Source organism: Bos indicus x Bos taurus, chromosome X (assembly GCF_003369695.1).
Source record: "Bos indicus x Bos taurus breed Angus x Brahman F1 hybrid chromosome X, Bos_hybrid_MaternalHap_v2.0, whole genome shotgun sequence".
Classification (NCBI taxonomy): Eukaryota; Metazoa; Chordata; class Mammalia; order Artiodactyla; family Bovidae; genus Bos; species Bos indicus x Bos taurus.
This window is the reverse complement of record NC_040105.1, coordinates 7,164,449-7,297,851: the sequence shown is the minus strand read 5'-3', so window position 1 is coordinate 7,297,851 and position 133,403 is coordinate 7,164,449. Positions and strand designations below refer to the sequence as shown.

At 45.7% G+C, this 133,403-nt stretch overlaps 1 protein-coding gene across 2 annotated transcripts; it reads right to left on the bottom strand.

The window, feature by feature from the left end:
• Positions 1-12,394: 12,394 nt before the first annotated feature.
• Positions 12,395-122,082, bottom strand: WWC3 (WWC family member 3). 2 transcript variants are annotated; one of them, XM_027533345.1, is made up of 24 exons: positions 82,090-82,193; positions 77,936-78,139; positions 76,935-76,994; positions 67,571-67,647; positions 66,401-66,480; positions 57,560-57,689; positions 57,171-57,269; positions 54,572-54,718; positions 52,220-52,293; positions 39,491-39,733; positions 38,415-38,504; positions 37,066-37,631; positions 31,160-31,280; positions 30,325-30,399; positions 29,460-29,546; positions 28,282-28,474; positions 26,986-27,147; positions 26,208-26,359; positions 24,671-24,836; positions 19,780-19,944; positions 18,851-18,943; positions 16,585-16,812; positions 16,314-16,441; positions 12,395-15,104 (listed from the first exon to the last, which is right to left on the bottom strand). In XM_027533345.1, exons 1-24 carry the CDS (start codon positions 82,103-82,105, stop codon positions 15,038-15,040), a joined length of 3,423 nt encoding a protein of 1,140 aa, XP_027389146.1. In that variant the 5' UTR covers positions 82,106-82,193; the 3' UTR covers positions 12,395-15,037. The 2 variants fall into 2 exon arrangements, with proteins under 2 accessions (XP_027389146.1, XP_027389145.1); XM_027533344.1 differs by lacking the exons at positions 57,171-57,269; positions 76,935-76,994 and adding an exon at positions 121,912-122,082 and having other exon boundaries at positions 82,090-82,199.
• Between the last annotated feature and the right edge of the window lie 11,321 nt (positions 122,083-133,403).

Below are 133,403 nucleotides of genomic sequence, written 5' to 3'. Positions count from 1 at the left end.
TTTTTAAAAAAATTTTTTTTCTTTATTCTCTTGTGACTATGCTGGGTCTTCTTTCTGTGCAGGCTTTTCTCTAGTTGTGGAGAGTGGTGGCTTCTCGTTATAGAGCACAGGCTCTAGGCACACAGGCTCAGCAGTTCCAACACACTGGCTTAATCGCTCCGGGGCATGTGGGAATCTTCCCCGACCAGGGATCAAACCGATGTCTCCTGTATTGGCAGATAGATCCTTCACCACTGAACCACCAGGGAAGTTCCCCTTCCTGTTCACTGTCATATAACATGCTGGAAGCTCTGTTTCATGATAATCCCTTAAATGTGGTACTGCTGGCACAGGGAAAGTCTAATTGCCTGTATGTGTGTGTCTGTGCTCAGTCACTCAGTCGTGTCCCATTCTTTGTGACACCCCCTTACCTCCGGGCTGTAAACATCCAGGCTCTTCTGTCCATGGAATTTTCCAGGCAAGAAAATACTGGAGGAGGTTGCCAATTCCTACTCCAGGGGATCTTCCCGACCCAGGGATCATACCCTTGATCTCTTCTGTCTCCTCCATAGGCAGGTGGGTTCTTTACCACAGTGCCGCCTGGGAAGCCCTAATTGCTTGTATATTCATAAACTATTTCAGAATCAGTGCACAGGAAACTGTGAACAGTGGTCATCTCTGGAGAGCAGAGCTTCGTGGCTGGGGCACTGAGAGGAGAGGGAAGTTTTCATAGACATGGGAACACATAACACGATTTAAAATTAAAAAAAAAAAAAAAAACAACAAACTATCTCTGAGATACAGTGTTACACCAGAACCAACATGTTCTCTAAATGTTCTCAGATACTACCTTAAAGTAATACATGACTGTGTTACATGTTACTGTCTGTGCTGTTTGCCAAGCTTCTGCAAGCCTGGATTTTTCCTTCTGGAGAGTGGGGAGCAATAGGGGTAGTAACAGTGTGCACCACCTGCTGCAGTATCGAGGCTTACATGAGAGATCTGGCAAGAGTAAACAGTGTTGGTAGAGCTTTACTAAAGTCTGAGAAACAAGGGAAAATGTGTACCCCTATATATGCTTATCAAAATATCCTCGCATACAAGTAGAAAAAGGTATACTGACTCACAATCAGGGCTTTTCCTCATGGTTTGGTGGTTAAGAATCCACCTGCCAATGCAGGAGACACAAGAGACTCAGGTTCGATCCCTGGCCCAGAAAGATCCTACTTGCCACCACAGAGCAACCAAGCCCATGCACCACAACTATTGAGCCTGCACTTTAGAGCCCACGAGCCGCAGCGACTGAGCCCACGTGCCCTGGAGCCCGTGCTCCATGGCACGACAAGCCACCGCAATGAGAAGTCTTCACACTGCAACTAGAGAGTAGCCCCTGCTAGCCACAACTAGAGAGAAAAGCCTGCACAGCAATGAAGAGCCAGCGCAGCCAAAAATATAAATAAATTTAAAAAATGTTAAAAAGACAAACACACACACACACACACCTACATATAAAGCCCCACATGACCCAATTCATTTGCACACCATTCTCAACTCATATAAATGCACCCACAGGTGCAAGCAGAGCATGTGCAAGAGAACATTTAGAACTCCCAGCCAGCTGGAAATGATGGGCACAGTAATACAGACTCATCAAACACACAACTTGTTTTTATTGTAAAATGTGACATTTTACTCATGGTGAATGTGGGCATTAATTTTGATTTTCATGAATAATCTATTATCTTGATGACAAAATCTTTTGATACCTACTTAAATTTTGCCTCCAAGGCTATAGTGCCTTTCTCACCTCTTGCAAATTCTAGCCCTGTGTAGCTGGTACATTGTACTACAAGCGGGGCGTCTGATAAAACCTGGAGGTGAAGACCTGTTCCATCTCTTTGTCCTGAGCTCATGTGCATCCAGTCACACTGTCCAAGTGAGCAAATGCATGCGAGCCCCCTTGCCTAGTTGGGTGCTGTGCACATGGCCAACTCACAAAAGATTTGGGAAATAAGTGAAAGAGGCAAATGATAAGAAGATGCCATCCAACCTTCCCCAGACACTCTGAGCTGTGGTCACAGACTGTGATGCACACCTGAAAGCTACAAATGTGGACCACATTACCCTGTTTGTGGTGACAAACATCAGCCTTGAAAACTGTCTGCACTTCTACAGCAGCATCATTGTCAAAGATGTTGTCATTCCAGGAAGCCTGAGAGAAGATCCTGGGTAGCACTGAAAGAAAGTGTTGGTTGTTCATTCGTGTCTGACTCTTTGCAACTCCATGGACTATATAGCCCGCCAGGCTCCTCTGTCCGTGGGATTTCCCAGGCAAGAATAGTGGAGTAGGTTGACATGCCCTCCTCCAGGGGATCTTCTTGACCCAGGGATCGAATCTATGTCTCCTGCACTGGCAGGCGGATTCTTTACCATCTGAGCCACCCTTGAGGGCTAAGCAAATCCTTGCCCTCTCAGAAAAGAACTGTTAGTAGATAGCCTTTCCTTTTTCTCTTTGGGTGCCAGTAGATTCAGATTGTTCCAAGGCAGTTCAGTAGGCTTGGCTCCTCAAATTAGCATAAACACAGTGGTATGCTGGCCAAAGTTCAATAACCCAGCTCTCCAAGGGAGGGGATGGGACGAGTTGGAAAGCTTGATTTGTAGCAGCTGCAGATGGCAAGGGTGTAAATTCTTCCACCACAGCCAGCTTCAAACTACTGAGCCTGTAGTTGGACAGTGGCATTATATATCTCCATGGTACCCAGGCAATTGAAGTACATTCTTCTATGTGGATCTTAGTTCCCTGACCAGGGACCAAAATAGTGTCCCCTGCATTGGAAATGCAGTCTTAAGCACTGGACCAACAGGGAAGTTCTGGAAGGAATCGCTTTTCTCACACCTAGACAAGAGGCAACTTTTCTCACCCGAGAACTGGCTTTTGAGAAAAGCCATTCCTTGTCCAGGTGCTTCGGATTGGAAATATGGTTTTTGTAAAATTGCGCTGCTTCAATATAGTAGCCACTAACCACATGCTGGAGAAGGCTCTTGTGAGTCCCTTGGACTACAAGGAGATCCAACCAGTCAGTCCTAAAGGAAATCAATGCTGAATATTCATTGGCAGGACTGATGCTGGAGCTGAAGCTCCAGTACTGTGGCCACCTGATGTGAAGAACTGACTCATTGGAAAAGACCCTGATGCTGGAAAAGATTGAAAGCAAAAGGAGAAGAGGGTGGCAGAAGATGAGATGGTTGGATGGCATCACTGACTCAGTCAACATGAATCTGACTGGTTGGATCTCCTTGTAGTCAAGGGACTCTCAAGAGTCTTCTCCAGCATGTGGTTAGTGGCTACTATATTGAAGCAGCGCAATTTTACAAAAATCATATTTCCAATCCAAAGCACCTGGACAAGGAACGGCTTTTCTCAAAAACCCAGGACTTGGGTAAGAAAAGCTGCCCCTTGTCTAGGTATGAGAAAAGAGTTTATTTCTCGGGATAGTGGAGGATTGAGGAGCCTGGCTTGATGCAGTCTATGGGGTCACAAAGGGTTGGACGCAACTGAGCAACTGAACAACCACCACCACAAGCTACTACTTACATTTAAGTTAATTTAAATTAATAAAATAAAAAATTCAGTTCCTCAGTCAGAGATCAGATCAGATCAGATCAGTTGCTCAGTTGTGTCCAACTCTTTGCAACTCCATGAATCACAGCACGCCAGGCCTCCCTGTCCATCACCAACTCCCGGAGTTCACTCAGACTCACATCCATCAAGTCGGTGATGCCATCCAGCCATCTCATCCTCTGTTGTCCCCTTCTCCTCCTGCCCCCAATCCCTCCCAGCATCAGAGTCTTTTCCAATGAGTCAGCTCTTCGCATGAGGTGGCCAAAGTACTGGAGTTTCAGCTTTAGCATCAGTCCTTCCAAAGAAATCCCAGGGCTGATCTCTTTCAGAATGGACTGGTAGGATCTCCTTGCAGTCCAAAGGACTCTCAAGAGTCTTCTCCAACACCACAGTTCAAAAGCATCAATTCTTCAGCACTCAGCCTTCTTCACAGTCCAACTCTCACATCCATACATGACCACAGGAAAAACCATAGCCTTGACTAGATGGACCTTTGTTGGCAAAGTAATGTCTCTGCTTTTGAATATGCTATCTAGGTCGGTCATAACTTTCCTTCCAAGGAGTAAGCATCTTTTAATATCATGGCTGCAATCACCATCTGTAGTGATTTTGGAGCCCCCAAAAATAAAGTCTGACACTGTTTCCACTGTTTCCCCATCTATTTCCCATGAAGTGATGGGACGGGATGCCATGATCTTTGTTTTCTGAATGTTGAGCTTTAAGCCAACTTTTTCACTCTCTACTTTCACTTTCATCAAGAGGCTTTTTAGTTCCTCTTCACTTTCTGCCATAAGGCTGGTGTCATCTGCATATCTGAGGTTATTGATATTTCTCCCGGCAATCTTGATTCCAGCTTGTGTTTCTTCCAGTCCAGCGTTTCTCATGATGTACTCTGCATATTAGTTAAATAAGCAGGGTGACAATATACAGCCTTGATGTACTCCTTTTCCTATTTGGAACCAGTCTGTTGTTCCATGTCCAGTTCTAACTGTTGCTTCCTGACCTGCATACAAATTTCTCAAGAGGCAGGTCAGGTGGTCTGGTATTCCCATCCCTTGAAGAATTTTCCACAGTTTATTGTGATCCACACAGTCAAAGGCTTTGGCATAGTCAATAAAGCAGAAATAGATGTTTGTCTGGAACTTTCTTGCTTTTTCCATGATCCAGTGGCTGTTGGCAATTTGATCTCTGGTTCCTCTGCCTTTTCTAAAACCAGCTTGAACATCAGGAAGTTCATGGTTCACATATTGCTGAAGCCTGGCTTGGAGAATTTTGAGCATTACTTTACTAGCGTGTGAGATGAGTGCAACTGTGTGGTAGTTTGAGCATTCTTTGGCATTGCCTTTCTTTGGGATTGGAATGAAAACTGACCTTTTCCAGTCCTGTGGCCACTGCTGAGTTTTCCAAATTTGCTGGCATATTGAGTGCAGCACTTTCACAGCATCATCTTTCAGGATTTGGAATAGCTCAACTGGAATTCTATCACCTCCACTAGCTTTGTTCGTACTGATGCTTTCTAAGGCCCACTTGACTTCACATTCCAGGATGTCCACACCATTGTGATTATCTGGGTCGTGAAGATCATTTTTGTACAGTTCTTCTGTGTATTCTTGCTATCTCTTCTTAATATCTTCTGCTTCTGTTAGGTCCATACCATTTCTGTCCTTTATCGAGGCCACCTTTGCATGAAATGTTCCCTTGGTATCTCTAATTTTCTTGAAGAGATCTCTAGTCTTTCCCATTCTGTTGTTTTCCTCTATTTCTTTGCATTGATCACTGAGGAAGGCTTTCCTATCTCTTCCTGCTATTCTTTGGAACTCTGCATTCAGATGCTTATATCTTTCCTTTTCTCCTTTGCTTTTCGCTTCTCTTCTTTTCACAGCTATTTGTAAGGCCTCCCCAGACAGCCATTTTGCTTTTTTTGCATTTCTTTTCCATGGGGATGGTCTTGATCCCTGTCTCCTGTACAATGTCATGAACCTCATTCCATAGTTCATCAGGCACTCTATCAGATCTAGTTCCTCAGTCACACTAGCTATATGTCAGGTGCCTGATAGCCACATACAGCTAGTGGCAGCCATATTTTAGTGCAGATATAAAATGACTCCATTATCACAGATTGTTCTGTTGGACAGTGCAGTGAAGCATTTCTTTTAAACTAATTTCATTGCAATAAAACAATTTGTGATTATTGTTCAGGGAATTCTGCCTGTAATTACAGAGCAGGGAAAGCAATCTGGTGAGAGTGTCTATTGGTGAGAAAGACAGAAAAGCACAGATTCCAGAAGGTTGCATGCCTCTGGCTGCAGGTCCCAGGCAAGATGTTTCCAAACACCATAAAATATGTAACCTCTGCCTTTGGATCTAACCAGGGGCCTGCAAATCTTGATCCAAAATAACAGGAGTGAGGGACTTCCCTGGCGGTCCAGTGGTTAAGAATCCACCTTGCAATGCAGGGGACATGGGTTCAATCCCTAGTCAGTAATTAATATCACACATGCCTCAGGACAGCTAAGCCCTCTCTTCCCAACTAGAGAGCTGGCACTCTGCAACAAAAATCCCTTATGACACAATGAAGACCTGACATAGCCAAACTAATTAATTAAATGCTTTCTTAAAAGTGAGAGGGCATGTGTGATTACTTTTGTCAAAGCAGAAACTGAGACGCATGACAAGACAATATTGTCTATCTACTTAAAACCATAAAAACAACGACTGCAGCAATGAGTAACCCTGTTCGGGAAACACTGACTGATACTGCCCACCCTGGGGCCAGGCATGATAGTAACCACTGGCATGAGTTATCGTCACAACAGAGGGTCCTGATAAGGAACAAGGAACTAACAACCTACCACTAACCAGAAGAATTTGAGGAAAACTCCAAAGGAGAGAGAAGACGCCAGCCCATAAGTCCTGCCACCTCCCAGAATCCTCCCTGCTGGTGTCCATCTTTGCTGAACAATGCATGCATGTGCACCAGGAAGGACCCTGCATCAGACTGATTGGCCAGAGACAACCCAGAAGCTAATCCCATTACCATAAAACCTGAGACTTTGAGTCAGGTGGCAGAAGCAGTTCTCCTGGGTTCCCTTACCCTGTTGTTCTCTGCCCGGGCACCCCTTCCCAATAAAGTCTCTTGCTCTGTCAGCAGGTGTGCTTCCTCAGACAATTTATTTCTCTGTGTTAGACAAAGCCCATTCAACATCCTGGCACCAAGAAACCAAGTCTCCTTGGAGAAATGACTGTGTCTAGGTCAGAAACGTCTAGTCACGCAGGGTGGTGTTACCAAAACCAAATGGTCTGCTTGCTCATTGCAAAGCAAAGCAAATCTACTGCTACCGGGTTGCAGTGAAGGAAAGCACAGCATTTACTGTAAGGCCAAATAAGAATGGGCAGCTCAGCTCAAAAGACCCAAACTCCCCAATAGCTTTCAGGAAAGGATTTTTAAAGACGGTGTGAGGGAGAGGGTGGCAGGGTGTGTAATCAGCTCATGCACAATTCTCTGATTGGTTGATGGTGAGCTAACAGGGTGATGTTTCAGTAATCTCAACCACCAACCTTCTGGTTCCAACCCATCTGGAGTCTACATACATGCTGGTGATCAGCATGCAGTTAACTCCTTCGACCTCACGTCTGCCCAACAACTGAAGGATATGGCCCACGGTATTATGTATAGCCCTTGAGGAGGAACCAAAGACTCCTGGCTTTGTTTTATGGTTAAACTATTACTAACGTTGCTTGAATATTTTCTTTTGTTCCTGTGTTTTTTTCTTATTAAATTTTTCTTTTTGGAACTCAGGGAAGGTCTAGGATGCTAATGCTTTTCTACAAACGAGGTGGGTAGAAGACATGGGGCCTGGGCAGTGTCTGTCCCTGAGAAGGCTTTGAAGGGTCCTGCTCCATTTCAGTAACAATGAAGCCATCTCAGACTCCTGGGGACATATAAAAAGGACCCAGGAGTCAACCAATAGAGGCTACCCCAGCCACAGAGGGGAGAATTTGAGCATCAGTAAGGATAACAACTCCAGTGGATTAAAGCATATCAAACATGTTTAAATTTATGTGTTAGTAATAATTATTATTAATAATATCCAGGAGATAGTGAAGGACAGGGAAGCCTGGCGTGCTGCAGTCCATGGGGTCACAAAGTCAGACACAACTGAGCAACTGAACAACAACAAAAATCATACTAAAAAAAATTCCAAAAACCAAAAAAAAAAAATTGGTCACCACTGTAACAGTGCTGGGAATCATTTTTAAAACTGGTCAATAAAGAAAAACATCAAGCACTTATCTTTCTTTTTCCAGACTGTACCACAGAATAACCAAATAGGTAAATTTCTCTTTATAAAAGTTGTGGTGGTGGTTTAGTCGGCAAGTCGTGTCCAACTCTTGTGACCCCATGGACTGTAGCCTAAGTATTTCAAAGTAAATAATAATGTCTTAAAAATTGAGAGAATATCATCATTTTGCAACCTTTAGTGAATTAATGGATCTAGCTATTGACTTCCTTGGGCTACAAGGAGATCCAACCAGTCCATCCTAAAGAAAATCAGTCCGGAATATTCATTGGAAGGACTGATGTTGAAGCTAAAACTCCAATACTTTGGCTATCTGATGTGAAGAGCTGACTCATTTGAAAAGACCCTGATGCTGGGAAAGATTGAGGGCAGGGGGAGAAGAGGACGACAGAAGATGAGATGGGTAGAAGATGGGTCTGGGTCTCATCACCCAGAAGATGAGATGGTTGGATGGCATCACCAACTCAATGGATATGAGTTTGAGTAAACTCCGGGAGTTGGTGATGAACAGGGAGGCCTGGTGTGCTGCAGTCCATGGGGTCGCAAAGAGTCGGACACAACTGAGTGACTGCATTGAACTGAACAGAGGTATGGATTGTCAATAGTTGCAAACCCTATAAAAAGAAAAATTATAATTCACTTGGTAGATGAAGGTATGTCTTGCCCCCCATCCCAGCCCCCCAAAAAGAAAGGGAAAAAAAAGAAACTGGACTCTGATCAAGCTTTTAGATTCAACAATATCTCTTCTCTGCATTTAATTTTAGGAAATAAAATTCAGAAGAACATGTTTAACCTATACCTACAATGAGATACAATGAGCCAAGTCCAGACTGTGGGAGATTAGAGAACACAAAACTTTGTTTCTTCAACAAATAACAAAGGTGTGTGTATGTGTGTGGGGGGCATAGGTTCTGTGAATTAAAAAGACACAGCTCCAGTGAGATATCACTGTACACCTATTAAGATGGCTAGGAGAAAAATGACAAGTGTTGGCCAGAAAGTGGAGAAATTGAAGCCCTTATATATTCCTATCCCTGGTAGGGAATATAAAATGGGCAGCTGCTTTGGAAAAGTTTGGCAGTTCTTCAAATGATTAAACAAAGAGTTATCGTACCATCTAGCTATTCCACTTTTAGGTATAGACCCAAGAGAAATAAAGGCCTATGTGCACACAAAAAATCGTAACATGGGGTGGGAAGTGGGAAGGAGGTTCAGGAGGGAGGGCAAACGTTATGCCTGTGGCTGATTCATGTTGATGTATGGCAGAAACTAACACAATATTGTAAAGCAATTATCCTCCAATTAAAAATAAATTAAAAAAAACACTTGTACACAAACGTTCATAACAGCATTATCCCCTGCTGAACAGATAAACACAATGTGGTCTATCTACACAAAGGAATATTACTCAGCAATAAAAAGGAGTGAAGTCCTGACACAGGCTACAGTGTAGATGAGTCAGGAAAACATGATGCTGAGAGAACAAAACCAACACAAAGGCCACATACCAAGCGATTCCATTACTAGGAAACACCCAAAATAGGCAAATCCACGGAGATCAGTGGTTGTCAGGGGGCGGGGGAGGGGAAACAGGGGTGACAGTCAATGGGCACAAGGCTTCTTTCTACAGCGAGGAAAAAGTTCTACAATTGATTGTAGCATTTGTGCTATGAATAAACTTAATATACTAAAAACTGATGAGTTACGTATTACATGCTTTAAACAGGTGAACTGTATGGCATATGAATTCTATCTAAAGAAAGTCCACCCCACTACACACACCAAAAAAAGCACATGGGCTTTTTAAAAAAAATCCCCAAAACAGATATTTGGATTCTGCTCAATTAAAAAAATGAATGACCTTGAGACAAGTGAAAAGGTGAGCCACAGATGATGAATGCCATTGAGGAGTGAAATTAAAGAAAGTAGGGAAAACCACTAGACCATTCAGGTATGACCTAAATCAAATCCCTTATGATTATACAGTGGAAGTGAGAAATAGATTTAAGGGACTAGATCTGATAGCTAGAGTGCCTGATGAACTACGGACTGAGGTTCATGACATTGTACCGGAGACAGGGATCAAGACCATCCCCATGGAAAAGAAATGCAAAAAAAAGCAAAATGGCTGTCTGGGGAGGCCTTACAAATAGCTGTGAAAAGAAGAGAAGTGAAAAGCAAGGAGAAAAGGAAAGATATAAGCATCTGAATGCAGAGTTCCAAAGAACAGCAAGAAGAGATAAGAAAGCCTTCCTCAGTGATCAATGCAAAGAAATAGAGGAAAACAACAGAATGGGAAAGACTAGAGATCTCTTCAAGAAAATTAGAGATACCAAGGGAACATTTCATGCAAAGATGGCCTCGATAAAGGACAGAAATGGTATGGACCTAACAGAAGCAGAAGATATTAAGAAGAGGTGGCAAGAATACACAGAAGAACTGTACAAAAAAGATCTTCATGACCCAGATAATCACGATGGTGTGGTCACTCACCTAGAGCCAGATATCCTGGAATGTGAAGTCAAGTGGGCCCTAGAAAGCATCACTACAAACAAAGCTAGTGGAGGTGATGGAATTCCAGTTGAGCTATTTCAAATCCTGAAAGATGATGCTGTGAAAGTGCTGCACTCAATATGTCAGCAAATTTGGAAAACTCAGCAGTGGCCACAGGACTGGAAAAGGTCAGTTTTCTTTCCAATCCCAAAGGCAATGCCAAAGAATGCTCAAACTACCGCACAATTGCACTCATCTCACACGCTAGTAAAGTAATGCTCAAAATTTTCCAAGCCAGGCTTCAGCAATACGTGAACCATGAACGTCCAGATGTTCAAGCTGGTTTTAGAAAAGGCAGAGGAACCAGAGACCAAATTTCCAGCATCTGCTGGATCATCGAAAAAGCAAGAGAGTTCCAGACAAACATCTATTTCTGCTTTATTGACTATGCCAAAGCCTTTGTGTGGATCACAATAAACTGTGGAAAATTCTGAAAGAGATGGGAATACCAGACCACCTGACCTGCCTCTTGAGAAATATGTATGCAGGTAAGGAAGCAACAGTTAGAACTGGACATGGAACAACAGACTGGTTCCAAATAGGAAAAGGAGTATGTCAAGGCTGTATATTGTCACCCTGCTTATTTAACTAATATGCAGAGTACATCATGAGAAACGCTGGGCTGGAAGAAACACAAGCTGGAATCAAGACTGGTGGGAGAAATATCAATAACCTCAGATATGCAGATGACACCAGCCTTATGGCAGAAAGTGAAGAGGAACTCAAAAGCCTCTTGATGAAAGTGAAAGTGGAGAGTGAAAAAGTTGGCTTAAAGCTCAACATTCAGAAAACGAAGATCATGGCATCCCGTCCCATCACTTCATGGCAAATAGATGGGGAAACAGTGGAAACAGTGTCAGACTTTATTTTTGGGGGCTCCAAAATCACTGCAGATGGTGATTGCAGCCATGATATTAAAAGACGCTTACTGTTTGGAAGGAAAGTTATGACCGACCTAGATAGCATATTCAAAAGCAGAGACATTACTTTGCCAACAAAGGTCCGTCTAGTCAAGGCTATGGTTTTTCCTGTGGTCATGTATGGATGTGAGAGTTGGACTGTGAAGAAGGCTGAGCACCGAAGAATTAATGCTTTTGAACTGTGGTGTTGGAGAAGACTCTTGAGAGTCCCTTGGACTGCAAGGAGATCCTACCAGTCCATTCTGAAAGAGATCAGCCCTGGGATTTCTTTGGAAGGAATGATGCTAAAGCTGAAACTCTAGTACTTTGGCCACCTCATGCGAAGAGTTGACTCATTGGAAAAGACTCTGATGCTGGGAGGGATTGGGGGCAGGAGGAGAAGGGGACGACAGAGTATGAGACGGCTGGATGGCATCACTGACTCGATGGACTTAAGTCTGAGTGAACTCCCGGAGTTGGTGATGGACAGGGAGGCCTGGAGTGCTGCGATTCATGGGGTTGCAAAGAGTCGGACACGACTGAGTGACTGAACTGAACTGAACTGAAACATTATGATGTGATAAGGCTACTGTGCATGTCTTTCTCTCTTAGCCATACATACTGAAATGTTTCCAGCTGAACCAAGGTGGATGGGATTTGCTTCAGAAGATGGAACCAAGGACAGGAGAAAGTTTGGTGTAGACCAAACAAGATGGGCCAAGAATGATTCAATTTGAAGGGGTGAGGGAGAGGGCTTTATGTGTGTTCATTGTATTATTCTATTTTCACACCTCTATTTTTATGTTGAAAAAGCGGTTTTCAGTCACAAAGTCACGTCTGACTCTGCAACCCCATGGACTGCAGCACACCAGGCCTCCCTGTCCATCACCATCTTCCCTCCCTGTCCATCACCATCTTCCGGAGTTCGCCTAAGTTCATGTTCATTGAATCAGTGACGCCATCCAACCATCTCATCTCTTATATACATTTTTATATATTTAAGTCTATAATTATATTTTTTAAAAATCACACCATTTCCATTCTGTTTTTAAGGCAGGTTAGTTTAATTTTATAGAAGAAATACTTTCAAAAGATACAAATGACACAATTAGAACAGAGACAAAAATAGAGATGAATACTGATTATAACTTATTCCCACAACAGAAGGTTACATATTTCGGTGGTGACAGTTAAGTTACCAGATGAATGGAAGACCAAATTCCCTTTTATTTGCTGTAGTGTTCCTAAAGGACCCTGGTGGCAGACTTTGGATTGTTTCTGGACTAAACTGCTGATAAAACAAGGCAGAGGTTTCTTACCACAAGGCACAGTTATGGACAAACTTAAACATAAGAAAATACCCCTTAAGACGATAGGACTTCACTTTTTAGACATGTGGGATATTTTCCAGGGGGTGGCAGTTTTAACCAGTCAGAAGCTGCAAAATCAAGTCACAAAAGAGAAGCCAATGAGGGGACACTGCGTCCTCCTGCCTCCTCAGCTGGCCTCTATCGCTGTCCACCTGCCCCTTCTGGCCACAGACTGCCAAGCAGCAGGAAACCCATCACCTCCCCTCCTTCATCTGCCTGGCTTTTCTTTGCTTTCTTAGGATGGTCCCATTCAGGTGCAAAAGCAGACAGACTCAGGAGGGAGGGAGGGACACACAGAAAGGTGCAAGCAGCGCTCCTGGAAGTGATGTCAAAGCACAGACTGGATCTGTTTCTAGTGAGGCAAAGCAGGGATTTCTTTTTGTTTTCATTAAACTCTGGGGTGGAGAAGCACACCAAACAAAAATCATCAGTCTCGACTGGGCAGTGACATTTATCTGCAAATCCTTGCAGGCTTTCTATACAGGCACAGTGGGTTTCCCTACGTTGCCACTTTGTAGGGCTTGAAAGTAAAAGCTGCTTCAACCCTTCAACCCAGTTAGCACTTCAAGTGGCAATGTGGCTACAGAGCGCCTAGGCAAGGTGGCTGGGACTGCCCCACTTCCGGGGAGCCATGCACCTGAAATGTACATGATTTGCTTTCCACACACCCCAGAGCCTAGCGCCAGCCAATTCGTTAGTCTCAACAGCTGGGAACAGGGAGGGCCTGCCACCATCCTGACCAATTCACTAACGCTGTCTCCTGGCATTTTTGGCAGGCACTGATGTTTTATGCGTCTCTACCTCTGTTGTGGGTATGTATATAGGGAAATAAGCAAAGGAAAAAAAGAAAAAAAAATCAAGACTAGAGGCAGAGATTCATAGCAATAAGTGGCAAGTGTGAAAAAGCATAAAGTTTTCAGCTTTACCACCACTGACAACTTTACTGTCCGTGATAGGTCAATGAAATGCTTTTACAAAATTCATTTTTAATAAATGTGAAAATGAAGGCAGATTATACAAGGGAGTGGTTACAGACTAATGGGAAAAAAGATGCTGCTGATTAAGGGGGGAGGGGAGACATTTTCAAGGGAAGGGCAGAAAGACGGTGTGGGGACGAGGGCGTTTTCTCTTACATTTTGTGTGATTCACCTCGTTTACTTCTCTGAGGCCTCATGAAGGAGAGTGCATTCCATAGATAATAAATACGTAGTAGACAAACTATACCATTTGGCATTTTATGAGGATGGTATAGTTGTATTACGTAAAGAATTTTTTTCCTCATGAGCTAGTTCTAAGATTCCTTAAGAAATATCAGGACAACTCCAGTATGGGGCGGGGGCCATCTGATTGAAAGCAAATGCTCTCCTGTGAGCCACTTGCTGGCTAGATATGGCTCCCACAGAAGTCTGCTTCCTCAAAAAAGCGCCTTGGAAGGTTCTCATGTCCGTGCTGTGACGGCTCCATCCATCAGCGGATCCACTGACTCGCTGAAAATGCACCTTCCTTCTCTTTTCATTTTCCTGCAAGCAGAGCAGAAGCTCCACCACTGCCCTCTTTGTTGGGTCTCAGTCTCAACTGGATAGGGCGGACTAGAAAGGCAGAGGCCGGGGGAGGGCGGGCTGTGTGGCTGCCGCCAGGGGCTCTAGGACCGCCTTCAGACCTGGGGCCACAGGGACACTAGGTGCCCGCAGGGCACCAGGCACTGACTTACGATTGAGCCCCTGCGTTGGCACCTGACTGAGCCCCTGCGGTGGCATCTTAAGGGAACACAAAGGGTGCCAAAGTGTACGATGTACGTGATAAATGCATGGAGGAAGAGGATTCAGCACAGTGTTTGCATTTCGGGTGTCAGACACAAAACCGGCCCCAAGTTCCATTCTACCGCGTGACAAATACTGAAGAACAAAATTCAGTCTTAAAATACATCTTAAAGTCAGTATTTTCCTTCAAGGAAAAAAAAGTACTATAAATAAATTACAATACAGTGAATTTGCCTGAACTCACTTCGTTTCTGTCTTCCAGCCTTTAAGTCAAATAAAACAGCGTTAAAAACTGTACACTCTTAACATGATAATTGTCTCTTATAAAATAACCTGTCTTCAGAGATGTCAATTTCACAACAAGGAAAAACCAAGCCCTGTTGCCGTCACTATTACAAAATATATATGTATAGATATATGTGTTTTGTTTTTTTTTACAAAATGTGTATATTAATAGCTTTGCACAAATATTTTAAAGACAAATTTAGCTAGCCTAAGAACTTCATTAAAATATAACAGGCAGATAAATACTTCATGTGTACAAAGCACTACATCAAACATCATCGGCAGGCAGAGGAGGTACGTTAATCCTTGGTCTTGTAAAAAATGCTATCTTCTCCCTGGGATTGGAAAGAATAACAGGTTAGGGGTTGACGGAAATCCAACAAAATCTGGCAAGAGCATCTGCTATCAATGAGAGCTTTTCTTACTGAGAGAATGCACTGAATTTCAATTCCCAAGAGCACATCTGTTTGTATATAGATTCTCTAAATCTTTTTGCGCCGCCCTCCCAATTTTAATAGAGGTTACAAAGCCCCAAGGGTTTTTCTTCAGTAACTAGAATGGTGCCTGGTATATGGAGATGCTCAGTAAATTTTTTCTGTATGAATAAATGAAAAACTATACAAGTTCTAAATCCTAATTGACTACTCTTACATGAAAGGTCCAGAACAGGCAAACCCACAGAGGCAGAAAGGAGAATGGTGGTGGCCAGGAGCTGATGGGAGGCTGGGATGGGGAATGACTGCTTAATGGGTCAGGGTTTTCCTTCTAGGGTGATGGAAATGCTTTCAAACTGGACACATTGTGACTGTACTAAATGGCATGGAACTGTTCACTTTAAAGCGGTTAATTTTATGTTATGTGAATTTCACCTCGGCTTTGTAAAAAGCCAAACACAAAAGAAAATGGATATAACTAGGTAATTTTCCTCACATAAAAAAATAAAAACAGGGAAAGCTAGTCTATGCTATTCAAATCCAAGACAGTGGTTATTCTGGCATGGAAAATCTGGAAATGCTAATAACATTTGATTATTGCTGTGTAGTGTTTATGACAATTCACTGATACATTTCACATGTAGGATATGCAGGCTTCCCTAAATGTCTATTATGATTCAATCAAAAACTAAAAAGGCAAAGGTGATATGCGTATGTATCTAAATGTGAATCACTGTGTAGTTTACAACAGCAAACATCTGGAAAGAAGCAGGGGATAAACTGTTTAGAAGTAAATTATATCTATTAGATGAGAGATTACTACCAAAAAAGGTAACAGATGATGCAGCAATAGGGGATATTTTACTTTAAAAAAGAGCTAAATGCAAACTCCAATGCACAGTATGATTACAAGTAGCTGAAAAAAAACAGTGCTTGGGGTAAAAAAGAAGATCAAAAGAGAACTGCACAATGCTAACAGCAGTGAAGATTTCTGCTTTGTTCTCGACCTCCTGCGGGTCTTTTTCAATACTTAACTTGACTTTTTAAAACGACAAAGGGCTGACAGTAAAAAAAAGCCTGCGGGAAAGTGAGGCCCGGGCTTCTCCTCACCTGAACGTCTGCACTTGGATGGGCTCTTTGAGGTTCTGCCCACGCAGCTGGCACACCCCCTTAGAAGCCTTCTTCAGCATCTTCTCGGCTGCCTGTTCTTGATGGAAGTCAAGTTTGGTTTGTCTCGTCTGGAACAGCAACCAGCAACGCGGAGTCAACGAGAAGAACGCCGGAAGCCCACACTAGCTCCGGTGCGGGAGGGGCACCGGGAGGGGGAGAAAGTCCCGCCCGCCGGCCCGCCCCCCTCGCCCCGCCCAGGGCGCCCGCTCACCTGCCGCTCGGCCTCCCGCAGCAGGCTCCGGAAGCGCTCGTCTCGCAGCAGCCAGGCTGGCAGGTCGGTGTGGCCGCGGAGCTGGGCATCCTCCAGGCGCTGGCGCAGCTCGCGCAGGGCGCACAGCTCCTCGTTCAGCTGCCGCTGCCGCGTCCGCGACGCCTGGAGGTCCAGCTCCAGGTCTAGGGATGTGCGTGCTGCCAGTGCCGCCAGGGAGGACCTGCAGGGCTGCAGTCCAGGGAAGTTGAGCACCCCACCTCACCCCCACTCCCCACCCCCCGCGCCCTGCCAGCAGCTTCTTACCCTGGCCTGTCCCCATCTCCCGTCCCCTACTCCAGGGAAGGGGTCGCTGGAGGGGTATTTCTCAACACAACATCCATGTGGGCGACTGGGGTTCAAACCCATGTCCAAGAGCAAGCCAGTGACAGCCAACTGTCCGGTGGAAGGACCACCTTAGGTTTTGGCCCAAGTGCACAGAAATATACCCTCTCACATGGGGCAGGCAGGAGTCATCTTTCTCAAGTGATATTTGACAATATAAGTGAAAGTTAACGTGACATGAGCTTTCTTTGTTCTGACATTTGATTTTGACTTGCATTTGAAAGGCACAGGCAATGTTGTGTAGAAAGGTTTATGAGAGGAAAAAATTCTAAATAGCTAACAAGAGAAAGGGCTTTCCTGGTGGCTCAGACGGTAAAGAATCTGCCTGTAAAAGGGGAGACTCTGATTTGATCCCTTGGTCGGGAATATCCCCTGGAGAAGGGAATGGCTACCCACTCCAGTATTCTTGCCTGGGAAATTCCATGGAGAAGAGCCTGGTGGGCTACAGTCCATGAGGTTGCAAAGAGGTGACGACCACTAAGCAACTAACACTTTCACTTAACAAGAGAAAAGTGATCAAATACATTATGAGGCCAGCAGAGAACACAACCATTGAAAAAGATGAAACCTATACCAACATGGCAAAATCTTAATGATCTACTGTGTAAGGGAGAAAAAAAGCATGAAATAAACCATGTGAGGGCTTTCTGTTTAAACACACACACAATGTCAAAAAAAGTTCCTTCCCAGGGAATTCCCAGATGGTCCAGTGGTTAGGGCACCCCCCTCTCCCTCAGGTTCAATTCCTGCTGGAGAACCTAAGACTGCAAGCCACATGATGTGGCCAAACAACAAAAAACGTTCTTCCCTGTATAAGCCTGAAGTAATAAGCAAGTCTGCTGTTTTTAAGTTCTGAGAAAAGAATTTTGTACATGGAGTTGAGAGCAGTACTTCCCACTGCATGGCAAACAACCCTGGGGAAGGCAGTTAGTGCAACAAAATCACAAATCCATGAGCCTATCAACGTTCTTCAGAGGACTGAACCACTGTATGTGTTTTACATACTCATAACACTATTTTGCACATATGCAGAAGTTAAACGCAAATATAAGTGACTTGATAAATACAAATTCATGTAAAAGCACTGCTGAATTCATAACAGAGTTCTTAACCAGGAGTGACTTAGCCACTCAGGGGACACTTGGCAACATCTGGGGATATTCTTGTTTGTCACAACTGGCGGTGGGGGGAGGCGCATGCTACTGCCAACGAGTGGGTTCAAGGCCAGAGATGGAGCTCAGCTTCCCACAGTGCACAGGACGCCCCCACGACAAAGAATGATCTAGGCCAAAATGCCAACAGCGTTGCTGTTGACAAATATGTTTGTAGCTGAATTATGTATTTTCTTATCATTCTCAGCCAACAGCTACTCTAAACGAAACCACCACAAGGAGATCTGGGAATTTATTTTTCTTTAAAAGAATCCTTCCCCAGGAAAGTAAGGGAACCACTAACTTACAAACTAAAAGTAGCAAAACTTTGTACACTGGTGTGATGTAGGGAAAAAAACTTGGTTATATAAGGATATGAAAGAAACAGTCTTATGTAGAAGAATGCTCCACATTGAAAGCCTCAAATTTTCTAAACTGTATATACTTGCTTTTCAAAAAAGAAAAAAAAATCTGATATAGGATGGCTGATTGTTTACACTATATTTTAAAATGTAAAGATCATGTATTATCTTTGATTATGACATTATCTTGGGAAACATAAATATTGGTAACATGTTAGCTTTATATACAGTTTTAAGAAATTACATCTAAGTAAAGAAGGAAATAAATATATTGCCTTTCAAATAATATAGCTAAAATATTACCTTGTCAGGCTTGTAGAAATAGCTCCCAGGGTACATATAGACTACACATTAGTCTGCGTGGGCACATACCTGCTTATAGCGAAGGGTCCGTCTTTCCAGAGTGTTTCGCACAAAGGGGGACTTCCGAGGCAGTGTGGAACTGTCACTGTCACTACGATAAAGCTGCATCAAAAAGACGAAGGTTCAGAAACACTTCCTTAAGAATTCACATGCATCATCTGTGTACTCTGAATTGGATTACTCTGTTTCTCCTGCAGGTACTCACACACCCTTAAGGCTTTTAGAGTTTTTACCAGGACTCTGGGTATCACTTAAAAGAAAACCTACACAAGAGTTTCAAGCAAAACAAAGGCAGAGCGAATAAGCGGACCAACCCTCATCCCCATTCCTCCCTTGCGTCCATCAGCCAAACCAGGTGAGGTTTCCAGGCTGATCCAGCAACACAATTTCCATCTTATCAGTGCCAGCTGCCACTTGATATGGTGGGACGCTCATGAAAGCCTGCGCTGTCCTCAGTGTTTTTCACTTTTTTATCAATCATTCTTGTCTGCTGTGTTTCTAGCTTTGGCAAGAGCTGGAAAGAACGGCGTTCCAGGAAAGAGCCCTGTTCCTGGCAGGAGGACAAGTGCACAAGACTAACACCCACTCTGCTCACCAAGGGAAAAGGCCCACTTTTAAAAAGAAAAATAAATAATGCCAGCTTCATGGGAGCCAAGACAGCCTGTATTTTATTTGGCTGTGGGTTCTTGTTTTGGGATCAGTGTATATCTGCGTGAAAGCAAAGTCCTTGCCTTCATGGCCTTATTTTCCACAGAGTTAGATTTGCTTGGGGCAAAGTGGGGAGATGAGACCAACATCGATTTCCTACTCACCCATGCATGGTGTTCCTTTAGTGGTATCATTTGTGATAAGAGATATGTCTTTTAGTATAAATAAAAAAACAAATAAAGGGGACATAAAGAAAACTTGTAGACAGGTGGCAAGGAATCCCAACTTACTCTGCAAACATACTGGCTTCGTGCTCCAGGAGAGAAAGTCTGAGAACGGACAATGGTGCTGCTCCGAACAAAGGGTGAGCCGCGGGCCCTGCGGCTGGGCCTCTCCTTCCGAAGACTCGCTACCTCTTCGGGGAAGAGATCTTCTGTGTTGGTCTCCTTGTCAACCTAGATACAATTTATTACCATGACTTTTGCTAGGACATAAGCAATCAACTCCATGTGACCCACTCTTCTGTCCTCCACATGGACTTCTACGTGGCATTTCACACTTAACACGTCCAGAATTTCTGATATTCCCTCGGCCAAGCATCTCAACCTAACTAGTTTGTTCAAGCAAAAAAAGTTTTCGTGTCATTCTGGACTCAGCTCTCTTTCATACACCCTGTATCTGGTCCAAGATCAAGTCCTGTTGGCTCTGTGTTCAAGATTAAGCATGTTGTGACCTCTTGTCATTGACTCTCCATCTGGGTCACCATCATGTTCTGCCTGCTTAGTGCAGGCTTCTCACCTGGCTCCCTGATTCCACACCTCGCTCTTCTCTTCAAATGCTTCTCAACACAGTGCCAGAGACATCCTGATAAAATTGAAGTAGGACCCTGTGATTCCACTCCTAGGTGTATACCCTAAAGACCTGAAAACAGGTGTTCAAATATTTGCACACAGATGGGTTCACAGCAGCCTTATTCAAACAGGTGAAAGGTGGAAGGAGTCCAAACCTCCATGGACGGATGAGTAGATAAAAAAAAATGCCCTGTACTCATACAAGGGATGAGAAGGAGGGAAGTGCTGACAGACAACGACAGTGTGCTGGGCCTTGAAAACATCAGGCTGAGTGAAAGAAGCCAGTCACAAGACGCCGTGTACTGTACGATGACATTCATTCATTCATTCATTCATTTTTACTGAAGTATAACTGGCTTACATTGTTATATTAGCTTCAGGTGTTCAAGATAGTGATTCTGTATTTTTATACATTACAAAATGATCACCATAATAAGTCTAGTTACCATCTGCCATGTTACAGTTGATACAATATTACTGACCATATGATTTCCTTATTTTATAATCTCCCTTATTTCCCTCATCCTTGCACCTCCCCCCATCCTCCACCCTGGCAACCACCAGTTTATTCTCCGTATCTATGAATCTGTTGTTGTTTTGTTATGGTTGTTCATTTGTTCAGCTTTTTTAGATGCCACATATAAGTGGCCCATAGAAGGGGAAGAAGTAGAAGCAGTGACAGATTTTATATTCTTGGGCTCCAAAATCACTGCAGATGGTGACTGCAGACATGAAATTAAAAGACACTTGCTCCTTGGAAGAAAAGCTACAACAAACCTAGACAATGTATTGAAAAGCAGAGACATCACTTTGCTGACAAAGGTCTATATAGTCAAAGCTACGGTTTTTCCAGTAGTCATGTACACATGTGAGAGCTGGACCATAAAGAAGGCTGAGTGCTGAAGAACTGATGCTTTCAAACTGTGGTGCTGGAGAAGACTCTTGAGAGTCCCTTGGACTGCAAGGAGATCAAACCAGTCAGTTTTAAAGAAAATCAACCCTGAATATTCATTGGAAGGACTGATGCTGAACCTGAAGCTTCAATACTTTGGCCACCTGATGAGAAGAACTGACTCATTGGAAAAAACGCTGATGCTGGGACAGATTGAAAGCAAAAAGAGAAAAGGATGGTAAAGGATGAGATGGTTGGATGTCTCACTGACTCAATGGACATGTATTTGAGCAAATTCCAGGAGATAGTGAAGGAAAGGAGAGCCTGGTGTGCTGTAGTCCATGGGGTTGCAAAAAGTTGGACACGACTTAGTGACTGAACAAGTGAAATCATGCAGTATATGTCTTTCTCTGTCTGATTGCTCCATTTAGCATGATAATCTCTAGGTCCATCTATGCTGTTGCAAATGACAAGATTCCCTTCTTCTTTACAGCTAATATTTAATTTCACACACACACACCACATTTTCTTTACCCATTTATTGATGGGCATTTAGGTTGTTTCTGTATCTTGGTTATTATAAATCATCCTGCAATAAACATATGAGTGCATGTATCTTTTCTATTAGCATTTTTGTTTTCTTCAGAAAAATATCCAGAAATGGAATGGCTAGGTGTATGGTAGTTCTATTTTTAATTTTTTGAAGAATCTCCATACTATTTTCCACAGTGTTCACACCAACTTACATTCCCACCAACAATGCACAAGGGTTCCCTTTTTTCTACATCCTCTCCAACGTTTATCTGTTGTCTTTGATGACAGTCCTTCTTACAGGTACATGGTGATATCTCATTGTGGTTCTGATTTACATTTCCCTAATGAAAAGCAGAGACATTACTTTGCCAACAAAGGTCCGTCTAGTCAAGGCTATGGTTTTTCCTATGGTCATGTATGGATGTGAGAGTTGGACTGTGAAGAAGGCTGAGCGCTGAAGAATTGATGCTTTTGAACTGTGGTGTTGGAGAAGACTCTTGAGAGTCCCTTGGACTGCAAGGAGATCCAACCAGTCCATTCTGAAGGAGATAAGCCCTGGGATTTCTTTGGAAGGAATGATGCTAAAGCTGAAACTCCAGTACTTTGGCCACCTCATGTGAAGAGTTGACTCATTGGAAAAGACTCTGATGCTGGGAGGGATTGGGGGCAGGAGGAGAAGGGGACATCAGAGGATGAGATGGCTGGATGGCATCACTGACTCGATGGATGTGAGTCTGAGTGAACTCCGGGAGTTGGTGATGGACAGGGAGGCCTGGCGTGCTGCAATTCATGGGGTCGCAAAGAGTCGGACACGACTGAGCGACTGAACTGAACTGAACGATTAGTGATGTTGAGCATCTTTTCATATGTCTGTTGGCCATCTGAACGTCTTCTCTGGAAAAATGTCAATTCAAGTCTTCTGCCCAGTTTTTAATCAGGTTGGTTGTTTTATTGATGTTGAGTTGTCATGAGTTCTTTGTGTATTTTGGATATTAACCCCTTGTCAGCTATAATGTTTGCAACTATCTTCTCCCATTCAGTAGGCTGTCTGTTTTCCTTATAGGCTTCTTCACTTGGCAAAAATTTTTAGTTTGATAAAGTCTCATTTGTTTATTGTTTTTATTTATCTTGCCTGAGGAGAGAAATCCTAAACTATAATGCATTGCTAAGATTAAAGTCCAAGAGCATACTACCTATGCTTTCCTCTAGGAATTTTATAGTTTCAGACCTTACATATAAGTCTTTAATCCATTTAAAAATGGAATGAGAAAGTAATCCATTTTCCCCAACACCACTTACTGAAGAGGCTGTCTTTTCTCCAGTGTATTTCCTTGCTTCCTTCCTCACAGATTAGTTAACCATATAAGTGTGGGTTTATTTCTGGGCTTTATAATCTGTTCCATTCATCTATGTGTATTTTTTTGTGCCAGTACCATACTGTTTTGCTTTCTATAGCTTTGTAGTATAGTTTGAAATCAGAGACCATGGTACCTCCAGCTCTATTCTTCTTTCTCATGGTTTGTAAAAAAACATAAAATTTACATTTTTTAGTGCACAGTTCAGTAGTATTAAATGTATTTATATTATTGTGAAAGAGACCTCCAGAACTTTTTCATCTTCCCAAACTGAACTCTGCCACCATTAAACAACAATTTCCCCATCTCTAGCCCATGGTAACCACCATTCTACTTCCTGTCTCTATAAATTTAATTACTAAATTTAGGAATCTCATATAAGTATAATCATATAGTACTCATTCTTTTGTGACTGGCTCATTTCACTCAGCACAGTGTCTTCGAGTTTCATTCATGTGGTAGCATGTGACATGACTACCTTCCTTTTTAAAGGTAACATTCCATTGTACATATATGTCACATTTTCCTTATCCATTCATCTGTGGATGGACGTGTAGGTTGCTTCCACCTCCTGGCTACTGTGAATAATACTGCTATGAACATGGATATACATGTATCTCTTGGAGACTTTCTTTCAATTCTTTAGGATGTACATCCAGAAGTGGAATTGCTGGATCAGATGATAATTCTATCTTTAATTTCCTGAGGAACCTCTACACTGTTTTCTATAGTGGCTGCACCATTTTACAGTCCTGATCTTTGAAGATACCAATTTACATTTCTAAATGTACCCCTTTCTAAAATGAGAAATCTTTCTAAAAATGCAAGCCCTGCTTCCCTATCATTTCATCCTTCAGTAGCCCTTTTGACTACCTCCATTGCTGCTGAGTTGTACTGATTTACCCTGTCTGTTGCCCACAGGGCAGGACTTGCCATCTGTTTCTTTGCTGCTGCATCTGCAATGCCTAGCAGCTACCACGAGCACAGGCTGAGAGAGAATGCAAATGTGGTTGAAGAACTAGCGACTGAGGAATCCAGGTGAAGGAGTTAAAAGTATCTACTGTACTATTCTAGCAGCTTCTCTATAGATTCAAAGTGCTTCAAAATGAAAAGTTGCGGGAGGAAGAGACATTAAGCAAGCCACTCCCCTGACTTGGACCAATGCTTGTAAAGGTCTGAGAAAGCTGGATGCTGGCAATGACTGGTAGCTATGCCCAGAGCATCTCCTCCTGAGGCACTGTTCTTAATGTCACAAATGGAAAATAACTACAAGTGTCCAAAACCATAGGGACCCATGAAATATCCCAAGCCACACATGACCCTGAAGATGGGAATGGGTCATCATCAGATGGCTCATGAATGAGTAAAAATCCAACCTTTTTAGTTTAAAGAAGACAAATGTTTCCATAGGACTTGCTGTTTACAGATGCAAGGGCATTTGCTTGGCTTCCCTCATGTGGGATACACACTCCCCCATCCAGGGCAGTGCCCGGTACTGTCACGCAAAACATTAAGGGATCCATCATATCCCTTGACCTTTTCTACTTACCTTAAGAGCTGGAGGCTGAAGTTTCTCGGGGCTGTAAGGATCTGCCTGGCCAGCAAACGTGTGTCCATGGATGGAGTCAACACCAACGCAGCAGGGCTCTGGGTGCGGGGGGCTGGTCTGGGCACAGCTGCTACAGCCACTGTCTACCGAGTCTGCCTGCCAACTCCTGCAGGTGGACATGGCAAAAGCCCTCAAAATGTTCATCAAGGACTGAGTTCACTGCTGCACTTAGAGCACTGTAGCAGAGATGCTCAATATTTGCTTCTGATGACTGAAGATGGGTACTTTTCTCATAAAGTGAAAGGCATTTAGGTTCTCTAGGGAAGACAGAGTGCTATGAGGCCTTTCATCTAGAGGGTCTGTCTGTCTGTCTCGCCCAGTTGCAGTCATTGAAGATGCCAGGACCCTGGGACCACCTCTCTGAGTCCTCTCAGCTTCCTGCCCATCCCTGAGCCCACCTCTCTGCCGTGCACTTTCCCTCCCGAAAATAAACTCCTTTTGAAAATAAACCCTGAGAAAGCTATTAGGAAGAAGTAGCAAGCTTTGGAAACATGCTCTTTATGGAAAAACGTGGAAGTAAAGCAATAAGAAAGTGCCTCCGGAAAGGATCTGCCAGAAAGCGATATACTCATGGTGCCGCTCCTCTGAGTGATTCCTCTACTAAAGACACATCTGCCCTAGTCAAGCATTTGCCCACAGGCAGCTCTGGGTAAGATGTAAAGGGGCATCACATGATTCTATTTAAATGAAATGCCCAGAACAAGCAAATCCTTGGAGATGGCATGGAGATGGGCAGTGGCCAGGGGCTGAGAGGACTGCTAATGGGGATGGGGTTTCCTTTTGGCAGGATGAAAATGCTCTAAAGTTGCCTGTGGCTTTGGGGGCATAATTGTGTGCCTGTATTAAAATCCACCGAACTGTGTACACTTAAAGGGGTGACTGTATGGTAGGGAGATTGAAATGTGAAAGTCAAAGTCACTTAGTCATGTCTGACTCTTTGAGATCCTATGGACTGTAGCCCACCAGGCTCCTCTGTCCATGAGGATTCTTCAAGCAAGAATACTGGAGTGGGTAGCCATTCTCTTCTCCAGGCAATCTTCCTGACCTAGGGAATGAACCTGGGTCCCTTGCATTGCTGGCAGATTCTTTACTGTCTGAGCCACCAGGGAAGCCCTGGTAGGGAGACTGTGTCCCAGTAAAGCAGTTAATAAAGAAAAAAAACAGAATTTTAAAGATCTATCATATCCAATCTTGGCAGAGGGAGCCCTCAACAGTTCCCTCACTTTAAGAAAATTCAGGAATAGGAAGAAAGGTGAAAAGCCTGTGCCTACAGCTAGAGTCAAAATATGGCCAAACAAACAAACAAACAAAAATATGGCCTTCATGAAAACAACCACACGACCCCCTCATGAGAATCCCAACTTCTGCGCAAAGGTATCCAAGAGTCGCCCAGCACATTCTACAGAAACTAACCTGTAGCTGCTTCACTCCAGGAAGATGAGCTGCGTCTTTCTCAGGGGCTGCCGGCCACACTCACCTCTCAGACACGGCCTCAGCCTGCTCCTCCTTGCGTTCCATCTCCAGGATCTCCTCCTCTGTGTACTCCAGCTTCACGCGCTCCTCGGCCAGCTCTCTCTCTACTGCCTGCAGCTGCGCTGTGGTTCTCGCCAGCAGCACCGTCACTGCGTCCTGCAGGACGAAAGGGATGACTCTGAGAAGCAACTGAGGCCAGTGGTGTGTGGTGGCAAAACGGAAAGCCTGTGGGAGCACCCTACTACCCTGCCCAGCTGGCAGCCATCCAGTGGCCATCCCCAGCTGCCCTCCAGTGAGAAGCACCTCAGCCCTGGTTGACAGAAAGTCAGTAACTTGGCCTTTTTAGGGAGCTCTGAAAATTCAAATTTTAAAGCTACTAACGCATCACTTATGATCAAGAACACGCTGCATTAAAAAAACATTATCCTGAACAGCCACATGCATCACTATGTGCTCAGCTGCTCAGTGGGTGAGTCAGCAGGGTCTTCTCTGAAACAAACGTGTGTGTGCTAAGTCACTTCAGTTGTGTTCGACTCTTTGCAACCCCATGGACTATAGCCTGCCAGGCTCCTCTGTCCATGGGATTCTCCAGGCAAGCGTACTGGAGTGGGTTGGCATGCTCTCCTCTAGGGGAGCTTCTTGACCCAGGGATTGAACTCAGGTCTCCTGCATTGCTGGCAGATTCTTTACTGTCTGAGCCACCAGGGAAGTCCATGTTTACATAGCTGTTTCTTAGAAACAATGTCCCCAGGAAGAGCCTGTCTCAAAGCTGGGCCACCTACTGTCTTCCTGCAAGCAGCCAGTGTCAGGTCCTGGGCGGCACAGTCTCCTGGCCGCTCCTCCTCCCGCCGCGGTGGCTCGGGGCCAGTGAACACCTGGACTGAGTACCATCGCAGCTGCATCTCGCTCGAATCATAATCGGTCAGGTTAATCTGAGCAATGCCCTGCAAGGTGTTTAAAGGAAAAAAAAGCACAACAGGTCTTGAATGACTGCATCTTAACAACCGACAAGCATCAAATAAAGTCACCCTTTAATGTTAACCACAAAGGCCACACAATTTTCCACTGCTATTCAAAGACTGCATGCATGCATGCTACGTCACTTCAGTTGTGTCCGACCCTTTGTGACCCCATAGACTGTAGCCCCCCAGGCTCCTCTGTCCATGGGAGTTTTCAGGCAAGAATACTGGAGTGGGTTGTCATTTCCTTCTCCAGGGGATCTTTCTGACCCAGGTATAGAACCCATGTTTTTTTAAGTCTCCTGCATTAAGCAGGCAGATTCTTTACCACTAGCGCCACCAGGGAAGCCTAAAAAGGCTGCAGTGAAATGAAAGTCTTCACAAAGGATCTAATGGGGGCAGCTCCTTGCTTGCAGGTTCAGCTCAATCAGAACGTGCTAGGAGGGGAAGTAGGGCAGAGAACAGACAAGATGAAGTGGTGGGTCAGGCTCAGGGTATGCCACTTAGAAGAGCCAGTGATTCTCACAGGGATTTTTAAAAAAAGGTTGGTGGAACTCTTCTCTAATTCTGACACTGATGGAGTGGGACTAAGGGGGAAAATTCCAACATTGGGAAGAAAGCAGCCTGGTTTCCAAGCCCCGCCCTATCTGCCTAGGTAAAGATGGATAGTTGATTCACCTGGTTCCAAGGTTGCTAGATAAAATACTGCACATCTGGGTGAACTGTCATTTCAAATAAACAGCATATTTAAAAAAATATATATCAATTCTGTCCCAAATATTACATGGGACATACTTATACTAAAAGGGATCCATAGTTTATTTGAAATTCAAATGTAACCGACCATCCTATAGTTCTATCTGCCGAGTTTATCAGACCTATTTATTAGTTCCTGTGACTGAAGATGGGGATACTGCAGAAGTGGTTACGCAGACGTTTTACAAGTATTCATTGAGATAATACACAAGTACAAAACACTTGACAAGATAAGGGGTTTTATCACCCCTTTTTCTCCTCCCTGCGACAGAGATCCTTTGACAGCGGCACAATTCATCAGTGTCCCACCCTGGGACTCAGGCAGGTGGGGAGGGAGGGGGCAGGGGCAGGGAGGGGCCGTACCAGCAGTTCCTCCTGCAGTTGCGGGTTCACGGAGCACACGTATAACTGAAGAGACTTCAACGTCACCATGCTTGAATGCACAGGGATTCTGAACACTTCATTAAATACCAGGGGGGCTTGCAATTCCAGAGCCTTCGAGCAGTAAGTGTTTGGCGTGCTGGAGTCAAGCGGGGGCAGATAGACACGGATGTGTCTGCAACCGAGAGAGGGAGGAAAAAAGCGGATGGAGGCAGCATTTACTGAAACAGCTGCATGGGACACGCGTGGATCACAGAAGCGTGCAGATACGCCACCTAGTTTCACTGCCCATACGCAGAGTTTTACTGTCTTTTGGAGGAGATTCTTTTTGTCAACTAAGAATAAGGCCAAAGAACTTACAAGCCCCTAGAGATCAGGGGGAGAAAACCCACTCACAAAGGAAAGACTTCCAGGTCAGTGGTTAGGACTTGAGAGGGACTCAAGTGGACATTCTGCTTTCACCATCTTTGTGGGAAAAAATCTGGCCGGATCTCTCCACGGCCCCTTGGCTCCCTCTCCAAGCTCTGCCTGCCGCACCAGGCTGTGCTCCCTGCCCTGTTCACCCCCGGCGTGGAAGCTGGCACCCAGGAGACGCTCAAGCATCAGTGGATGCTGCAAACCGTCAGCCACCCAAAACCAGGCTGCTTCCAAGGGCTTTGCAAGGCCAGTCTGCGAAGATGACTCATGGAAGGGGAGGGCGCCATCTGGCCTGAACGCCCATCACAGGGGGGCTCACCCACCTGGCTAAGTGGGACTCCCCCTCCCAGCGTTCAAGCACCCATCTTCCTGCTGGGGACAACTCGAATTCCCTTCTCCCAGTTCAGGCACCTCATCTGGTCTCAAGAGACAAGTGTGGCCATGTCACCACCAAGCCTTGTGACCAGGAGAGACATCTTAAGCTCAAAGGCTACCAATGAAGGGCACACAGCCCTTTCTCATCATGGCCACACACATAACCAGACTGGCTCCATGAATGCCACCTGCTTCCAATAGTAAACCAGCCTCTTCTTAAAACTTAAAATCTTTTATATTTCAGGCAGACATGCCCTGGCGTCTTATTCTGAATTCAGGTTCTAAAACAGTCTTTTCCCCTGCCCAAACAGCCAAGAAGCACAGGTTAGCCAGCGGTGTGGTGTGGAGGAGGGCCTGGGAAAGCTTACATTTTGCAGTCTTCCTTTACCATCAGCCCAGCAAAGTTCTTCAGTTGGAGTACGTTCACAAGGAGACACTCATTGGCCCTGTCAAGCCTGGAAAATAAAACACGAGTTCACAGACTGCAAACTCCCTGAGGTGGACAAATCCTTCTGGTGCAACTACCACAGTGGCCCTCACCACACTCCGAGGAGACCGGTGTGAAGTCTGAGGACATTTCTTACTGTCACACCAAGTGTATGTGTGTGGGGGGGTGGCGGCTACTGGATCTTGCTGCCACTGAACACTCCAGAGTGCACAGGATGGGCCCCAACCAAGAACAACCCAGCTCCAAGGTCATGAGCGCCGACACTGAGAAACACTCGACTAGGATGACAAGAGTGAGCAAAAGAAAGCTGCTGGGATGTGAACATCCTGCCTTACTCCTCTGAGAACAGAAACTGTAACCCGGGGACTTTCCTGGTGGTCCAGTGGCTAAGACTCCATGCTCTCAGTGCAGGAGGCCAGAGTTTGATCCCTGGCCAGGGAACTAGATTCCACATGCTGCAACCAAGAATTTGCATGCCACAACTAAAGAACCTGCATCCACAATAAAGACCTGTTACAGTCAAATAAGTAAATAATTTTTTTTTTTAAAAAAGAAAGAAACTGTAACTAGAATCTCAAACGTTTTGCATTGCAAAGCACCCAGCTCCCTGGGCTACACAGGGTGACAGTCCCCAGCTGTGACTTGGTGTCGGGGGACAGCAATGGAGCTGCTTACTCAGGTCCCTTTATCCCTCTAGGCCTGTGGGCGGAGCTCTGAGTTGGTGGGCGGGCCCCAATCTACCCATCATCTTCACGATCCACAGGGAAAGAGTCTTCTGTACTCACAGAAATCCAACATGGATCTGGGGCCCCTCGTTACTGCAAGCATCTCCACGAACAGGCTCGTCAGCATCCTCACTCCTGAACACAATCAGAAAAGGAACCATTACCCCAAGGGGACGTGGTTACTGTGGGCTCAGCAGAAACTCCTGCTAGGAGTGCTTCTTAGTGAGAGGGGCTTTATTAAGTGGGGACTGAAATAAATGCTCTACAGTGAATGAAAGGACACAGCAGGTCCCCAGGATCCATGATGCCATCGCCCAGGGTGCCTGCCGACCAGGTGGTATTTCTGAAAAAATAACTGCATACCTCTGAAGACCACATGTGATGTTTAGGACAAAGTTCAAAAACACGTCCTTTAAAATGCTACACAATAAATGAGATGCATACAGATACCCGAGGCGAAATAAATGACATCAAAGGTCTCAAACAAAATAAAGCCCAGAATTGTTCTGCCCTTGCAAAGTAATTCCTTGAGCTGAGTAAAGTGGGAGGGATGGCGAGGCATGGACATTCATTTCAAGTAAACATCCTTTCTAGAAAAAAGCAGGTGTCTCTCACACACTGATTCTCCTTTTCCAGCTCTACTGGGCTTGTGCCTTTCACTGCCCCCCGCCCAGGGCTGGAGAGAGAGCAGTCGTCCTAGAAACAGGGAGCCAGGCCAGTCCCCAGACACCACCCAGGAGCAGAGGGGTTTCCTGGGAATGCTAAGAGCCCTCTCCTGGGTGGAGAGAAAGTAGAAGAGCTGCACCCCACAGACACACACAGTGTCAAGCCAGACACGTATGGGCAGGGCTGTCTTTCGGGAAGTCAGCCCAGGGAGGGGAGGTCAGCTTCTAACCTTTTGTTGGGAGGTTCAAACACGCCGCTGTCGCTGGCCAGGGAGTAATCAGACAGGCAGGTGGACATGCGGCACGGTCTGTGCTCCAGCCTCTGGGCGCTGTCTTCTCGAAGGGTCACTACTGTAAGCAAGAGACGTGGCAGGGCTCAGGAGGTGACGGTGCAGGAGGCCAGGTCACAGCACAGACGAAGCACAAAGCAGCAGAGACAGGCCAGCGTGTGCACAGATGTGTGCTTAACCACACTCTGCTCGAGAACCTTCTGATAATGAAAACTGGAAGATACGGGCTTCCGGCTACTTCTTTAAAAGCTCTTTAAATGACCATAAATCTCCTTTCACCTCCTTAATGAGCACACAGGACAGAAGGTGGTGGGAAGGCCCTGGGCACGGTGGCACTCTGAGAGAGTGTCAGGGAGAGAGATCACTCAGGCATGAAGGATAGCGAGTTCTCTGAGAGCTGGGAGGGTCAGTGTTTCCTCTTTGATGCTGCCTGGTAGTCTCCATGCTTCATACAAGAAATGTGGACTACACTGCCTCACAATCGCAAAACAGAATTAAAAAAAAAAATCATCAAAATCATCCCTAAAAAAACGTAGTGACTTTCAAGTCAGAGGATATACAGATGCAACCCAGACTTGGCCTTTGTCAATGTCTCCGTGGCCCCTTTTTCTGACTACAGCATCCTCCTCAGCAGTCCTGGGGACAGACTGGCTTCCAGAAGGGTCTCCTGGGATTAGACAGTCTCATCACTGAGCAGCTTTACTTTTGTCTCAGACCTACTTTAACCAAGAGCCACTGACATTCTCCCCTTAACCGTTTCATTTCATCAAGTCCTTCTGCTCCTTCCCTCACAGCACCAAGTGCCCTCTGCTGAATGTGACAATGGACACAGGAGCCTCCACGCTTTCAAGAGAGGCACACGTGGTTAGAACACAGGATTAAACCATGAAGCCCCAACTGAGCCTCACTCTGGCATCATGATGCCTCTTGTTAGTCACGCAGGTCCCTCTGGTCTCTCTACTTTGCTTCAGGCATCTAAGCTCTAGAAATTGAAAATTTAGATATCTGCGCATCCCTAAGTTTAGGGAATTTCTCAACAAAATTTCTCACAAAATTTCTCTCATTGCGATGAAAATGTACGAAGAGAGAAATGAAATGAAAGGCTTAATCCTCAGTGATCTCAAGCTTAGTGCATTCCCTCAGTCCACCAATGACCAACTCTCTTTTCAACCAAATTATTAATTCACAGAACAATTAAACCCAAACACATTCAGTGGGGTGCAAAACAGATGGGGGTGTCTGTGGCTTTGGTCTCACGATGTTAACTGCAGACAAAAGCAGACAAAAGCTGATCTTCCAAAGGCATGCAACACCCATCTTAGGGGCCACCAGCTCCGCCTCAGTCAGAGGCAAAAACTGACTCAGTCCCAGGGTGGCTGGAGGTATTGACTCACACATCATAGATCACCAATCCCAAGTCCAGCTCTGTTCATCATCCCTGCCCCATGGAAGAAACCAAAGCCCCCAGGTCTGAACTGCAGATGGAAGCCCTCAGGTTGCTGCATGGAACCCCAGAAAACACAACTGCTCACTACTTCCATTCCCAGTTCTGTCACTCGGCCTTACACATCTTTAAGGAAGTAACACCATGCAACAATCCAGTCAAATTCCAGGCAACCTGGTAACGTGACTCTGACAAAATTTCTCTCATTGCAATGAAGATGGATGAAGAGAGAAAGGAAATGAAAGGCTTAATCCTCAGTGATCGAAAGGTTAGTGCATTCATGGAGCAACCGGATGCAGGAGTTGACAGAAGAAGGAAGTACAGTCATCTGTCGCCCTGAGTGAGAAAAAAGCACATGGCAGACCCCACACTACATACCCCAACCGTCTGCTCTCGGGCTTCAAGGCAACAATGGGACAGTGGGGAGCAGCCAATGAAGTAAGGAATAAACAGTCTTCTTCACATTGATTTTTAAAGCCCCTGAACTTTTCATCATGAAACACAGACTGACAGACACTGAGACCTAAGGACAACAATACCATTTGACAAAAAGTAGGAAAGTATAAGGAAAATCACACTATGGGCAAAGCTGCCAGCTGACATACTAAAATCATGGAAGGGTTAAAGTCTAGGGGGAAAGGAAAGGAGGAAAAAACACTTCAAGCTTTTAAGAAAGTTCTTACACCACTTTCATAGCCAGATGAATACCACTGAAATGACAATAATAAGAGTAACTGTTGAGCTACTTTAAAGGACAGCTATGAGCTATGTCCTTCCTGACCATGCCTTGACCATCCTAAATACATTGATTCACTGAACAAAGATGTGACACAGCCTGACCAGCAAGGCAAAGGCAAGTCCAAGGTCACTTACAGTGAACGTTTCTGTCGAGCCGCATGAAAAAAGAGATAAAAAAGTAGAAAGTGAAAGCACTGTAGAAGTTAAGCCAACAATTTTAAACAGGATAAAGAATGTAATAAAAACATCAATAAACAGATGAATAAAGTAAAAATATTTATGGATTTACATTAGCAAATACCAGTGGGAATGAAAATAGGAATGGATTTCAAAATCATGACACATCTGACTTTTAAAATCTGGGGAAGATAAAACTGTAGTAAACATGTAAAAACTGCTGAAGATGACCATTTATTTTCCCCCTCCCCTGTCCCACTTTTGGTCTCCTCACACTGATTTAAATCACAATGGGTGATTGTGAATTTTGTGTAACTAAAATTTTATCTTGCTAAAGGTTGCTTGAGTCAAACTTAAAACACGTAGTGTTACTAGACTGGAGACCACAGGGAACTACGTGACCTCGGGCATCATAAATGAGGGGCGGGGTTAACATAATGAGTACTGAAATCTTCACCAACTTTATGAAGCTGCGATGACTCTAGGCTTGGGCATTCCCAAAGATCAAGGGAGGCCAGGAGTTATCCATTGTCCATGCCTCAAGCTGCTTACCCAACCCAGCCCTCACGGAGCACCCAACAGGACCCATTCATGTAGACAAATACTTCTAGTTTGTAAGTGGTATTTGTAATTTGAGTGTGTGCTAAATTGCTTCAGTCGTGTCTGGCTCTGTGTGACCCTATGGACTGTAGCCTGCTGTCCATGGGATTCTCCAGGCAAGAATACTGGAGTGGGTTGCCATGCCCTCCTCCAGGAGATCTTCCTGACCCAGGGATTGAACCCATGTCTCTAATCTCCTGCATTGGCAGGTGGGGTCTTTACCACTAGTGCCACCTATAAAGTGCTTATAATTTAATTAATTTGTAATCTGAGTAATTCTACTCAGTATCAGATACGAATACACCACCAGATGGCAGTATCTGACCATGCCAGAAGCAAAGCCCTCAATCTAAGAATTGTGAAGCGTCATAACATCCATCACAAAGTGGAAAAGAAAAGGAAGTCAGGATCAGAAATTAAGTCGGCTCTTCTCTTTCCCACCCCATCTTTATCCTGGACCGAAAGGGGTGTTTGGCCTTGTGTGGACTTTCTGCATACACAGACTGACACTCTTGTATTTCAACCTTTAAAGAAACGTTGGTATGGGTGTGTGGGTGTGTACTCAGTCGTGTCCAACTCTTTGGACACATGCAAACCCCATGGACTGCATTCCATCAGCCTCATCTGTCCATGGAATTATCCAGTCAAGAATACTGGAGGGGGTTGCCATTTCCTATTCCAGGGATCTTCCCAACCCAGGGATCACTGTGCCGCCAGAAGTGGGCGGGGAACACAGAAAAGTAAGCTCAAGCAACAGATGCACAATTCAGTCCTTATTTTGTATTTTCTTTTTTGAATCACAGGAATAAACATGGAATACTGAACCTGTGATTATAATGAAGACCAAAGTGAATAAAGTTCCTCTGGACATGTGAATTATAGAAACAACGTATATGGGGATATGAAAGGCGTGTTTGCAAACACAGAGGGCAAGACACTGAAATAAGAGATGCCAAAAAGCTCCAGGACTGCCTAAGAATATACTGGATCTCTGCTTAAACACATAGATGTTACAAGAAACTATATATACATATCAGTCCTGAATATTCATTGGAAGGACTGATGCTGAAGCTGAAGCTCCAGTACTTTGGCCACCTGATTTGAAGAACTGACTCATCTGAAAAGATCCCGATGCAGGGAAATATTGAAGGTGGGAGGAGAAGGGGATGACAAAGGATGAGATGGTTGGATGGCATCACCGACTCAATGGACGTGAGTTTGAGCAGGCTCTGGGAGATGGTGATGGACAGGGACAGGGAAGCCTGTCGTGCTGCAGTCTACAGGGTTGCAAAGAGTCGGACATGACTGAGCGGCTAAACTGAAGTGAACTGAATAACCAGCACTGCTGTTGTTTAGTCGCTAAGTCGTGTCCACCTCTTTTGTGACCCCATAGAGTGCAGTCTGGCAGGTTCCTCTGTCCATGGGGTTTCCCAGGCAAGAACACTGGAATGGGTGGCTATTTCCTCTTCCAGGGGATCTTCCCGACCCAGGGATTGAACCCATGTCTCCTGCTTGGAAGGCAGATTGTTTACCACTGAGCTACCAGGGAAGCCCAATAACCAACTTGGTTATACATAAAGAAGAACTGATGGGTAACAGAATGGTGGTGAGTGGAAGAGTCCACAAAGATCACCTCGTTTAAGGGCAAGGAAGGTGGAGACTGAGCCCCTTTCAAAGATGCACTCGAGGTTACACAGCTAATGAGTCAACAGGACAGGGACAGGGGCTGGGTCTAAGCTGCTAGTTTGAAGCCATTTCCACTACCTTGGGTTTGTACTCACGTTTTCTCTCTGTCCTTTGCTACTAAAACACTTAACAGTACGGAACCAGGGTTTCTCAGTCTTGGTACTACAGACACCTTGGCTGAATCATTCTTTGTAGTGGGGACCATGCTATGGGCTGAAGGATGTTGAGCAGTGCTGCTGGTCTCCACCCACCAGAGGCCAGTAGTACCACCACCACCCCCTACCCCACAACCAGCCCCTCAGCTTCGACAACTGAAAATGTCTTGAGACATAGCCAAGTACCTCTAGGGGGCAAAAACACCCCTGGTTGAGATCCACTGTGCTCCACAAATTATCTACTGTTTGCCGTGCAAATGGAAGTTAATTAAATGGGTGGCAGTTTTTTATCTTCTCCAAAAATGAAGTGGGTTCAAATCACTGGAGGTTGGCTCACAAAAGCTCCATCAGCCAGAATACCCTCTGAAACAGCAGACTGGTTTTCCACGTGGGCTACATGTTGACAAGCTGAACTGACAGCAACTAGACAGATGAAATTCTCAGGGCTACGTGTTTCTTGATCTGAACAGTATCAGAGAAATCGATTTGGTAGCAAGGACTGATGCTCACAGGTATGCCTTTTCACTTCCCCCATGATAGACAAGTACAAGAACAAAGGATAAAGAGTGAAGTCACAGGGCCAAAGGAAGATTTCTGGGGGGCCAGAGCCCGACAGCCCCCCTCGTGCTGGTCTGAGGCAGGCACGCACAGAAATGCTCCATCTGGGCACACTCCCTGGGAACTTCACTATGGCCCAAGTACTTCTTTATCAGGCTCCCACTGTGGAGGAACAGGTGGTTCTTATCTTTATTTATAACAACTAACATTCTGAAAACTAGCAAAATACCGGGAAAGACTATGACAGTCTTTCCATGGAAACTTATCAGTTTCAAGGACCAGGGACAAGACAAAAGCAAAAGCACGCAAGCAGAGTGGGCGTGCGAGCTTCCTCATCTGTCATCGAGGACATTCCATCAAGGGTCCTACTAAGCTGAGCGCCCCTGAGGCCACAGCAAAACAGCTGGCCTCCCTGCACACGGCTTCCTCAATGAGCTTGGATCCTTGCCTCCCAGCCCGGGGCACCCATGAGACTCATTAGTAGGTACCTGCAGCTGTGGGAGCAGTGGCCACTTGGGGTCCTCTCTCATGAGATCCTTCCCCGTCCCCGGGGCACCCATGCGGCGGCAGGGCCGCAGCGCCCGCCAGGTCTTCATCCCCTAGGGCGGCGGCCTGAGCCCGCAGCCTGTCCAGGGTGCCCAGGCCTGCCACCTCGAAGCCATCACCAAGCTGGGCCAGGGGCGAGTCTCGCGAGGCCGGGAGGAAGGGCGTGTCCAGGGGTGAGCTGGGAGGGGACAGCGAGGATAGGGAGGACCGCGAAGAGAGGGAGGCCAGCGACTGCGGGGTGTCCAGGGAGTGCCTCGGCTTGTGCAGGCCCGGGGGCCCCGCGGTGTCCGCCAGGCCCACATCCCGGCCCAGGGAGTCGAAGGGCACGAGGTCAAAGCGCAGGAGCGGGCCGCCCTCGGTGTCAGGCTTGTCGTACTGTGGGAGCCCGTAGATGTCGGTGAAACTGACGGAGCTCAGCGAGCCGCGGCTGGAGGCCAGGGAGCCACGGCTGGAGGCCAGGGAGCCACGGCTGCTCCCCGAGGACATGGTCAGGGTGCTGGCAGACAGGCTGAAAAGAGAAGAGCAGCCTGGAGCCCATGGCTGGAGCCCTCTAGACCCCATCCGAGGCCAGCCTCCGGGAAACTCCAGGAGTAAAACCCTGCCTTGTGCTCATCAACCCCACCTGTGAGCTGTTTAAGACACCCACTCCCCACCCTTGAGTTCATGACTATTTCCTGTGTTTCTGTGTGTGTCAGTAGAGAACACAGGTTAACATCTAGGACTCTTGCCTGAGTTTAAGTTCCAGCTCAAACTCAGACTAGCTGAAGGTCTTTTTTGGTCAAGGGCTTTTTGACCTTTCTGAGTCACCCACTTTCTTGGGTGGGGAGTGCTGTGATGAGAACAGTTCCCACCTCAAGACACTCTTCGAAGGGGAACTGAGAAAATAATACACAGAAAGCCCTTGACACTATGCTTTCCAATACAGTTGAGTACCTGAACTCCAGAACTATTACTGAGCATCCACATCTTAAAGGTATTGTTCCTTAAAGAAATAAAAATGTATGTGTGCATATATGTACATGAATATATACACTTTCTGATGCTGTGAGCTACAAAATCCTTGGGCAAATCTGAGTTCAGATTCGTTATTCAGAAGTCCCACTTGGTGATCTCCTCAGAGTCCTTGGATCATACATGATATGAGCAGCTCCTCAAAAAATATCACGTATCCACTTTTCTGTCCTGTGTTTACAACCACTTCATGTTCTTAGTTCTGGGAGAGAAAACCAAGCTAAAGGGCATTGTGAAGCTCATGACCACATCATTACAAGATGATAATCAAGTTACTCACCTTTGTAACTGGGACTGGAGATAGGATGTGAGGCGGGTGGCTTCTTCCAGCTGCATCAGGAGACAGTTTCTTTTTTCCTGAAGCAGAATCCTGTAAGTACGAAAACAGTCCACTGGTGGATTTCAAAAATAGCAAGTATATTTTCCTAACAAGAAATGCAACGATTAATCCCCCCGAACTGACTGAGGTTTGAATGACTAAATTCTAAAAAGCACATCCAGGTCATAAACACCAAGATAACAGAGATGTGTGTTGTTTTGCTCGAAAATGTACCACCAGCCCCCTGAACAGAGCCTGATACACTGGGTGGGTAGGCAGATAGATACATGGGTGAGTGGATGGATGGACGGACAGATGGATGGATGAGTGGATAGATGGGTGGATAGAGGGATGGATAAATCAATGGGTGGGTAGCTGCATGGACTGATGGATATGGGGGTGGGAGGATGGACAGGCTGATAGATAGATGGATGAGTGAACAGCAGTTTGGATGGACAACAACAGACAAGAAGATGGGCATAAAGATGGGAGGGTGGGTGTGGGCGGATGAACAGATAGATGGAGAATAGACTAGAAGATGGATACAAATGCCCAGCATGCCATAATCTATTGCAATTCCCTGGAACAAATCAGAGTCCCTCATTTTTAAGCCCTCTTCCAGGCAAAACCATATGAAATTCTAACATCTACAGAATTCAAAGATCAAGCCCAAAATAAAAAAGCCACTGCCCAAGTGTGGGAGGTAGTTTTCTCTCTAATTTTTCCTATGGGGTGGGTAAGGACAATGTCCTGAAAATACAGGGGCGGGGCACCTGGCACCTGCAGTGGGAGCAGGCAGGGTCTAAGTCATGGGTTCCCCGGTCTTCTTCCCTCCTCCATCCCCTTCTCGACCGTCTCCAACTTGTGAACAGGGACCAGGAGTCTTGGAGCCCTGAGCAGAGCTGGCACCCCTGGAGGACGGGCAGGTACATGCTCCATCCACCTTCCACCAGGCAGTAGCTGCTGGAGCAATCAGTGACCACATGCAGCCATGCAATCTGGCTTTGCCAGCCGCTCCTCCGGCGCTACCTGCCCACCTTTCGGTGGCGCCCTGCATGGACGTCGCCCGGGCACGCTGGATCTCCTCTTCCAGGCGCCGCCGTTCCTCCTCCAGTCTCACCACGTCCTCTGCCGGCCGCCTCTGCTGGATGATGAGCTGTAGCTCTTGAAGCAGGGCCTCCTTCTCCTTGACGAGCTGCAGCCGGTCCCTGTCGGCCTCAGCCAGGCCCGGCCACGACTCGCTCTCCAGCTGGGCCAGCTGCTGCTGGATGTTCGAGACTCTGCAGAAGATGGACATGGGAAGATCCACGAACTTGATGAAACACACGCACATTTACACAGTCTCTGCACCATGCAGATTCTAGAAACTCACTCTAACCAATAGCGGAATGAGTGCACTGAGTCAACCTAACATGGCACAAATAAGGGATCTGGAAGTGAGGTGGAATGAACCCGATGTGGAAGCCCTTTGCATCATCTGCCCTGGCCTACGAGATTTGGGATGACAGTAAGGATGTTTGTTGCAGGGCTTCCCAGGTGGCTCAGTGGTAAAGAATCACCTGCCATTGCGGGAGACCTGGGTTTGATCCCTGGGTTGGGAAGATTCCCTGGAGGAGTGCATGGCAACCCGCTCCAGTATTTTTGCCTGAAGAGTCTCATGGACAGAGGAGCCTGGCGGGCTACAGTCCATGGGGTCACAGAGTTGGACGCGACTGAAGCCAACTGAGCACACACGCATATTTGTTCCAAAGAAGACCCTGATTCACCCACATGCCTAGCGTTGCTTCCTATGTGTGCTGTTTTGGAACGAGACAGAGCCAGCTCATTTCTCTCAGCACCCCCTTCCTCATCAGTAGCTAAACACCATGCTAGATGCACAAGAGATGCTTCCGGCCGCCTGCCTTCTCTGTGCACCTAGCTGTGGAGCCCGCCTTGAGAAAACCCAGAAGAGAATCACACCCCTCATGGGATCCTCAAGAGTGCCGGAGGCCTTGACCATGCAGGACATTCAAAATGCCTGGCAGAGAGCAGGTACTCAGCCAAAGCTAAACGCGTGAAATGGAGAATGAATATGCCAGCAAGTATATGAAAGAATGGCAGTCAAGTCGCAGTGAGCCTGGATGTGGTGCAGGGTAACCCTTAAGCTGCAGAAATACAGCTCTCGTCACCCCCACCCGGTGCACCCAAATGGCCCACAGGCCCACTGGGCAGACAGACTAGTGTCCTGAGGTTGTGCTGAAGGCAGGGGAAGTGAAAGAGACGTGGCTCGTGTTTTTAGAGCATCCTTAAAAGCAGGAGCACGATGTTTTAAGCCCTTTACATTTATATGTGGCTCAAGATGAGGGTGGCTTCTGGGCAGAAAGAAGGATTTGCAGACCTGACCAGAAGCCAGCCCTGTGCCGGACAGAGATTGGCACATGGGCCCAAAACTAAATCCAATGACGTCTCTGAGGTCACAGAGAGCTGTGAGGGCAGCTAAGTGGCAGGTGCACTCAGTCCTCTAGCCTCAAGACAGTGGTTCTCAAAGTGGGGTCCCTGAGTCAGCCTCAGTATCACCTGGGAGCTCGTTACAAATGCAAATTTCAGGTCCCACCCCAGATCTGCTGAACACCATGCTCTGCAGATGGAGTGGGGCAACCTGGGTTTTGACAAGCCCTCCTAGGTGCTTCTTGCCAAACTGTGACACCCGCTGCTTTTCAGGCACCCCAGCCTGGTCTGGAGAATGCAAACTGTCCTTGGAGCTCTTAGGGCTTCCATCAGGCAGGGATAGGATGATCCTCACTAAAATGAGAAAGGCAAGAGTGCTTTTGAGACTGTCCCATTTGGTACTCAGGACACATATCATAAATCGAAGCTGGTGTCCTCGCTGGGTCCAGACTTCAGAATCCATCTCAACACTGTGCTTCCTCGCAGATACTGACAGTCAACTGGCATTGGCCCATGTGTTAAGGTCTGTGGGATATCCTTGTACCAGTCTGAGCTGCTCATGAACTAGACGTGAGCATGAGACTAGTCAATCTGACAAAAGGATTGGCCAAGGAGCCTTCTTCAAGTGAAGAAGCTGAAGCTCCAACACTTTGGCTACCTGATGCGAAAAGCCAACTCATTGGAAAAGACCCTGATGCTGGGAAAGATTGAGGGCAGGAGGAAAAGGGGACCACAGACAGAGGGTGAGATGGTTGGATGGGGTCATTGATTCAATGGATGTGAGTTTGAGCAAGCTCCAGGAGATGGTGAAGGACAGGGAAGCCTGGCATGCTACAGTCCATGGGGTCACAAAGAGTCAGACATGGCTGAGCAACAACAACAACCTTCTTCAAGCACCAAACCAATTAGAAAATCCACAGTCATGAAAAGAAAAGAGTATACAAGTTATAGTTTAAATGCGCACGTTTTACTCAAGCCCAGTTCCCCAAGAAGGTAAAGAAAATAGCTGAATGTCAGTAGGTTTATTAGGCAAATTCTTTTCTAACATAAGACCAATTTCCTGCAAATGTGTTGAAAATGGTGCCAAACCATGTCACTGAAAAAACTAATGACAGATGCAGCTCAAAAGGGTTAGGAATCCAACTGGGCTTAAGCATCTACCTCTCTCTAATTAGTGTAATTAAAATTTATGGCAGTCATATAACTGAAGTCCAAGGAAGCACTCCAAGCAGACCCATAAATTAGCACCAAATCAGACATTAGACCCAGCGAAATTTTTGGAACATTCTACTGTAGATCAAGCCAAGTCAAAGGTAAGGAATAAATATAAAAGAGATGTACAAAGAGCAAATCCATTGGGTCCTCATAATTTTTCATTTCAATGTACACAGGAAAGCCTATTTGAGCCCAAGTAAAGTTATCAGTATTACCTGGTCATATATAATAATAATTCTCATACTACAAGCACACATATTTTAAAAAGCACTCCTTTTGAGTTTTCTGAAGTTAACATGTGAGGAGATCAAGATTCCATTTGCATTGGCCAGCTCCAGGTTAGCCACCACTGCACGGGGATTCAAGTTGCTGAGGGTGAGTGGAGATCCAATCCTAGATAATCCTGCTTTTTCCAGGAAAATCTCAAGTGACTCAGTCGTGTCCAACTCTTTGCAGCCCCATGGACTGTAGTCCACCAGACTCCTCTGTCCATGGGATTCTCCAGGCAAGAATACTGGAGTGGGTTGCCATTTCCTTCTCCAGGGGATCTTCCCAACACAGGGATAGAATCCATGTCTCCTGCATTGCAGGCAGATTCTTTACCATCTGAGCCACCAGGGAAGCCCCCAGGTAATATCCACTATCAGAACAAAGGAAAAACTGAATTACGAGAAGAAAGAGAGGCAAAGGGCAGATTTCCAAAGGTCTGTCCACTGTGAGTATAAAAGAAATAGTACAGTGACCAGAATTAAACAGTGTACTGTAACTTTCCAGAGCTTGCAAGAAAAAGCTGTATGGACATATGGTGAGGGGTGACTTCAGTAGCAGAAACAATTTGGGTGAAGCTGACTTAATGTAACCCACCTGGAAAGGTTGTTTGGGCTGTACTGAGCACTAGATGAGCACACTGTGCTTAAGAACGAGGTTTATTGCCTTTTTTTTTTTAATAATTAAATTTCATAGCACTGCAAATCACTGCAGAGCTCCCTATGAATCTAGAGGAATACTGGCATATATTGTGTGTGTTAGTCGCTCAGTTGTGTTTGACTCTTTGCAACCCCATGGACTGTAGCCCACCAGGCTCCTCTGTCTATGGAATTCTCCAAGCAAGAATACTGGAGTGGGTTGCCATTCCCTTCTCCAGGGGATATTCCCGAACCAGGAATCAAACGCAGGTTTCCTGCATTGCAGGCAGATTTTTTATTGTCTGAGCCACAAGGGAAGCTGACTGGAATAGACTAAAAAGTGTAATTTCGTTGTCTAGATCCATAATCTGGAGTTAAGACATTTGGGGGTCTGCTCTTAGCCAGGCTGAAAGAAGCATGTATCTGTCTGTGTGTGCCAGGAAACAAGAATGCTAGAAGAATTCCTTCTTGTACATTTCTTGTACAAGTGGTGTCTTGAATATTTGCCGCAGAAGAGGCAGGATGGCTTTACCTTTAAAACAATAAGCCTTGTGTACCGTGCTGCTGGCCCGGAGAAGAGCATCTGCAAGGCGGACCCTTCCTGTGTTAGGATTAATGGATCCAAGAGACCTACCTCAGGCTAAATAACAAATGTACAGTTCTGATGTCCCTTCTATATCCACACCCAGTAGCTGATATGCAGTGTGGAATTGGAACCCCACTCTTGCAAGCACCATCATTCCAAATTCCAGAAATAAAGGGAAAACCATTTCCAGAAAGGCTATTTTCTACCATATTTTCTCAGTGAAATGAAATATAAGGAAACAAAGCGAGGTCACAATTAAAATTTGCAAAAAAAGAAACTTTTCCAAGTCCTTTTTTTTTTTTTTTTTTTTTTTGGCTGCACTGTGTGGCTTGTGGGATCTTAATTCCCCAATCAGGGATTGAACACGGGACCATGGCAGTGAGAGCACATAATCCTAACTACTGGACTGCCAGGGAACTGCCCAAGTTCATTTTCAAAGAGAATCAAGATCAGTTTAAAACTGGTGAGGGTTTGTTTTTTCCTTGAGAGTCAGCTGAGTTTACTGATTTTTATTTTTGATAGGTAATCCCTTTTATAGCCTATATATATCCTCTCACAAACGCCTTTTAAAGGCTTTAAGACACACGTCCCTGTGCACAGAATAGTCAAGAAATGAAAGCAAGTCCTCAGTCAAGCATTCCGGTCTCATGTTTATCGTATGATTTCTAAATTTCACCCCCTGAACAGGCCTAATGTAGACAGAAGTCAAATATGAATCATTTTTCCCTTACTATTTTTGCCCAAACACCTTTACTGTTACAACCCAGGCACCATTAAACCATGAATGGAAACCTGCATTTATGTGGCAGAAACTGCTCGGACCCTTACGATTCATGTGGAAATCTTAAATATGACTTGCATTTTTCAAAGAAGAAAATGCGCTTTTAATATTGCACAGTTTTGAGGCATATTCTACATATTCAGAGTAATCCCCAGTTCTTTGAATTTATACCTCAACTCTGGGACCTATGATATAATTTTGCACGTTCCTAAAATACTGCCACTTTCTGGAACAGAAATGGAACTCCAGGCCAGCCACAGCCCTGACTCAGGGTGAGGGGACATGATGGACCCAATGCCACGTTCTAGGACACGGTGCCAGGTTAGAGTCTTGTGCCTTCAGATGTCAATTGTAGCTATAGACTTGATGCTTCTTATGTTTTCTCTCTTTAGTTTTCTTTCTGCAAATACCTATTTAAATGGAAATCAAAAGTCCACCACAGTCTCATCTGAGATCTGAGTCATATGGACAGTGAAATCACTTTACCTCAATGAACTAAATATTGGTCAACTAGTGTCCATTCAGCTCGACTCTTTATACTGGAAACTCAGGGAGTCTGAATCTAGACCGTGTGGCATAAGAAGGGCCTATGTTCCCTGGTGGGCTCGTGGTTGGGAATCTGACTGTGAAGGCAGCGGTCACGAGTTTCATCCCTGGTCCAGGAAGGTCCCACACGCTGTGGAGCAACTAAGGCTGTGTGCTACAACTACTGAGCCCATGTACCTAGAGCCCGTGCTCTGCAACAGGAGAAGCCGCCAGGAGAAGCCATGCATCACAACAAAGAGTAGCCCCGCTTGCCACAACTAGAGAAAAAGTCCATGCAGCAACGAAGACCCAGCTCAGCCAAAAATAAATAATCTTTTAAAAATTTATTAAAAAAAAGATGGGCCTGCAAACACCCCAACACCCCTCCCTGCCCTCACATCTTATCCCCTCTGAACAAACAGAGCTTCAGAATGACTTCTTTAAATGGAAAGCAGATGGTCTCCAGGTTTCTTTCTCTTGGCCTGTTTCCTTTGTCTCTCACGGCCATGCCCTATTCCCAAACCCAGATACACGGTCACTGGAGAACTGAAGGGAAAATCCAAGGGACTGATCGAATTCAGCTGGAATCCTAACGCTCCATCAGCAACGGCACAGGACACGTCCTGGCAGCAAACACTGAGACGCGGAGACACAGGCCGGGCCGAATGTTTTGTTCCTATCAGGACGGCAAGTGTTTCTATGGAAACAGCTACAGTTTGTGCACAGTTCTGGAACAAGCACTCTTAGGTTAAAAATAAGGAGCCATCTGCGTCATCAGGATTGCTTCAAGAAGACTTGTTCCTCCAAACTGGCTTTGAAAAATTCTCTCAAGTTTTTAACCAATAGTGTGAAAATATTCCTATTGTAAGGTCTGCCTTGGGAACCAAAGTGATGTTCCTGAAGGAAAAGGAAGAAACAGTTGTTGGGATATATTTCACATGACCTAGAGGGCTTCCCAAGTGGTAAAGAATCCACCTGCCAATGCAGGAAACGCAAGAGACACAGAATCGATCCCTGGGCCGGAAAGATTCCCTTGAAGGAGGAAATGGCAACCCACTCCAATATCCTTGCCTGGAGAATCCCATGGACAGAAGAGCCTGGTGGGCTACAGTCCATGGGGTCGCAAAGAGTCGGACACGACTGAGTGACTGAGCACACATGACCCAGAGTTGAAAACAAAACTAGTCACCATGACAGTGGTGGTCTGGTCTAGAGAATTCTCTAGAAATCATACCATCGTTTGGAATTATGAGTTCTGCTTCTATAAACTTCCTTTAAATCTGAAGAGACATGAAACCCCTCATTGTCCAGAACATTTATTGTCTTTTGATGATTTCCCAGCTCTGAGAAAGAATCTCGAACCTAAATATACAAGGAAATACATCAAGGCATCAGCTTTTCCCCATTTAGAAGTGGCAAAGCCCAGGAGGTTTTACAGAGGGGAAGGAAGCTAATCTTCGTGGGGTACAGCCTGGCAACCAGAAGAATGCCTCAAGGATGTTTTTAAGCAGGTGAAGCTCCAATGAAAGCACCGAACTAACTATCAAATATCAAGATCTACAGCCTAAGTGATCCTTGACCATAAAGTGAGCCTCAGAGAACTCTCTCTGGGGTTGTTCTCCCCTGCTCCCTAAGAAACTTGCAATTATACAACTCTCCGCCCTGATCCCTGTGCCCCGTTGATTGAGAAAGCTCTTCCTCAACATATGGGCAGCTGGAATTCCAACATCCCTCAGGGCCCAGCTCCAAAGCTGTTTTTTCCAACACCCAAGAGGAGGATTCATGATGGGGTGGTCCATGACCACAAGCCCTTCTGAATGACCACGAAAGCCCAGGAACCACAAGCTGAGCTGGGAGCGATAACGTGTCATGTGAACAGTTTCAGAAATGAACAGACCATGACCCGCCTCCATGAGATCCCCAAGGGCATGCATGTCTAAAGGCCTTTTCTTCTTGTAAATCCAGGGGAATTAGCCCAAGGCTCATACCAGGACGAGGGTTTTGGGGGCAGGAGCCAGGAGCAGAGCAGCTGACCTGGCGCTGACCTGGGTCCAAGAATTCCTTCCACCCGCTTGTTCATAGGGGTGAAGGTCAAAGAGCACATGTGATCTAAGGGGACCCCTGTTTACTCTTTCAGTAAATATTCACCAGACACTTAGTTGCTGGAATTATAGTCATGAGCTAACTGGACAAAAATTTCCGCCCTCATGAGGTTTCCATTCTTGCAGGGAAAAACAAACAATAAAAAAAGCAAACACATAAAGTATGGGCTCCGTAGGTGGTGCTAGTGGTAAAGAACCCACCTGCCAATGCAGAAGACACAAGAGATGCAGATTTGATCCCTGGGTTGGGAAGATCCTGGGGAGGAAGGCATGGCAACCCACTCTAGTATTCTTGCCTGGAAAATCCCACGGACAGAGGAGCCTGGCGGGCTGCAGCCCGTGGGATCCCAAAGAGTTGGACATGACTGAAGAGACTTAACAGGCACATGCGTAAAGTATAGAGCAGGTTAGCTGGTTACATTTGCTGGGAGAACCAGGGTAATGGGGTGGTGGATGGGAGTGATCCTTTATTCAGAATGATGAGAAAAGTGTCTCTGACAGTGAGTGGAAGGAGAGCAGAGGCCACATGACCCTTTGAGGCCAAGTATCCCATTGCAGGCAGAGGAAACAGCAGGGGCCAAGGGTACTGTGTTACTTGCCTTTCATTTCTGTAACAAATGATCACAAACTTGGGAGGCTTACAACAACACATATCACTACCTTACAGTCCCATCCAAGTACTAACCAGGCCCGACTCTGCTTAACTTCCAAGATTAGATGAGATCGGGCACATTTGGGGTGGTATGGCCGTAGACCTTACAGTTCCAGATGACAGAAGTCAACAATGAGTGACAGGGCTGTGATTCTTCTGGGGGCTCAAGGGAGGAATATATTTTGCAGTGGTTTCTAGGGGCTGCTCACTTTCCTTGGCTCACAGGCCTGCATCACTCTGATCTCTGCATCCATCCTCACATCTCCTTCTCTGCTTCTCCTTCTTCTAAGAACCCTTGGGATTACACTGAGCCTATTGAGGTAATCCCTGGTGACTCAGATGGTAAAGAATCTGCCTGCAATGTGCAGACCCGGGTCCGAACCCTGAGTCGGGAAGATCCCCTGAAGAAGGGCATGGCAACCCACTCCAGTATTCTTGCCTGGAGAATCCCACAGACAGAGAAGCCTGGTGAGCTACAGTCCACGGGGTCGCAAAGAGTTGGACACGACTGAGTGACTAAACGGCTACCATCGAGGTGATCCAGCATCATCTCAAGATCTCTAACTTGAGGCCATCTGCAAAGCTCCTTCTGCCAAGGAAGGCAACAGAGTCACGGGTTCTAGGGATTAGGATATGGACATCTCAGCGGCCGTTACTGTGCCAACCTCCAGCACTAAATCAGGAGTGTGCCTGACAGGTGTTAGGCCCAATATGTGTAAGGAACACCGCGGGGGCCAGCGTGGCTGGAACAGACCTTGAGTCCGTGGAAGACTTGCCCTTGGGTCTTGCCACACACAGTAGGGATTTCGGAGCAAGATAAGAAGCCCAAGAGTCAGATTTCTTGAAGGCAGCAAGAAACTCTGGGCCATCCGAGTCTTTGCTGGGGGGACTGTCCTGGGTATTGTGCGTTGTTGAGCAATACCCTTGGGGTCCCCACATGGGATGCCAGAAGTGCCCTCTCTCCAGTCACAAGAACCGAAAACATCCCCTGGGGGGCCACCCCCATCCCTTAGGGACTGATGGAATCTAACATGTTGTGAAAGGAATGCTTGTCTGCAAAAACAATTCAGACCTGGCAATTTAAATAACTGAAAGTATGCTGATCTGCACCATCAGTACACCATTCCCTGCATCCTTCACCAGGGAAGGACGTGACAACTCACAGAATGTCTTTGTCCACTACTCCAAAAAAATGTACGAAGAATGCTGGTATTTAACCAGGATGAGGAGACACAGAAATCAGGGCTCTCCATGGCTACTGATGGCAGGGTAAAGTGTATACGTCATTTTGGAAGACAATTCAGTGGGACCGATCAGAACTTCCAACATAAAGGTCTTTAGACCCATATGTTTCCTTGCTAAGTATCCGTCCAAGGAAACAGGTATTCCTGCAAGGCTGGGGCCTATACATAGATGTGCGCTATTTGTGAAAAGAAAAAAACTGGAATCATCGAGATGTCCATCCAGAGAGGATGGTTGTAATCATTAGAAAAGCTATGCATCATATACTAGATTTAACTACACTGAGCTTCATTTACTTAAATGTCTACATAAAACCTGGAAGGTTTCACACCAAATCATTAATGGTGGGTGGCAGGATTAGAGAGGAGGTTAAGATGGGAGGTCTCTACCGATTGAATCTTTGACAAAAGCAATGTATTCATGTATTATTTATGTAATACAAACAAGCAGGAAAACACACAGGTATATATATGCTAAATCGTGTCCAACTCTGTGACCCCATGGACTATAGCCCGCCAGGCTCCTCTGTCCATGAGGTTCTACAGGCAAGAATCCTGGAGTGGATTGCCATGCCCTCCTACAGGGGAACTTCCCAACCCAGGCATCAAACCCAGGTCTCCTGCATTGCAGGCAGATTCTTTACTGTCTGAGTCACCAGGGAAGCCCTATATATACACACAAATAAATGCAAGCATACATGTTACATGTGTACATAGACATACAAGCAGATTTGTACATGCTTCTGAACCCTGTGTGTCTATACATATATGCAGCGTGCATGCATGCAGGCGCACACCCCGCAGGTACTATCTGAGGTTATCTCCACCCCCAGGCAGACTCACTGAGGTCCTCACAATGTCTGCTAGCTGTGGGGGAGTTTATATGTCCTTATGGCCTCACATAAACCACGCCATGTCTGTGAACAGGGCAGGTGCCGGTCAGAAGTACAGTCTCCCAGCCCCCACCCACCCCTGGCAGCTTCTCTGCCCATGGCTGCCAGGTGTGCAGGAAGCTGCTGGGGTTGCCCATATGGAAATGAGGCAGATGTGGACCTACTGAGACAGCACAATCCTCCAGCACTAGTGACATGGGGGCCGGAGGGTTCTCTGGTCTCTCCCCACTTGATGCCATTGGTGCCTCTCCTAGAGCTATGACAACTGTTGACATCTGTAAATGTGGCCAGAAACCCACCAGGGGTAGGGGGGGTTCCCACCATTGCACCCCTCCCTCACTCCCTGCCCTAGTCGGAACCACTATTCTAGTGGGGAAAGAACAATTGTGAGCCAACCTGGCATGTCCTTGCAACTGATCTTGCATCTCTAAATGTGGCCAAGGCAGCCCAGAAAGGCACTTTGGAGAAGCCCTTGCTGCTGCTGCTGCTGCTGCTGCTAAGTCGCTTCAGTCCTACTCTGTGCGACCCCATAGACGGCAGCCCACCAGGCTCCCCCGTCCCTGGGATTCTCCAGGCAAGAACACTGGAGTGGGTTGCCATTTCCTTCTCCAATGCATGAAAGTGAAAAGTGAAAGTGAAGTCGTTCAGTCATGTCTGACTCTTCGCGACCCCATGGACTGCAGCCTACCAGGCTCCTCCATCCATGGGATTCTCCAGGCAAGAGTACTGGAGTAGGGTGCCATTGCCTTCTCCAGAGAAGCCCCTACTTTCCCACAAAGGTCGACGTGCTGGGGACAGGACCCTCCTCTGCAACTGCGGTGCCTTTCCTAACAAGGTTCTGGTGACCCTGAGATACTCCTCCCCTTTAAAAGACACTGATGAAGTACAGTGTCCTCCCCTGAAGAATGCTCTTAAATCCTGGACTTTCTGCCCAAATGTTATTATCTCGATATTTCAAAGATTATTCACTCTGTACCAACATCATCTCTAGAAAACCAGAATATCCCTTGCTATGGCTGGTAAATGTCACAGCCAAACAGTAACAATTACGTTAAGTACAGCACCCATCAAGTTTCTGTGGTTTAATACAACGCAGCGAATTCCAACACCCACACGGTGCAGCAGAAACATGCAAGGAGCAGAGGACAATTGAGACAATATTCTCAATATTGAGACAATAGCGTCGGACAAACGCCACCAGCGAGCTCCAGAGAGTGGATGCCTGAGGCCGGGGAAGTGGTCCACAGGGAAGTGCAGTGCCCTCTTTGAGCATATCACTGCATCTTGCAGAGCAAGAGCCAGGAGGATCAGGCAGAGGGGCTCCGAGCAGAGGCTGGGTCATCTCCAGCCGGCCCTCCAGCGGGGAGTCAGATGATCTGCTTTGGATGCTATTTTTACATTTGCTAAAAAGGCCATGAAGCGGATTTCCAGACATCCCTGAATGATACAGTATATTGAGCAAGCCCAACTATTTAGCTTCCAGAATGGACGCCCTCGACCTGCTTGGCATTCGCTCCTCTTCCTCCACCCCCAGCACAGCAGTTCATATGTGACTAAAGAAACTTCTTGAAAAAGACAGGCACCATGGCTTCCCGAAGCCCACATTTTGGAACAGCTTGGATTTAAGACTCTTTTCAGAAGGCACAAGAGAGAGTCACTAAGCCCATGCACCATAACCACTGAGTCCATGTGCCACAACTAGAGAGAAGCCTGTGCACCGCCACTAAGACCCGACACAGCCCAGTAAAATAAATTTAAACAAAACACTGCCTGCGAGGATAACAGCCCAGCTGGTGGTGCTGCCCGTGAATCCTGGCTGAGACCGGGAGGGAGGGACAGAGAGAAGAAGGAGGGAGAGATACATTTTGAAACACACAAACAAGGTCAAGTCTCAATTTGCAGAAGGCAGGTCACCTACAACACAGGTTAACAGACACGATTATGTTTCAGTTCTCTCCGTCAGAATGACATAGATTAGGTACTGCTGTCACTCATTGACCTAATCCTTATTAAACTGTCTTTGAAACCAAGATACATGGCTTTTGTTGTTAATCTATGGAATGAGATGACACATATATAAAAAAAAAAAACAGTTATGCTTAAGCTGCTCTGAGGGACTGATGCTCAGTTAGAAGGCAGGGAAGGAGGGAGTTCTGAATTCCCTGAGAGGATAAAGAGAGCCCGAAAAGTCTCTATTTTTATTATATCCTGTCTTTATAACTGTTTGCAATATTGAGAAGTTCCCGTTTTAAATGCATGTGAAATTCTGTCACATGTGTTCAGAAGCTACACATAAACTGAAGAGTCTTAATTCTATACTCTATCAGACATTGCTTTCTGGTAAGATGTGGATAAATCACACATTGAAACTCCATAAAACCTCTTTCCACAGGAGAAAGGAAATAAGGAGAAGGCAAGGTTTGAAAAGGAGCTTCTTACCTCTTTCTGGCTTCCTCATACTGCCAGTTAAGCCTGACCCGATCCACAAGCCTTGTTTTATCATCAAAGATGAACTTTTTGGAACAGAAGGAAGATAAACAAGGGGGGAGACATGTTAAAAACCCATTTTCAAAAGAGAAAATTCACTTAAACTTTTAGCAGCAATGAAGAATATTTTAATTCACCTTCCAATTTCCATTTTTCAAAGGTCTGGAAGGAAACACACCAATAACAGCTGCCACCTCTGGTAATCGGGAGTTGGGAATGTGACTGGTAAGACTTTGGTTGTTCCAACAGTGGCGGATTTTTTTTTAAATAGTGGAAGTACACTTGTCTATTTTGTAATTCCCACAGCAAATTAAGTTTGAAAAGAAATAGAGAATTCCTCAAAGTTCATACAAACGCAAACAAAATTCATCCCAACTTGTGTAGTACATGCATGCTGTGATGAAGCAAGCCGCCGTTCTGGAGAGGTTCATACAGTAAGGAACAGAAGCTCTCAGTCCAACCATCAGTGAGGAACTGAATCTTGAGAACAATCATGTAAGCCTGGAAGTAAACCCTCCCCAGTCAAGCTTTCTGATGAGACTGCAACCCTAGCTAATACCTTGATTACAGTTTCCTGAGAGCCCGTGAAGCACAAGATGCAGCACAGTTTCCTGATCCACAATACAAGTGTGAGATAATAAATGTGTGCTGTTTTCAAAAGCTAGGTTTTGGGGGTGTTTTGTTATGCAGCAATAGCTAACTAATACAGTTAAAGCCTTTTGATATATTTTTCAATAACAAGATGTAGTAGAAAGCACAGGGGTTTAGGATCAGTTGCTGATTCAAACCCAGATCTGCCTCTCCCTGGCTATATAACCTTAGGTAACCTGGTACCTGGACCCTCTCAGCTGACGAAAGAGGATGGAAACAACTACTTAAATCGAAGTAACAGTCATGAAGCTGCCAACTCAGGGCCAGCCCCAGTAAACTCATAAATAATGACAATTTACTGCTAAAGTTATTATAGTAGTATAACCAGCCACTCCCCACCCGATGTTTTTTAGAAAATCTTACCTAAATCATTACAGAACCTTCAATCTTACCTGCTTCTCTCAAACGAGGTAAGAGCCTCTAAAAATTCTAATTGTAACCTTAGGTTAAGCAGCAATGAGTTATTCATGGAATTCAATATATATTGTACTTCTTTCCTTCTCATGCCAAAATCTTTAGGCAAAAATGCCAGACAGTTTTAACTTACAGATTCTTCTCTGTCTTAAACCTGGTCAAAATGTCCAAGTGTAGTTTTGAGAACAACAAGGGGGAACACTGCAAATAGGCAGTTCGGGACATCCAGGACACAGAGGCATTATTTCCTATATGATATTCCCCTCAAAGAGGCACTATTTGTTGACATTTTAAAATATCAGTTAATTATTTAAAACTCATGGTTTTTTAGGTTTTCCCTTCTTTTTGTTTCTTTTTATTTATTTACTTTTAGGAGGGGATTCTGCATTTCACTGATATTTCAACTTTACTTAGTGAGCCCTAAGAAAAAGAATCCATACAAATTGGTTTTCTATTTGTAACAAATGAATGTAAAACTTCACTCAATGACAGTACAACAGTAGTGTCTTTAAGTATTCACTGCCCTGCTTCACATGATGGCTGCCAATTCTGCTTTGGTGGCTAACTCAAGGCTTCACTAATTATCAAAAGGGGCATTATGAAATTCTTCCAAGTCCCAAACAAAATTAATTTCAATTTCCTGACATTCTCTTAGAAGAATAGGAAATAGCATCAAAGTATAACCCAAGGGTGACACAGCCACAAAGCTGATGAAAATCACTGGTTTAAGCCAGAGCTCAGAGAACTACGGCCCAAAGGATGTATGTGGCCCACCACCTCTTTATGTAAATAAGAGTTTTAGTGGAACAAGCCCCACCCACCCATTCACAGATGACTATGGCAGAGACTGCATAGCCGGCAAAGCCTAAAACACTTATTATCTGGACCTTGGCAGAAAAAGTTAGCTGATCCATGCTCTAAAGAGTCCTACATCTGTCAAAAAAACAGCTAAACTCAACTCTCAAAAGCATTCTGCCTTTTAAAAAAATCTAATTTATGAAGAAAGAGGTAATAAGCCATTCAATTGCCTCCCAGGCCCCTCTGAACCTTCAAGATGCCTGGATGTAAAAAATCCATATTCTTTCTCCAAACTTAATGTCACAAAAGCCAAAACCCTTTTGAAGGGAAAGTGGAAAATTTAAACAAATGGGTGATGGCCACATCAAAGCAGCCCTTTTGTTGTCTCTCTGGACATAGTTGGTTCTCCGCCCCCATCCCCCCACTGCCTGGTGAGCATACCTCGCCTATGATGTCAGTCTGAGAGCCAGCATCGCAAAACTGGTGAGATAAAGACTCGCCCAGTGCTCCTGCGCCGGGAGGGAACTCCTGCAGAGGGTCGGTAAGAGAACAGCTATTCCTGAAGCCATCAGTCAGCTTGGCCAGGCTCTAGAACAGAAGGGAACAAGCAACTTGAACAGCCATGGCGAGGCATCTCTTCCCTTTCCAAGCAGTCATTTCCTTTCCATTCCAGGTCGGCAGCCTCATTCCTGGAGAGCAGGCCCACCCCAACCCCATTCTCATGAGATTCCAAAGAAATGTTGATCAGCACATGCACCTTTCATGAAACTCATAGTGATTTAAGTCAGATGGCAACTGAGTCCTCCTGGCAGCATGGGAATAATACAGAGAACAAATGAGGGACCGTTTTTACTGTTTTTTTTTTTTTTTTTTAAACCTTTGTGTTTCCTAAAGAAAAAATAAGCCTTCCCTCCAAAAAAGCCAAAAACACAGGGAGTAGAAAGGCATCTGACAGGGACTGGAGGGCTTGGGGCAATGAAGAGATGCTGGTCAAAGGGTCCAAAGTCCCATGCCTTAAGAGGACTGTGCGTACGTATGTGCTCAGTTGCATCTCTTTGTAATCCCACGGACTGTAGCCTACCAGGCTCCTCTGTTCATGGATTTCCCAGGCGAGAACACTGGAGTGGGTTGCCATGCCCTCCTCCAGGGAATCTTCCTGACCCAGGGATCGAACTCACGTCTCCTGCACTGGCAGGTGGATTCTTTACCGTCTGAGCCACCAGGAAAGCAGGAGGAATAAGTCCCGGATCTTAGGTCCACAGCACAGTGAGTTTAGCTAGCAATACTGGAGTGAAGGTCTGAAAGTTGCTAAGAGTAGATCTTAGAAGTCCTCAGCACAAAAAATCAAGGTACCCATGTGAGGTGACAGAGGTGTGAACTCATTTTATGGTGGTAATCATTTCACAGTAGATGTGTCTATCAAATCAGCACGTACACCCTAAATTTATAAAATTTTATTTGTCAACTGTACCTCAGTAGAGCAAAGGGGAGGGGAGATAGCATTCCCATCTGAAATGTTCCTTCAATAAATAATTCCATCAGAAAGGAATGCTACCTGGAGATCTTTAAAACCACACAGAAGGTGAAAACAACTCCTAGACCATGCTCACATATTCTTATAAGCAAATTTTTTCAGTCATAATTCTACAGGGTCAAAGTCATTTTATATGGATGTCAGTAGGCCAAAGATTAGAGTAAGTATAAATTCTGGTACCTGGAACCCCTTCGGGTGAAAGTTCAAGAGAAACCAGATTTTTTAAGATTTTTAAAAGACTGCAGACACGAGACGCCCAGGTGCAGCAGACCCCAGGCAGGTGCCTCTGGATCTAGACAAAGGTGTCTTGGGATGGGCCAAGACTGTTCTCTTTGTATAAGAAAGACGAAACAACTTATTTTACTAGATGATTTTACTAGATGAAGACACTGCTTGTGTGTCTCCCTGGAGTGTCTCAGAGAAGATGCTGGGGTCTGAGGTGTCTTCCAGAAATTCCATCTCCAGCCTCCTTGGTGGGGAACCCACTCGAGGCAACTGAGTGTCATTTACTTCTCATGACCCGGAAATACAGGGCATCTGAAAATACAGATTTCTGTATCCCACCCCCAGAGAGTCTAATCTAGGAGATCTGGGGTGTGGCCTGGTAATCTGCAATTGAACAAGCACCCTGGGGACACTCCAGCCTCACATCCTCGACATTAGGAAGCACCGCCATGCAAGGTGGTCATGTGCACACCTGTCGTACTTGGCCAAAGAAGGTGAGCTTTGCTCCCATGTCCTTGCATGTTTTACATGCTGCAGAACTGAGACAAATGCCTACTAGTGCCAGGTGCCGACTCAGTGAACTGAGCTGGAAAGAAAAGCCATGACGGAGAGCATCAAATGCATTCCGGCATGGAGCAAGAGCCCAGCATGCGTCCCTTGGCAAAAACTCAGTTTTTTCTAAAAATAAGAGAAGCTACAGGAGTTCAAGTGGCAAAAAAAAAAAACCAGTATAAAGTCTATCCTCATGGTGGAATACTATGCAGCCGTACAGAGCTACAGGCCCAGCTTTCTTCGAGGGCAACTGATCACGTGTCCACACCATCACATGTCTGTATAAACACTAGCAGGACACACAAGAAGGTCATAACCGTAGTTATAGGAGGTGAGAAAATGGGGTGACAGCAAGACTCTTATGATACGCTTTTAAAATTACTTTGGTTATTAAATGATATAAATGTGTCACCCCTTACTGTAGCCTGAATTGTGTCCTGTAAAAAGATGCTTCAGTCCTAACCCCCAGAACCTAGGAATACGTGCTTATTTGGAAGGAAAAGTCTGCAGATGAAATCGAACTAAGATGAGAACAGGTTCTAATCCAATGATTGGCGTCCTTATAAGAAGAAAAAATTTATATGCAGAGATGTGATCACAAAGGCAGAGACTAGAGTGATGCATCTATAAGCTGAGGAACACCAAGGACTGCCAGCAGCCCCCAGAGGCTGGAAGAGGCAAGGAAGGACCTCCCCCAAAGCCTTCAGACAGACCGTGGCCCTGCCGCACCTTGACATCAGACCTTCGTCCTCCAGACTCGGAGAGAATAAACTCCTGTTGTTCTAAGCCACCTGGTATGTGGTTCTTTGTCATGGCAACCCTAGGAAACTAACATGCACATTTAAAAAATATATATACATTATACGTACACACACATATATAGAAGATATCAAATATACATATATTGTACAAACATGTATGTGTTTAAAATTTGCATGATTATATAATAACAATATAATATAAATACGTATATATTTTTTTAATGTTTAAATAAAGGAAAGTTAGATAACCCTGGCATTATGAACATGTTTAAAAAAGGGAAATAAATAAATAAAGGAACGACACGCAGGAGGGCAGAGAGACAGATGCGGGCTCTGAAGAGCTCCCCGGCCTCTTACTTGCATCAGGTCCCGCCTTTCCTTCTCGCCCGTGTAAATGGCTTTCTTGATGGTCCTGAGCTCGCTCATTATAGCCTGTGCCTCATCCAGTTTGTAGTTGGTGTGAGCATTAGACATCTTGCGATCAATCCTGGTTCAAAAAGAAATAAAAGAGTCATTCTATGCGAGAGTGTAACATCCCATTAAACAGTAGTAATCCAGAACTTAAAAGCTTCATAGAAGGGCGGGGAACAGCTAAAAAGCAATGTTTTGGCAAAGGAAAAAAAAAAAGATCCCATAAGCCCTTCCTTGTTCATGGTGAATACAAGGAGATAAGACTGGTGGTGGATGTCTCCCTCTGCTCCAAGAGCATCTTCCGTAGGCAGGGACGTCCCAGGCAAGATTCCTAATCATTTCCAGAGATTTTAGACTTCCCTCTCTGAGAGCAGGATCATGTCTTATCCGTTTAGCCCCAGCATCTCAGTTAGTAGTCCAAAATGTCTATTCAGTAAACATACCTATGGAATCTGTGTACAAGAATATATGGGAAACAGCAAAAAGTAGTGAAGTTTCAATAGTGATGCCCTGCACAAAACTTGGGAAGTCATATGGCTTCTCTATCTTTCGTTCTTTTATCCTGGTTCTAATTTATCACTCCCTCTCTAGTACTCCCATTCCATCCAAACATCCATTCATCCTTCCTTCGAATCTATCCCTGGATCCCAATGTGGCCTGGCCACGTGTTTTTCCATTTTAGCTGTTCTATGGGGAATCAAGAGTCTCTGATGCAAGGCAGACACAAAGGCCATCCATCTCCCATCACTACCTCTGCCAAGGAAGTGGCTCAACTTTTCTTGCAGAGAGAAGTTAGACTCATTTATGTAACAATGTCTCCTGATATCTATCTTCTGATAAAAGGCTCTCCAATATATCTCATTTAATGTCACAAATCACAACAGACATAAGCTGATGAAGTCTGTAGAAAAGGGTGACATCATTTCAACACAGAAAACCCAAGGCCAGAAAAGCGTGATTTCTCCTTAACAGTTAATGACCAATGCCTTTGCTACTACAGGTCTACTGACTCCTCTAGAAAGAAAACTACATACAGCTAAGGGATCGTTACCTGACACCGACACCCCTATAGAGAAATGAAACTCGAATGCAACACAAAAAATATTCTCAACTGCTTAGAAGTCAGTGTTCATCGAATGGTCACAGAGTACAGACACACAGCCGCTGTCAAGGCCACAACGTGAGACGCTAGCCCCGTCGGCTCTGGCTCATACTTGGGTGTTGTGATTTCTTTACGGCTTTAGGCAGCAACAGAGCCTAAGTGCAGCCATCAGTAAAGCCCGGGTCAGAGCCAGCAGCCTGTCAAGGCACCATCAGCTGGTGGCTTGGAGGAAAACAGGCCCCAGTTCCCACCAGGGAGAGAGAACAGCAAACCCTGTAATACATCTCACCAGCAGATGCCACAGAGCCCCCCAACACCCCCCCACCCAAGAACAAAAGTTCAACTTCAAGGCGGCAGGCCTCAGCCCTGACCTTAGCTCCACCCAAGGAGCTCTGAGACCTCAAAAAGGAATGAAGACTGACCGAGAGCAGCTGTTTTCACTCTGTCCCAAGGCTGTCCCAGCCTGGTGAGCTGGGGTCGCTGAAGGGAGAGCCCACCCACGAGTTGGGGCCCCTCACTGCTGCTTCGGCAAGCCCTTCCCTTCGTTCCATCTCAGACAGTCTGCTTCCATAGAAGATGTCGTTGGAGGGGAAGGATAGGGGAAAAGATTACACATGTTTTAACAAAAAAGTGTGAAAGCTCTTAGAAAAGATGATCTCAAAGTTCTAGGAATCTCTGAAATGTAACTGTTTAAAAAGTTATGAGTTATTATAGAATATGCAATTACGTGAAATGATACTGTTATGTAAGTATAACCTTATAGAGACATTTTATATTTGATCTGATTAAATTATATGCATTTGATTAAATTATGCATGCATGCATGCTGAGTCGCTTCAGCTGTGTCTGACTCTGTGCTACCCTATGGACTGTCACCTGCCAGGCTCCCCTGTTCATGGGATTCTCCAGGCAAGAATACTGGAATGGGTTGCCCTGTCCTCCTTCAGGTGATCTTCCCAACCCAGGGAATGAACCCATGTCTCTTACATCTCCTTCACTGGCAGGAGAATTCTTTACCACTTCTCTACTACCTCGGAAGTCCCTGATTAAATTATACAAGTATCTATTTGATCGAATTATATACGTATGTGTTTGATTAAATTAGATAGGTATATAAATAGCATATTACAATAGTTCAAGTATCAAACACCTGCTAGGTGACTGTCCTGCTGCATGCTTTATGTCTCACCTCATTTAATCCCCTGAACAGGTTTATGAGATAAGCATAATCTTCCCAGACTTCGTGATGCAAAAATTGAGGCTCAGAGAGACTAAGTGGCCCAAAAGGACAAGCTAAGATCTGGCAGACCCACAACTCAAACCCACATCTCCCAGCTCTCAAGTCCAAATTGGAGTTTTTCCATTTTAGCTGTTCTATGGAAAAACTTGGAGAAGGCAATGGCACCCCACTCCAGTACTCTTGCCTGGAAAATCCCATGGACGGAGGAGCCTGGTGGGCTGCAGTCCATGGGGTCGCTAAGAGTCGGGCACGACTGAGCGACTTCACTTTCACTTTTCACTTTCATGCATTAGAGAAGGAAATGGCAACCCACTCCAGTGTTCTCACCTGGAGAATCCCAGGGACGGGGGAGCCTGGTGGGCTGCCGTCTATGGGGCTGCACAGAGTCAGACACGACTGAAGCGACTTAGCAGCAGCAGCAGCAGCATGGAAAAACTTGGTGCAGCTACTGGCCCTTGCTACCCGCTGGTGCACTCCTGGCTCAGGGTGGCCAGGGTAGGGTCCGTATGCTTTGGTAAGGGGAAGAAGCAGGCTCCACAGAACTCTAACCGCTTCCATCTGTCAACTGTGATCAATTTTCATGTAACAAAAACCTCAAAGAACAGGAACTCTCTTTTATATCACATCTGCAAAATTCGTTTATTTGGGAGTTTTCAAATTCCCTCTAAAACATAGCCTTTACTTTTCACTCAACATTCAACCAGGGAGGTTGAATGACTTGCTCAAGGTCACACAGCGAGGTCCACACTGAGGCCCTTCACGCCACACTCAGCCTCTTCTGTCACCAGGCTAGCAATACATTCAAGCTCAAGCTTCCAAAGTGACACCATGTCAAATCTGAGGACCGTCCACACAGTCAGATGGCAGGCCAAAGCAGACTGGCACTCTTTACATCCTGCCTTTGAAAGAAACTGTTAGAAAAGAAGCGTGTTAAAAGCGTTAGTCACTCAGTCGCATCTGACTCTCTGCGACCCCATGGACCGTAGCCCGCCAATCTCCTCTGTCCATGGGAATTCTCCAGGCAAGAATACTGGAGTGGATTGCCATGCCCTCCTCCAGGGGATCTTCCCAACCCAGGGATTGAACCCAGGTCTCCCGCTTTGCGGGCAGATTCTTTACTGTCTGAGCCACCAGGGAAGCCAGAGAAAAGAAGGCGCAGCATCAAACGCTGATGGCACACCGCCGAGAAGGCATTTTTGAGGCATTTCTCAACAACCTCCCCCTGCCCTCAAGTGTCAGTATTTCTTGTTCAATTTAAGACGTCAAGAGAACCGCGTTGGCAAAAATCAAACCAAACGAATTCTTCGACCCACATCTTAGAGGAAAGGGCAGCCAGGTCTCGAAAGGTCGTCCACGTTAATAGCACATATTACAACCCCCAAGAAGGAGGAGTCTTGTTACGACTCTACCTGTTACATCACTGGTTCTGGCAGGCGGCCTTGAACGAACCAGAATCCCAAAGAGCTTCTGGCAGCTTCTATCAGCCGTCGGTCCCATGTGGAACACCAGATCCATCCCACGACTGGGAACAACACTCTTTTTGTTTCCGCCTCCACTTCTGTAGGTTTTACTGTTATCTGAGGAGCCTCTGAGCTATGGTAACAGGATATCCTGCTCTAAGCCTGTGTGGACTGCGGACAAGCCCATGCTCTCCTGAAACCTGTAAATCCCCTCAGAGAGAAAATGCTAATTCCAAGATCTAACACTGCCTTGCCGTGATACTGAACGCTCCTCAGAGGGCAGTCGCTCTGAGTCACTGAAGGAGACATATGGGCTTAACTCCATCATGGCATCCCAAGAAGGAAGACAGTCATCAAGCAATTAAAAGGCTCGAAGCACAGACCCAGGGGCTGATAAGCACGCACCTCCAGGAAAGGGGTTACTGGCACGTCTAGCTAGCGCCTACTTTTATGATTTGAACAGCAGTGGTAGAAATAAGATTTATTCAAACACAATATAGTACAGTAAGGAGCAGAGAAGAAATGCTGGAGGGCAGTTAATAAGAAGGCTCTGGGGGCTTCTCTGGTGGCTCAGTGGTCTACCTGCTAATGCAAGGGACACAGGTTTGATCCTTGGTCTGGGAAGATCCCACGTGCCACAACTACTTAGCCTGTGCCCTAGAATTAGGGCTGCAGTTCATGGGGTCACAAAGAGTTGGACGTGACTGAGCGACTGAGTGCACACACACACACACACACACATAAATGGACGTTATCAGGCTGTCAATGTCAAACCCCAATTATAATCTTTACACCACACACACACACACACATACACGAGGCAACCAGAGAGTGTGTACCTCCCGATCAAAGTAACACCACCAGCTACAAACCATATTTAACCCCTAAAAGAAGAGAAAATGCAATGGAACTTGAGTCAGATCAAGCCTGTGGGATTAATGACACCAGTTTACATAAATAAAGAGCAGGGGACACAGGAGCATGTGAAATGATGCAATGCACATTCCTGTAGCAAAATCCAGGATCGGGGCAATTCTTTGGGACAAGGAGAGTAGCTTCTTCAACAAGTACGTTGTCAAAAGGAAGAAATAAAGGAAAAAAGAAAAAAGGAGAGGGGGGTAGAGATGAAGAAACATGGACCTAGTCTGAACCTGGACCCAAACAAACCAGGGAGGTGGGGAAAAACCCACTGGAAAATGGACAACATGAAGAGATTACTACTAAGTGGCACAGGTATTAGTTACGTTTTCAAAAGGAGTCCGTAACTTTAGGAGACATTTATGGACTAAATACGATTCTGGGATTTGCTTCAATAACGTGGTAAAAGCTTGGGCAATGAGGCTCTGTAGCTGTGTGACAAAACAAGACTGGCCATTGTGTAGTTAGCTGTAGAAGTGGGGAGACAGGTACTGGAAGGTTCCCTTATACTATTCTCTTGACTTTTGTGTATGTTTGACATTTTCCATCATTAAAAGTTTATATATAGTACACACACACACACACAAACACACACATTCTATCATTAACCCAGAGATTGTGTTCACGGCCAGTTCCCATCTACAAAAATTAACAACGCACATAGGCTTAAAAAAAAAAATACAAAAGGCTCTTTTTTCCTCACTTGGACCCAAGCGTAATGATGGATTTCCTTGCTAGCCAGGAAAGTTCACCAAGATAAACAAGTCGAGTTTAAAATGTTGTGAGTCGCCAAACTCTCAGTGAGGTGCCCTGGAAAAAAATACACGGGATATTCTGGGAAGCAAGAACAGCAGAAACTTTTCTGGAGGGAAATCTAGGGTTTCTGCCTTAAGTCGAGGTTGGTAATAATATCTGAGAAGCCCATTGACATACAACAGTGCATGTATTATCTGTGTTCAGAGTCAGGAGTTTGCAGTAGGGGTAGGGTAATCACATTATCGATGCTTACCCGAGGTTTTCCCAATTTCTCAATAAAGCATACCAATCCACATGATGTGATCCAAACACAAGAGCCAGTCTTCATTACCAGAAAAATAAAGAGGCCGTTTTCATCTTATACATGGCCTGTGTAACTCAGAGGAAGGTGTGAGGCCACTTTTTCACCAGCACAACACTGTATTAACAAATAAGCATGGCACAAGCACTCCTGTTTTCTCTCCTTCCTGAGACGTCATGTCATAGCATAGAGTGATCGTGCACAATGACAACATAGCAGCCAACCAGAAGCTGCTTTGAGAGGCAGTTTCGTTTGGAAAGCTCGGCTAGGACACCCCAAGACCAAGTCCAGGTCCAGAGCTTTCCTTCAGGCCACCCTCAGCCTGCATGGGGGAAGCCGGGCATTCCCATAGGCTCTGCCGCAGAGTGGGGGCCATCCCCTTGGCAGGGGGCATGTTTACCATTGCTGACCCCACACAAGGGGGCTTGCAAAGGAAAGCAGAAAGAGGATCAACAGCATTGGCATTCTCTCTGCAGGCTCATACTCCGCTCTGGTTGCAGGTGTAAACTGACAACTTCCTGTACCGGCTTCTGCTTCCCGTCCCATAAACCTGGAGAAACTGAGGCCACCTTTTTCCAGTCTTACAATGATGCTGAGGTTTCTCCTGGTGGCTCACAGGTAAGTAAAGAATCTGCCTGCCAAAGCAGGAGACACAGTTTCGATCCCTGGTCTGGGAAGATCCCGCATGCCGTGTGAACAGCTGAGCCACAGCTATTGAGCCTGTGCTCCAGCATCCGGGGGCTACAACTACTGAAGCTTATGTGCTGAGAGCCCACGCTCCACGAGAGAAGCCACCACAATGAGAAGCCCACACACCTCAACTAGAGAGTTAGCCCTCGCAGCAACAAAGAGACAGTACAGCCAAAGATTAGTAAATATTTTTTTAAAGAATGACTGCCTATGAGAGATGAAGTTAGTTCCTAGCAATGCCAAGGAGAAGGGGTTTTCTTGCACACATGCACACGCGCACACGCACACATACACACACTGCTGCAGGTTGTGGCAAAGAAAGCAAAAAGCTGACTGTAAGGTAAAAAGCCTGCAGCTCATGCTAAGCACGTGGCCAAATCCCACCTCAGGGGGGACCTGCAGGGGGCATGGCAGTGTCTCAGAGCCAGAAGAGCCAAGCCCTCCAAGCAGGACCCAGCTCACCTTTGTATGGTGTCTCCCCTGGTGTCTATAATACGTTCTCAATAAAGAAGCGGACAAAAAAGTCGTCAGCCAAAGCAATCCTGGGTGAGTAAGAAAGTGAATCTCTACCTCATGCTGAACAACAGGGTTTGATTACCCTTTATGTGAGGCTGAGGTCATTACCTTTGGCAAACACTCACATTCCATGTTCCCTCCTTATAAAGAATGATACATCTGACACGCGGTCACTGCATCTACACACAGGATGCCAAGAGAGTAGCACACTGCCCCTGTTTACCAAGAATTGTAGCCACATGGATTCCCGTCATTTGCTGAAGGCTGACTGTGCAGCAGGCATTGTTGCTGTCCTCGGACAATTTAGCCCAATGGTCACTGCTATGGACTGAATGTTCACGTCCCCCCAAATTCTTGGGGTGAATCCCAATCCCCAATGGGATGTTGTTTGGAAATGGGTCCTTTAGGGGGTTATTAGATTTAGATGAAGTCATGAGGGTGGGGCCCCATGAAGGGACCACTGTCTTTAAAGAAAGAGACACCAGAGACCAGAGCCCCCCACCAAACAACAACACCATGTCAAGACACAGTCAGAAGGCTCATAATGGACTTCCAGTGCCTTGACCTTGGAGTTCTGGCCTCTGGAACCATCAGAAGTCAATATCTGCTCTTTAAGTCACTCAGTCTAAAGTATCTTGTCAGAGCAGTCGAACTCAGACAACCACATGAGAAGAGTCGGCATAGAAGGTGTGAAGCACATGCCCAAGTTCAGCAAGTGAAACCAGGATCTGAATCAAAAGGAAACAGACTTAGAACCAACAGGCATGCAAAACCCCTTCTAGAGAAAATGAATTCTTTCAGACCACCAACACCACCATTGACACAGTAACTACTGTTCACTTAATTTGCTCACGTAATAGAATTCGCAAATATTAAGAACTTTAAAATCTCCGAACTCTCAGTAGGGACAGAGTTCTAATTGCAAAGGTGTCAACAGGAGGATGACCTATAGATCAGGCCGTCCGACAGAATGTTCTGTGTAGATATATGATAAGTCGCTCTGTCGTGTCTGACTCTTTGTGACCCCATGGACTGAAGCCCACCAGGCTCCTCCGTCCATGGGATTCTCCAGGCAAGAATACTGGAGTGGGTTGCCATTTCCTTCTCCAGGGGATCACCCATTTGTGAGGATGTAAATAGCCTATTATCTGTGCTGCCCAATGCAGGGGCCACTAGCTTAGTGGTCCTCCATGTGGGACACACGTGCCCTCTAGGAAACACTTGGCAATATGTGGAGACGTTTTTGGCTGTCACAACTGGGTGAGAGGCTGCGACCGGCACATAGGAGGCCAAGGCCACGGATGCTGTTAACCATCTTACAGTGCACTGGAGAGCTCCCACCACAGACAGCTATTTGGCCCCAAAAGTCATGAGCACTGAGGTGGAGAAGATTTGCACTAGACACACGTGACTACTGAGCATTTCAGATGTGGCTACTGAGACTGGGGACTAACAGTTTAACTTTATTTAGTTTTAATTAATTTAAATTTTAGAACTAAAACACTGAAGAGACTAAAACTAGTCAAACAGGAATTTAAATGGAAATAGCCTTGTGTGTTTTAGACAGTTAGCTATCAAGAATGTGCACAAATATTCCAATAAAGATCTTGCTTCCCAAGGAAACAAGAACAAGATATCTTCAAGGAAAAGAGATCTGATGCTTATGACTGGTACATAACGAGCATAAATAAAAGCAGAAAAGTGAACACCCAAGAAGCTTTAAGACACATGTCCCAGCATATAAGAGGTCAGCACAACAGGAAACTGCAGGGAAATGCTCCCCCCATCACCACAGGCCACTCACTCTTGCAGGGTCTCCACTCCCTTCTCTTTGTACTGCAGTTCTTGCTTCATCTGGGTCAGCTCTCGTTTTAATCTGGAAAGCTAAAGACAAATGACATATTTTTTTTCCCAAAAGCATGCTGTGAAAAATGGTTTTTCTACAGTTGTTAGCACTGTCCTCTCAATTTCTGATTGGCTTGCAATTCCCTGGGTCACCCTCTTGCCTGGACCTTCCATCGACAGGCCTAACACACAGCCCTGGCAAAGAAGCCAGCTGGCTGAGACACACAAGGCCCGGATCCCCAAGGGCTTTCTACCCACAGGGAACCCTGGAATCGTCAGTGATTTTCTTTTCAAGGTATTAACTGACATAATGCAATGAGCAAACTCTGTCATGCTTTTTTTTTTTCCATCCTCCCTTCCGTTTAAAGTCCCACCTAGGAGATGCCATTGCTCAAAGCATGGCTTTGGGTACCTGGAACTCAGTCGCAGAGAGTGCTTATTTAAAACAGGTGCTGGGACTCACTCCGGGCCTGTGTTAAAACTAGGGGTGGCCTAGAGTTTTCATTTTGAACTGATGCCCCCAGTGTTTTCAAGCGTGTGCTAGAATATGAGAACCATGGCCCTCAAAGAGATGCTCTGATTTAGGGACTGAGACACCAGGACCGGAGGCTTGGGCTCCAAGATGTCTCCCATCCCTCCTTCCAGACACACATGACAAAGGCTGAGGGATGGGACATGGTGGCATCCAAAGAACTGGGCACCACTGGGAAGGTGCCTCGGAACCTTCTGGTCAAACACTATGGCAGGCCAATTTCTCTGGGAATAGAGCCACCAGGAAAGAACAGCAGACAGATGCTAAACCTGCTGAGAGTCATCCAGTCCTCTGAGGTTGGGCCCTGACACTGTCAAATCTTTCCAAATGGGGGGTGAATCTAGCCCCTTGAAACACAGGGGTACAGGCGATTTTTTTTGTTAGATGGGCTGTGGTTTTAAAATGAAGCTTTTCTCCTCCTATTGAAAAAATAGTAGAAAGTATAACCAAATGTAATAATAATAATTCATGAAAATGAAAATCTTACTAAATTATGAGTGTGAGACACACTGACCATCATATAATGAACCATGATAAGTGATATTATGTACAAATATACACAGGGTTTCTAGTTATGAAAATATTCATTTTACTCACCCTATCCCGACGACTTGCTATCTCTGCCTTAATTTGGTATGGGTCATACTTTGTATTTGTTGAATATCCAGAGAAGGCTAAACAGAAGGAAAACATAATTTTATAATGGATCCTTTAAAGTAAACAAATACACATAAACAGGAGCTTCTAAATCACTATATTAAGTAATGAATTCCCAGTCTCAGATTTCCAAGTTGGTCCTCGCTTCTAAGAATGTACATCTCACCACTTTGAACCTTGATGTTTGATTTTTCACATGACTACCTTCTACTTGATTCTACATAATAAAATATATAGCTATAGGTAAATCAAAACTCTGTTTACTTCAACTGCAAAACTATCAGGTTTACAAACCACATATACACAGGAGGTGGGGATGGGGGAGGCATGGTTATGGTATAGAAAACTATTCTTTACGATGAAAACAGTACATATAGTATGAAACCACTTTTCCTTCCTTTTAAAATGTGCACACCATGGAAGTCACTGGAAGGACAGAACTCAGAAGCTGACTGTTCTTCTCCATGGTCTCATTCCAAAAGATTTTATATTTACTCTCTTCATATCTATAGCTTCCACATGAATGATTTTTGACATAGAAAAGGAAAAAAACCTAAAGATTTGTAAAAAATGAAAAAGACTACTTCCTAGTCACATGCCAGTATGTGGTAGGCTTGAGTGTTCGTAGTGTTGGCTCCCCAAGAGCTGAAGTGAAGTACCCACACTTTTATTCTAGCAGTTTGTTTTTGATGGATGTTCCACTAAATCAGATTGCATAGCTAAATGCTTTCTTCAGCAGTGCAGCACATATGATTTAAAGTCTTATAACAGACACAGCATCGTGATTACAGATGGCCAATACCTGGGGGTGAATGAGACACGTTCAGCCACCCAGTTGCATGCTGAGCATGGTCAGTCGAGCCTTCTCTGCTGTCTCAGCAACTGGAGCAGCATGCAGCCACTTCTAATTTCTATCACCCCATCCACTTCTCTGCATCCCTTTCTCTTCATGCTTCTGTCTCCTTTCTCTTAGGCCTTGTAGCTGCAGTGACTTGCTTCCTGTCCCTCCCTGAGCTGTGTAGGTTCCTCTTTGATCTGAGAGTCACCGCACATTGATGGAATCTGCCTCTGGGTCATTTTCATTAGTTTCACCTGCTCATAAGAGCCATCTGCAAGGCCACCATCCATTCTTTTTTTAAAAAAGAAACTTTAAACTTTTTATTTTGTATTGGGATATAGCTGATTAACAGTGTTGTGATAGTTTCAGGGGCACAGCAGAGCGACTCAGCCATACATACGCATGTATCCATTCTCCCCTAAATCCCCCTCCCATCCAGGCTGCCACAGGACAATGAGTACAGTTCCACGTCAGCATCCATTCTTTAACTCCTTTGATCTGGGTAGAAAAGACTGTCATTCAGGTAACTTAGATGCCAACATCTAGAAACTTAATCATGTCTTGATTTAATACTGGAGAAGATGGCTCAAGGCCATCAAGTGATTTAAATGGCAAGATTATTCAATATCCTCAAATAGAACCACATCCCAAGTTAATTTGAGCTCTCCAGATGTCTCCTTAAAAAAACAAAACAAAACAAAAAAAAAACAGTTCTATGGAATGTCTACTATTGAAGTCCCCATCAGTCAGAATGTCAAATTACTATAATCTACTGGAAATAAACACCTGGAGGAGCTAAGTATTTGTCAACTTTACCTCAAATGTTCTTATATTTAGAATTCTAATCTCCTCAAAACAGTAAAATGTTTTTAGAACAGAATTCTTTCTTAGATGAAGAACGTCTATTTCCAAATCCGAGAACCTCCATTTTGCCTGACTTTTTGGTCTTATTTAAGACCAGTAAGGAAAGGAACACTTCAAACAATGATCTTAAACAGACAAAAATCATTTCTACAAAATCTCCACATTTAACTCCTGGGATGTAAGTTTCCCAGGCCTGAATGGAAGGGACTTCCACTGGGGCCCAGATAACAAGCGAATGAGCCAAGGGCTTCCTGACTCCTTCCACGTGTGTCCACTTGTCACCTTGTAGGCGAGGAAGACAATGCCAACAGTTACTGCCTGAGATCTTTTCCATTCCAAACTGAGAGTAACCCCACCACCAAAGTCCAGGGAAGTTAACTGCAATGTTAAACATCAGTAACAATGATCTGAAATCACTGGCAAAACTCTGTCTGCAATTTCATAGGGTAAATTTGTAAAGAGACTTGAAGTGCATACACACGGCAGGAGTGATGGGTACGGATGGATAGACACATGGCAACCTGCCGCCCAGTTCTCCCACATAGCTGAGTCCTAAGGCTCTCAGGTATCTGTCTCTCCCCCAGGACACTGAGCCTGGGCCAGTCCTAGAGGGGATCCTGACGTACTATGACATCATTGAGCTCCCGAGTCCACCAATGGGGAGGCCACCCCCACCTTGGACACTGCTAGGTCACAATGGATGGCCTTACTGTTCAGGCCCGGGGGTGTTAGTCTTTTCTGTTACTTATAGATGAAACAATCCTAAATGATGAAAGGTTTCACTTATGGATATCATTCATGTTACTTTTGCTATGGTCTCTAAAACTATACAAATCCAGGGCTGGGATGAGGGAAAAGGCAACTCAAGTACCTAAGACAGTTAGTACATTGTATCTTAACATGCTAAGGAGAGTGACAAACACTGGTGTAACTTTTAATAATATAACTCAGAAGTTTAAAGACAAATTCTCAGTTCCTAAAGTTTGCCAGTAAGTCTAATGGAAGCCATTGCAGAATCCAGGGAAAAGCTCAAAACTCTGGACCCCATTTTTAATGGCGTGTTGCTCAGTCACTAAGTCATGTCTAACTCTTTGTGACTCCATGGACTGTAGCCTGCCAGGCTCCTCTGCCCATGGGATTTCCCAGCAAAAATACTGGAGTGGGTTGCCATTTCCTTCTCCAGGGGATCCTTCCGACCCAGGGATAGAACCTGTGTCTCCTGCATTGGCAGGCAAGTTCTTTACTCCTGAATCACCCAGGAAGCCCTTTAATGGCACGTACACCACAACACTGAGCAAAAGAAACATCTCTCTGCTGAGACACGTCTCCAATCTCAAGATTTAGGATAAATACCAGACTTTCACCTTTGAAGCTCCCTTCTCATTTGAAGAGTCTGAGTGGGCAGAACTATTAAACAGTTTCAGGAGGCTGTGCAGGCGTAAAGCACTGCTTTGGATGATATAAGAAGGTTAAGGCTTAGCAGTGTAAATTTACCTCAGCAGTGTAAATTACTATACCTGGCTACAACAATGTAACTTTCATATTAATTTCATCTATTCTCAGAAATTCTTTTTTTTTTTCCCCCTTTGGAATGAGAATTTTATTATTATTATTTTTTCCTATTGCACCTTTCTTTTCTTTATATATATTTTTTAAATTGAAAAATATTTACAATATTGTCATAGTTTTTACCATACATCAACATGAACTGGCCACAGGTATACATATGTCCCCTCCCTCCTGAACCTCCCTCCCCACCCCATCAGTCCAGGTTGTCACAGAGCACTGCCTCTTGTGAGAGATGACGAGTATGTTTCCCTACTTTTATAGATGAAGGCTGAGTGGGCAATGATTTGATCTACATCATGCCATCAGTCAAAGAGGGACTTCTGTCTAGAACGTGGGCTCCTGGGGGTCAGATTAGCTTTTCCAACGGAAGAAGAAATGGGCCTCCGGTCCCCAGTGCCCAAGAAGTGAACTCAGTCGGTGTGTTTAGCACTCTGAATGCTGCAGACCCCAGTCATTACTTCAGATTTCAATTTCATGGGCTATTAAAAGGGGGAAATGTGTCCGTCCATGCATCCATCTGTGTCTGTCTCCATCTCCTCTTACATCTCTGGACCATGAGAACCCAAGATCGCCCCAGGCAGAGGCCACGCTTTTTAAAGAGGGTAGTCCTTGTCCAAAGACATCCTGTGAGCAGACTACGCCTTCAGACCAGGTGCGCGCCTCCAGGAGTCAGCACTGCAGGCACCTGCTCGAGGGAGCCCAGGAGTACTCGGGCACAAAGGACAGCAAGCCTGGACAGTTGCCGTGCTGACAGGCAGTAATTACCAGAGCCGACCAAGACGTGACTATAATCAGGCGAGGCCAAATGAAGAGGGCACGACCTCTTTCTTAAAGGCACCATAAGCAAAGGGACAAAAAAAAAAAAAAAAATCAAATGAGCCCACTCAGAGGCAACTTATACAAGTAACACAAGAGGCCACTGAATCCAAACCAAGAATTCCCTCTCTCAGGCAGACTGGGAGATCTGATGGACATGTGACCTCGGCGACAGCCTTTGAGGTTGAGTCCTGCCAACTAATACCTGGGAAGATGCTGCGTGAGCCATTTTTCCCCTGCCTGCTCCAACATGCCCATGAGCAGGAAGATGAAGGGCTGAACGGGTGGACGGTGGCCCTTATCCCAGGCTAGGCAGGAGATGAGAAACCCTCACCAGGGAAAGAAGGCCAGATAGTCTTTGTGGGATGGGCCGGGAGCCTCAGAAAGAATGCAGGCCAGACTGAGGACTGATAAGGTCAAGCCTCTCCAGGCTTGAGCCAGGAATTCAGGGTGGGTCAGCGCTTTCTCACCGGAGATAAGGCTGACTTTTTTTCCCAGGCACCAAAGAGATTTTTGCTGGAGGATTCTGGGAGATCCCAGGAGCCTGGGGAACAAACAAGTCATACTCCTGCCGCTGGAAGAAAGGGTCATGATCAGTGGATCTCAACTCTGGGAATCCCCTGGGAAGCTTTTTTTTTAAAAAAAGTGTCTGGCCCCAGTCAAGGCCAATTAAATCCAAATGTCTAGAGGGTGGGAGTAGGGACCAGGCTGTAAGACGTTTTAAAAGCCCTTCAAGAGATTCTTCCAGTGCAGCCACAGTTGAGAACCACTGTGTGACAATTCTTCTGCAAAGAACCAGATAGTAAATATTTCTGGCTTTGTGGGCCATACTCTGTCTGTCTCAGTCCCTCAACTCTGCTCCTGTACCTGCTACAGACAATGGTTAAGGGAATGGACCTGGCTAGGTCCCAATAAAAGCTTATTTACACAACACCCTGAGTGCCTAGGATTCAGCCTGTGGGCCAAACTTTGCTGACCCGTGGTACAGACTATAATTTACCCCAAGCAAGAATTCCTTCCAAAAGGTCCTGCAATGGTCACATACTTCATCGGAATGCAGCTGGAGGCCAGTTTCTCAGGAAGAATGAAAAAAAAAAAAGTTTCTGAAATAATGAATGTATTTAGTGTTAAAAGAAGATAAACAGAAAAACATACTGCAGTGAAGAAAGTAGGAGAAAACTCTACAAGATGGAGCTGCAGAGAAAGTACTTGGTGTGTCTCAGAAACTAAGTCTATGGTAGAGAAGTTCAATGGCAGAGCTCTATAGAGCATCACACAGGACCAGGGCCCCTGTCAGCTAGTTCCTGAGCACAAAGAACTATAGCTGAGCTGAGCTCCTAGTCTCATGGGGACGTGTCTGCTCAAAGCCAGCAAAGCAGACTCTGCTTTGGTCAGAGACAAGAAAGGTTAAGGCTTGGATATTCTCAGACACCAGATGGCCCAATATTGATGTGAAATTTTTCCTCTCCAACAAACAAGAATTTTATTGTGGACTTCAATAACTCAGGGGGAAATCTGTGAAGGCTGTGGAAGAGAGTGTTTGCTCTCCCCCATGCCCTTCTGCGCCAATATTAGAAATGGCTGTTTACCTTTATTGCCTCATTTCCCCCCTATAATCAGCCATGAGAGATAAATTGTGTCCCCCCAACACCAGGTGCTAAGGAACTCTCTGTTGAAAACTAAACAAGTAGTCTGGCTATCCCACTGTGGGCCATGAAGAAATCGAGAAGTAAAAAGCGCTCTGCCTATCACGTGTCCCTTCAGGTGCTGTGAAACTGCCAGATGACCTGTCAGTTTACAGTCGGTCCTTATTTCCGGGTCACTTGAACAATGGGAGGGCAGGCTGTTTCAAAATCACATGATCCATTCTTCCAAGCTGACTCTTCCATGTCTCCAAAATAGTATACACAGCACTGATAACTAGCTCCACCAAAAGATCTGGGCTCAAATCCAAGGTCTACCATTCATTGGAGGTGTAACCTTCAAGAAGACCAGTCTACCGAATATTTTTTCTTGTGTATACAAGGAAAGTAATATCACCATGTCACAATGCTTCACGATGTTGCAGTCACAATTCAGGAAAACACTAGGCCATTCAATGATGGTTCCTTTAGTTTGAGTCACTTCCAATGAAGGAAGTTACGGGCGCTAAGTCCCAAGGTCCTTCTGCTGCCAGTACCTAAGCAAAGAGACACCTCCCTGCTTTGGATGATTAACAATGTGAGTGATCTGGGCTATGTGAGACCTGTTGGATGGCCAACAGGGGCCCAGGTATGCCACGGATCCTGCCACCAACAGCTCCTGACATGAGCCCAGACCTTACAGAGGTCTGGGCTGTTATAGCACAAGCCACCAGAATGACTGTCTTGAACTTTAGCCTGTGGCCAGAAATAGTTTGCCTGAGTCATATGTAACAGAAGTATCCTCAATGGAGTTCAGGTTAAATGGCAAATTGAAGGAGCTTGGTGAAAACCCAGGAACAGCAGCTACTTGATAAAATGCTTGGATTAATTCCTAGATTCCATTCACAGTTTTTCTCCCTGAGGAGACAGGCTCTAGGAAGAGCCACTGGCATTTCCAGCCCTTCATGAAAATAGGGAGGCCCCACCTGGCCTCCTCTACTGCATGAGTAGAGGCAGAGATGGAGTCTATGCAGGCACCTCTTGTGGGTTGGGAGGTGGAGTCTCAGGATCTCAAATCAACACCACAGAGTCATCACCTTCCTTGACTCAATGTTTCTTCATACACGACTTTAAAGACAGCATCTGGACTGTTACTTTTTTACTGGGCATTGATAAAATTTTACAGGGCACAGGAAGAATGAAATTACCTGCATCTCCCTATTTTCCCAAATGTCTGGGGAGGGAAAAGCCCATGGAAATACAAAAACTGATGCTGAGGGATGTCTCAACTCCAGAGGACTACAAGTCCCAGATGTTTTTATGCTCTAGGCTCTGCGATGCTCCGGGAGTCTTCCCCTCCAGCTGGGTGTGGAATCCCATAGGCTGCAACTAGGTCTTCCTATATTTGCATCAAGGGTTCCAGTCCTGAGTCCCCACATGGTCTGCAACTGAAGTCCTGGCTACACCATTACAGTAACCAGTACATAGACATACCTCCTCTCTCCCTTTATATTATTTATTTATTTTAGGTTGTGCTTGGCCTTCGGTGCTGCATATTGGCTTTCTGTCATTGCAGAGAGCAGGGGCTGCTCTTCCTTGAGGTGCGCAGGCTTCTCACTGCGGTGACTTCTCTTGTGATGAAACACGGGCTGTAGGGCGCATGGGTTTAGTTGCCCTGCGGCATGTGGAATGTTCCTGGACCAGGAATGGAACTTGTATCCCCTGCATTGGCAGGCGGATTCTTATCCATTGTACCACCAGGGAAGTCCGACATACCTTCTCATCATCTAATTTTTCCTTTCAATTGCTGGCAAGAAACTTCTTACCAGGTTCTTCTGTTATGTTCTTTTTCCATCAATTCTTAGCAAGACTGATGGGAAAGTCTCTTTGGAGACCTAACCAAACCTGACCAGTTGCCTGGGAAGAAATACTCTATTAGGTTGAATCATATGAAACTGACAATAACTGGCCCTTTTTAAGCTACAAAAGTGACAATTTTATATGGCCCAACCTACTCCTACCAAGCAACTTTTGGAAAGGTTTAGAATCACTAACCATACTCTCAGAAACAGTTCTAAGCCACTGCTTCAGCCAAATGCAACCTGGAGGCACAATTCCATGAGATCATTTAAAAGAGACCATATGCTGAGCCATACAGTTATCTCAATAGACGTCAAAAACGGAAATCTTACATAGTCTAGTCTCTGACCACAATCAAATTAGAAATCAACAACATCACACCTTTAAAAAGTTCCAATAGCTTACTTTTAAAACAATCCATGGGTCAAAAGAGAAATCACAAAGAAAATGAGAAAATATTATGAATATTTGGTTCATAAAATATGAACCAAAATTTGTAGGATGCAGTTAAAGTAGTACTTAGAGGAGAATTTATACCTTTAGAGGCTATATGAGAAAACGAGAGGTCTGAAATCAATGCTCTAAGCTCCCACTTTAGGAAGGCAGAAAAAGAAATTAAAGCCAAACTAAGCAGAATGAAGGAAAAACTAAAGAGAAAAAAATCAATAAAAAAAATTAAAAAACGATAAAAATAGGGGAAGAAAACAGAAAACCAAAATCCAGTTTGCTGTAATGCTACATATAACCGATAAAGGTTGAGCTACACTGATTAAGAAAATAAAGCACAAATTATTATTATCACAAATAAGAGAGGACACTAGCTCAGAGTCTAGACATTGAAAGAATCACATGGGAATTCTATGAAAACTTCAAAAACTTGACAGCTTGATCAGCAGTCAGCAGATTCCCTGTAGGCCAAATTCAGCTTGTTCCTTATTTTTATACTTTTTATCAGAACAAACCACACACGTCATTTACATGTCATGTCTGGCTGCTTTTGCAGTGTAACAACAGGGTTTGGTGGTTGCACCTGAGACCATATGACCTCTGGTGCCTAAAATACTCACTATCTGATCCTTTACAGAAAAGCTTACTGATTTTTGGATTAGATGAAAGAGACAAATTCCTTGAAGCACACAAACATCAAAACTGACTCAAGAAGAAACAGGAAAACCTGAACAGGCCCATGTCTATTAAAGGTAATGAATTTATAGTTACAAACATTCCTACAAAGAAACAGATGACTTTTCGGGTGAATTCTATCAAACGGTTAAGAAAGTATCAACACTGGGCTTCCCAGGTGGCTCAGTGGTAAAGAATTTGCCTGCCAATGAATTAAGTATCAATACCAATCCCACACAAACTTTCCAAAAACTGGGGAGGAGGAAACATATCCCAGTTCATTCTGGGAGGTCAATATTATCCTGATACCAAAATCAGAGAAAAAGATGACAAATAAAGAAAATTACAAAGAAACCAGCTTTTCCTAAAAACTAGCATGAAGCTGACCCATCACATTCTGATGGACAGTAAAACAAACAAACAAACAAGAAAAAACCTAGTACATACCAAGAGGTGAAGGGCAAGAGATGAAGCAGCCTGGAAACTACACACCATCATACCTGAGCCTGCAATCTTCCATAGTACATAGAAACACAGCTACCTAAATTCCTGCTACAGGGGGCAAACTCCACCCTCACCGCTCTCTTCTCCACAGCTTGTATGGCTTATTCACCTTCGACAGCAGTTGCAGTAAAAAAGATGTCTGGCCCCCTCGCCTCAACTCCATTCTGACCTGCAACACAGGATAAACAAAGCTTTGAGCATGTCTTTAACGTTCAAAGCTGTGTCATCAGAGCTACAAGCCTGGCAACATGGCACTCACGTCACAGGTAAGTCCCTCCAAGTCTCAATCAGATTTAGGTTTTTATAAGATAAAATCTAGCGGTACCAACTTCATACACTCTCCCCAAGCTCACTGCCACTGGACGAGTCACAGCCACGCACACCTTCAGTGGGCGGTTAAGTGTGACAACTCTGTTGAGAATGGACTGGCTCAGGCAGTGACTGAATGGGTCAGAAACCAGAGGCTTTGGCTTCTGAGTGATTCCTTCTGTTCCTGTGCATCTCCTGAGTCCTAATAACAGGAGCCCAAGCTCGGCAGGCTCTGAAACTCAGAGAGGTTCCCTTTGGAGAGCATCAGTGTGCATCCATCTTACTTGGGCAGAGTTCCCCACTTTCCCTGCGTTATACTGAGTTTCTCCACCTTCAGTGTCTTGCGCAAGAAAGGATGCTATAAAGAGACAGGGGCCTGACATGCGTGGAGGCTCCTGAGCAATAAAAGCATCGTAAGGAATTCCCCAGGATCACCCCAGACGAGCAGGGGTCTCCGGGGAAGCCCTTTTCCACGCTGACAAATGTGAGTCAGGAGGTGGTTTCGTGTCACTACCTAAAACTGTGCTTGCTTGCTTTCTCCCTGCCCCCCCTCCCTACATGGAAACTCCAGGAGGGCAGGGGCCTCTCCTATCCTAGCTCCACCGTGTTGAGTGGGCACCTGACAAACACTTGCCAATGGAGTGGTAGGGCGTGACATTGGATGCGGGCATGGGAGGCTGACTACCTAACAGTAGGCGATCAGACACTTTACGCAGCTGTCTTGCTCAACTTGCGCCCGGGGTCTGCAGAGACCTGACTCTGGAAGCCCCACGTGCTCCTGGAGGGGGATGCTCAACTCACAGCTGGTGTATGAGCGGCTGTCGTCCTCACACATCTTGTGCAGCTGCTGGTACTCCTCTTGGGCCAGCTCGAAGCGCTGCTGCTTAATCTGGTAGATTTCTTTCTTGGCATTGAGAGCCTCCTGGGCTACAATTAAATACTCCTTTAGCATCCGTTCCTGCTCCCGCCTCCACTGCTCTCTGGGATCCTCAATCTGGGTCAGCTCTGAAATGGAAAGGGGAAGAACATGAGGGTCTTCCGAGTCCAATCTTTAGGCTGAATAATCATGCAGTTATGTGACTAATCAATACAAAAGTTAATGACTGACCATGATGTACATCATGGAAGCATCTGTATGCTGAACCCTCCCAGAGTTGGGGTCACCTCCTATCAACACAGCCATGCCTGGGTCGAGAAGAAAGCTCTGTAGATGCGTAGGGGAAGACGATACCAGATAATTTTTTTAATTAATTTTTTTAAAGTTTATTAAAGTAAAAAAGACAGAAAGCTTCTCACATAGACTTCAGAAGGGAGAGGAAAGAGTGCCCCTTTAATTTATTTTTAATTAGAGGATAATTGCTTTACAATGCTGTGTTGGTTTCTGCCATACAATGTAAATCAGCCATTAGTGCACATATGTCTCCTCCCTCTTGAGCCTCCCTCCCACCTCCACCCCATCTCAGTCCTCTTAGGTTGTCACAGAGCCCTGGTTTGAGCTCCCTGCATCATACAGCAATGGCAACCCATTCCAGTACTCTTGCCTGGCAAATCCCATGGACAGAGGAGCCTGGTAGGCTGCAGTCCATGGGGTCGCTAGGAGTCAGACACGACTGAGTGACTTCACTTCCACTTCTCACTTTCATGTATTGGAGAAGGAAATGGCAACCCACTCCAATGTTCTTGCCTGGAGAATCCCAGGGACGGGGGAGCCTGGTGGGCTGCCGTCTCTGGGGTCGCACAGAGTCGGACACGACTGAAGCATCTTAGCAGTAGCATCTTAGCATCATACAGCAGCTTCCCACTAGCTATCTATGAGTAAATGTTGGTGGACAGGAACCCAAAGGAGCCCATCACTCTCAAACTAAGAGACACATACAACCTTTCTCTCCCTGCCTTTTCAACCTGGGCTGCTGTTGCCTCTGCTGTACCTGGGACCGGCTTGCTCCCCTTCTCCTACCTCCCATGCCAGACCAGAACTTTCTGCATCCTTCGTGGATTTCCTATAAATCCCCCACCTGCCACTCTGGCTCTGTCATTCAACCAGCTCTCCAAAGGGCTCACGCCTACCTCTGGCTCCAACCTTTCTCCCGACTGCACGTCTTTTCTTTCCCCCTGCCTCCAAGAGGCATCACGTGGACAGACACAAAGTACTTCTAAGTCACTCGTCCAAAACAACTCAGTCTCACACAGCGCCCTTTTGCTACCCAAACCACAGCAACCCAAAGAAAGCCAAACTGACGAGCGCCTGCTTCTCTGCCTGCCCCCTTGGAATAAGTGGCTTCATCTTCATCGACCCACTAAGCCAACCAGGAACTTACCCTCAGAGTACACCTGCCCCCCATCCCTCACGCAGTCTATTTCATGGGCCCTCCAGAACTGGCCATTCCTGCCCCTGTGTATAATAGTGACTGATGCTGGGATGTCCCTCCTTCTCCCCTTAGTTCAATCAGACTCTCAGAACCTCTCTCCCAAAACACCTGCCTGCCTTATCCCACCAAAAGCCATCCTCTGAGTGCTCGCCACAGGCACCTTCCCAACTCTGCTTCAGATTCTATACCACATGAGCCTCTTTTAAAGCACAAGGTCTTACCAGGGCATGATGAATGTTCTGGAATTAGACAGAGGTGATAGCTGGACAACACTCCATGCACCCAATTCCACTGAACTGTACACTTTTCAATGGTGAACCTTACGATCTGTGCATCTCACCTCAAAATGGTTACAAATGTAAATTCTATGTAATCTCTACCCCACCCCCACCACACACACACATACACAGGAGCACTCACTAGGATGTTTAAAGTAAGTTTCTTTTGAAATCTTCCAGAAACATCCCCTATCCGTTCACAATGCTAGCCCAGGGCCCCTCCTGGAAAGCCTCTCTGGGTCTTAAAAGAAATAAAAAATAACAAAACTCAGGGTCCTGATCTAGCCCTGGAGTTCAGATTCAGCGGACCTGGGTGGGAGGCAGGGGGAGGCCACAGCTGTTTTAAGTGCCCAGATGTCTCTGATGATGATTTAGGCATCAGACTCACTAAGGTCGACAGGCATCGTTCACACTCTGACCAGGGCCAAGGGTCTTGGGAACCCCGAAGGTGACCAGCCCAGGGCCCCTCTGGTCCCTCACTGCACTGTCAATCTGCGCAGTTCCAACTAACATGTGACTCCTCAGGTTCTCTGTCTTTAAAGAGCTTTCCCCTTACATCTGTGCTAGCAAGAGTTAAGATTCCAGGGGAGCGTCCTTGGTAGTCCAGTGGCTAAGAATTCTCCCTGCGATGCAACGGACATGGGTTCAATCCCTGGTCATTCCACGTGCCGCACAGTAATTAAGCCTGTGTGTCACAGCTACTGAGCCCATGCACTACAACTACTAAAGCCCGTGTGCCTAGAGCCTGTGTTTCACAACAAGAGAAGCCACTGCAATGAGAAGCCTGAGAACTATGACTAGAGAGTAGCCCCTGCTTACTGCAACTAGAGAAAGCCCACATCCGCAAGATGTGGGCTTACTTACTTTTACTGTGAAGACCCATCACAGTTAAAAAAAAAAATTTAATAAATAAATCTACAGAAAAAAAGAGCTTGATTCTCAGAAACAAGTTTTCTGGAATGGGGTCTTTGGCCCATTATCACAGTAAAAATCTTTCTTGTCTTCAGGGAAGAAAAAAAAGTTGGGTTCTCTGAAGGTGTCAGAGAGAGGAGGTGGCATGACCCTGGAGATGACATCTTCAGCCACATCCTCCATGGTGCTGGGTCACCCCAATTATACTCAAGGTGGTTGGAAGAAAGTCCTTGGTGATTACTTGGTTTCCAGGTTTGTGGCCATGTCTAGTGTGTCATATCGAATCCTTAAGGGTGGATCCTGGGTCTCACTTTCCTGAGTGGCCAGCATGGAGGGGTGCTTTGTAAAACTTGCTGTGACTCAGTGAGCAGGCGAGAAAGGCACACCCACAGCAAAGAAGGGGACACAGCAGGAGGAGAGCAGGGTTTACGAGAGATGAGCCAGCACAAGGTAGTCCTAGGCCTTGGCAAGCTTTCCAGAAAAGTCATGTAAGGCTGATGCCTGTGCTGTTCAGTAACACCACCAGGGCCCGGAGACAGTGGAGCCCTGACCTGAGGGGAAGGTGGCCCAGATGGCCAGAAACTCCAGCCGCATGCAGCCCTGAGGTGCTCGGCAGCCAGGCCAGGGGAGCGTGGCCCCTGGGTGCAGCCTTGCTAAGCACCACATCCATCCTGTCAGCAGTGGATTTGCCTAAGAAGGCCTCCTGCCCATGGGGTAACTACCGCGGAGGGTGGCAAGGCTGGGGCCACACTTACCCCTCTGCTCAGGCATTGGTTAAGAGCCAAATCACTGCAGGCTGAGTGCCTGAAAATGCCCCCAGATACCACCAAGTGTCCCTTGGAGGTAACGCCAGCCCGAGATGAGAACCACTGCTCCCAACAATTCTACAGAGAAGGCTGGCATGGTCTAGGACCTGTGATTTTAGCTGTGGTCTTTATATCATTTTCTCCCTTCCCAAAGCTCCAAAAGGTTTGGCACATTACAGTTAAAAATCAAAGGGATAAGACAAAATGAAGTTTAGATAATTATGTGGGCATTTATTGTTCCAAGAACTTGTAAATTCCACTCTGCAATAAATATTCTCCTCATTTGGTTAGCGACTTCTATTACCAGACTGCCTGGGAAATTTATAAAATTTATTCTTTCTATTAGGTATTCAAACTCTGCATTCAACATATTCCATGCAGTCCTGGGCAACATACAAGCCAAAGTACAATTGCTTCAATTTTTGAACAACTCAGCTAATGAAGACTTCAGACGACATTTATAAAATCCATTTTAATGCTGTGTTGGAGAGTAACAATTGTTTCACTCTACAGAAAGAGTTCCTAGCATCTGTGAGATCAACATGAAAACTCAATCATATATAACAACTCAAGCGTGGCATTCTACTTACTATTTATGTGGTCCATGTAATAAATTCCAATTTGTTTATCATATACAGTTTCCCATCCTAAAGGAAGTTCATCCCCAACACAGTCAGCAAAGGTCAATGGCTTTGTTATCCTGCAAAATAAAATTATGAAAGCAAATGTAAAAGTGAGGTCAATTTCACCTAAGTTTGCTGACTGGACTCTAGAATTTGGTTTCAATACAAAATTCTGTATCATCTTAATAAATTGACTGCTTTTGTTCCAACTATTTGGTTGGAAAAATAACTCAATGACTTTGCCTAAATAATCATCAGTAACAGTATCAGTATACTCATGGTTAAAAGCATGACTATCCCACAACGCAACCTTAATACCAGTGAAAACAGATATTGACAGTTACAAAACAGGTAAAACAAGCATCTTCGAAGCTGTATGCTTAATGAGTTGATGACAATGGAATGTGGCTCTGCCACAACACGAGAGCACCTATGTTTTGTTCTTATTCTCTGACAAGTGTTCCCCGGTCTCAACTTTCAGTTTCTGTACACTACAGTGTCAATGTATTTAAAATGTATTTGTAAGTTTCATCTACACCCCAACCCCCACCGGGCATAAGCGAAGGAGTTAAATGTTTACCACTGACCAAAGGCAAAAAGCCAAACAAGCATGGTAACGATACAAGGAGATGCCTACTAAATACTGCCTGGATTCTTTACTCAGTAGGAGTCAGAAACTGCAAAGGATCCTCTTTGTTTTCTGGCGAAAAACAACAAAAGCATATTGTCTACAGACGTTTCTTCTTGAAGTAAATCTGATCCAGGAAAGCTTGGCTTGACACAGAGAGATAAAGGAAAGGTTTTCCAGATAAATAGAACCTCCCCCTCCCCTACACCCCATGATCACAGAGATTGACAGGACAGCTGTGGTATAAAACAGGCCACCCCTAAAATTGTCTGAGTCAGGGCAGCTATCTATTCAGTTGTCTCTAAAAACGCACAGTGACTGGTATGCATGAGAATCTGATAACCTAAATTTCACTAACTCAATCTTCCCACATCTCTGTTTTAGTCTCTCGCCCCAGAAAACTGAGACACCACAACCACTGCCAAACCCCACAAGACCAGTATGAATTTTGAACATGTTATTTCCCCAAACTGGTTTGACAACAAAGTTCTGTCTCTCTCAGCAGCTTTTACAAACTGATCAACACCATCAGAACAACGCTGCTTGGTCTCATCTTCATTTTAAACATATGGTTTTAAGAAGTTAGGAGTCAATATCAAAACAGAAATATACATATAGAAAGTAAAACACACCCTTGGAAGTCCTCTTAAATACAATGCGCTCAAAACCCCACAACATCACAAGATGAGCCTACTGCATACCCTCTGTCCCGGCCCCAAACACCAACGTTCACAGCACAGTTCCTTTGCAGGTAGGGAATGGGATAGTGGTGGCATGGTTCCAAGTCAAACGAGTAACAGCAGGGTGCTGTGCATGACTCAAGTCCCAATGGGACCAAACTGCAACACAGTGTCACTTGAAGATAAACTGAGTTCCGAGCACATCTCTGCTATTCTAGATTCATGCATAAGCCTAGAGAAAATGGCCAAGCACAGGAGCATTCAAAGCATCTCTTATATATATGACCTCATTTAGTCAACAAACAGGTGGGAAGCTCGCTCCTCCAGCACTGCTGAACCCCGCTCACTTAACTGGTGTCATTGTTGTTGCTGAGTCGTTAGGTTGAATCTGACTCTTTGTGACCCCCATGTACTGCAGCCCACCAGGCTCCTCTGCCCATGGAATTCTCCAGGCCAGAATACTGCAGTGGGTTGCCATTTCCTCCTCCCGGGATCTTCCTGACCCCGGGATCAAATCCGTGTCTCCTGTGTCTCCAGCACTGCAGGCGGATTCTTTGCCTGCTGAGCCATCAGGGAAGCCCCTGGAGGATGTGTCATCCTGATAAATAGATGGATAAATCTGAACAGCAGATTCAGAGAATGATACCCTGTCTCAACTGCCTTTGACCCCCAGCACCTGGCCTAAGAATAAGTACGCTGCATTTTTACAAACATTTTGTTTATTAAGGGAAGGAGGATTAATATATTTTACAGTAAAGAATCCACCTGTCAATGCAGGAGACACAAGGGACACGGGTTAGATCCCTGGGTTGGGAAGATCCCCTGGAGGAGGGCATGGCAACCCACTCCAGTATTCTTGCTTAGAAAATCCCGTGGACAGAGGAGCCTAGCGGGCTACAGTCCATGGGGTTGCAAACAGTTGGACATGACTGAGCGACTAAGCACACAACACAAGCACTCTCCTACAATCAATAGATACATTATTTCCTAATTTCCATTAGTGTAAGTATTCATGATTCAACATTTCAACAATTTCTCAAATAGTCGAACAGTTTCCATGTAAGCCAGAAATCCTACACCTATGTGTATACCTAAAAGAAACAAAAATATATATCCACCCAAAAGAATGTCCACAGCAGCATTATTTGCCATAGCCAAAAGGTGAAAACAACTAAGGGCCATCAACTGATGAATGGACAAATAAAATGTGGTCTATGGATGGAATGTGATTCAGTCATAAAAAAAGAATGAAGTACTGGCAAACGCTACAATATGGATGAACTTTGAAGTTACTGTGCTGGGTGACAGAAGCCAGACACAGAGGCTATATGCTGTATGCATTCATCTACGAGAAATGTCCAGAACATGCAAATTCACAGAGACAGAGGGCAGATCAGTGATTTCAGGGGTTGGAGATAAAGTGGGAATGGGGTGTGATTGCTAAGAGGTTAGGCTTCCTTTAGGGGGTAATTACACTAAGAACTAGTGAATGGCATGCTTTAAAGGGAGACTTCTATGGTATACGTGAATTATATCTTCATTTAAAAAACTATGATGAAGGGAACATCTCTGTGTATACAGCTTGTAAACTGTATTTACAATTATTTTCTTTGAAAGATTCCAGAAAGAAACTTACAGGGTTAAAGGATATGAAGCTCTTTTCTCTTTATCATAAATCCAATGTAAAATATTCAGATAGTAAAATATAAAGCATAGGAAATAGAAGCACCTATGATCCAGAAGTCCCGGATTGATGGTTTAGCTTATTTTCCTACATTTCTCCACAGCTGACATCACACTAGATACAATTCCACATGCTCATTCTTTTTCCCCTCATGTCCTTTAAGTCTCTGTCACCATCACTTTATATCATGTGAGAATCTTCTGTCACACGCAGTGAACTGTAACTGTTTTACCAGGAACCTCAAGTCATCAATTTAGGCACGTTCCAATGTTCTGTTCTTTCTTGTAAATAATGGATGTGAGCTTATAGCAAACCCTTGATGCACACTGCCAAACTGCTTTAACATCAGCACACGCTCCTAGCAGTGGAATAAGAAATGGGCTTTCTCATCACCCTGCGGGGATCTCTTGAATACATTTGCTCAAGGGCTCAGGACAAACCTGGACTGCACGAGCATGCTTCACTCGTGGAACAAACAGGTATGGCGCACAACATAAGTGCCCCGGGATTTTCAGAATGTGGAGGAGTTGGGTGATGCACTGAGGGGCTGGGCACTCAGTGTTCCCCAAGGTGAAGCCCCCATGTGGTCATTTCTCCCCAGTCTCCTCCTATCTGAGCAACATTGACCCAGAGTCGCTGACTTCCCCAGTTCTCAAACAGCTCTTGTTGGCCTCGGCAGAGGAAATGAATACGTTTTGCTGGTCGTTCTTACTAGAGTTGGTCCACAAGAAGGGGGAGAATCTGGAGGATGCAGACATGGGCTTCTTTTTGTTCCCTTTTGCCTGCTGCATCCTGTAGGGCTCTTAAAGAAGTGGCACTGGAGGGTTTCCCTAGTGGCTTAGTGGTACAGAATCTGCCTGCCAACGCAGGAGACACAGGTTTGATCCCTGCTCTGGGAAGATCCTACGCGCCACAGAACAACTAAGCCCCTGCGCCACAACTACTGAGCCTGTGCTCTGCAAAAAGAGAATCCACCATAGTGAGAAGCCTGTGTGCCACAACTAGAGAAAAAGCCCATGGAGCAACAAAGACCCAGCACAGCCAAAAATAAAATAACAACAAAAAAGAAGTGGCACTGGGCCATCTCAGTCACTACCAGTTCCCAGAGAAACTGCCGAGAAACCTTGGATAAGTCATTCCTGCTCTCCCTGGGCCTGCCTCGGTTTCCTAATCTTTAAAATGGAGGTGATCTGATGAATCTCATGGGGTGCTGCTGGCTGGGTGTGGCCTCCTGAGTTACAGCAAGGAGACCAGCTCCATCCACTCCACCTCCTGCCTCCCCCTCCGCCTCCAATAGACTTGCTTTAGACTGTACTAGTCTTATGCTGTTGTGACCAACTGCCACAAAGTAGGTGACGTTAAACAACACGTGTCATCCTTCGGCTCTGGAGACTGGAAGCCCAGATTGATTATACTGAACTAAAACCAAGGTGTCCATAGACTGCATTCTCTGGAGGCCCTAGGGAGAAGCCGTTCTCTCTTGTTTTCCAGCTTTGAGACTGCTGGCATCTGTGGTGGCTTCCAGCATCTTGAAAGCCAGCCACGGCCAGTAGGGTCTTTTCCAGGATGCCTTCCCTCTGCTTCTCTCTATTCTGCTCCTAAAGCCCCTTGAGATTACATTGGCCCAGCCAGATCATCAAGGATCACTCCCTGCCAATTCCAAGATCCTTTATTTAGTCACATATGCAAAGTCCATCTTGCCATGGAAGGCAACATAATCATAGGTCCCTGGGAGTAGGACGTGGACACCTGAAGAGGTCATTATTCTGCCAAGCAGATAGCCACCATGAGACTGCAGCATGACAGGGAGCAGAGCTGGAGCCTGTGGCCCAGCGACTCAAAAACCATGCATTCTTCCCTCCCAGTAGGGCTCAGGGGACTGGAATATCTGACATCAACTACCTCGAACTGCAGGAAAATAAAGGTGAACAGCAGAAAGTGAGAGCAGGGAGAAGCGAGCAAAGTATAATCATTGATTCTTTCTTCTTCAGTCCATGAAGGCAAATGAATTCATCTGGATGATATACAACCTTCTTAATGGTGACTTTTTTAAAAACTGAGGTAACCAGGTGGCTCAGCAGCAAAGAATCTGCCTATCAATGCAGCAGACCTGGGTTAGATCCCTGGGTCCAGAAGATCCCCTGGAGAAAGAAATGGCAACCCACTCTGGTATTCTTGCCTGGAGAATTCTATGGACAGAGGAACCTGGTGGGCTACAGGTTCACAAGAGTCGGACATGACTAAACAACTAAACAACAACAACACTGGCTTAAAACATTAAATACCTTTCCTATGTACATTATATCGTGACTTCTGTATACACTCCAGCACACTCACCACAAAAAATTTAGTTTCCATCAGTCACCATCCAGTTGACATCTTTTAATTTAGTCCTTCCCCCACTCCCTCCCACTCTGTTCTCTGTGTCTATGTGTAAACACCAATTCTGAACACATTTTCTTTATCAAAAGGAGACCAGAGTAATCCTACAGGACCTTTGCAACACTATCCAGTCTCCTGGAACAAAATAATGTTTTGTTGATGTTGTTTCTCTAGCTGTGGTGAGCACGGGCTATTCTCTAGTTGCAGTGCACGAGCTTCTCATTGTAGTGGTTCCTCTTATTGCAGCTGAGTAGTTGAGGTTCATGGGATCTTCCCGGACCAGGGATTGAACCTGTGTCCCCTGCATCGGCAGGTAGACTCTCATCCACTGTACACCCAGGGAAGTCCAAGATAATTTGTATAGTATCCATTCAGGCTTGTTTTTTTTTTTTTTTTTTAATATGCAATTCAGAGAGGATACGATTCACGTCCACTTCATTCCAAACCAATCCTCAAGAAATTTACCTTTTCTGATATACCTAGCTTACAACAAGTTTCAGAGCTCACCCAGACCACGGACCCAGGCTGTTTGTGGTTATTTACTTGGTAGTAATTGGATTTACTTGCATTTTTTACTTGGATTTTACAGGTATTTACTTGGATTATTTACCTTTTTTGCAGTGGTAGCGCTTTTCCAACTTTAGTGGTGTAACACTGACATCCGAGAGCAGCGTTCTCACTGAGCACTGAACAGGTCCCTGAACTCATGGAAATTACACAAAAACGCTGAGGAGCACAGTCCAGAACTGTTGGCTAATTCCCTGAGATGGTGGTCACCCCCCAAAAAGTTGAGAAGATCATTTCTTTATCAAGTCAATTGTTGTGGAACAGCAATGAATGTACCACAAGCCCGCCACACTAGTCCTAAGAAGCCACTCAAAAAATCACATTTATTAGTTATTTAGAGTACACATATACTTGATTTGGCAACTGTATCTAGTCTTAATTCTAGAATTTAGGGTAAAGAATAATCATACTTGGAACTCAGACTAAACACTACAATTGACATTTCAATGAGTGACCCAATTTTAGTGATGAGTCTTAGAACTGTTCTTGAATTACATTTGTGATTTCCTTGTTAAATGATTGTTTGCTTAAGAATTTTTAAAAATTACATACTATCTGTCTTTTCATTGACTCAAACAAAAAAACTAACACTTACAGTTCACAGGCAGATTCCCAGGCTAATCTGAAGAACAAACAGCTCCTCAAACAAATCTTAGGGGAAGAGGAGACACAGGTTTCATGAATAGCAGTGAATCCACAAGACAAATGATCACAGAGAATCACATGCAGGTAAAACCTTTTTCCCCAGTAGCACAAGACTGCAACTGCAGGAGAACTCCAGTCTCCACCATCTTTGATTTAAAAAACAAAAGCCCACCAGCAGACTCACTGCTTCAGTGGCAACAAGTGTTCCCACTATCTTTGATGCCTCAGCCAGATACAACTCACTGAGATTTGTCTAAGTGTCATTCGGAAGGACCAAACATCATTTAGGGATGCATTTGTCTTCCTGAACCTCTGCATGCAAAGCCAGGTGGCATGGTGAACGGAAGGGAACAGCTTTTTGCAGTGGAGAAATGGGCTGGCTAGCCTGAAAGGAGGTGGAACCTGACCACAGTCAACTCACTCAAGTTCAAAAGTCACTGTTACTGAAATCCCAGCAGGGGTATCAATTGGGTCATAGAACCCCCTGAGAATCATGGCAAATGCAACTTTCATACGTCACACTAAAACAGTTCTGCTTGGTCAGGTGAGCAACATTTAAAGGCTGCTGCTGCTGCTGCTGCTGCTAAGTTGCGTCAGTCGTGTTCGACTCTGTACGATCCCATAGACAGCAGCCCACCAGGTTCTGCCATCCCTGGGATTCTCCAGGCAAGAACACCGGAGTGGGTTGCCACCTCCTTCTCCAATGCATGAAAGTGAAAAGTGAAAGTGAAGTCACGGCAGAGGATAATTTGAGCCCCAGCTCCACTCCGACGGAGGAGGAGGGGGGGCGGGTACGCGCGGTGCGCATGCTCAGCAGCCCGGCTCCGCCGAGGCCCAGCTGCCGCCACCGCCGCGGCCAGCGCTGTAACCGCGGCTGCCGCTGCTGCTTGGAGCGGGCGTTGGTGCCCTGAAATTCATCTATTTAAAAAAAAAAAAAGAAAGTGAAGTCACTCAGTCGTGTCCAACTCTCCGTGACCCCATGGACTGTAGCCCACCAGGCTCCTCCGTCCATGGGACTCCTCAGGCAAGAGTACTGGAGTGGGGTGCCACTACCCTCTCCATATTTAAAGGCTACCCTCCTATACCCTCCTATAAGTCCACTTTTGTTACCCAAAGCAATTGAGTAGGAACAAGACAAACATTTCCACCAAACCTCCGCTTCATCTTCCTCTTGGGCTCACAGAAAAATCACATTCTCCAGCCTTCGTGTAGCTGAGTGGAGCCCTATGACCAGGCTCTAGCCAATGAGTTTCAGGCAAAGGTAATGTACACCCCTTCCAGGCTTGTCCCATAAGCTCCTGGCAGGGCACTCCATGCTCTCTCACATCTTTTCTCTGTCAGCCAGAAACAAACAACTCAGCAGAGAATGACTGCTACAGTCTGAATATGTGTCCCCCAAAATTCATATGTTGAAATACCCAACATGATGGAATTAGAAGGTGGGACCTGAGGGAAGTGTTTGGGTCATGAGGGTGCAGCCCTTGGGATTAGGATTAGTGCCCTTATAGAAAACCCTAGAGAGCTCCATTACACTCCCACCTTGTGAGGACACAATGAGGAGTTGCTGGCTCTGAACTATGGAGAGAGCTCTTACCAGAACCTGACCATGTTGGAGCCTTGATCTTTGATCTCCAGCCTCTCAAACTGTGAGAAAAACATGTCCATTGGTTACAAGCAAACCAGACTGTGATATTCTGTAACAGCAGCATGGGTCAAGTAAGACAACAGCAAAACCTGAGAAGTTGAGAGAAACAAGCCATGGAAGAAGTCTGGGTGGATCAAAGAGTCTGAAAAGCCCCTTCTCCACCCTGATAGGCCACATTAAATCATTAAATTGACATGAGCAACAAACTTCTATTCTGTTAAGCAACTGAGACTTTGAGTTGTTTGTTAGAACAGTCAGCTAACTAACACATCTGGAGATCTAGAAAAAGGAGAGAAATACTCAGAACCTGCAAGAAGTCTGAACATTTAACCTTATTTGGTTATGTGAGCATCGTTAGTGATTCAGAGCATGTTAGCCAAGTATAGGGAGAGGGTTGGATACCTTATCCTTCTCCCGCCATGGAGCCTGGAGAGGGAAGGGGTAAGCAGGACCACTGTCCATATTTCTGTTATTGACAGCACTTACCACTTTGTAATCACACAGGTTCACACACTGGTGAACAGAAGTCACAACAACTGAAAAAGACCACGAACCAGTGACTAAGTAAGTGTAAGGTCCTTCACAGTGTATGTTCTGTTAAATCACACTAACAATGTGTGATTGTCACAATGTGTCCATTGTCCACAATGGATGGACACTGCCACAACTTGTAAAGATGTCATAGGAGAAAAAAGTCCAACTGAGGCAACTATATTTTTAAGCACTTACTAGTGAGGACGAGCCTGGGCAAATGACTGTGGCTGTGCCTCAGTTTTCTCATCTTTACTATGGGGTGGTGGAGCTGAAAGGCTGTAACCAATACAAAGATTTGGGGCACTTATTACACACTGCATAAACATACATTTTCCTTCCATGCTATTTTTTCCTCTAAAACCTGGGGGAATGTGATCATTATTCTCATGTGGAATATATACAGTATAATACTGTACGAGTGGAACAACATAGTTTAAAATCCTGGGACTGAGGTGCTAGAATGGAGGGGTGAGCAAGAGACTGTCTTTCACAAGCCTCTGGTGGGGATCTGGAAAGAGCCAGGTTCCTAAGAGCATAAAACCTCTGGCAGGGAACTGCTTCCCTTCCCTCAACACCCACTGCCCCCACGCCCCCCGCCCAGTCTGTCCACCCGCCTGCCTAGCAAGCTCTGCTTGAACAGCAATTCTCAAACTTGGAGCACTCTCTCTCTTGCCCATGCATCCCTCCTGCCATCTTCTTGCTCAATCCTGTTCCATCTTCCAAGATTTGGTACAGATCCCTCCTGTCCAGGGTCTTCCCTGGTAGATCAGATGGTAAAGAATCCACCTGCAATGGAGATGCAGGTTCGATTCCTGGGTGGGGAAGATCCCCTGGAGGAGGGCATGGCAACCCACTCCAGTATTCTTGCCTGGAGAATCCAATGGACAGAGGAGCCTGTTGTCAAAGAGTCGGACATGACTGAGTGAGTTTCACTTTCACTTTCCTCCTGTCCAGCCCTAGTCCACTACAGCAGGAAGTAAGCCGTCCTTTCTTGCGCCAGCCTCAGCACTTCCTCTCTCCTCCTGGGACATTTCCTAAAACTCTAAGTAGAACGTGGTTATCTGCTCACACGGTATCTCCCAGAGCATTTGTTTCCTCTGGGCAAGACTGGCACCTCTTCTGGCTCTGATCTGCCCCCACAGAGTTCCAGGGCACACCCACTAGGTACTCGGCTGCACACACAGGGTGAGTCAGACATAACCCAATCGACGGTGAAGGCAGCCTACTGCCCAATATGCATCCACACCGCTCAACAGCTGTTCTCCCACATCTTTGCATCCACAGAATATGCTCATGAGCAGGTGTGCAGATCTGAGACTGGAGAGACTGGATGCAAGGGAAAGGGTTGCTACGCGGTGGATGCAGGCTTCCTCTTCAGGGCTGGGAGGGACAGGTGCTTGGGGTGTGTTTACCAGAACGCCAGGAAAGGCAGGCAACTGCATCCTGGACACACAGTGCTAACAACAGAGAGCTAGTGTGGGCTGGAGGGCCCTCACTGGAAGACCCAGAGTCAGCTCGGGGTCTTCCAATCTGCCACAGCTGCTTTCCTCCAAGCCCCCGGCACCCACCCGAACCAGCCCTCAGAACCTAGCCCACTCCTGATGGACCCCAATGGCTCCTCCTCCCTGGGCTCCCAACCAGGCTGGCTGGCCACTGGGGAAAAGCCCAGCCCCCGGGGTTCTAAGCCGGGGGGCATGGAGAAATGATGACTCCCAAGAGTCTGATTTCTGGAACCCGCCATTTACAAAGAGGAACCAGGAGAGCAGGCATTCCAAAATAAACAGGCAGAAAGCAGATCTGAGGCTGTCGGGGACTAGAGTGGGAAAGTGGGGGGTGGAAGATGGAAATGTTCTAACACCAAATTGAGGTGATGGTCATCCAGCTGCATTCAGTCACTACAACTCATTGAACTACACTAAAATGGTGACTTTTGTGGTATGTAAATTGCTGCTGTTCTGTCGTTTGCCATGTTGGACTCTTTGCGACCCCATGAATTGTAGCTCGCCAAACTTCTCTGTCCATGGGATTCTCCAGTCAAGAATACTGGAGTGGGGGACTTCCCTGGTGGTCCAGAGGCTGAGACTCCAAGCTCCCAATGCAGGGGCTGAGGTTCGATTCCTGGTCAGGGAACTAGATCTACATGCCGCAACTAAAAGTTTGTGTGCCACAACTAAGACCTGGCATGGCTAAATAAATAAATTAAATAAATATAAATCTTAAAAAAAAAGAATACTGGAGTGGGTTGCCATTCCCTTCTGCAGGGGGTCTTCTGGGATCAGGGGCCAAATCCACATCTCCTGTGTTGCAGGTGAATTCTTTACCACTGAGCCACCCGAGAAGCCCCAGTATGTAAATTACACCTTACTAAAAGATATGTTAAAAAATAAATACACACAGGCACTGAGACTCCTAACAAGTACTTGATTTACAGTGGGAAGAGACAATTTCAGGATTCGAAGTCATATGAAATTCTGGAGAGAAGGAAAAAAAATCCAAGGACACAGGTGACTGTCATCTCACTCATGTTAAGCTGTTATCTGGTGATTTTGATTCACACATTCTAAGTCGTGGCTGATCAATGTCCCAGAAGTCTTCCAAATAGCTAAACATATTAAAACATTCTCTAAACCCATCACTCCCAATCCTCTGTATTTGAGTCACATTACTCAACATCATGCTCGTGCTATAGCCACAGCCCATTAGTGAGCTCTGAAATTGACAGAGTAAGTCCCAATCAGTGTTTTGGTTTAAAAAGAAAATACTGGAGCATGTCACACTACACAAGAGTAGGACAGTACATACTATGTCATGAAACTTTTCTTTCCATTGCACATGTGACACAAATGCTCTCCTACTTTCTGGAGCAGTCAGCAGTACTTTGAAAGGCAATGCTCCATGATATACCTACAGGTGAGTGTATCCAGTCACACAAGGACCACCATGCTCAATGTGTGGGGCTGCCACCCACCAGCCTGCAGGTTTTGCAGACACCACTGAAAGTGTACAGCAACAGTCATGAGCCCACATTGTGCTCAGGGGGATGGGAAAAACCTTCCTCAATCAGCACAATAATTTTTAAGAAGGTGGGCCCATTATCACCACCTCCATTTTACCTAGGAGGACACTGAGCTCAGGGATGTGAACCTAAGAACTGGCGAGACCAGGAGGAGATTCCTGCACGGGTCACCGGGGGCTCTCTGCACATCCATCAAGTGCAAAGAAGGGATTCCAGGCAAGAATAAAGCTGGGGCTGGTGCACTGGGACGACCCAGAGGGATGGTACAGGGAGGGAGGAGGGAGGGGGGTTCAGGATGGGGAACACGTGTATACCCGTGGCGGATTCATGTTGATATATGGCAAAACCAATACAATATTGTAAAGTAATTAACCTCCAATTAAAATAAATTTATATTAAAAAAAAAAGAATAAAGGGTTCCTGTCAGCCAGGAACCACCATCTCTGAGGAAAATACTAAAAATTAAGATGCTGAATAAGCTTAATAAGAATAAGCATGCATGCATGTGTACTTAAGTCACTTCATTCGTGTCCAACTCTGTGTGACTCTCTAGACTACAGCCTGCCGGGCTCCTCCGTCCGTGGGAATCTCCAGGCGATAATATTGGAGTGGGTTGCCGTGCCCTTCTCCAATAGGTCTTCTCAATCCAGGGATTGAACCCAAGTCTCTTATGTCTCCTGCATGAGCAGGTAGGTTCTTTACCACTAGCACCACCTGGGAAGCCCAAGGATAAGGATATACGCACCATATGCGGATTTTCAGTAATGTTTATCCTTCTTACTCTCCTCACAAATTGCTAATGATGATTGCTCCAAAGAGACTACAGTTTGGGAAGCTAATGACCATCTTCTTATTTTTAATATGACCAAAATGATAGAAGAGGAATTTAAAATACTCCTCGAAAAAATAAAATACAGTATTATAAACTTTTGGTTCTTACTACTGAGTACAACAGACAGGAAGGGATATTTAAAAATCAAAAGAGGAGGTTTTAAGGAAGGATTTGGGAAAAAAAAAATAGCAACAATTGACGGAAGAAGAAAATTCAACTGAAATAGGAGAGGAAAACCCCACTGGCCAAGGAGAGCAAAGAGGCCCAACAATAACATTCTTTAGAAATGGCATCACATGGGGAGGCGACTCGGGAAGGTCTGGCCATCCTTTCGGCCCAGGCACACAGCGACGGAGAAGGCACACGACTCCGGGCTCTCTGATCTGTGTCAGCTTTGCAAATACTGCCAGCATCAAGCTCTTCCCTGAGCATTGTTCCCAGTTGCAGAAGTCCTGCACCAGGCTCCTAAGAGTAATAGCTCAAGGATTTTATCACCCACCCTTTTTTGCATTAATTACCACCAAAAAATAAAAATAAAAAATAGACGCACACACAACCTTTTGCATGTGTGCTCAGTCACTAAGTTGTGTCTGTCTGACTCTTTTGCAACCCCATGGACTGTAGCCTGTCAGGCTCCTCTGACCACGGGATTCTCCAGGCAACAACACTGGAGTGGGTTGCCATTTCCTCCTCCAGGGGATCTTTCCAATCCAGGGATCGAACTCATGTCTCCTGCACTGGCAGGTGGATTCTTCAGCAGTAACTTAACGTGTTTTCTTTTGGGAATGAGAATTCCATGTTTCATAGATGCCCCTTCGCACATATCAGCATCTGAATCCATGAATAAAAGCAGAAGGGAAAATGCCTGAACATCTAAAGTGTTCAGTCACCCATCAAGCTCGGATGAAGGAATACGTGGCAGCTAAGGATGTGGAGACTGGCAAGTTCTCGGTTCTTTCAGTTCTTCAATCTCTTTGGGAATCTGAGACAAGCCATCCCTAGAAAAATGTGTTTACACATATACCCAAAGAGCTGCCCTCATATATACACAAAATGCTGCCTGTCTGGGAAGTCCAGTTTTGGGAACCCTGTACCCAAAGCACCCCACCCAGGGGCAAGAGGCGAGAGCGCTCCTAGTACCAACTCTTGGGGTAAAGACCAGTTCCAGCTCTAGAGAAAGGAGCATCCAGGCCACTTCTGATCTTCCAAGGAAGACAGGGGACCTGCCCAGGCCTCGTGCAGGTTGGGTGAGAACAGGTGAGTCACAAGGAAGCTTCTGCTGGAAGGCATGGGCCCAGCCTGCGTGCAAGGCTACAGTTCACAAGCTACAGGGAGGCCTGAGGAATGGAGGCGGGGCGTGGACATCCTATCTGCTTCTTGGGAGGAAAGTCCCTCAGGCTACAGGGAAAGTGGACAGCAGGAAGAGGGAGAAGAGGTGGGAAGGCTAACAGGAGTCAGCACTGCCACTGTTTCCGGGTTCCTGTTGGGTTCCCCCCACAGGGACATCAGGAAACACGGAGCTGAAGGTCTCGGGGGCGGGGAGGGGGTGCGGGGAGGTGCGCCTCTGCACTAATGTGGGCCCGCCCCGTGGGAAACTCATTCTCCCTGCAAAGGTTCTACCTCGCAGGGGCTCGAGACTCCCCAGGGAGGCAGGATGGGGCATCACTGCCTCTACGGCAGCATCACTGGTGGGCAGACACCAGCAGGGAGCGCAGGCATGAGCAAGGCAGGCCGGGATTACTGGGCTGGAGGAGAGTGTCCAGGAACTAGGAAGAAATACCCACCAGACTGCAGGCACTAGGGCAGAGGCTCTGCACATGCTCTGCTGGACACTGGCTGGGGAGCTGGGGTCAGGCTGGGCAGGACTGCTGGCTGCTGAGAGCAAAAACACAAGGCCCACTTGCATCCAAAACAGAAAGCTACATCTAGGACAAGTAATTCATGCTTTTTCGGAAATACAAGTTGTTGTTTTTTTAACTACTTATTGGTGCACATCTCCTAGACCTAAAGCCACCAGCACTCGGCACCTGAGCCCACCTGGTTAGAGCTCGGAGATGTCACCCCAAACCACCCTGAAGGTCAATGGGGCTGGTCCCTGGATTGCTACTTCCCATTATGCGCCTGGGGTCTGCTTCATGATGGCAGAGGGGACACAAGTGAAGGAAGGAGTTCTTCCCAGGACCAGAAACCAAGGAAGAGCAATGGGCTCTGCCTGCCTGGCTCTGGGACATCCCAAGTCTTAGTCGCTCAGTTGTGTCCGACTCTTTGTGACCCCATGGACTGTAGCCTGCCAGGCTCCTCTGTCCATGGGATTCTCCAGGCAAGGATACTGGACTGGGTTGTCATTTACTTCTCCAGGGGATCTTCCTGACCCAGGAATCGAACACCGGCCTCCTGCATTGTAGGCAGATTCTTTACCAGCTGATACGTGGGGCATCAAGGCCCAGCAATCCAATCGCAGAGAATGAGACCACAAAGAGCAGGCCTTATCCTCCCCAAAACCAGCCCAGTGCTTTCGACCCTGAGATGACCTTAACCCATCTTCTGACTCCAAGGGTCCCCAGCCCCTTTCCCTGCAGAGGCCATCTGACTGCAAGTAGGGGCAATCCTGCTCCTGAGACTCTGTTCTGAATTTTCATCAAAGGGTAAGTGTCTTCAGATGTCCCAACCAGAAATGTGCACATCACAAAGTCAAGGATCCTAGAAGTCCTGCCTCCTCAGTACCTGGCACAGACACTGACCCTATAGTAGAAGTGCACTATGCTTAGAGGGATGGAGGGAGAAATGGAGTGATAGGGAGAGATGGAAGGATGGAGGAAAGGATGGACAGAGAGAAGGATGGATGGAGGAAAGGATGGATGGAATGAAGGATGGACAAAGGGACTGATGAAGGGATGGATAGATGGATAAACAGTTGGATCAGTACATGGGTCAATGGAAGGAAGGAAGCAAAGAAAGATATACAGAGGGATGGATGGATGATGAACAGAAGGATGGAGGGAGAAAGGGGGGATGAGGAGATGAATTCATCTATACAGATTAGTGAGGAAGAAACTTCTAGCAAAGGAAGAGAATGGAATGAGTTAAGGGAAAAGTCCATCTTCCTATCGGGTCTCTCCTACAAGTCAGAATTCCCAAATCAGGCCCCCTAGGACTTATAGGCAAACACATTCCAGGCAGGCTTAAGGGGCCAGGGGGCAGCCCCCTTCCTTCATGTCTCAATTAGGCTTTATTTCCTTAGACTGCTTTCCGAACTGGGATGCTGGAAGGTAACAAAAGAAGGAGCTGAACTCAAACCACACACCAATCAAGGAGAAGTCACCTCAAAATTTGCTATTGATTTGACTCTCAGCGAGGCCACTCTGAGAAAGGGTGGGTGATTTGAGGGTGCCCTAGAGAGGAACTTTCCTGCATTGTCCATGCAGGCAGCCACTAGCCACAAGTGGCTAGCTACTGAAATTAGTTAAAATGAAAAGTTCATTCTTTGGTTGCACTGGTCGTGTTTTAAGCATTCAGGAAATATGTGCAGCTAGTGGCTGCCATACTAGACAGGGAGACATGGACTATTCCCATCCCATCATTAGAGAATGTTGTACTGGACAGCACTGCTCTAGACAGTCACAGGGGAGCACGCTGATGTCTCATGGGAAGGACACTGGGTGAAAAGGGATAGAGAGAAGCAGCAGACAACAGCTCAGGAAGTATTTTCCCCAAGCAGCATATATTTTAAGGTTCAAAATCTTAAAATACACTGACACTCTTTGGTTCACTAATCCTACCAGTACAGTGATTCTCAACTAAGGGTCACGGTGCCTCCTGTGGACACTTGGTAGTGTCTGAAGACACTTTTGGTTGTTACAGGGGTGGAGGGGACGTGCTACTGAGTCTGGAGAGCCGAAGTCAGGAATGTTGCTACACCCTCTACAATGCACAGAGCACCTCCCCCACAAAGACTCACCCAGGCCAAGATCTAAAATAGGTGAAGAGCTTAATGTATACAGAGGGGCATCACAGTACTACGTACAATAACAGGAAAAAGGAAACAAGCCAAATGGCCAACAATAGGATGGGATCCAATAAACTACTGCCCAACAACAATCATAAAACAGTCAGTCACTGGGGACCTGCCACATGCCAGGCTCTGCTCAGGCAATTGCAGATACTGGTGGTGGTGGTGGTGGTTTAGTCGCTTCAGTCATGTCTGACTCTGTGCGACTTCATGGACTACAGCCTGCCAAGCTCTTCTGTCTATGGAATTCTCTAGGCAGGAGTACTGGAGTGGGTTGCCATTTCCTTCGACAGGGCACCTTCCCGACCTAGGGACTGAACCCACGTCTCCTGCATCGAAGGTGGATTCTTTACTCCTGAGACACCAGGGAAGCCCAACGGAGCAAACAGCAAAACAGAATTCCCCTCCTTGTGAGACCTACCCAGAATAATGTTTAACGTGTGTTTAATAAGACACTGTAATAACTTGAAAGTGCTTTGCCTACTCATCAGGGAGAAAGAGTGGGTATAAAATTACTTGATATATGACCACATTTTAGTTTCTTTATTTACAAAAAGAAAAAAGATGAGCTAGAGAAGACACCCAAACATAGCGGCAACTGTAGGTAGAGGGCTGGATGGGACTGTGGTATGTCCATACCACTAAAATAAGCCCTTTCTGTCTATTCATTCTATTATTTTTCGACAGCTTGATATTGAAACTCCAACTAAACGTCTTAACTTACCTGCTTAAAAAATAATTGTAATACATAGTAGAACTATACACAATTTTGTATTTTTCAAGTCTCCTGTAGATGTATTATCATACTTTCATAATTAAAACAATAAAAAATAAATTAAATAAAATATGCCTCTTTTTTCAGTATAAATCTGTGCCCCAGCATCCCATACCAGGGGGTGCAGTATAGGGGTATAGATGCTTTATAATGTTGTATTCCATTCTTTTATGAATTCTTCCCAGGTTCCTCTTCTCTCTGTCTAGGGGAAGGGCAACCAGGCAGCAAGAGCTGGAAGGACATGACTCCAAGGCTGCCCTGGGGCCAACTCAGCCTGCAGGTGACGTTCTGTCTGGTGTGCAGTAACAGTCCTGGGGTCATCTACCGAAACTCCAATGGATTTCCAGCATTTAACCTCAGGAGATTTGGTTCCAAACACCTGAATTTCTAAGTTTCTTGAAAATCGGAAGAGCTGGCACATGCAGATTATAATCCCCAAAGACAAAAATGGCTAAAGCTGACGAGGGCCATCCCCTGAGGAGGGGCACCCACTAGCATGCCACAGTGCCCACCATTCCCTGTTGTCTCTGACATCTGGCGGTTTGGTTGAGGACCCAGCAAGTGGTGGGTATTTGAGGCTGCAGTCACCCTGCCAAGGTGAGATGTATGAGTGGGAAGACCCTTGGCAGAACATGGTCCCAGCTGCACAGGGAGCTCCTGCCATGCAGAGCCAAGCACACTGCTTGGATAAATGATGCTCATGGTCTCAGGCGTGTGATCTTGGCTAAGGATGAGCGGGCCTGGGGACCCCACCCTAGGAGAAGCTCTATGAAAACCGTACAGTGCTATTCATCTGTTTAAATACTCACTGCAGGAAAGCCATCTAAGATGCTAGGCGCCAGGAGTTCTCCGCCAGGAATTTAGCTCAGTCAGGGAGCAAATAAATAACAAATCGTTACTACCTGACAAACTCCCTCAATGGTAGGGGCACAAAGAGGGCGATGGACGCTCAGGGAAGAAATCAATGCAACAAAAACATAAGTGGTTTTCACATTCAGCAGAACAGCAAAGCCTGACCACCAGTCACTGCTCCCGAACAACAATACAACAGCATTTGCGTTTGTACACAACAATATAAAAGCTCGCTATTTCACCTTTCTTTCCCCTTTAGAAAACTTAATGTTTCTGGTTCATCTGCCAAAACTTCATGACGGGGTTGCAATCATCAGCAAACATTCATTCATTATTGTGAACAAGATCGAGTCCAGACGACAGTGGATGTTCACAGTGGCTGCAACGAGATCACCGGGGACTTCCAGATTCACCCCAGAAGTCAGACCTCACTGATTTTTCAGGGAGCATGAGCAGCAGTACTTTTAAATACTCTTTAGATAATTAGCACTTGAAATCCTTATACGAGCTTGAGCCATCTCGTATAAGTATGGCTCTCAAAGGTAAATAGTCATCCATCTGGTATGGGGGGAGAGGTAGCGGGCATCTCCATGAAGAAGGAAGTCGGGAGGTGAACAGAGTAAGGAACATGATCAGTTACTTTAATCAGCATCTGCTTCTCAAACTGAGAGTCCTACACCTAGAACATTTAAAATATCTTTATAACTCAAATAATTATTTATTCAGCCCAGGCATGGGAAACAAGAGGGATGAGGGCAGGCTGGCAAAGACGAGAGAAAGAGAAAGCGCCAGCCAAATACATGGACTTAAAACATTTCACGTGTTCCCCATCCTGGAACACGTGTATACCTGTGGCGGATTCATGTTGATATATGGCAAAACCAATACAATATTGTAAAGTTAAAAAATAAAATAAAATATAAAAAAAATTTCAAAAAAAAAAAAAAAAAAACCATTTCACAATATTGCACGTGGTAACCAGTAAAATGCCACGCTCACCCCAGGGTCAGTTTCTCCTTTTTCAGAAGGAGACAATGATTCTAAAACAGGCATCAATTTTTTTACTTTATTTATTTTTCATTGGAGGATACTTGCTTTCCAATACTGTGTTGGTTCCTGCCATATATCAACATGAATAAGCCACAGGTTTACGTATGTCCCCTCCCTCTGAACCTCCCTCCCACCTCCCACCCCATCCCATCCCTCCAGACTGTCATAGAGCACTAGCTTTGGGTTTCCTGCTTCATAACAGCAAATTCCCACTGGCTCTCTCTCTTATATATGGTAATTTACATGTTTCTATGCTACTGTCTCCATCAGTACCAGCCTCTCCTTTCCCCACTGTGTCCACAAGTCTGTTCTCTGCATCTGCATCTCCACTGCTGCCCTGTAGACAGGTTCATCAAGACCATCTTTCTAGATTCCATATATATACATTCATACACATTTGTTTTCCTCTTTCTGAGGTACTTCACTCTGTAGAATAGAGTCTACGTTCATGTACTTCATAAGAACTGACTCAAATGTGTTTCTTTTTATGGCTGAGTAATAACTGTCTATATGTACCATGACTCCTTTATCAATTCATCTGCTGATGGACGTCTAGGTTGCTTTAAAATTGGTACACAGAGTAAGTGATAAGCATGAGATGGAAGGATGGCCAGGAGATTATTCCAAACGCTTTCCTTTGCCTTCTTTCTAAGCATGACCATGATGAAGCACTTGAGCGGAATGATCCTATAAAAACTGCCAAGCTAAATATACTTTGTGCCCTAACTTGGAATTTAATAAAACATGTGTGCTTCTATGGAATTGAATCCTTTCAAGATGACCTTTCTTCTGCCCATCAAAATCTGTTCTTACAAGTCACTACGTTGTTCCCAAAGTGTGCATGGAAATAAGTCACTTTCGACCAGCAGAAGACATGGGGGGCCGGGGGGCCGGGGATAGCCTGGAACAGAAGGTACAGGAAGGAAGAACATGGCAGAGCCTCAGCCCCTAGGAACCCAGGGACAAGACGGGACCCACCAGGGTGATAAAGGATGCTGCGGGAGACACTTCCATGTAAGCAGAAGAAGAGATTCTGTGATACAGAGAACCCCAGGGAGTGTGCCCTCTCTTGCCCCCACATCCAGCCTCCTATCAGATGAGAACTTCCACTAGAAAGCTTCACCAGCCGGACTTCCCTGGTGGTCCAGTGGTTAAGAATCTGTGGTTTGATTCTTATCAAATGCAGGGGACATGGGTTTGATCCCTAGCATGTGAAGATTACACATGCGGCAGAACAACTAAGCCTGCCCACTCTAGAGCCTGTGCTCTGCAACAAAAGAAGCCAGTACAATGATAAGCCCGTGCACCACAACTAGAGAGGAGCCCCAGCAGCAACAAAGACCCAGGGCAGCCAAAAATATATAAAAATAAATCACAAGTTAAAAAAAATGCTCCACCAACCACCCCACAATCATCCCACCTTCTCAGTTTTGAGCCAAGCTCTCGGGCTCCTTCAGAATTAGGGGTCATGTTGTTCAGTCCCTCAGTCGTATCTGACTCTTTGCGACCCCATGGACTGTACCATGCCAGGCTTCCCTGTCCTTCACCATCTCCCAAGTTTGCTCAAACTCATGTCCATTGACCAGGTGATGCCATCCAACCATCTCATCCTCTGCCGCCCCCTTCTCCTCCTGCCCTCAATCTTTCCCAACTCAGGATCTTTTCCAGTGACTCGGCTCTTTGCATCAGGTGGCCAACATATTGGAGCTTCAGCTTCAGCATCAGTCCTTCCAATGAAAATGCACGGGTCATGAGGTAGGGGGAAAACAGACTGACAACAGAATCTTTCTTCAGAGTAGACAACCACAATGTTCCACATTACCCTGATTAAAGCAGAAATGCTGCAAGCAAGCACCAATAGTGTGCTCTGGATGAGAAGAAATCGGAAGGAGATAATAAGTGTACAGCTCAGCATCTCACATGCGAGCTGAGGTGCCCTTCCCATGGGCAGAGAAGAAACAGGCAGATGAAATGTCACCTCCCAAGAGGCCTGACAATACAAGTCTTGGTGGTACTTCAGGGAGGCCAGGCCATCCTATGATGTGAGTGAGCATATGGCTGTGCACAGAATATTATTTTTTATTGAATTTTTTTCTCTTTCTTTTTTATTTCTTGAATTATGAAACTGTGATAACACATTTACAGGTACAGGAGACTTGGAAAATACAGAACAAAGTTATATATAGTTCCCCTATATATTACAATGATTTTTTAAGTAGATAAATTTAGATTTTTAGGTGGAGTTTCAATATCAAACTCTCGAAAGTTAATAGAATGAACATACAGAGAAGTAGAACGATATAGTGGACCTGAAAAGCACTATGAACCAGTTTGATGTAATTGAGTTTTATACAATTTTCACACAACAGTAAGATACAAAAATTCTATTCAAGTTCCCACAGAATATAAACTATCTGCACAGAATATTCTGGAGAACAGGAAATAGGTAGCTGATGCCAGCTGACCTTCTACAGACCTGCCGGATTCTCTGCTTTGATGACACCAGTCCATTCATACACAGAGGAGTCTGGAGGGCTACAATCCATGGGGTCGCAAAAGAGGTGGATACAACTGAGCATGCAGCCAGGTTGTCAGTAACCTTAGTTAAACTACTATTTCACCAGGTAGCTATCTGTTTGAGGGGGAAAGAGGGGTTATCAGAACCCCCTGGATAGGGGGCAAAGGGCTGCACTTTTTTTATTTTCAGAAAGTTTCCCAGGTGTTTGGAGGTAGCACCAAGAATCCCTGGTCCAGATCAGTGGTTCCTGAGCCTGGTTGCTAACTGAACTCACCAGGAGAACTTTTCAAAAATGGATACCAGTTGCAAATCATATACCTGACAAGGGTTCAGTATTCATAATATATGTGCTGTGTGCTAAGTCACTTCAGTCGTTTCCGACTCTTTGCAACCCCATGGACTGTAGCCCGCCAGGATTCTCTGTCCATGGAATTTTCCAGGCAAGAGTACTGGAATGGATTTGCAACGCCCTCCTCCAGGGGATCTTCCTGACCCAAGGATTGAACCTGCATCTCCTGTGTCTCCTGCATCGCAGGCAGAATCTTTACCACTGAGCCACTGGGGAAGCCCATTCACAATAATATAAATAACTCCTAAAGTTCAACAACAAAAAGGCAAACAACCCAAATGGGCAAAAAATGGATGAAGGAATTGAACAGGTATCTCTCCAAGATATACAGCTGGTCAGTAAGCACATGGAAAGAGCCTTATCATTCTGAGCCATTAGGGAAACGCACACTAAAACCACAACAAGATACCACTTCACACCCAATAGGATGGTCACTTTTTCAAAAAGCAAACAAAAAATAACAACAGAAAACAGTAAGTGTTGGTAAGGATGCGCAGAAACTAACCCTCATGCGTTGCTTCTGTAATGTAACATGGTATACAGCTACTGTGGAAAACAGTTCTATGGTTCTTCATAAAGGTAAATATCAGATGACCACATGACCCAACAATCTTACTCCTAGGTATACACTCAAGAATACTGAAAGTGGATACTTGAGTGTCACAGCAGCACCACTCACAACAGCCGAAAGGTGGAAGCAACCCAAATGCCCATCAACAAAGAAAGGGGTAAACACAATGTGCTCTACTCAGACAATGAAATGGGATTCAGCTCTGAAAAGGAATGAAGCTTTGATATGTCTGTGGGTTTCCCTGGTGGCTCAGTGGTAAAGAATCTGCCTCCCAATGCAGGAGATACAGATTCGATTTCTGGGTCGAATAGATCCCCTGGAGGAGGACGGTTCACATGATATACTCTGCACGTAAGTTAAATAAGCAGGGTGACAATATACAGCCTTGACGTACTCTTTTTCCAATTTGGAACCAGTCCGTTGTTCCATGTCTGGTTCTAACTGCTGCTTCTTGTCCTGCATACAGGTTTCTTAGGGAGCAGGTCAGGTTGTCTGGTATTCCCATCTCTTGAAGAATTTTCCAGTTTGATTCACACAGTCAGAGGCTTTAGCTCCTTATGGACAGCCAAATAAAGGCAAATGTTAATGGACCCTAGTGAGAGCTGACAAGGACCAGAGGGAAAGGTTAAGCAGAAGCTGCCGCCCAGGCCAGCTCAACAAAAGAAAGAATGATCTAACTCTTGAGCTGGCTGATACTCATGGTCAGAGACATCATCAGGCCACCCGACTGCCAATGGCCCCGCATACAGGCTGTAATGGCTATGGAAGCCTGAGGCTCAATACCTCTGTTGAAACAGGCATGATGCCTTGTGGCTTCAAGCGTCTGATGTTCCAACAGTGTTCCCTGTGACAATTCCTGAAGGTGTTTCAGAAATCTGGCTTGAGAAATCCTGACTGGAGATGTGAGGTTTTGTTTCATTGCACAATTCCACCGAAGTGGAGGTGGTTTCCATGATGGACCATTGTACACAGTATTCATTGGCTCCTTTATAAACAAAATGCACTACAATTAAAACTTTTTCTCCAGCACCTTCCTATCCCTATTTCTGGAAAGTTCTGCCTTTGATCCATCTTTCCAGGAAGTATAATAAGACCTGATGATCAAAAGAACAACAGTCTCAAGGTTATACTTCTGTTTTACCTTTACTTTCAAGGGAGGAAAAAAGAACTTAATATGGGAACAATCAACTTTAATCTAGGGCTACCTTTTTGGTAAGGAAAAAAACCCAGCTTTGCCAACAGTATCAGCCAACTGCTTCACAAAACCAATTCCAGTAACTTGTATGCCTGCGGTACCATTATGTCGTCGGTTTGCTTCTCAGAAAATTTCCCATTCTTTGTCTATTTCAGTAGTTTGGATTGGGTCAAGGCACCTTCTTTAACTCCAGGTGGAGAGGTAAAGCAATCTAACACCAGTGAAACATAAAAAAAGGCCAGGGGAAAGAGGAAAGATGCACAGGCATGTTTTCTGGTCTGCAATCCATGACGGGCTCCTGTGGAATCCAACTTGGCTTGGACTATCCACGAGTCTGGAGAGTACACTCCAAACTCATCTCGCAGCTCAGGGAGGTGGAACTGCCTGAAAAACCTTAGTTCTTCCTCCTACTTCACAACCTGGTTGGGATTAATGTACATGATTTTCCTGAAAATGACAAAAGTAGCACTCATCCCTGAAGGGACATGCGACGGTGTCATTTTCACGGGTGTAAAAAGGGATGACGCCCATACCAGCCAATGACCGAGTGGCTACTAAGCACCTCAAAACAGACGGAAAGAAAGTCTGTGTTTCTCCACTTTATATAACCAGATAAAAGTTAGCCCATCTGAAGGAAATGCAGACTTTAGATTCCAAATATTTACTGCACTGGCACTAGATTTAGAGTAGAACTGAAATGCTGACAATGACTCAGGAAAAACAAGGATTTGATCAGTTACACGTTTATATAGAACTTTATTAGTGATCTGTATTTTTAAAGGAGCCAGGTGATAAAAACACAGCATAAGAAAAAGACTTCTATTAATCATTTTCAAGGTAAAATAAGTACATGAGGTCTTATTTCAAAATGGAAAGTACATCTAAAGCCCCAAGACAGAGTTGGGGGAAGTATTGGTTCTGGCCACCACAGTGGCACTTAAAATGCAAATGGTACTCTGTCCTTCTCCCCCTCAATACATGGGAATGCAAGGAGGTGTTCTTGGTAATCCTTGACATTTCTGTCCATATGCCATCTGCATGGTGACATTTTGGAGGTTTGTAATATCGGAGGTGGGGGAGGCTTGCTCTCTGGCGTCTTGGCTCCTTGTGCTGAGATTACTGAGATGGCAATCGTGGTTGACCTCGGTCGGATCAATCAGAATGATCTATGTGAGATGCGTTCCAAAGCAGTCAGTCCATCCATAACCTGGCGCCGCCAGGTCGACTACGTGCCTTTCCTGAGGGAAAGTCACAGTGTGAAAGAATTCCACAGAGCTGGCCGCCGTGGGCTTCAGCCTCATCATTTTCGATCTCAAACCACCCAGTCATTAGAAAGTAACTATCCACCTTTTTTTTTTTTTAAGTAACAATAATTCATTTCTAAACCCAAGAATTGACAATATTATATGAGCATTCCAAAAGTATATGTAAATCTTTTTTAAAGACATACTCTTTAAAAATGCACCACTTGACTGCTAAAATAATAGGAATGAAACACATTTGCTGCACAGCGGTTCCTGGTCCATGGCATTCCTCACAGCCCTGTTGGCAAACCTGGTACAAGCCAGGCAAAAGGCCTGGCTCCCCTGTGCTGATGCTGGCAGCTACTCTTCGTCGACGGGGGCTACTCTTCACTGCGGTCCATGGGCTTCTCATTGCAGTGGCTTCTCCTGTTGTGGAATACAGGCTCTAAGTGTATGAACTCAGTGATTGCAGCTTATGAGCTCTAGAGCACAGGCTCAGTAGTTGTGGCACATGGGCTTAGCTCCTCCACCACATGTGGGACCTTCCCGGAGCAGGGATTGAACCCATGTCCCCCGAGTTGGCAGGTAGATTCTTAACCACTGGACCATCAGAGAAGCCCAACTTCTTAATTCTCAATTCTTAATACCTGTCCAATGTTACGTGTCTATTGATTATGAAACAAGATCTCACCATGTGATGTGAATCTGTAAAACCTCTAACGTCACTGAATATTACAAAGACCAAATTCCACAACATGACATCTCTACCTGGAAATCAATTTCTGTACATATTTGGGGTGTTTTCAGATCTGTATCCAAGCTAACACAACTACAACGAAAGCTGAAGATGTAAGAGCTTCGGTGGTATTAACACAGTATACAAACAAGCATGATGTCGATCACCAGTCAGCAAACTAGGTTCCAAGGGCCAAACCCAGCCTGCCTCCTTTCTCTGTAAGTAAGTTTTATTGAACACAGTCAGGCACGTTCACATTTAGGGATTGCCTATGACTGTTTTTGGGCTTCCCAGGTGTCTCAAACAGTAAAGCACCTGCCTGCCAATGCATAAGATATAAGAGACACAGGTTTGATCCCTGGGTAGGGAAGATCCCCAGGAGGAGGAAATCGTAACCCACTCCAGTATTCTGGCCTGGAGAATCCCATGGACAGAGGAACCTGGCGGGCTACAGTCCATAGGGTCACAAAGCGTCAGACACAACTGAAGCGACCTAGCATGCACACATGACTGCTTTTTAGCCACAAAAGCAGAGCTGAGCAGTTGCAACAGTGACTCTAAGGCCAGCCAAGCCTAAAATACTTGCTACCTAGCCCCTTTTTTTCCTTTTTATTTTGTATTGGGGTACAGCCGATTAACAATGCTGTGACAGTTTCAGGTGCACAGTGAAGGAACTCGGCCGTACATATACATGTATCTATTCTCCCCCAGTACTACCTAGCCCTGTACCCACAAAGCTTGATGGCTCTGTACTAACCTCTTCGTAACATTTCATTTCTAGCAACTTCAGGTTCCCAGCCACAAAACCAAGGGAATGCAAAGAACAGCTCCAAGCAGAGAGAAAAAAGTTATCATGCACTCTTTGAGCACTTGTCCTTACTCTGGTGGGTCACCAGGGGTACACAAGGAGAAGAAAATGAAGCAAGCAACTCAAAAGTATAAGTGACATAATAGAAGGAGGAAATTTTGATGGGCAGGAAAGAAAAGATGAAGAATCACTAAACTGAATGACTATTTATTCAGTATGACCACAAGAACAATTAAAATGTGAGTGTCTACTACACACTAGACATTGACCTTAGTGTCCCCATCTCTGAAAGAAGAAACCACAAGGTTCAGAGACTCCAAATACTGCCTTAGGGCACACATGAAACAATAGAGCCTTAAGTCAAACTCAAGACCATCCATGCCTAAAATCAAGGCTAACCACGTCTGAGTGGTCTCTGTGGTTACTGGTACATTCCAAGAACACACGATTATCCATGTTCAGGCATACAAACCTTAACTATCAAGAAAATGTTACACTGTAGTAAATCCAAGAAGAAATAAGAAGCATACAATACAGTTTTAAGATGTTCTTTCAAAAACATGTGAAAGATAAAAATGCTCATCTCCAAAGCGCCAAGTATCAATTGGTCCTTCATCCACAAATTTCATTTCACCCCAAACACTGACACATAATCACATACCACATCAACTTTTCTAAAATGGACAGCAGTGCTAGGAAGTCTTTCTGTAAGATAAATCCCTCTGAATGAAAGAGTCAGTTGCCTCGTGAAATCAACTGTATTTTTAACCTAGTAAAATCAGGCTGTTGCTGGTGGTACTCTTCCCTTACAGTCAGTCAAATTCCTGGGCAATGTTAACATGTGGCTTCTTGGTAAGTGTCTGGAATCATTGTATGAACATTTTGAGAAAACCAGAAGCCTTCTGCATGGTTAGAGGCTGCCAGCCTAATTTATGTAGCCTGGTCTGTTCAACTATTAAGACAAGGTAACCACCTGAATTTAAAAATAAGACTACTTTAAAAGAATTTTACAAACAACTTGACTGTGGTATCATCTATGAACCCTAAAATCATTCCATTTTATGTATAATTTCAATGATTTTTAGTAAATTTACTTAGATGTACAACATTTAGGACATTTTAGAACATTTCCATCACCCCAATCATACCCTTGGTTCCCACTCCCCTTTCCTAACTCCACCCCCACGCAACCACTAATCCACTTGGATGGATTTGCCTTTCTGGACATCATGGATCAGTAGCTGTGGGGTCCCAAGGGGTCTTTCTGTGGTTCCAGGTCTGTGAAGAGGGTAAGGGAAGGTGGAAAGCAGCTGTGAGCAAGCACAGATACGCATGCACACAATTCACAATTCCTGTAACTGGCCTTTAAAGACCATGCAAGTTCATAGAGCACAGATGGGAGAATGGGGCTCTTGCTTACCTAGGAACACAAAAGAATGAGAGTCCCATATCTGAACTCTCCCAAGAACTAAAACTTTTTGTACCTTGAAACCTTAGTTTCTTTTATTTCCCCACAATTTTAAACTTTGTATTTTGTATTGGGGTATATGACAGGCCACCAGGGTTTAATCCCTGGGTCAGGAAGACCTCCTGGAAAAGGGAATGGCTACCCACTCCAGTATTCTTGCCTGCAGAATTCCATGGACAGAGGAGCCAGGCAGGCTACAATCCATATAGGGTCACAAAGAGTCGGACACAACTGAATGACTAGCACTTTCACTCACTTTCTTTAGCCACCACAAAGTTGAATATCTGCATATAACTTATAGTCAGCCCTGTGTATCCACAGTTCTGTGCTGTAGTGTTCACTACTGAAAAAAATATCTGATGGACTGATACAGTCCACACCCAAGTTGTTTAAGGGTCAACTGTAGTCTTAATAGGCATGTTGTTTAAATAATCTAATCTAACTTGCCTTGGTTGTCTTATGACAGTTAGATGCAGCATCCTTGGGGCAGGTGGGGGAGGACAAAAATCTCTACTGAGAGGGTTCATGTAACAAAAGGGTCCCTCATTGGATTTTATGATTCTGAGCACCTTTTCTCTGGTTGGTTAGACTTCCTGCTGGGGTCTTCCTATTTCCTGCAGGGGTCTTCCTATCCTGTGTCTCCCGCCCCACCCCTGCCCACCCAACCCCCAGTAACTAATAGTCACCTTGATTAGACCCAGTATTCTCCTGAGAGGTCCACAAATGGTTTTCTATCAAGGGCCAGACAGTAGATATTTCCAGTTCTGCAAGCCACAAGGTCTCTGTCCAGAGACTCAACTTTGCCCTTAAAGGGTAAAAGCCGCCACAGACAATAACTAATCACGTGAGTGTGGCTGTGCTCCAATAAAACTTTATCTATAGACACAGACTTGAAATCCACATCACTCTTCTTTCTTTCTCAACCAATTAAAAGTGGAAATCCCATTCTTATCTGGCAGGCTGTATAAAAAACAGGTGGCCAGCCGGATTCAGCTTGTAGGCTGCTGTTTGCCAGCCCCTGTCCTAAGACCTCCCAGGGGCAGCCATCAGTTCAGCGACTGACAACAAGCCTTGTTGTTCTCGTACATGTAAGAGAATCCACCCACAAGGAACTTCAGGGACTTGTGTGGGGGCATGGTGAAGGCACAGGAGTGTACTTGGACCCTCGAGATTCTCTGACTTCAAGGCTGACCGTCTTCCCCCCATTCACTGCCCCCGCCACCGACCCTGGCAGCAGGCTGGTAACCGCTGCGTTGTTGGCCTATTATTTTCTATAGGTCCTTCTTGTTTCCCCAGCTGTATTTGCATTACCTTGAGGAAAAGGGCTAGGATATATTAATTATGTGTTATCTTCCATCATCAGGGGTTTCCCTGGTGGCTCAGATGGTAAAGAATCTGCCTGCAATGCAAGAGACCCCAAGTCAATGCCTGGGTAGGGAAGATCCCCTTGATAAGGGAATGGCAACCCACTCCAGTATTCTTGCCTGGAGAACTCTACGGACAGGGCGGGATACCTTCCATGGAGTCACAAAGAGTCGAACACGACTGAGCAGCTAACACTTTTCATCCTCCATCTCACAGGGCACATCTAGATTATTAAAAATCCTACCACATGCTCGTTTCTGGCTACTTGTGCCTAATTTTAAAAAGAAATGTGAAATATTTTAGACTCTCTCTTTCTCAAAGTAACAAACTAAAACCTAAATTAAGATGTTCTTTTCTTTGACCCTCGGTTGATTTTTCTTAAAGGGTGACAGCAGCTCCTGTGGGCAAAGTTCACCTGGCAGCCCTCAGGATCACAGGACGGTGTGTCCTCTGCATTAAGAGCAAAAGCACAAAACCAGGTCCCTACAATGTGGAGGAACCTCACTAATATTAGGTGAGGTGAGAAAAGCCTGACATAAGAAGCCATGTGTACAGAATTAAATAGAGAGGATTTCACCTGTATGAAAAGCCCAGACAGGTAAATCCGGAGACAGGAAGTAGACTGGTGGCTTGGTGGTTGCCAGGGCTGGGCAAGGAGGGATGGGGAGCCACTGCTTCATGGCCACAAGGTTTCCTTCTGGGCTGATGGAAATGTTCTGGAACTGCATAGAGTGGGTGGCTATACAACACTGATGATGTACCAAGTGCTACTGAGTAGTTTATTTTTAAATGAGTTATTTTGTTTTGTGAATGCTACCTCAATAAAAACAAGTTTTTTTAGAGCATGGTCGTAGACCTCTACAATCTGACGGTGGAAAGAGCATCTAGACATAGTGTTAAATGAAAACAGCAAGTCACAGAAAAATAATTTTTTTTGACAGCAATATTGCATTTATGTAAAGTTGTGAAACAAAGATCTGGGCCTGTGCACATACACTTAGGCACAGGTGGAGAAAAAGCCACACACAGCAAGCTATTATCATGCTGCTCTACCAGGGAGGGGGGCAGCTGGGGAGTTTCTCATGTTCTGCATATTTCCACATTGTGTCATTCCAATAAGGCAGGAAGGAATGCTTCAGTGGGTCCCCCATGTCATAGAAAAACACCCCAAGGTCCCTGAGGGCCTGCACATTTTATTAAAGGGCAGGCATGCACACCTGTGTATCAGAGCACAGCGCCCGAAGAGCCTTGGGGTGTGGCGGGTGGGGGGGCTGGTCTGCAGGAGAGAAGTGCGCACAGCTGCTTGCAAAGAAAAACTCCATCAGGCAGCTCTTTGGTCACTAGGATGTCAAGCAATTAATTTTTACCAAGCTTTTCCCTCCTTTGGCATTGAAGTTGGTCCATCCCATGAAGTGCGTTAAGTTTCATAAATGAGTACCACAGGCCTCAGAAGGGCCTACGTCAGGCCAGCACCACCCCCTCCCACCACCACCCTTTACAATCTTTCCTTTCCTCTTTGAAGAGGGGCATTTCTGGACAGGGCAGTGGAGGGGAGGGGGCGAGGATGGCTGGCTGCAGCCAGACCATCTCTGGGCTGCTCTCTGAATGCCAGGCTTCCCCCACCCCTTGGAGACTGGAGCCCTGGTGAATTGGCTGGAGTGACACAGCCTGGTCCCTGACGCAACAGGCAAGGTCCTGCAGTCGTGCAAGCAATGAGGCACAGGATGAGGGCACCTTCTCTTCTTTCTGAATGAGACAGATGACCATCTTTGCCCAACTGGCAAAGAAAAATTCATAAATGCACCCAGTCCCCTAATTCTGTTAACCATCAGCACCTCCTATGCCTCACTTCTCTACTAGCCCTGGGGCTACACTGTGACTCCTGGCTGTACATTGTAATCTCCAGGAGAGCTTAAAACTCAGGGCTACCTGGCCCTGGTGCGGAGGTGCCAGCATTCCTGAAGCTCCCAGCCAGCTTGAGACTGTGCACATCTCCAGCGGCGAAGCCTGCTCCCCATTCCCAAGGAGCCAAAACAAGCAGAAGACCAATGAGAACAGACAACAGCTGATCACAGCCAGTCTGAGAGCTCTTTTTTTTTTTTTTTTCCCCCACCGAGTACACAAGGTCATGTTTATATTTTGACACTGTAAACAGAGGAATGGTCATTTTTCTGTGAGTAAAACAGCTAGGAGCTGACATTCATCGAATTAAAGATACAGTTACTTCCTAGATCCTGCAAGGACACCTGGACAGGTGGGTTGCTCCAAGGCAGCAGCCCCACCAGGGAACAGTATTTGGCAAGGAAAGAGAATGGAGCACTGATCCAGGCTGCGATGTGGACAGATCTCGAAAACATGATGCCGAGTGAGATAAGCCAGACGCAGGAGTCCGCAGACTGCATGACTCCACGTACACGAAATGTCTAGAACAGACAAATCTGGAGACACAGAGAACAGACTCGTGTTGCCAAGAGATGGGGAGATAGGGAATGACTATTAATGGGTACAGGCTTTCTCTCTGAGGCGATGAAACTACTCTGGAATCACACAGCAGTGGTGGTCACACAACCTTGTAAATGTATGAACAACCACTAAATGGTGCACTTTAAAATGGTATGTTCTATGGTAGGTGAGGGCTTCCCTGGTGCCTCAAATGGTAAAGAATCCACCTGCAATGCAGGAGACATGGGTTCCATCCCTGGGTCGGTAAGATCCCCTGGAGAAGGGCATGGCAACCCACTCCAGTATTCTGGCCTGGAGAATCCCATGGACAGAGGAGCCTGACGGGTTACAGTCCATGGGGTCACAAAGAGATGGACACAACTGAGCATCTTCATTAGGCCACCTGGCTCCCTGGCAGACACTTGGTCATGTCTGAAGTCACTTTTGGTTTTGCCGTGACTTGGAGAGGTGCGCTACTGGCAGGCATTCAGCAGAGAGACCAGAAATGCTGCAACCTGTCCAGGTGTCCTGTTAACTATACTCCACTATGCAGGACAGTCCAACAATAACGGACTACCCACCCCTAAACATTCACAGACACAGCTTGGAGGAGACTCTTGAGTCCCTTGGACAGCAAGGAGATCAAACCAGTCAATCTTAAAGGAAATCAGTCCCAACTATTCTTTGGAAGGACTGATGCTGAAGCTGAAGCTCCAATCCTTTGGCCATATGATGTGAAGAACCGACTTGTTGGAAAAGACCCTGAGGCTGGGAAAGACTGAAGACGAGAGGAGAAGGGGACGACAGAGGGTGAGATGGTTGGACGGCATCACTGACTCAATGGACGTGAGTTTGAGCAAGCTCTGGGAGTTAGTGATGGACAGGGAAGCCTGAATTGGACACAACTCGGTGACTGAACTGAAACATTTACAGTGCCAGGGCTCCAAAACCCCAGTCTAAAGTAATACCTGCTCAGTTTGGACACCCTTTAGGCCCCTGTCTATCAGCAGTACAGCACGCTGAATGACCCCACTTGTTTCTCTACATAACCAAATCACTGAACATAACACCATCATCAACAATGGTGGCAAAAATAGTGATGGTTGATAGTGGGGTTAATAGGAGGCCTCCACCCCAGCCCCTGCTGAGTCCCAACTACTCCTAAGGTGTCAGCAAAAAAGGTTCCTTTGACATCCCCCACCTCCTGGTTTCCCCTGCCTTAATTCAAGTGTTGGCTAAGTCCTGTACACTGCTTGTCTCGTCACAATTTCTCTGACATAATCCTCAATTTTTCTAATCCAAGAGCCCTGACTATCTCTAGCTCAGGTCCATCAGCCTCTGTGAAAACCTCTGACAATTTCTGACTGCCCTCTTCTCTCAGAAGTGCACCCTGTCCATCGCTTATACGTGGCTAGCTCATCAAGCAGGACTTGGTGCCTCACATGACTGAAACTCCAGGCCCCATTCACAAGGAACAGGACTCCTAGGGGTGTTGTGAGGAGCCTGGGAGAAAAACGGATGTAAAATGCCTGGCCCAGCAGCCCCTGAGCACCCAGGACACCTCAGCCCATGCGGCTCTTATCAAACAACACCAGGCTGACCAGACCCTTCCATTCTCTCTGGGAAAACAACACACAGGGTGCAGGAGTTTCCTACTGCTGCTGTGAGGAACTGCCACAAAGCAGGTGGTTTAACACAACACATGTTTACCGTCTCACAGTTTTGGAGGTCAGAAGTCAAAAATCAGTTTCATTCGGCCAATAGCAAGGTGTTGGCAGGGCCGCATTCCATCTGGAAGCACGAAGGAAATATACACCTCCTGGCTCTTCCGGATTTGAGAGGCCGCCTACATTCCTTGGCTCCTGGCCACACAGCTCCAACATCTGCTTCTGCTGTCGCATCTCCTTCTCTGACTTTGAGTGTTCTGCTTCCCTCTGGTCAGGACTCTTCTGCTTACCCTAAGCCCAGCCAGATAATCCAGGATGATCACCTCATTTCAGGATTCTTAACTTAATCCCACCTACCAAGGCCATTTCTGTGCGAAGGTAACATTAATCAATTTAGGAGACTAGGCCATGGACATCTCTGGAGCGCCATTCTTCTATCTGGGTGGGAGGGGTAGGGAGGAGGTCTGTTAAATATCAAACAACAATGAATATAAGATAAAAGTAACCAGGGGAATCGAACATAGCACAGGGGGCACACGGTTACCGAGCCAAGGGAGGGGAAGGTATAGACAGTAGATTTCGGTTCAAGTCTGGAGTCAGACAGACGCGTTCTTTGTTGGCTCTGGGAAGCAAGGTTACTAAGGCAAGCCCCTGGGCTTCAGTTCCATCATCGTCCCACTGACAGCTCACGCAGCCTTTGTCGGCTTTCAGTGCCCTGGAGTGTGTGGCCCACAAGCAGCACCCCTCGTATGTCCTAAGACCCAAGGGACCCCAGCGGGAAGAAAGCAGGAGGCAGGAAGAACACAGTGAGGCCTCAGGGTAAATAGAACATGAGCACATGTGAGCCCCACGGGAGGCAGGCACCTGTCTGCTGGTGCTCGCCACTGGTGCTTCCTGGACCCGGAAGGGTGCCTGAGATGGGGAGGCTGTGAAACAGTTACTGAATGAATGGACGGATGAGCCAACAAACGAATGAAGAGAGGCAGGATGCCTCAAATTGAATAGGGACAGGGCAGTGGGGTGGCGTCTGTGACAGAGCATTGGATCATGGTCAGAAGATTCAGCTCAAGTCCCAGTTCCTCCCACAGTGGGTGGGACGTACCCCTTGGCTGTGGCCCTCACATGCAAGATGAGGAGAGGAAAGAGGCCATCCTGGCTCTTTGAAGCCCAAAGCTGGAGGATTCAAGCTCCACGTGGTCTTGCCTGGGCCTGACCTGCCTAACACAAAGACTCTGGGTCAGTCAAGCTAACCGGTTCCCATCCTTATTTCAAACACCTAGCAGTTCCTTGTCCGCAGCATTCTTCTCATCCCCAGTGCTCCTTAGCACTGGCATGAGATACACTCAACCTAGGAGACAATGGACAAGGATAAAGAACTCCCAGGCTCTAGTGAGCCACCTCCTTTTCTCAGAAGCCACCACCTTCTGCTGAGGGTGTCTGGCAACCACCACTGTCTACATTTTCTGGGTCTCCCATCTCCCACACAAACCTGGTCTCCATCCACTATCCTAGCACACAGGAGGCCAAGAACCTATAAATATTACTTCATTTGACTGGATTTAAATGAAAATAACTGAACTCAGGAAATTTTAGCTCTGCTTTTATTCCATCAGATTACTTTTACTGAATTTACTGGAAAGGCAGCCAAATAGCAAAAGGACCTGGGCAAGAAGAGCTCACTGGGCTCAAGTGTTAAAGTGACCTTTAACACGTCACTTGACCCACGGGTTTCTACAGTAGAACCTACGGGAGAAGGGGAAACACAATTTCCACTTCCAAAATCAGAGCGACAGGGAAGAAAAGGAAACTTAGAGATTTCCAAACATCCGGGAGCTATTTTTAGAAATGAATGACTTTTCCACTCACTTTTCTTAAAGAAAAAAAAGAAAGATATTAGACCAAGAACAAATCAAGAAATGGTTGTTGATAATCTAAATGGAAGAAGATTCTTACAGAAGTCCCCTCTTTATGGATTTAAAAGCAAGACACTCCTCTGTGTATATACAAATACACACACACACACAAACACACCTATAATCTTAAAGAATGAAAAGTGGAAAAATCATTATTTATCACAAAGTTGATAATAATCCCAAAATAGACCCTGTGGGATAAATATACTAAGTTGAGTTGAGTGCATGCTCAGTCGTGTCCGACTCTTTGCAACCTCATGAACTGTAGCCTGCAAGGCTCCTCTGTCCATGGGATTTCCCAGACAAGAATACTGGAATGGGTTGTCATTTCCTTCTCCAAGGGATCTTCCCGACACAGGGATCGAACACATACCTCCTGTGTCTCCTGGATTGCAGGCAGATTCTTTACTGCTGAGCCATCAGGGAAGCCCAAAATACAGTAAACCTCCTATTAATTAACACTGAATACAGGTTCTAAGAAGACAGCAATGGTGTCATCTGGCCCTGTTATGTGGGGCTCCAACCTGGCAAAATTCGAGAACCATGGATTGTTTTCTCTTTAAAGCAATAGCCTGTTCAAAGGACTTTTGATATATCACAGGATTTCTCCATGTGGCGCAGGTCAAACCCCAGCTAGTGAACAAATGGATACCTAAAAGCTTTTGTCATAATATAATCTGGGCCTGCCACCATCATCCTGATCGTTTATACTCTGCTTTGATCTCAAATGTGCTATGTCCACCACTCTTAAAGTGCCTGAGGTTGGCATTTCCAGTAATGTACAGTCCCAACTGAGCTATGGAAAACAGAACAGTAAGTTTCAACCGCTCAGTCCATCTAAAGGTTAATAACAATACAACGTCAAAAGAAGCAGACATATATACAACCATCAAAGGCACTGAATTTTTCTAAGAGAGGCAAAAAAGTTCTTCCCGTATTTTCCATCTAAATGGTAAATACCTTTTTATAAAGTGGCCACTGACCTCCAAGTTAATATATGTGGAATACATATGTGCCACTAATGTAAACCACACACAACTCACCCACAGAAAATACCAGTCACAGAAACAGTGAATTAACTTTATTGACTGGTTGATTTGATTTTTTTGGCTTCACCGTGCAGCATGTGGAATTTTAGTTCCCTGACCAGGAATCGAACCCGTGTCCCTGCACTGGGAACAAGGAGTCTTAATCACTGGAATGCCAGGGAAGTTCCAACTGTTTATTTTTAAACAAAGTTTTGGGGTATGACTCCCAGAAAACTATGAAAATTATATGCACAGTACTGATCTGCAGAGATAGTGAATTTAAACCTGCAGTGTGTTCATAATCCAACTAAAAAATTTCTGTTTTGATGTATATTACCATATGTGAAATAGATCACCAGTCCAGGCTCGATGCATGAGACAGGGTGCTCAGGGCCGGTACACTGGGATGACCCTGAGGGATAGGATGGGGAGGGAGGTGGGAGGGGGTTCAGGATGGGGGACACATGTACACCCATGGCTGATTCATGTGAATGTATGGCGAAAACCACTACAATATTGTAAAGTAATTAGCCTCCAATTAAAATAAATTAATTAATTTTTTAAAAATTAAAGAATTCTGTTTTGAAAATACTGAGATTTTTTTACACATCTGTAACCACATCTGTAAAGATATTTCCCTAGGTTTGCAACCTCTTTGTTGTAACGTGAAAAAGAAAGTACAGCTACAATAATTCACCAACATGCCCTGAGCTGGCAATACAAATGCTGTTAGACACAACACTGAATGGAATTACTGTACAACTCTAGAAGAGTTTGTTCACAACCCTTGGCCCTCGGTTACCTTGCTTACAGCAGCATATTTTATGCTATTACAGTTTTCATAAATTATATATGAAATGCTTTCAGTCAGCAAGAATCTTCACCTACCAACTACATTCATCTATTTCTCCATAATTTCATTGTCTTTAAGAACCTATTTATTTGCCTCTTCTGACAGTTTTCCATTTGGAAGCTGTTTGGGTAAAGTCTTCATTTCTTGAATACCGTTTTCGGGTCGTGTGAATCAAACTCGACTCAAAAAGGGTTTTAAGTGTCAGATACACAAGGAGAAAATGCTGTGCTCCAACACACAATTTTTTCCATATCATAAAAATCAATCACAACCTTAAAGGATAACCAGTCACTAATAAAAATCGGCAGGACTCTGTTTTGAAAGAAGAAGGAGAATGACTATTACAGCATTTACACCCTTTCGTAGACTCCACTTAAATGTTTGTGGCTTGCTGAACATTCCATACATATTTCGGGCAAGGTATTATGGGAGCTGAAGTGCAAGCTGTCCCCTACTGAATTTTCACTCACTATAAAAACAATGTCTCATAAAACTGTACACATGTTTTTACTTTACAAAAAAATGCAAAACATCCACTTTTGTTCACTCCATCGACGCTCTGAGCATTAGAAACTGGACTTTTTAAAAATTTGTAGCATGAGTGATGTCTGAAAAGGATGAAAATGTCATTCGGTAACACAGCTTTCTGGAAAGAGGAACGCAGGCAATGTGTATGAAATACACAGAAAGGAAGTTTCTACCAGCTGTCTTCTGTGGGTCAGCTCACCTATGTCTTGAATTGTGCCAATAAAATTAAAATTTTTGCATTTATACTTTTCCTCATGAATCTACACTCCAATGTGACCACAACTGTTTTATATTATCTTCATAAAATGGGTCTTCACCTTTTCTAAGCAAAACAGTACTTTTAATTGGTTCATTTTCCAGTTGTTTGGATTTTTAACAGACATAGAACATAGAAGGGCACCACATTCAAAGCAGTTCTACCAACTCCAGAACCTTCCAAGGCTTGATCAGACAGCTGTGGCTCTAGGCTTTAGTTAAAATTATAATATGATCTCACCTGATTTTCAAAATAACGAAGCACCTTTTTAAGCCAATAAACTGTGCTATAATTTCTCTGAGTTTGAGTCCAGAAGTTGGCCAGGTTCAAAGAGAATGTTAGGGAACCACGAGCCTTTTGCCTTTCTTTGTCTTCCCCTATTTGAACCTAGAGAAATCTTCAAACAATAATTCAGCAGCTTCCCTCCTGAAAAGTTTATTTTCAAAGGCCAGTGCCATGTAGCGCTGCCTTTCCTGTGCAGGTAGGAGGATGTAAGAGCCCATCACCACGCTGGGCCTTTTCAAGTCTTAAAATCATTTGGGAAGCTTGCAGTATTTCCTTTCTGGTACTCAGGCCCAACCTGGAGAGAAGTTGCTCCAGAGAGGACAAGATATCAGATAATCACTGGAATCCCTGGGTTTCAAGAGAATCCCGAAATGCTTCTCCCCAAAAGCAGCTGAACCACTGAAACCAACAGGCAATGGAACAAAATGTTACCGAAAAAGTCATTACGTGAAACTCAGTGGCAATCTAGCACTGCTTTCGGAAGCATCGGTTTTTCACTCCGGGGGATTCATTCACATGAATAATGAGACAACTGAAGGCTCTCCTCAGATCTTGCACAGAAAGGAAACCTAAAATTCAACTCTTGTTTTCCCTTTATCCCAGAAGCATATGGGTCTAATCATAGTCCATTCTGGCCGCAGTACACAAGGCTTTTTCAACTAGAATTTGAAGTCACTTTCTAAGGCGCTGAAGAGTAACCACCCCAGTTTGATGGTTACTCCAAAGACTCTGAAGTGTCCCATCTGGCACAGTCCTCGCTGAAAACTAGGCTGAAGCCGCCAGACAAGGAACCCACACCACGAGGCTGGGACGCACGGTTGTGCTACAAGATGACAGCTCATCTGGCCACCGCGGGGCTGAGGGGCGCCTGTGGGCCCACAGTCGGGGGCGGTGGGCCGCAGAGGCCCGGCAGGGATGGGCGAGACTGCGGCGGAAAAAGGAAGATGGCCATCCATCAGCCCCTGGAGAGGAAATTACAGGCGCCCAGCTCCCAGGCATCGGTCAGCGGGTGACGTGAGGGAACCAAGTCAGAGTGTTCGTCCCGCGGTGGAAGCCGGGGCTCCGCACACCAGGGGCTCGAGGCCGGGAGAGGGGGAGCCTCGATCTTCGGCCAGGGTCCCGAGGGTGGGGGCGCCCGGATCCTCTCTGGGCCCGGAGGACGGACGATCTTCGCCCAGACCCCGGAGGCCCCCCGGGTCCTCAGTCCTCTCCCTGGGCCCAAGGTATGGGGCGCCCTAACCCTAGCCCACGCTCCCCCCCTTACCGGTCGCGGGGGTCGATCCACGACGTCTGGCGCGTGTTGTGGTCGATGTAGAAGACTCGGCCATCGTAGTCGCGCGCCTCCTCCCAGCCGGCAGGCAGCGGCAGCTCGGCGCTCTCCCGGGCCCGAAGCGGTGGCGGCGCGGAGGGCGCCGAGGGCGCGGGGGGCACGGGGACCGCGGCGGGGGGCGCGGCCGGCGGCGGCTCCCGCGGGGGCTGCGCCGGTTGCGGTGGCTCCCGCGGGGCCTCGCGGGGCTGTCCCCGCCGCCGCCGCCGGCCGCCGCTCAGCCACGGCATGACGGCGCGGGCCCCGCCGCCGCCCGGCCGCCCCACGCGCGCCGCCTCGTCCGCCAGCACTAAGGCCCGGCGCTCGGGGCGCGGGGGCGGCCGCGGGGACCCGCCCGCCGCGCCCGGTGCATCCTCCGCCCGGCGCCCGCGCACCGGTGCCCGCCTGCCTCCTGCCGCCTGCCGCCCACCCGGCCCTGCGCGCCGCCGCCTGCAGTGCCTGGATCACTCGGGTGGCCGCCGCGCGTGGAGTCACAGCCCTAGAGCTGCCGCAGCCGCTGTCGGCAGCCCCTCAGTTCCCGCGGCTCGCCCGGCCATCTTCGTTTCACAGCACCGTCTTAGGGGCGGGGCTACACAGGCCCCGCCCTGTCGGTGGGCCCGGCCCTCCCTCCACCCCTTCGTCCTCGGCGGCTCCTCCCCTGCTTGCTGCAAGCCCTTCGATCTCCCTTGGCTGCTCCGCCTCCAATCTCCCTTGGGGGCTCCTTGGCTCTCGGCCCTTCTGGCCCCGACCCCCTCACCCCCGCCCGCTGCTTCTACTCCTCCTCCCCCGCCGGCTGTTCCAACCCTCCCAACGCTCGCCCCCTGCTCCTCGGTCTTCCCCTCCTGCTCCGCGCGCTCCTCCCTCTTCTCTCCTCCACCACCTCCTTGGGCCTCGCCGGGAAACCGCACGGGGGCCAGAATGGGCGCCGCCGCGTCCGTCCGCCCCCGGGCCACCGCGGAGAGGAAGGAGGGCCGGGAGATTGGCGGCCCCACCCGGGCTGCAGACGCGGCCTGCCGGGGGCTGACTCCTGGGACCCAAACAATTCCCGGGGGAGAGGGCGGTCACCTCGCTGCACCCATTCCCAGGCCTTGGATGTCTGGGGTCCTCCTATCTGCCCACTTGATGGGGGAGGGGAGCTGTGCCTTAGGTCTCCCAAATACCGAGGGTGGCCCCCGCGAAGGCGGGTAGGTCCCCTGAAGGGAGGTTGAAGGAGCTCCCTAGCTGGAGGAGGAACCTGAGGCCGGTAATCTGGGCTGGGGCCTGGGGGACACCTGAAAGTGGGGAGCTGGTTAGGTTGCCACTTCTCGTCCCTGCTAGGAGAGCCCCAGCAGGGTTGATGTGAAGTCCCCACTCCGGGTCAGACCCGCTGACCTGCCCTGAGCTCTTCCGTCTTCCAGTTTGGGAGATCCGATGGTTTGAGTGGAGACCCAAGTAGGCCTCTGCTTGAGAGGAAGCCAGGTCAGCTCCTAAAACATGAAACCTCTATGGCTATTGGTATTTTATGTTACATGCACAACTCGTAGCTGGAGAAATTGAAGTCCAAAGACAGGGCTGGCTCTCTTCTTGCTCCAAATTCCCCAGTTATTTAGTGCCCCAGATCTCTGGCCACAAGACAATGCCAGGAAACAGGAAAGTATCAGAGAGATTTTAAAACACTGTTACAGTGATACAAAAAGTTCTAATAAAAACCCTAACAGCGATCCAAATCTAGCTACATAGGGGAAGCAAGGGAGGAAAATCTCCCCAAATGCTCACAGCAGTTTGCATTCCTTCAGTGGGATGGTTGCTTTTTTAGTTATTTGCCTTCGAAATGGTTTGTAAAAGGGTTCTATTCCTTTTATAAGGGGAAAATTGTTTTAAAAAGGAATGTGCAGACATGGAGACTGTAATTAGGACACGTCCGAAGAAGCCTTTCCGCCTCTTCTCCCACCAGAGCACAGAAGCTTCCTTGCTCCCCTAGAGTCTACCCCCACCCGAATGTCATATGCCGGAAATTCCACCGCTGGAGTCCTTTTAATGAAACATGCACAGCTATTAGATGTCCAAGGAAAAGGGGCACAGAGTATCAAATGAGCGAATACGTTGTGATCTTGCGTGTTCCAGAGAATGGCCCAGTGCTGAGGATCCCCGCCTTGACATCTTCCCTTCTGATTGCCGTGGTTTATTACCAAGGGGTCTGCCACCACCTTATGCCCCTCCCCCTGCCCACGCCGCAGTCACCCCACCACCCACCATGGCCAAGCTGAAGCCGAATTCCCGCCCCGCCCTCCCAGGCATCGTGTCATCTCAGAATTTCACAAATCTGGGCGCTATCGAAATTATCCTGAATGGGGCTGGAGTGCATTGGAGTGATGCCAACCTCTGCAGAGAGAGAACACCCACACACATCAAAGGACTCACAGAAGGGAAGGCAAGATGAAAAGGTATCAGATAAAGAGTCAGGGGTGGGGGAAAGCTACAGCCCATGAGGAGCTAAGAGGCAAGTGTTGACGGGCCTTTCACTGACGATAAGATCTTCTGGACTCCTTTGGACTGACGGTGGACCCATAAGGTGCAGCGATGCTGCAGAAAGCAGGAAGGAGTCTGTGCGCCCCTACCCCTCAAGTCAAGGACTAAACCCTAAATAGGCGCCCGGGACTGTGACTTTTCTACAAACCAAGCCAGAGTGTGGCTCCAGATTCAGAACTCAGGGGAGGCCTTGGGAGACTGAAAGGAAGATGGTGTGGGTGAGGAAACTGAGGTTCGGGTCTTTAAATTCCCAAGTCCTGAGCCCTCGCCCCTTGGCACATGTAGCTGCTGAGAGACAGTCTGCTGTGCTTATTCTTTGAAACACTTAGCAAATATACACCATTTGATCATCATGACATCATCTACTGCTGCTGCTAAGTTGCTTCAGTTGTGTCAGACTCTGTGCGACCCCATAGATGGCAGCCCACCAGGCTCCCCCATCCCTGGGATTCTCTAGGCAAGAATACTGGAGTGGGTTGCCATTTCCTTCTCCATCTACAGGAATACCTGTAGACAACATCAGGTATTCCTAATTTCGTTTGCACATCAACCGAGGAGAATTCAGAAGAAATGTCATGCATGCAAGTGGAGACACATTGAAGCCCCTACCTGAAAAAGCTTCATCCACAGGCCCACACAGCATCCCAGGACCTCTCTGACTCAGAGAAGCCAAGCAGGCCCACTGCATTTGTCTTCCTCAAATGAGGCAACTAAAGGAAGAAACTAGAACATGGGATGATCGAGGCCAATGTATTGCTCCATCTTCCCTTTTGACTTGTAATGTTTGCCCCAGGCAGAAGTTGATGGTCCCTAAAGACCTGTGTGGGGCTTTGGGATGCAAGAGAAATTGATGGAGACTGTCTCAAAGAGACTGTCACCTTCTGGCTTCGCCATAAATTGGGAAGAACTGAGTGCGTGTGTTTTGTGTTTGGGAGAATAAGGCCAGTCTTTCCCACAGTCAAGTGGGGCTTTCCATGTAGGACTAAAAAACACAAGCACACATAAAACAGTGCAGGGAGAGGAGGCTTTCCTCTGAGCCGAAAACACAATTACGCATTCTTCACTGCCTCCATATTCAAACCACAGCCTTGCCAACAACAAAAGTACAAACATTGTAGTGACCTCTCCTCCCACCAAGATTTCTGATGGAAATACAGCTCAGGAAAAATCCACTTAGACCCTGGGTACTGGCGATGCAAATACTCGTTCTCCTCGCAGACCCTCTGGGAAATCCCTTTGCCCCAACTGTGAAAATTTGCCCTCAAGTGGAGCTTGCAGAATATTTTCTTTAAAATGCTTGTTAAGGAGTCAATCCAGCACACTCCTTGCATGCCAGGCAAGCATACAGAATTGGAAGGTTTTTTACTTAGATTCCACTTTCTCTTCCCAGAGGAGAACCTTGACTTATCAAGGAAGGGACAAAACTGCCTCTCTCCACATTCAATAGCTGAGAAGCTTCTGGAAAAAGGGAGCCCTGGGAAGGTTGCAATCGTCATGTCGAAAATGAGAGAAATAAATACTGCCAGAGAAGTCTTGCTTGCTTGTATAAACAATCCAGTGTTCTAGGAAGTGACACATTGGGTAATTCTACACAATGTGCTGAGAGGAAAACGGAAATGGGCAGGAGTGGGTCTGAAGAAGAAATGGCTCATTGTTTGGCATTCTTTAAATGCTGGAATAGTTACTCAATGATGGGCGCTTCCCATAGATTTAAATAATGCAAATCCCCAAGCTGTGGGGAAGATTAGATGGAGTTCTGGCTTATTCCTGTCTTGCCGGTTTCAAGACTGCAAAGGCAGAGAGCAACACAGACATCTCTAATCCGAGACCTCTCTCCAGTCTTGGGAACTAAAAGGGGTTGTTGTTGTTCAATCGCTCAGTCATGTCCGACTCTGAGACCCCATGGACTGCAGCACCCTAGGCTTCCCTGTCCTTAACTATTTCCGGGAGAAAAGGGGGTACGTGGGGTTATTCCCTGAGATTTTCTTTCTTGGCTTTCAGTCTCTTAACTTCAAACTCTTATGTGACTTGTGATAGGGAAAGCCCTTGTTTCACTTTTGAGTGTGGATGGGGACCAAAGGAGTGCTTTCCTTAAATGGGACTTCCTTGATTGGGGAAGATCTGTGCAGTTTTGAGATGAAGTTTTCTCACGGCCTGATCTTCCACTCCAGAGAGGTGCAAAGTATTCCAAAAGAGTCAGCTGTGTGGATGAACCACGCAGTCTGTTTGGTCATTTTAGTGCTTTCTTCTGCTATGTGTTGGCTTCTCCGTGCATAGCAATGTCCTTGGCATCGGTTCATGGCTGTCATGTTGTAGGCGGACTCCCCATTCATACCTGGGTTATTAAACTTCAGGTTTAAAGGAAAAAAAAAAAAGAAGACCAATTTCTCATCCAAACTTAGAACATTTGCTGTCACCCACTTCCTTCCTCTCCAAGTCTCCCCTCCCAAAGCTATATTTTTACTTCTCCTCCTTCCCAACCCTTGGGTAATGTTCGACAGAATGCTAGCGAGCCAAATGGAAATGTATTCCAGGCGAACCATAATTTTCAGAAGACACAGCTGCCATGAGCCGGCATACTACACATGCTTCCTCCTGGCTGGGTTCTCTCCTGTTCAGGATTATGACTCTGGTCCCCTGTGGATTTGGAAAAACAGATTCTTCAACTGCAGACCTCTGCTTTATGAGCCAAGCAGACCAGCTTGGAAGTCTCAGGCTTACAGAAACAAGAGGGCAGATTTATCCGACACAGAAATGAGCACTTTCTGGGTTATTAACAATTTTTTTTTTCATTTGATGACACCAGCATTATAAATCAGTCTCTTTTGTAGCGTGAATGGAACAGTTTTGGAACACAGGCAACGTCATTAGATCCTGGAACAACAAGCCCGAGATGTTTGTTACATACCAGTGCTTCTCGACCGGGGTGACTGTGGCCCCTGGGCGACATTTAGCAACATCTGGAGACATTTTTGGTTGTCATAACTGGATGGAAGGATGCTCCAGGCACCCAGTGAGTAGAAAGAAGCCTGGGATACTGCTCAACATCCCACAGGGCCCAGGACAGCCCCACAGCAGAAACTCATAAGACCCAAATGTTGCTAGTGCTGGTAGAGAAGCCCTGTAATATACATATAATTGATGGTAACATTTGTTGTACCTAGGCTTCATAGTGGGGAAATCAAGGCCCAGAGAATATAAGTAACTAGGGCAATGTGATCTGGCTATTGCTAAAAAGCATCAACCATCTTATCTGACCTCTGTATTAGTCAGAGTTCTCCAGAGAAACAGAACCAATGGGATACATATATCAAGAGATTCGTTATAAGGAATTTGCTCAAGTGATTATGGAGGCTGAGTAAGGAAAAGTCGAATTAGCGATCTGGAAACCCAGGAGAGCCAGTGGTATGAGTTCAGTCCAAGGCCAGCAGGCTAGAGACCCCAGAAGAGCTGATGTGTCACTTCGGGTCCAAAGGCAGGAAAAAATGGATAGAATCCCATGGACAGAGGAGCCTGGAGGGCTACAGCCCATGGGGTCACGAAAGAGTCGGACACGACTGAACAACTAACACACACACATACACACACTTTACAATACTGATTCAGAGAGCCATCTGCTTAGTGTTTTCCTTACTCAACTTCATAATCAATAGGGCTTTGTTTAGCATTTAAGAGGTGCCAAGGGCTACTCAGCTGTGCGTGATAAGAGAGCTTATTTAACAATCTGGATTTGTTTGTCATTTAACTTTAGGCCATGTCTCTGTGAAGTCCAGCCTGGCTTACCTGGCACAGAAGTAGAAGTGGGAAAAAGCCAGCCCCGAGCCAGCCACGCCATCAGCAATGTTTGATTTTTGCCTGTTTCCTCTGCCTCTTTTCTGCCTCATGTCCCTACCCAGGACTGACTACACAGTTTGCCGTGTGCATTTTGCAGTGCCAGATGAAAAGGCGGACCCTTTTCAGACTGCTTCCACAAAACACCACAAACAGAGTGCCTTATAAACAAGAGACATTCATTTATTCCAGTTGTGGAGGCTGGGAAGCCCTTGGTCAGGGTGCCAGCATGGTCGGGTGTGTCTTCACAAGGCGGAAAGGTTTAGGGAGCGCTGTGAGGTTGCCTTTATTTTATTTTATTTTATTGAGGTGTAAAACAACAAAAATTTATTCTCACCATTCTGAAAGCCCGAAAACTAAAATCCAGGTGTGGCCAGGTTGGGTTCCTTGTGGAGGCTCTGAGGGAGAATTCTTCCCATGCCATGTGAGGTCTTTTTTAAAAGAATGTTGATTGAATTCTCGTAGCTCATTGTCATGACCTAAACAGCTCTTTGAAGGCTCCATCTCCTAATACGATCACATTGCAGGTTAGGACTTTGACATATGGGCTTCCCAGATGGCTCAGTGGTAAAGAATCCACCCGCAATGCAGGAGACGCAAGAGATGCACGTTCAGTCCCTGGGTCTGGAAAATCCCCTGGAGGAGGAAACGGCAACCCACTCCAGTATTCTTGCCTGGAGAATCCCATGGACAGAGAAACCTGGCGGGCTACAGTCCATGGGGTTGCAAAGAGCTGAACAGGACTTAGTGATTGAGCATGCACGCATGCACTTCAATATATGAACGTGGGGGCACACCAACATAATAGACCACAGCAGACCCCTTGTATAAAAAATGTTAATAATGTCAACATGGTGATGTTGTCAACACTGGATTGAGCTCCGTGTGTCACACAGCATTAAAATAAGCAAAAGCCCTTCGGAACATGGGGTCCTGTCTATATCTTTGACATCTAGTCACTGTGTCCTTTGAACATTCCAAAGGGATAGCAATTTTCAGCTACAACACAGAAGAGCGTTTTGGGGAAAGAAGTGCTGTCCCAGCAGATCCACCCACTTGTTCCTCAGGACTTCTCTGCCAGACCACCTATTCCCCAAGGTCAGCAGGATGCTGCTGGCAGGAGGAACGTCCACTGCCCCTACACCCTGGGTTCCCTGGTGTTGCGGGTTCAATTATGCGCCCTAAAAAATACGTTCAAGTCCTGTCCCTAGAACCTATGAGCATTACCGTATTTGGAAATAGGGTCATTTCAGATGTAATTAGTTAAATTATGATGAGGTCATAATGATGTAGGATGGACCCTTCACCCAGCATGACTGGTGTCCTTAGAAGAAAAGAAAAGACAGACCCATGGGTAGAAGGCCCTGTGATGAAGGAGGCAGAGATTGGAGTGATGTGTCTACAAGTCAACAAATGCTGAAGCAACACCAGGAGCTAGGAGAAAGGCCTGGAACAGACTCTTTCCTAGAGACTTCAAAGGATGCATGGCCCTGCTGACACCTTGATTTCAGACTTTGAGCCTCCAGAACTGTGAGAGAATAAATTTCTCTTGCTTTAATCCACCCAGTCTGTGGCACTTTGTCTACTGTGGCCCCAGAAGACTAATACTCCTGGAAAATTGTCCCCAGGCTCCTGCTGTTGCTCAAGGCTGGATTGGAATGTATAGAAGTGTCCTGACCAGTGCCAGGAAATCCCAGAAAACAGAAGTCTGCCATGACAGCCCCCAGAAATCCAACCAAACCCAGGAGCCCCAGGTATGACCTGCTTGACTCCATTGACATCCAGTGTAGACCAGAAGTGTCTGATTTTGCCATGTGCTGTGCAAAGTTCAGATTACCTTGGACCACTATGTGTCCAACCTGGAGATGTGTGAGAGTCTCTTTTTTTCCTGATATTTATCTATTTCGAGTCACTAATAATTATCAAAGATTATAATTTACAATACTGAGAAGTATAGAACAAAATACAATTATTGGAGGACAATTGCTCTACAGATATGGTTTTTGCCATACATCAACATGAATCAGCCATAGGTTTACATATGTCCCCTCCCTCCTTAAACCCCTCCCATCTTGCATCCTATTCCACCCCTCTAGGTTGTCACAGCAGAGAAGGCAATGGCACCCCACTCCAGTACTCTTGCCTGGAAAACGCCATGGATGGAGGAGCCTGATAGGCTGCAGTCCATGGAGTCGCCAAGAGTCGGACACGACTGAGTGACTTCACTTTCACTTTTCACTTTCATGCATTGGAGAAGGAAATGGCAATCCACTCCAGTGTTCTTGCCTGGAGAATCCCAGGGGTGGGGGAGCCTGGTGGGCTGCCGTCTATGGGGTCGCACAGAGTCGGACAAGACTGAAGTGACTTAGCAGCAAGCAGGTTGTCACAGAGCACTGGGTTGAACTCCCTGTGACACATAGCAAGTTCGCACTGGCTATCAATTTTACATATGGTAATCGATGTGTTTCCATGCTCTTCTCACAATTCAAGAAGTGTCTTTTTATGGAAACATTTCAGCTTAGCCTGAAGAAGGAGTGATGGAATCAGAATTAGAGTGAATACCCCTTCCCCATGAATTGACTAGCTCCTGGCACTGAGTTTCCATTGTTACTAAGATCATAAAAAGACAGATGACCAGACTTGATGTGTTTTCTCAGAAAAACAAACCACCTATGACATAGTCTTGCCCAAAAGTCAAATCCGTATCGAGGGATCAAAGCCTGTAGATCTGGTTACCTGCTTTCAGGAAATACAGACGTCAGAGAAACAGTTAACAAGTCGGGAATACTATCAGCAAAATCCCAGTTGATGTCCAACAAATGACCTTATTTCTTCCAAAAATAAGCTCTAAGGGGATAGGAGGGGACAGGGGAAGAGAGATGGAAAGGGAGCCTGTAGGAGAAAAAGGAAAAAACAAAAACAAAACTAAGAGACATAGGAACTAGTAGCATGGTGTGGCCTGTATTTGAATCCTGATTCATACAAACCAACTGGAAAAAAAAATCTGTGATGTTTATGAGGCAACTGGTAATGCAAACTGGGTACTCTCAAGAGTCTTCTCCAGCACCACAGTTCGAAAGCATCAATTCTTCATTTGTGGCATGAGGGATCTATTTTAGTTTCTACATATAGAATCTAGTTCCCTGACCAGGGATTGAACCCTGGGCCCCTTGAATTGGGAGCACACTTTTAGCCACTGCACTACCAGAGAAGTCCATATCTGATCTAAATTAAAAAAAAATTCCCTAATATCATCAACTAACATTTGATGGGACTGATCAAACTCAAGCAGATTCTGAGTCACCAGAGAAGCCAATGCAGGAGACATAAGAGATGCAGGTTTGATCCCTGGGTCAGGAAGATCCCCTCGAGTAGGAAATGGCAACCGACTCCAGTATTCTTGTCTGGAAAATTCCAGGGACAGAGGAATCTGGGCAAGAAGCAACAGAAGGAAAAGAACTTGTGTTCTCCACCGTATATCTGCAAACAGTAAGAAATCAAGAGGTATAGCTTGCCCGTTGGGTATATTATACTTTCTTGTCAATAAGACAATCTCAAATTCGGTGACCACAGTTGAGACAAAGCCATGTGAGATATCCAAAATTGAATATAATTTGGAAATCCAAAAAGCATGCTGAAATCACCAGAAGACAGCCACCAAAGACCTGACGTGCCTCTGGGGAGGAAAACACAGCAAGCCTATGAGGTAATTTTGCCCTAAAATCCAAACCTGATCTGATCAAAGCTTCTGGAAAGATTCCATGGATTCCAAAGATCTTATTTGCAGATAAAAGGATATTTACACATCTTAGGATTCCTCTAGTGCAAAGGTCTTTAGAACTAGAGAGAAAAGTACATAGTTTGAGAACTAAAAACAGGCAAAATTCAATCAAAGATCAAGCTACTAGCCTGTAGAGATGTCCACAGGGTACACGGAAGAAACTTAACCACGTGTACAGCTTAAAATTGAGGGTGAGGGTCTTGAGAGCACCTCCCGTGAAGTGTAGCATCCTGGACATAGTAATCATTTATAGACTTCAAGTGTCCCATTAGGGTTATTGACAAGAATCTAGCCAGCGGCCAGCCCAGATTATGGGAATGTATGCAGGCTCAGTCATGGGATGGTAATTACCATCTGTGGTTGGAATGAATTTCTCAGCTCCAGGAGGACTTGGGAAAAGTACAGAAACTTTTAAAAGAATCAAAGCTATGGAATTAATATTTGGGTTAAAGAAAGAATCTATGTATATTTGGTATTTTATACATTTTTAAAGTTACAAAGAAGTTCTAAGTTTTGGAAACCGTTGTAAAATATATAATTGGGTAATTCATCTAAATGTGATTTTAATTGAAAACTAATCTTATATAATATTGGGATATTTTAAGAGAACTGAAGTTTCACTATAAGTTTAATGTATTAGATTTTAAAGTTATTTGCATACCTGGAAATATATTTGTTAATTGAGACAAGTGAAGTGACTAAAAAGGAAACTGAATGTAATATATTAACAGTTCTAAGTGTACTTTAAAATTCATGAAGGTGTTTAATTAACTAAGTTCACAACTGGGATCCAGTATTTTCCAAAGACCTCTTAAAATTGGTTGATATTATTTGCTAGACTTAAAGGGAATTTTATTTTATTTTTTAATATAAATTTATTTATTTTAATTGGAGGCTAATTACTTTACAATATTATATTTGTTTTGCCATAAAAAGAGTAATAAATTTCCTAGGTTGAACTTAAAAAGGTTAAGGAAAAGGTACAATGAGATATAATGTCATGCCTGTCAAAATGGCTAGCATGCAAAAAACTCCACAAATAACAAACGCTGGGGAGAATGGAGAGAAAAGCAAACGTTCTCACACTGTTGGTGCAAATGTAAATTTGTGCAGTCACTGTGGAAAACAGTATGGAGGGTTCTCAAAAAACTAAGAAAAGAAAAAAGAAGCAAACTCAACAGATATAGAGAGCAAACTAGTGATTGCCAGTGTGGAGAGGGAAGGGGGAAGGAGCAATATAAGGGTATGTATGGCATTAAGAAGTACAAACTTACTATGTGTAAAATAAGCTACAAGGATATATTCCACAGCACGGAGAATATAACCAATA

Excerpts from the sequence above, each read along its gene's own strand:
- WWC3 (XM_027533345.1), bottom strand. Across the intron at positions 76,995-77,935 it reads CAGCCGCTCATACACCAGCT|GTCAGAATGGAGTTGAGGCG; the intron begins GTGAGTTGAGCA and ends CCTGTGTTGCAG. Across the intron at positions 30,400-31,159 it reads TTTGAACCTCCCAACAAAAG|GAGTGAGGATGCTGACGAGC; the intron begins GTTAGAAGCTGA and ends GATTGTGTTCAG.